Raw genomic sequence first — 143,689 nt, forward strand, 5'->3', positions numbered from 1 at the left:
ATATATATATATATATGTATATATGTATGTATGTGTATATATATTTGTTATATTTTATTACATAACAAGTTAACTTGTTTAAAACAAGATAGAAACTAAAAAGTAGGTACCTGGAAATCGAGTGTCATCGAAAGTCCTGATGGGTTTTGGAATATCACCACAGCCTTCAACAGTCATTCCCCTCCGTTGCCTATACTCCTCGACCGTATAAGAGGTATCGTCAGTATTTAAGTGCTGCGTTTCAGGCATGCTGCCTTGGGGCGTATAAGAAGTGACATCAGTATTGAGGTCCTGCGTTTCAGACGTGCTGCCTACATCAGTATGCTCCTCGACTTTGCCTACCGCGTAAGCGGTGCCATCAGTAGTAATTTCCCTCTTGAGGTCCTGCGTTTCAGACCGGAGATCCTGCTTTTCAGACGGGCCTTTAGCAGTTATTTTCCTCCGCTTCGTCCTGTACTTGTTGACGTCGCTGGCCGTATATGAGATGCCTCGAGCAGCATCAGCCCCATAATGCTGTGCTTGTTGGAGTTTGTGGCCAAGTGGACAAATGTCCAAAATAACTTTCGGCTAAAGAAAGAAAGTTGGAACACATTTCCTTGTTTTGGGGAAGAAAAAAGGGAAAAGTAAAAGGGAAAAGTTTGGTTGTCTTCAACACCCGTGAGAGCTCTTTTTCGGTTTATAGGGAGAGTTGTAGAGAGAGAGGGTTGTTTAAGAGAGCAAGGAAGAGTGAAAGAGAGCATCCAAGGGGGAGAGCATTCGGCTCTCCCATGGAAAAGGTTGAACATGGGTTGAGAGAAATCAAGAGAGCTAGAGTGAAAGATCTCTTGTGAAAGAACTTTTGGGGTAGAGTGAGGCTCTTGGGAAAATTCTGTGAGTGGGTGTACAAGGGATATGGGATTGGGTTATGTCGATTTAACTCATGTGTATACTTGTACTGTTTTTCTCATAGTGAAGAGCAATATCTCTCTGAGGACGTAGGCAAGTTTTTGCCGAACCTCGTAAATTTCTCTGTGTCTTTATTTCTTGTATTTTATTTTGTTCAACTGTGTGTGATTTTGGTGAGGTTGTAATCTGAATCTCGGTTCCGCACTAACGAACGGGCCAAGGCACAACAGTGCTAACCGTTCCGAGTGACGAAATCCGCCCATAGCACCACCACCAACAGCATCCAACCAACCGAAACAAACAACACAAAATTATTCAAGTTTTCCAATCACCTCCCGGCTCCAACCAACTGAAACAAACAACACAAAATTATTCAAGTTTTCCAATCACCTCTCGGCCGGGTAACTACTAACTGCTAACAAATTTTAGCAAGTTTAGGGGGGTATTCAATTGAGAGACTTATAAATCCATGAATTTTTATAGAGTTTAATTGATTTGTAGATATTTCATATAAAATTTTGATTTAATTCTTTCGATTTGTGGATACTTAAAATAAACTACTAAATCTTTCTAATTCTCTTTAATTCCTCAACTTTATCAAATTCTTTAAAATCAACTTCTAATTGAATACAACTGAAATGTGATAAATTTCTTTAAAATCCTAATTGAATACACCCAAATTTCTAAGAATTTTAATAAACTAACTTAAAACTCTAATTGAATATCTCTTGAACTTCAGAGAATCAGTTAAAATCCTGATTGAATATCCTAAATTCATTAAAAAAATTAAAAAATACACCCTAATTCGTACCCAGAGAGAGAGAGAAAGTGAGTTACCTTCTTGTCCGACGACGGCGAGAACTGGGGTCCTCGAAGCGCTTTGCCATATTCGAAATCCCAAAGCCTGAAAATCCCAAAGCTTTGGAGGAAAGTCGCGTAGAGAATTCCTAGGCCCGGCTATCTTATTTATTATACTAATACAAATCCTTCTTACAAAAGGTCTAAATAAATCCCTTAACATAAACTAGGAAACAATCTCCTACTCTAATATGGAGAATCTGCTAGTTTACTAATCTTCTAGTCATATTGATCACTTTTTGCTCAAAATAGATTCCTAAGTCCTACATAAAAGTGAAGTTAAAAGTATCAAAATTCTTACAAAATACATGTGGTCCAATATCCTAGTGGATAGGGCGTTAGTTTTCACTCATGCGTCCCGCGTTCGAGACTCTCCCTTCCATAAATTATTGTAATGGTTTTGAATTCTCATCCTTCCCTTAACTCTTTACTTGTTCTCAAGAAAGAAAAAAAAACAAAAACTAACAAACTAAAGACTTAACTAGAATTTGACCAAGACAAATTCTCACTTTAGGTCGCAAGCCATAGAAAAAGTTTAAATATTAGAACATTTATACCTTGCCATGTAAACCTACATGGCAAGCAACTTACAACAAGGCATTTGAGTCATTGGGCGGCTTGACCAGCGTTGGTTTGTGTTTGATTGAGCGGTAATGCACATTACCCTACACTCTCGATACGCCAACGTACCAATCTAATCGAATAACGCGACACCATATGCTTTAGTTTTGCAACATGACATTACATAATTCATCCGAAATATGCTACGGTAGTATACCGGAGTTGTAGCTCTCTATGAATCATAGACTATGATTGTACGATGGATAGGGGATCAAGAAAATAACATAACGCATATAATTGTGATGAATAATTAATTAAGAAAACTCTCAAGTTTAAACTGTAGGAAACTGATATAATTATAAAACATGATATATAACAAGTATCCCAGATTACATTTATTGCAGTTTATATATGATACCTGGAGCAGTCATCCTTCTTTGTTGAAATGCAATTCTTCTACTTGTTTAAGACCTTATGTTCCAAAGGTGATAGAACCCTTAATCTCAGAACTACACTTCACAAGTAGGGAATTGGATTATATATATACACAGATTTCATCTGATTTCCATCTATCGTGGAAATCAGTTACTGCAGTTGATAGTGTTAACCCAAGTCAATCTGCTGCTTCATCCACTCCATGTCATGATGATCCACATGCAGTGCATTGTGCTTTTCAGAGTGGAATATGGTTCCCACGTTAAACATGTATGATTATGCTTAGTGGACAGCAAGGCCACTGCATGTGTTTACTGACAGATGACTCATAAACAGCAAGGATGCAACTTTCAGTTGTTTTGTTTATTTGCATGCGTGTGTAAAGTATCTGTGAACAAAACTCTGCTGCAATTGCAGCAGATGATGATGAAAGGAAGATAGATTGGATCCAAGTCTAATATCCAAGTTTACTGAAGGCAGTTTTCACCAAGTAATGGATAAGCACTTGCTGCATGTTATCCATGCATCCTTACTTTTAGGAAGTAGTTTTACACGCTTACAACTCTTTAGTCAGTTTGTAACATATTGGCAACATAGATTTGTATACCTATAATGTTAGTCAAGTCCAATTAGGTATCCAACATTCTCCCACATGGACACAGACTAAACATTATAATCAAAGTCATGCCCTTCACAACACTGATACCTCATGTGATCACATCAAGTTTCACGCATACTAACTTCCTTTCAACTACCATAATTAATTTAAATATTTGAACTCCAGAAAATCATGTGTTTATATACAACACAAGCACCCTGAAACCACAAATATTTAAAACTAATATGTAGAAAGAAACTTTAGACTTTTCAATGAATTTGTATTCCTTCATTCATCCAAAACAGTCATTTCATGGATCAACTTTGGAAGATCCTGATGCATTCATCGAATTGCATCCCTCGAATTATTCATGTCCAATCATCAAGACACTAGAATAGACATATGCATGCATACAGTCAGCAACTCAGACAACCAATAGGCTCAACAAGTGCATATGATTCAGTAGGTCTTGATAGTGAACAACATAAATAACATTCGAAGACATATTTGAAATATACATGTGACTTACATCAAGTTTTTCTTACTCCCACACTTCAGCAGATTCTAGAGATTCAAGCACTCCCATCTTAGAGACATGATCCTTGAATACTCCTACTGCCAATGGCTTAGTCAAAGGGTCAGCTATCATTGAATTTGATTCAATATGCTCAATCATGATTTCACCCTTCCTCACATGTTCTTTCACTGATAGATATTTGATGTCCATCAACCTTGTTGCCTCAGACTTCTTGTTATTCTTAGAGAAAAATACTGCAGCTTTGTTATCGCAGTATATGGTTAGTGGTCTCGAAATTGAATCAACAATAGCCATGCAGCTGATTAAATTTCTTAACCACAAACCTCTCTTGGTAGCTTCAAAACATGCTATGAACTCGGCCTCCATAGTTGATGTGGCTAACGCCTTTTGTTTAGCACTTTTCCATGATACAGCTGCTCCTGCCAAGAAAAACAAGTAGCCACTCGTGGATCTCCTGTCATCCACACAACCTGCAAAGTCAGCATCTGTGTAGCCAACTAGTTCCAAGTTCTCTACTTTCTTGTAAACCAACATAAAGGATTTTGTCCTTTGCAAGTATCTTAACACTTTCTTGGCTGCAACCCAATGTTGTTCACCGGGGTACGACTGATATCTTCCCAACACACTGATGGCAAATGCCAAATCAGGTCTAGTGCAGACCTGTGCATACATCAAGCTACCTACTAGAGACGCATAAGGCTTATTGACCATGCTTTGTCTCTCAATTTCATTCCTCGGACATTGAGACTTATTCAACCTGTCTCCCTTTCCCATTGGTACTTCCCCATTAGCACAAGTTTGCATATTGAATCTGTGCAACACTTTTTCAATGTACGACTTTTGTGAAAGTCCCAACAAACCTCGAGCCCTATCTCTTTTGATCTCTATACCAAGCACATATGATGCATTTCCCATATCCTTCATCTCAAAGGTCTTAGACAATAATCTCTTAGTTTCAAGCACAAGATTAAGATCATTGCTTGCCAAGAGAATATCATCTACATAAAGCACAAGCAAAATGAATCTTGATCCAATGACCTTGAGATAAATACAATCATCAATCTTATTCTCACAAAACCCAAAAGAAGTTACCTTTTCATCAAATTTCAAGAACCATTGTCTCGAGGCTTGTTTTAGACCGTACAACGATTTGTTCAACTTACAAACCATGTTCTCCTCGCCTTCTTTAATGAAACCAACAGGTTGTTCCATATAAATATCTTCCTCCAAATCACCATTCAAGAAGGCTGCCTTTACATCCATCTGGTGCAGTTCAAGGTTGTAATGAGCCACAAGAGCCAACACAATCCGAAGTGAATCTTTAGTCGATACCGGAGAAAACGTTTCTGAGTAGTCTACTCCCTCAGTTTGTGTATAGCCCTTAGCCACCAGCCTGGCTTTGTGCCTTTCAATTCTTCCATTCGAATCCTTTTTAGTTTTAAACACCCATTTACACCTCACTACCTTGATATCATCTGGTGCATGAACTAAAGTCCAAACGTTGTTTGTTTGCATGGATTTCAGTTCATCACTCATTGCTTCCTGCCACAATTCAAATTGCAAACTACTCATAGCTTCTTGATAAGTAACAGGTTCATCTGATATGCCTTCATTTAGTTCCACTTCTTCAAGGTACACAAAGTAATCATTAGGTATTGCTGACCTCCTAACTCTTTGCGGCATTACCCTTCTTTGATTCACAGATACTTGCATTGGTTGACTAGTTGATGCATGCGATGGAGTTGCGGTTGCATTAACATTTGCAATGGATGAGTCAACATTTGCAATGGGTATACCAGCTTGCAAATTAAAATCTTCAACTTGAAACTCCACCTCAGATGGCTGTGAAACAATAGACTCCCCGTAGCTTTTGCCCTCAAATATATCACCTTGCTCTTCAAATTCCAAAACTGTTGCTGCCTGAAAATTACTCGATGCTTCCGTTTCTTCAATAAACTTGGCAGCATTAGTTTCAAAAATTCTGTTTGGGAGATTTGACGCATAAAATCTATAACCCTTTGATTTATCAGGAAACCCCACGAAGTGACATGAAACTGTCCTTGAATCCAATTTCTTCTCAGTAGGGTTATACATCCTAGCTTCCGCATTACAACCCCAAACATGCATGTGATTCAAACTTGGCTTTCTCCCTGCCCACAATTCAAAAGGAGTTTTGCAAACTGATTTGCTTGGAACTCGGTTCAGTATGTAGCTCGACATTTTCACGGCTTCACCCCATAAAAACTGTGGAAGTGTTGAACAACTCATCATGCTTCTTACCATTTCAATCAGAGTTCTATTTCTCCGTTCAGCCACGCCATTTTGTTGTGGCGTGCCTGGGGTAGTGTACTCTGCTTGAATACCACACTCCTCCAAGTATAGAGCCAAAGGCCCCTTAGATTGACCTGCCTCAGTGTACCTGCCATAGTATTCACCTCCCCTATCGGACCTTAGAATTTTAATGGACAACTCCAACTGTTTTTCTACTTCAGTTTTAAATAATTTGAAACAATTCAACACTGAAGATTTTTCTGAGATCAAATACAAGTATGAAAACCTTGAATAGTCATCAATAAAAGTCACGAAATAAATGTTTCCACAAATTGTTTTAGTTGGGAAAGGTCCACAAACATCAGAGTGGATAATCTCTAATAGTTTTTGACTTCGAATTGAAGTCTTTTTTGTAGTTTTAGTCATCTTCCCCTTAAAACACTCAATGCAGTTTTCGAAATTTGAGAAATCCAAAGCAGGCAAAATTTTGTCCTTAATCATGCGATCCATTCGTGCTTTGGATATGTGCCCTAATCTCCTATGCCAAAGCATGGAAGATTTTTCATTCAAAACAAGCCTTTTAGTTGATGTAAATGATTCAGTATTAAAACAAATACTTTCATTGCAAACCGAACAAAGCACTTGCCATAATTCATTAACTAGAAAACAGACTCCAAGTACAACTCTTGGATTATTCTTCATGTAAATCCTGACACTTTCATTGTCTCCATCGAAAGCAAAGCCAGTTTTTACAAGTTTCGAAACTGAAAGTAAATTCCTTCTAAGTGAAGGTACATATAAAACATCAACTAAATCTAAAACAAAACCACTAGACAGCTTGAGCTTGAGGTCGCCTATTGCTTCCACAGCCACTTTATTCCCATTGCCAACATAGACTTGAAATTCTTCATTTCTTGTTGTTGAATATCTTCTTGTGAAACCCTGCAACGAATTGGTGATATGAACCGAACAACCAGTGTCAAACCACCAAGAATTTGGAGGGATTTCAACAAGATTAGATTCAAAACACACAAAAATTTTGACTAAAATACCTTTCTTAGTTTTCAGATCTTTGAGTTTCTCACAATCCCTTTTCATGTGACCAGTTCGTTTGCAAAAATAGCACCTTATGTTGTCCATTATATCCTTATAATTCTCAGGTCCTTTGGAGGAGGATGCATTCATGACAGCACTATTATTGGAGGTCAGTTTAGGAGCCTTACCAGAACGAAAAAATGGTTTCTTCCCTTTGTCAGCATGCACAAAGTTTACTGCAGCATGATTGACATTGCGCCTAAGCCTGCATTCTTCTTGAGCAGCAATTGAAATCAGTTCATCCATGGACCATTTCTCTTTCTGAGTACTGTAAGTAACCTTCAACTGATCATAACTCGAAGGCAGAGAAGTCAGTGCCATGTGGACCACAAAAGCCTCATCAACTGGAACGTCCAAGTCCTTCAGTTTGGCTGCAGTATTCACCAACTTCAGAATATGCTCTCTAACACCCTTTCCTTCATCAAACTTCAGAGATGTAAGTGTTGTCATCAATTCTCCCATTTCAGCCTTCTCTGATTCCTTGAATTTTGCTCCAATGGCATCAAGAAAATCTCTCGCCTTATCACATCCAGTAACACCACCTCTAACAGTATCGCTCATGGTTCTTTTCATAACCATTAGTGACATCCTGTTAGCCTTCTCCCATTTCTCATGCTTGTGCCTTTGTTCAGCAGTTGAGGCACCTGTCAGCGCAGCAGGTTCATCCTCACGAAGTGCAAGATCGAGATCCATTAGTCCCAGCAAGATCTCTATATCTTGCTTCCATTTCTTGAAATTGCCACCACTTAATGGTTCGACAGATGAGAGACTGAGAGCAGACGAATTCGCTGGAGCAGTCATAGAAATGTTAGTTACAAATAAGAGTATGCAGTTACTGCTGCAAGTTTACATCGCACTTTTTTTTTTTTTTTTTTTTTTGAGTGAAAATCATAAACTGCCTTCCATATTGCATATATTGGCCATAATGTTCCACAATCGCAATGATACATCAAGTCTTTGGACTAGACAATTGCAAACTTTTATAGGGAATGATTCATACAATTTATTAACCTTTATGCAATTTATATATATTTCCCTTTTGAGAAATATATGAACATGCTATGAATCTTTTAAGACCCCTTCATAGCCACAAAACACAATAACAATATTCACTTTGATGAATATCAGAAGTGCATCAGGTACTGCACTACTCGAGAGATATATAAAATACATTTCAAATATATCATCATACATTTATCAACATGATAATAAAGCAGTAAAACGAATCTGGGACTTGTTATTAGGCTCTGATACCAAATGTAGGAAACTGATATAATTATAAAACATGATATATAACAAGTATCCCAGATTACATTTATTGCAGTTTATATATGATACCTGGAGCAGTCATCCTTCTTTGTTGAAATGCAATTCTTCTACTTGTTTAAGACCTTATGTTCCAAAGGTGATAGAACCCTTAATCTCAGAACTACACTTCACAAGTAGGGAATTGGATTATATATATACACAGATTTCATCTGATTTCCATCTATCGTGGAAATCAGTTACTGCAGTTGATAGTGTTAACCCAAGTCAATCTGCTGCTTCATCCACTCCATGTCATGATGATCCACATGCAGTGCATTGTGCTTTTCAGAGTGGAATATGGTTCCCACGTTAAGCATGTATGATTATGCTTAGTGGACAGCAAGGCCACTGCATGTGTTTACTGACAGATGACTCATAAACAGCAAGGATGCAACTTTCAGTTGTTTTGTTTATTTGCATGCGTGTGTAAAGTATCTGTGAACAAAACTCTGCTGCAATTGCAGCAGATGATGATGAAAGGAAGATAGATTGGATCCAAGTCTAATATCCAAGTTTACTGAAGGCAGTTTTCACCAAGTAATGGATAAGCACTTGCTGCATGTTATCCATGCATCCTTACTTTTAGGAAGTAGTTTTACACGCTTACAACTCTTTAGTCAGTTTGTAACATATTGGCAACATAGATTTGTATACCTATAATGTTAGTCAAGTCCAATTAGGTATCCAACATAAACCTCACAGTATATCCATACAAAACTTCCAAAACCATCCAAACAGAAGCTACGACTCAACTTCCCAGCCTCGCGTACATGATACATGGCATTTGGATAATACACAAGACCACGCTATAGAAAAGTTTAATTGGGATTGGTCTGCTGTGCTATTGAAAGCCCAGAAAAAGAGGACACAACTTTACCAGGTGACATACTACATTCGGAACTCTCTAAGACTGATATGAGACGCTCCAACATGGTCTTCGACAGTTTCAGCTTCTCAGTCTGCTCCGAGTTTGGTTTTTCCGGAAGAGAATCGTGCTGTCAAAGAGAAAGAATAACGGATAACAAGTAGCAAGATAATTTTACTGGCATTGTTGGTGGATTAACAATACCATTTATTCAGTTTAAGGGATATATCCTAAACCATATCTATAAGCTTGAAGGGAATGTTACTTAAGTAATAGTTGAGCAACAAGTTTTATGAGGGATTAACATGAAGTAATTACATACCTGCTGAATTTGGGTAGCAATTTTCTGATACATTTCACGTAGGTCGGATAAGTACATTGCTGTCATGACTTCGATCTGCAAATGAAAATCCGCAATACGAAGATGATTAGAAAGAACATTGTTGCAGCTGCATGGTCGCTCGTGCATCCAATTACAGTTTTTCATTTTAATGCTTCAAATTTCAAGAAAAAAAATGCCGACAGAAAAGAGATCATGCATACAACCACGCATGAATTCAGAATGGGTGAAAATCATGTGTACATAATGAAGCAAGATTTTACATTAACTTCCCAACCGATGGTTAGTAGCTTAAAATCACGATTGAATGGAGATCAAACAAGGACATCTTACTTTTTTATAGACCTCCTCTGGCACATCACCCTCAGTTGCATCTCCGGTCTTCGCTGTGGAATCTAGAGATGCCACAAATTAGAAACATTTGATAAATAAAAATGGAAAACTATATTTCCCTAAACAGTTAAACATGTAGCTAAAAACAATTATGAAGAATACCCGATTGCTTTAAATCTGAATTTTTCTGCAGGCTAGTCATATTGTTTTGTTGCATCGTCGGCAGAGGACCTTGAAACTGCATTGACTGCAGCCCAGCTAAAGAAGACACTGAAAACTTCTGCAAGTTAGTCATATCGCTTTGCTGCATCATGGCCATAGGACCTTGAAACTGCATTGACTGCAACTGCACTGGGTTCAACTGATTTGCAGAATGCAATCGAGCAATTCGAGATGCTACAAAATAAAATATACAGACATACACATCAAATTTCAATATTTGCATACAAGATTGCACGAAACTTGATATTGAGCATTATAGATGAGAAAAAAGCGTATGATGCAGATTAGATAAAGAAACATGGAAAACTATCATATGACCAAACGGTAGATAAAAGATATAAACATCTATCCAAATAACATGAGAAATTTGAGAACAAACTAGAAGCTACACAAGCAAAAGTGGGACGAGAACGCTTGAAGTGAACGACAACAAAACGCTTGAAGTAGCTTAATAATAGGGCTCCGCTGAGAATGCCTTATCTACAAACCAACTGAAGAAAACTAAAAGAATTCAGAGCCATCTTTTATACAATCCAAAGAAACGAAAGACAGCTCAGATAAGATTTTGCTCCCAAATTGGCATGATACCAACCTAATCATTCTGCTAACTAATTTGAATGCAGATCCGTGTAGTTTAATACCAAAAGTCCCATTTGGAGAAGATAACATTCCAAAATTGGACTACTTTCCAAAGGGTCTACAACCATACGTACGTCAGACAGGCGCATGTAAGAAATGAACAAAAAGGCCAGCGTTGGAAATGGCATAACTGAAAAGAAAAGGTTAGGGAAAAGTGGAAACATACTTGATAGTGCCTCATTTAGGGATCTTTGAGATTGAGATAACAGCATTGCCTGATCCATTGCAAATTGTGACGGACGCATGGATTTTGATACCTGAAATGGTGCTTGAAGTGTTTCCTGCCTATCTCGTTTTAAGCCCGCAGACACCAGGTTGCTCTGCAACATTGTTGTCAGAGGGTGCTGGTTCATTTGATTTTTAAGATGCATGTGAGTAATATGAGAGTGTGACTGCTGCTGTTGCTGCTGTAGTACCTGCTGCTGGTTCTGTATCAATTGGTGCTGCATTTGCTGTTGATACTGTTGCTTCAGTTGATTCTGAAGCTTTTGCCGTTTCTGCTGTTCTATTTGCTGGTGTTGAAGCATACCAGAATTTGACTGAGGGGAGTTAATATTTGACTGCAGCTTACAAAACCCACTCGGTGATGACATGGCATTCATGTTCACTTGTTGGGAAACATTGACAGGAGTTTGCTGGATAGATCCCAACAGAACTTGCTGCAAAGAGTTCAGTGCATTTCCCTGTCCTGGATCCAACTTTGTACTCGGCTGCAATGGATTCATCATCTTCTGCTGTGCTGTTGAACTTGAAACCCCAGAAATAGAAGACAATGAATTTTCCTGCAAGTTTGTCATATTATTGTTCTGCTGCATTGTTGGCACAGGACCTTGTAAATTCCTTGTTTGCGACTGCGGGTTCATTTGATTTTCATGAGACTGCACTTGAGTAATTTGAGATTGAGGCTGCAGCATGGAGTAGTGCATATGTGGTGAGGGGAGCTGCTCTTGTTGCAGAGGAGGAACTTCCGTCCTCGGTCTATTTATATTAATAAATGTTACCATCTGCTTCTCATATAAACCCAATTTGCCTTTCAAACTAGGTAAAATCCTATTCTTGGAAATCTGTAAGACTGATATGAGGCGCTCCAACATGGTTTTGAACATTTTTAGCTTCTCAAGCTGCTCCGGCTTTGGTGGTTGTGGAAGAGAATCGGGCTGGCAAATAGAAAGAACAGACATCAGTAAGATAAAGAACGACAATATAAGGAGTAACAAGACTTCGTTGCGAAATGTTATCAGCACTAGTGGTGAAGTAACACTCCCATGTAGACAGTCTACATGGGTACAATAATTAAAAGGAAACTCCAGGTGGAATCTATCAAAGAACACCACCGTAATAACCTAGCATGGAAAGCCCGCTTGTTGGTAAAAGTTCAAGCAACAAATTATGAGAGAAGAAAATATTGAATTGATTACTTACCTGCTGAAGTTGAGTAGCATATTTCTGATAAATTTCACTTAGTTCGGTTAAGTACATTTCCTTCATGACTTTGATCTGCAAATGAAAGTCATAAATACGAAGATGATTAGAAAGAACATTGTTGCAGCTATATGCTTGTCGACACCATCACATCATCAATGCCAACGGAAAAGAGCCCCGTGCATGCAACCATGAATTCAGACAGCATGACAAAGCAGCCCCACAAGGAATCGTAGCTAGTATGTTTTTCTTCAAAATTCCCTTGAATGGGAATTTTGGCATGAGTATAATTAAATTGGTTGAAATGGTTTGGATAGGTGAACTAAAGACTTACAGTTGCTCCAGATGTGACTATGTGACGGATGCTCAGGGCAAAAGGAGTAGAGGAAAACCTAGGAAAACTTGGAAAGAGACTTTAAGAAAGGAAATGAAGTACTTGAACCTAACGGAAGATTTGACGCAAAACAGAGCGCATTGGTATTCTAAGATTATAGAACCGATGCAACGTGAGATAAAACTGGTTGTTGTTGTAGCTCTATCCCCACCCCCACCCCCACGCCTAATAATTTGTATTTTTATATTAAATTGTTGTATGTGAAGGACTGAGATTATCTCCGGAGCTTTGACTCGAGAGCCGATGGATCGATTAATCCTGGCCATTAAATTCAATCCGGCGGCCATGAAACCAAAGGGGCAAGGTGCAGGGGATGGAAGATGAAGGAGGGGATGGTGTGGGATGACCAGAGGGGAAAGGTGCAGGCGGTGGGAGAAGGAGGAGAAGGGGATGGGTGTTGGCAGTGGGAGAGGAAGGAGGAAGGAGGAGGGGATGGGGGTGGGATGACGGCAGTCTGAGAAAGAGCCCAATTTGACCGTCGAACTCCTTGTCGGTGGTGCTGGAAACCTTCGCAGGCGAGAAGGGGAGAGATTTCTGGGATGTGAAAAGAGTTGTGCATTTCTGACCGTAATTGAAAGCCATCGAATGGACAAGAAGTTAGTACATCTTACTTTTTGATAGACCTCCTCTTTCGAAGCACTCCCGTTTGCATGTCCGGTCTGGGCTCGGCAATCTAGGGAAGCCACAAATTATACAGAGAGATGTGTCAATGTTTGCACCTAAAAAGAAATTTGAACAAGAGACGAAAAAACTAAGCATTGCATACAGAACATTGAGAAAAAAATGGAAAACTATCCTTCCCAAAACAGTTGAAAATGTATTTCTTGTAACACAAAATAATATTACACACACACACACATATATATGTCCAGACATCATAAGAAATCTAAGAACAGAAGCTTCATGAGCCAAAGTGGAAAAGGACCAGAACCTTGTAAATTCATTGTTTGCAACTGCGGGTTCATTTGATTTTCACGAGACTGCACTTGATTAATTTGAGATTGCGGCTGCTGCATGGAGTGCATATGAGGTCGCGAGAGCTGCCCTTGTTGCAGAGGAGGACCTTGCTTCCTCGGTCTATTTGTATCAATAAAATTTATTATCCGATTCTCGTATGAACCCAACTTGTCTTTCAAACCAGGTGAAATGCTACTCTTGGTAATATGTAAGACTGATATGAGGCGCTCCAATATGTTTTTGAACATTTTTAGCTTCTCAAGCCGCTCTGACTTTGGTTGTTGTGGAAGAGAATCGTGCTGGAAAATAGAAAGAAGAAGAGGCATGAGTAAGCAAAAGAACAACAATATAAGAAGAAATTAAAACGGCGATCCGTCATGACAAGGGATCTAGCATGAACCATCCCCACGACAACCTTGAACGGAAAGAATGCTTAATTTGTAAAAGTAAAGCAACAAATTATGAGGGGAAAAAAATTTAAGTGGTTACACACCGGTTGAAGTTTAGTAGCAATCTTCCAATACATGTCACTTAGCTCAGGTAAGTACATCTCCTTCATGGCTTTGATCTTCAAATCAAATTCAGAATGCCAACGATGATTAGAAACAAATACAAGTTTCCAAACACCGTAGTATAGTTTGTTTCATACTATCTCATGTCTTCTATTAATTTGTTTCTAACCCTAGCCATTTAGTCCGCATGGCAAAGTGGCTTACCTTTTGATAGACCTCTTCTTGCCAATCACCCTCATTTGCAAGTCTTGCTTGGGCTGGGGAATCTAGGATTGGTACAAGTTATGCAAAAATATTTTAGGGTAAAGTACAAAAAATTACCTCAACTATGGGTCTAACGACACTTTCATACCTCATCTTTTAAAATTGACAATGTCATATCTCATCTTACGAATTTGTGACAATGTCATACCTTCCGTCAGTTTGTCTGTCATCTAAGTAGTGACGTGGCTTAAAAAAATTAATTAAATATTAAAAACTAAAATTATAAAATCATTTAACAATTTTTTTTTACATGGGGACCCACCCCTTATCCCCCTCACCTTTCTTCCTTCCTCCCATTTTCCTTCACCCCAAACCCAGATCCCATCCCCACTTCGCTCTCCCTCGCCGTGCCCAGAACCACCATTACTCCCCTCTCTCTCTCCCCTTTCTCCCTTTCATGTTACAACAGCAGCCTCTTCGGCGCTGCCATTGTCCGCAAGCTCCAAGCCCTAAACTTCACAAACCTCGTCCTCTGCACCCACGCCGAGAGCCTTTCGTCTCCGGGAACCTGACCGATTCGGTCATCAACATGCGCCTTGGCGAGCTCGCCCTCCGCACCCACAGCTCTGCCAGTAAGTCTGCGTTTTCCGACGAGGATTACCTCTAGCTATCCCAAGCCTTCAGTGATTTCTCCACCTGTAGCAACGACATATCGGGAGAATTAAAATGGCTCGCAAGCTTGCCGTCGCCGGAAAACGCGTTGACCTTTGAATTATCTGAGGCTGCGCCAGAACTAGAACCATGCCAGGGGTTTTTGCAGAAGGAGAACTTCTCAACCGAGATCATCGAGAGCATTCGGATCTTCAGCCGACGATCAAGATCTGCGTTGACGGCCTCCAATCGCCGTCGCTTGTCGTGAAGCAATCTGCAGCGTCCAAGCTCAGGCTTTTAGCGAAGAATCGGGTTGATAATCACGCCTTGATCGGCGAGTCCGGCTCCTTTCATGCTCTAATTCATCTACTGCGATGCAGCAATCTATGGACGCATGAATACGCCGTCACGGCGTACACCCAGTTTGCAAAATTCCAATTGGGATTTGAACAGGGGAGAAAGAAAAGGATGGATGCACGAGGCAGAGGTGTCAAAGGGGTAGTAACAGAGCACACCCAATTTGCGAAATTCCAATTGGGATTTGATTTGTTTGAGTAAATTAAAAATTGGGGACTGAAATGGGGAAGAAGGGTGAGGGTGATGAGTTCGGGGAGACAGGTGGGGAAGAAGGTTGAAGGTAATGAGTTTAGGGGGTGGGTTAAGGGAAGACGGGAGCCGGTGGGGATGGGATCTGGGTTTAGGGTGGGGGAAAACGGGAGGAGGGAAGAAAGGTGAGGGGGATAAGGGGTGGGTCCCCATGTAAAAAAAAATTGTTAAATGATTTTATAATTTTAGTTTTTAATATTTAATTAATTTTTCTAAGCCACGTCACTACTTAACGGAATAGATGACAGACAAACTGACGGAAGGTATGACATTGTCACAAATTCGTAAGATGAGGTATGACATTGTCAATTTTAAAAGATGAGGTATGAAAGTGTCGTTCAACCCATAGTTGAGGTAGTTTTTGTACTTTACCCAATATTTTATACAATCATACAAATTTGTCTGATAAGGGTAGTAATGGAGAAAAGCTTTACCTTCGGAACATTGCTCAAGCAGAATAAAAACCTCTGCAAAAACATGAAATATTTTCTTTTATTTCCCTCATTCGATAATTGAACACTAGTTCAGCCTCTTGCACAAACCATATAAACTAAAATTGATCCTAGAACGTCACACCTATTTAATCATAAAAAAAATATTAACTGCCGGTGTAGATATTAAAAATCAATCTTTCAGGCAGTTGATCATTAAGAAGAACGGCATTTTTAAAATTCAAATTCATTTTCTCTCCATGTCAAAAAGCATGTTGCAGAAGTTTCTATTACCCGCAGGATTAGGTTGTAATGAATTATCCACTGTGTTCTGAATCATGGTATCCACTTTAAGCATCCTCAGAGAAACTTTTTGTAGATAATCCCACTATGAAGAGAAATCCATGTTAAACTTCGAATGCATTGCTATTCATAAGGCAAACAGAGTTGAAACACAAACTAGTAAGTTATGTATGTAATAACATTTGTCATAGATAAATACCTGGCTTGTGGAAGAAGTATAAATCTTTTCCTCAAATGTCACGGCCATTTTCAAGAGTTCTTGTAATTCCTCGTGACCAGATATAGAAGGATGACTCTTCAATGTATCAAATCTTTACATGTAACACATTTAACAAAAATTATTGACTATCATTAAAGCATGGAATTAAGAAGTACATAAGCGAATTCATAATGAACAAATCCAATCATTTCTGTATAAACCCTGACATGCCCCAATCCTGATGTCCAAAAAGGATGTGTGGGATTCTTAGCTCACGTAGTCACACGGGGTGAACCTTCTTTGTGTGCTGAACATGTCATGCATTATTTCACATGTTCTCGGCATTTGCATTCATTACATGGCTTGCGTCACCCTCAGATGTCGGCTAGCATGTGACCATTGTCAAACCCGCCTAAAGGTTTGCACACAGATTTTTGTGTAAGTAAACGAATATCATCTTCTAGCGATCATACATCTGAAACTGTAGTTTTAATTGATGCCTACATAATTGAACTCAGTGCTGTAAAGGGGAATCAAACCTAGGACTCGGGTGCTGTGGTAAAGGCTCTTAACCATTTAAGCTACAAACCCTTTGCGTTCTTGCATGCTTAACGTTATGATTGCCCTTTTATAACAAACATGATAACGAGTACAAAATCATCTATAAATTAAAAGCTACTGCAAGAGAAAAGCATGAATCTATGATTCCTTGGGTTTTATTTTTCTTTCTTTCTTAAACATACTCACATCTTGTAGGTAATCTCTTGTCGTGAATTTGGAAGAGATTGACTCCTCCAGTCGCCACTGTCCATCGAGAGTTTTTCAAGTTGAGAAATCAAGTCGTCGTCTATTGTGGGTTCTCCATCGTCTGTGTCGGTTGAGGGTTCGCCTCCGCCTTGAGGAGGCCGAGGCGTCACGTTATCGGAATACATCAATTCTGACCAGATATGCATGGCCCAATCTAAAGAGAATGGAGACCAAAAATTAACGATCAATCAAACCTAGAAATTTGATCCAAAAAAATGCGGAAAGAGTTTTCTTTTTTGTTCAAAAAAATGTGGAAAGAGTTGCGCTCATGAGAGAGGGAGAGAAAGAGAGAGATAAGTGTCAATTTATAAGGAGACCATCAAACATGCAAGAATGAACGTCAGCTCATAGGAAATACCTTATTTATGGGTGGTGTTACAGGTAATACTCCTCATCAAACAATCCGGGCCCTTGAAATTTGATCCAACGGCTAAAGTTATTATAACTTTTAAAGTGGGCCCGTGTTTTTAGCCGTTTGATCAAATTTCAAAGGTCCGAATTATTTGATGAGGAGGATTAGGTTGAAGGGATCCGGGGAGGATCCCTTTCCGGTGTTACATACACCAAATTCATGCTTTAGATTTGTGCACGAACTGGTGTGGCATATTCTACCCCATATAAAATTTTATTATAATTTTTAATTAAATTTCAACCTGAATTAAAGTACAAAAATTTAGTACAAATTTGATTGGTGACACATCATTTAGTACACAAATTCTGGTGCAAAATTTTGAAGTGTCTATCAGCAAGTTTTAGAATTTTGCGATCTCAACCCAAGGCCTTTTGAAATTCTCTTTTGCCACAAGACATAGTTTAAAAAAATATTTGCTACATGTTTAAAAAATAAATCACACACCCACTAAGTCATTGTCACGCGGTAATTTAGTATTCTTGTTATTTCTCTAACAAGCTTTATCAAAGTCATATACTCCCAGAGTTTGGGATCATCATCTGTTTCCCAACATTTATAGGACATTTATTCTTCGAGACTACCAAAATTTATAATGATTAATCTTATTTACAATGTATAATAACTTAATGATGTGATTGTGTAGTGTAAATTGAGCATGTGGATGGACTATTCAGTGCAGAGATTTAGAAGTTCAGTGATTTTTAGCATAGGCGGATATAGGTCAAGTCGAATCTAGTAAGCCAACACACTGTCATATCATGTTCTTTTTCTCGCATGGCGCAAGAGTTTTGCAGACCAAAATTTGGTTGCCTTTAGATTAATCCATCTTGAAGATGCTTGAGAATAATGCTTACAGATACTATTAAATTAATAATATTATTTAAAGAATTATATTTAAAGAATCCTCGGTTGGATGCGATTATACTTCCTCGTTTAAAGGAACTTATATTGAATAAGGAAAATTTAAAGATAATAATTAGTTACTAATTTCACTTTTAGTTCTCTTGCCTTGTCTCCTTTCCATGAGCAGAGGCAGTTGGAGAAATCTGGGCAGCAGCTATTGGTGGTTGAATTATTCGTGGAATGTAGACGTTGCCAATTTCATGAGAGCATTCTCGTCATTTGTATGTAAAGTTTATCTATCAGTTCCAGAATTTTCTGAATTATTTCTGTCATCCAAGTTTTAAAATATCAAAAACAATACCAGTTACAAATTTATAATTTATCTTATAATCCGTGGCATATTAGTAACATCCAAACAAAATAAAGGACGGTTATGTGATTACAAAAAGAGGTAGCACAGTTGTTTACGAATTTGAGTCACGGACCTAATAAAAAAACAGTTTAAGTCAACCTCTTGTTCCATCGGGTCTTCGTATACCTCTCTCCTTAGGATCTGCACTGGAACCCTTTCCTCAAGTAATCTCTATCACGCATCTCCTGATCAAGGTAACTTCACCAAACTTTGTTTAAGTTTATATATTTATTGGATTATTTTCTCGTACCCAATTCAATAAAACGGTCATCCATTTCTCAGGTTGACTTGTTATTTTCATAGCTAGCAACTCATAATTTCAGATTCTGGATCTTCTTAGATTTTGTTTTTTCAATTCAAATTTGTTTTGTTTCATGATGGTTGGTCAGTTTTGATGGATACCAATGATGAGAGAGCTCCTCTAGGTGGAGAACCTTCAACGGGCGCTGGTGATTGGAGGACCCAATTGCAGCTAGATTCACGACGCAGAATTGTCTACAAGATGCAAGTATAGTTTGAAGTAGAATGAAAATCTAGAAATCATGGACCTCAGTGAATGAAGAAAAATTTACCAATGTAATATTCTCTTTTACATTTTTGAAAAATATGAGAAATAGGATGGAGGAGACTTTAAGAAAAGATATGGAGTACTTGGAACTAACAGTAGACATGGACCAAAACCGAGCGCATTAGTATTCTAGGATTTTTATAGCCAACCCAACTTAATGAAATAAGTTTTGGTTGTATGTGTACGAGAAACAAAATCAGTTACAAAAATTTTAATTAAAAAAAAATAGAAGAGAAACATTGAAAATACAATAAAATGGGTTCTTAATCGTGTTATATATTGTTTATTGTCTATTTAGTGCTTGCAATTCTGTTATTTGTTAGAAATGCACTAACAAGTTTTATTTCTGCATATTTCCCGATATTTTTACTATTTAATTGAATGTTGTGTTTATTTTGTTAAGAAACTTTACCTCAATGCTTTAATCATGGTAAAAAACTTATTGATTATGTTTCATATAAAGAACTGAAATGTTAAAGAGGCACCTTCCATACTTGAGGTTGAGGATATTGCTGCAAGGTTTGAGTAGAAAATATATGCTGCAGCCTCAAGCCAGGTACTTCCATTACTCTGGGGTTCTAATTTTTCATGTGTAATTTCTTACACATCTGTTTATTTTTTCAACTTTTTATGTGTATGGTGGATGCTGGGATGAATTGTAACCTAAGTTGTTTGGATCTCTTTTTCCAGTCAGATTCAACAACAACAACAACAACAAAGTTTTTTCCCACTAAGTGGGGTCGGTTATATGAATCCTAGAACGCTATTGCGCTCGGTTCTGTGTCACGTCTTCCGTTAGGTCCAAGTACTCTAAGTCTTTTCTTAGAGTCTCTTCCAAAGTCTTCCTAGGTCTTCCTCTACCCCTTCGGCCTTGAACCTCTATCCCGTAATCGCATCTTCTAACCAGAGCGTCAGTAGGCTTTCGTTTCATATGTCCAAACCACCGTAACCGATTTTCTCTTATCTTTCCTTCAATTTCGGCTACTCCTACTTTACCTCGGATATCCTCATTCCTAATCTTATCATTTCTCATGTGCCCACACATCCATCAAAGCATTCTCATCTCTGCTACACTCATTTTATGTACGCGTTGATGCTTCACCGCCCAACATTCCATGCCATACAGCATTGCTGACCTTATTGTCGTCCTATAAAATTTTTCCTTAAGCTTCAATGGCATACGACGGTCACACAACACGCCGGATGCACTCTTCCACTTCATCCATCCAGTTTCTATTTTAGGGTTGAGGTCTCCATCCAACTCTCCGTTCGTTTGCAAGATAGATCATAAATAGCGAAAGCTGTCACTTTTTAGTACTTCCTGATCTCCAGTCGGATTATCTTCGGAAAATTTCTCTAAAGATGCTCATCCTTGAGATCAAGTCTCATGCCACAATACCCCTCTCCAACTTGAAACGGTATCGTGTCCTTGCTTGATTTTGAAGTTTGATTGTACCTAAGTTTTAAATATTTAGACTGAGATAATGACTCAGATAGAGCAAAATGCGGCAAAGCAAATGCTTGCTTGATTTTCTTACAAGCTTTATCATGAAAGTCATATTTTCCAAAGTTTGGGATCATCATCTGTTTCCGTACATTTATTCTCCAAGAGTACCAAAATTTCTAATGATTAATCTTAATCACAATGCATAATAACTGTGAGAATATATTTATTTACTCTAAAATTTTTCCGTAATTATTGCATGTTTTAAGTCAATACAACGCAACTGATGGAACCTATTTACTTTGAACATAGTTAATGCCATTGCCCTGTTAATTGAAAAGTGCTTTTAAAATAATTGAAAACGGTTTTTGTGAAATTATTTTCATCACACCAAGACCCGTATATGAATTTGGATTAAAATTTCATTGGCTACAACTTATCTTTGTGGAAGTTAGAGATATGTCCCACAAACTTTGTCAACAAAAATATACACAAACAAAACTATTTGCAAACTTTCAATGAAAAACTAGATACAAAAAATAAGTAGTCGTACATATATTATCTCTTTAGTGTTGATCTAGGTCCATTTTAGTTATATAAAAAAAACTAGAGGGGTTTCGGAGGAGGTGCAGAGAGAAGAAGATGGCGAGGTGGATTGACACTCAAAGGTCGAGCTCTTTGTCTCCAACAGTGGCGAGGTCTAGGGTTTTTTGCAGAGAGGTAAAGGGGAAAAGTGGGGGTTCCACTGCGTAGTTGAGAGAGAGAGAGTTCGAGAACAAAGCATGAATGAATGCGGAAGTGAGTGGAGTTGGTAAACGGAGCAAGCACTCAAAAGGGTATCTTCGTCAGTGGCATAAATGAAATAAAAAAAAACTAAGCGAGGACAAATTTGAAAAAACATCGTGAACAATATTTCAGTGTAAAATGAATTTTATGAGTATATACTAGCAGAGAGCACACACTTTATGTGTGTGAACAATTTATCTTAACAAGTGCATATTTTTTTTAATATTACATAATTACTGTTTTATCCTCCTTATGTAAATATTGTGTATCAAAGTGAGGGTAAAATTGGAAAAATAAGTATAAAAAGAGGGTAAAATAGGAAACATAGGGATATGGTTGTCATTTTGTCAAAAGGTACAAAATTACTATTTTGCCCTCCTTTTTGTCAATAGTATGTATCAAAAGTGAGGGCAAATTAGAAAAAAAAAATGACAAAAAGTTGATAAGTGTTGAAAAGTCTAGTGGGTAATGAATGCCCACATAGAAACTGAAGACATTGGGTAGATTTTCAATGCCCATAAAATTAATCTTGACTTGGGAGATGAAAAAAATTATATTGTCAAAGATGTGTGCTTGGAGTTGCTCTATAAATAGAGCACTCCGTATGCTTTCAAAATTGAGCAGAAAAAGAAAGAGAGGAAGAGGAGAGGAGAGAATACATAGAGTTATCTTTGTACTCCTATTATTCCAAATTATAATAAAAGCATCATTGCTGCCCAAGGACGTACTCCAGTCACACTGACTGTAGAGGAACCTCGTAAATTTTGTGTCTTGTTTTATTTATTCCACTGTACACACTTCGTCGATTTTACAACACGTTATCAGCACGAGAAGCTCTCATGTCAGTGGAAAACACAACGCCATAAATCCGGTGAAGCACTATCCACCTCTCACCTCAGTCATCTAAAATCTCACAGAATAAAGGGTATGTCCATTTTTCGTCTCTCCCACTGCGCCAGAAGCGCCCCACCGAATTCCGGTGAAAATTGAAATTTACGACCTGAAGTCGTCACAAGATGAGAAAACTCGTACTTGACAACTGGTTTCCAGAGATCCAGAAGAATCTCATCAGACTTGGAAACCCAGATCACGTTGTTTTCGACGGATCTCGAGAACTCCCGTGAATACTTGGTTGTTTGAGATTGTGATGGCAAGAATGAATCCACACAGGCATCCCTCTCTTGTGCCTTCGTCAACCCCCTTGTCATCTATGTCTCTGTAGGGAAGTTCTTGCTTAACGATGACATGTTCCCTGGGTCATGCAAGAACAACGCCAGTCTCTAGTAGCCTTTTGGATTGAATTGAATTTGAGCAACCTCCATAACTACCCAGCTGGCCTTGTGTTTCGAGACTGGCAGAGACAGAGAAGGAAGAAAAATAATAGAAAAAGGGGATTGATGGAATAGCAAGGCACATATGAAGAAGAAAGAAAGGGATGTTGACTGCAACATAAGAAATATGTATATATATATATATATATATATATATATATATATATAAAAGGATTTGAATGGTGCATGACACCATTTGGTCAAAATAATATAAATGGTTTCTGTTGGTGCATGGCACCATGCTGCAGGAATAAGAAAAGTAACAATAATAAGGTTTGAATAAGTGCTGACAAAAGAAAGAAAAATAATAAATAAAAGGAGGTATGATACTTCTTGTTATTTATGTGAATTGGTGTTGGTTTAAAACCCTTTCACAAGTTCTATTTCCTTTAAAGCAATTTATTTATTATGGACGGTTTTACCGCCTACTGCTTTAAGTTTTGATTTATGTGAATGGTGTTGAATTAAAGCCCTTGTCACAAGCTTTATTTACTTAAATGCAATTTATTCATTATGGCTGGAATTACCGCCTATTGCTTTAATTTATTTATTGTACTTCTTTTTGTTACGATGAGTACTTACTGGACCCGAAGTTCCTTGATCAGATCAGAACCTGCAGTTTCTTGATCCTCATCAAATAAAAATGATTGGACCTGAAGTTCCATCAAACAAAAAAATCGAGCATGAAGTCCCTTGATCCTCAAGATCAGGACATGAAGTTCCTTGATAAGTACCTTAAGTTTGAAGTGCCGCAGTGCCTCAACTTAATTGCAATAAAAGCCATAAGAGTCTCAGTCTACAGACTATTAAATAAGGACCAGAAGTCCTTATGTCCATACTAAAAAATGGTTTAGCAGAAGCATTTATTAAGCGGATGAAATTGATTACCCGCGTTCTGCTGATGAAAATGAAATTGCCAAATTTTCTACATGGGACATGTCATTTTACATGATGCATTATTGATTTGGTTGAGACCTGTTGACAACCATCAATACTTCTCAGTACAACTCGTGTTTGGGAACCAGCCAAACATTATACATTTACGAGTTTTTGGTTGTGTTATCTATGTGCCTATTGCCCTGCCACAACATACTGAAATGAAGCATCATTGCGGATTAGGCATTGATGTTGAACATCATCTATCATTCAATATTTAAAACCCTTGACTGGGGATATATTTACCGCGTGGTTTGCAGACTGTCATTTTGATAAGACAATTTTCCCGCCGTTAGGGGGAGAAAATAACTTCGTTTCAGAAGAACGATGAGCAAATATCATTCCAGAAGAATGATGAGAAAAAAACCGTTCCAGAAGAACGAAGAGAATTTGTCTTATTTTGATTCATGAAGAAATCAATATACAAACGAAGTGAGAATAATTGAATGATGCAATGATATGCAAATCAAATGCTAGATGCATTTAATGATGCAACGAAAATGATGAAATCACATATGCTTGCTGCAAATGTGCCTACAAGAATTAATGTCCCTGTTGGACAAAATAATATGGCAGCAAATGATTTATCTGTTGCACGCCTGAAGCGTGGCAGACCCTCAAATTCAAAAGGTTTAGTCCTTCAAAAGAAGAAGAATATGGCACTACTAAAACTATTGCATTCCCGAAGCATAACTGTCGCATGCCAGACGCATGATAGTTGCCGCAAGGATACTTGTCCCAGAAAGGTCAATCCACGGACATGGGAATATTGATGTCTCATGCATGAAGCATGATAGACGTATAAGTTCCAATGACTCAACTCTCGAAGTGGAGATTAAAATCCAAGCTCTATAACGCTCAAGAGGAGGTTATGATCCGCATTCTCTAAATTACGACTATCCTGGAAGAGATAGTGTAATGCCCTTGAAGAGGCAATGGATATCCCAAAAGAAATGAAAAGCTTTTATGCATGCGCATGCACATGAGAATATGGGATCACAGATTGATGATAACCAATGGTAATTTTGGTTTTTACAAGTAGCTACTAAATTCATCAATGAGCTGTGGTGATATTGAGTCCCGTTCTTTTTCCATCAACAAAATTATGGGCCAAAATGGAGAAAGGCAATTCCATTACAATTTTGTAAGAACGTGGAAAAATAGACCTATATACTTGGATACAATACAAATAGCCAAAAGATGTTGAACTTAGAAGGTTACATATGGGCATTTGTAATACTGTGAAATACACTCACATGATATGACACAAGGTTGTAAAGGAGTTCATATGAATGGAGAATTATATACGAAGGGTTATGAGTCGCCCACTTCATATCTCTATAAGTAAATCCCTCAAATATACATGGAAGCGAATTGCTCTGTATAAATTCCAAAGGAAAATGTGTCATGAAATGTAGAAAATCCCTGAAGGATTCAAATTGCTTGAAGAAAGCCCCAGAAGGGTAAAGCATAAAATATGTACTCAATACCAATGGATGATATAAATTGCCTTAGTGAGTACTTTCATTATGGTATTGTTGCAACATACTAAAATCTCTTGCAAGAGTTGATGATATTAAATTGGGACTCCTGAAGAGTCAAGAAAGATTATAAAGTGTTGAGAGAAATATTGTCTCGAACTGCAGAATCGAACAATATGCCAACACGAATCTTATCCATAATGTTTATGGCATTAAAGAATCATATGGATTGAAGATTATGAGTTGAATACTCAAATAATTTAGACACTAAGAATGATCATTTATCTTCGCGAGGGTAAAGATAAATTGATATTTGGTCTAGAAGTACCACATCTTAGTGAAATATATGCTTTATTGTATTTAACACAATACACTGAATGAAATAAAGCTTATATATTAATATCTCCGAGAAATTACATACACATGAGTTAAAACAAACAAACAAAAGGGAACCTTCACAAAGGTTGCTCATGTGAAGCCTCAGTACTCGGAAGTACCCCAGAAGGGGGAGACACCAGAAGTTGATTATTTGGAGTCTTAATACTTGGTGGAACTCCAGACAGCTGAGACAATGGATGTCTTTGGAATAAAGACTCGAACCCCCGATTGTCATTTTGAGTCCGACCTTCGGATTCTAGTAGCTGGTCGAGCTTTCTTTTCATGCTCGTAGAGTAATTATTTGCAAGCATGTGTAACACTTTATTCTCATACTTGAGCCCTCTAATCTCTTATTTAAGACTTGCAACCTTAGCTATTAATGATTCAACTTGGTGAGTTCGAGCAAGTAGGCGCTGGCCCATATTGGATACAGAGCCCGCACATTGAACACTGAGAGCCAATGAGTCTTGAACGGCCGCCTCATCAGACCGGTTTGAAAGGATTCTGTTGTCTTTTGGAGTGAGAAGATTTCTGGCTACCATTGTAGCGGTTATGTTATTCTTCATCACAGAGTCCCCAACCGTAAGAGGACCATTAGAAGATGAGAATGACGGGCGCCATATGTTATCCTGACGCTGCTCGTCTGTATCAATCTTGAGACTCAAATCTAAGCAAATATTAGATGGGTAGGCCATTTTCAGAAATGATGAAGGAAGTCAGATAAAATCTCAAAAGTGCAAGAAAGGGAAATTTCTGCAGGCAACAATTTCTGAGTGTTTCTGAACAAAATTGATATCTCTATAAAAGGAGGGGCAACATGATCACTTATTCAAAAATCGAAGAGACACCGATTTTCGAATTTCAAAAGCTGGATTTCCCTGCATGACGTCTGTCAACATTTCTCAGACGCAATCTCAACTCTTGGACATCACGTGCAACTTTGTCAAAGATCTCTGATAAAGTTGAAAACGCGTGAATCTTACTGTTCTAATTACACCACAGTTACTGACAAGAGTAAAGGCACAACACTATTACCTGCTATTAGGAAATCCATATATATGTCAACCTCTGTCCTCCATGGCAAGGCAGAACTGAAAAATATCTAACTCTTCTTCATCTCCGAGAATGCATTTTTCACAAAGTATCTCGAAATACTCAGTTTTCTTCCTATCCGAGAATACCTCTACAAACAAGTCACACCAGAGCAAGAGTATCTCATATCATGCAATCTCCCTGTCCTTTCATTTGTCCTTGTTCTTACCTGCCAAGACAAGGACAGAGAAAGCAATATGTCGGAACCTCCACTCAAACTTTCGCTGTCACCAAGAAGTGATGGTCCATTCAAATGCAAGGTTTGCATTTAACTCCTGCATCAGTGAGCAACTACTACAAGAGAAGATGCCACACATGCATGGGGAAAAACTAGGGAACATACCACTTCTGCAAAAAGAGCAAGTAAGGCAAGTGAAAATGATACATTGAAGCATGTGGAGACAAGCACAACAAACACATGTCAGTTCATCCCCGACAAAGTCTAAGATCACTTGTCACATGAAGCTCCTCATGGTCCAATTTCATTCAAGATCAAGCCTAGACGGCATTTGAAGAAATCACAAGTCCGATTCAAGATCAAGTGTCCACCACCCTTGAATCAAATTCAGCTCCAGATAAAATAGGTAAATTCAGACCTTTGGAGGAAGTCTAGCAGAAGGCCTTCCAACCCAGTTCAAGAACAAGCCTGTGGAAAGTTAACAACAAGTAAAACACCTCATTCGGCAACTATCACCGCTAAAAGACTAAAGTAGCAGGATCAATGATCAGCCTAAATATTTTGAAATCAGGGAGAGGTACTCATCAAGGGGGAGCATCCAAAAATAGATCAAGATCTTAACGAGGCAACTCATTTTGATATGTGGGCATCCAAGGGGGAGTGTTGAAAAGTCTAGTGGGTAATGAATGCCCACATAGAAACTGAAGACATTGGGTAGATTTTCAATGCCCATAAAATTAATCTTGACTTGGGAGATGAAGAAAAATTATATTGTCAAAGATGTGTGCTTGGAGTTGCTCTATAAATAGAGCACTCCGTATGCTTTCAAAATAGAGCAGAAAAAGAAAGAGAGGAAGAGGGGAGGAGAGAATACATAGAGTTATCTTTGTACTCCTATTATTCCAAATTATAATGAAAGCATCATTGCTGCCCGAGGACGTACTCCAGTCACACTGACTGTAGAGGAACCTCGTAAATTTTGTGTCTTGTTTTATTTATTCCACTGTACACACATCGTCGATTTTACAACAATAAGGAGGGTTCTTTTAATAATAGTATAAATTAAATTTATAATCGATTCTATCTGCACACTTTTGCTAACCTAAATAGAAATATATATGAAGGTGAATCATGTATATATGAACTCCATGTGTTCATTTCTCTATCACATTCCTTTCAATGCCAACAGATGGGTAATTTTGCAACGTAGCTGATCTTAAAATAATAACAAAACCATATAGTTTGACGTAAAAAATAAGCTTAATCATTTATTTAATCACGTAATCTCTCATTTCTCAAAGTGTAATAGACATGCACCTACGTAAGAAAGTGGAACAAAATCGCCACCCGTGGCGTCCATAAAGATAAAGTTATAACCCTTGAAACTTGAAGAAAGGGACTGGGGGAGTTATGTGTGCAACTAAATCCAAAAAGTTGAAAGTTCAAGTATGCTTACATCTTAAAGCCAAATATGTTTAGCACGTTGCCACACATTACTTGATAAGGCAGTCAAATTTTAGTCAATTACGAAATACCAAGCTCGATTCTAAAATATGACACACGGTGCAGTAGTATTTGACAGTTTTTAGTAGTTATCGTTTTATTAACTTAAAGACAAACATACATAGCGACCGCGGGGTGGTCCGAATGTTAATGACGGATTTTAGACTTGTATTTTACATGACATGTTTTGGATTTGATTTATGATGTTTGTGAATCACACGATGGTGGTCAGGGGGAGATTAAAATGCCTCTGTGAATCTTCATGGCCCCCTGAAAGGGTGGACTGTCATGACGAAGCTACTAGCTGGTCCCTTTTAGGTGAATCACACCATAGTGCCCAGAAGAAGGTTGAAATGCCTCTGTGAGCCTTTCCGGTTCTCGAAGGTGGATTGCTGTGGTGAAGCCACCAGCTGGTTCCTTTTAGTAGTTTTGAGTAAATTAGGTAACTCGTAAGGTAACACTAGTTATTAATTTCTCACTTTACAATGCACTTTGTATGGACATTAAGCATGTTTCATTCATTTTTCTATGTGAATATTTTTGCTCACCACCCTCTAAGATAGTGATGGTGATGCTCACCATCTTTTTCTTGTGGTTAAGTTAATAATTATTTAGCAATCAAATTAATCCAAGGGCTTTTATTAAGGTGTTTTCGCAATCCCTCGTTGATCCTTTGGTGAGCGGGACTTCTTATGCAAACTTACACGTACCATTTATGATAAGCATGTTAAATGGTCGGAATTTCACTATCTTGACACCACATATACATCAAGAGCTGCATACTAGCTTAATGAGACAATGAGACCAAGGCTATGAATTTTTGGGGCTATTTCACATGTAAGTTTCGCCCACAAAAACTTTAATTCAACAATTGAATGTGTGATTTGATTCTAAATAAAGCCTATTAAATTTGGGGGCTCCCTTAAATGATTTGCTTTTTGCTAGTTTATATACTAACCTCAAATGGTTAGTCTAGTGGTGAACGAGCAAATGTTTGTAGTTCTCAATTCAAGTTTAAACTCACATAGATTTAGAGTCACAACTCCATTTTAATGTATCATTTAATCACTTAAAAATACGTTGCCGCTCCACGTAGATACTTCCTATATTAAGAAAAATCCAGTCTTATCCAAATTTAAAACGTTGACAAGTCTCATCAGCCTTTGAAGATCCTACAAGATATCTTTATGGAAAGGATCTAGTTTAAAATAAAATGGTGATGAAGGGCTAATGCTACGTGGCTCGCTGCTAAAAGATATGAGGAAGTTGGAAATCAATTTGAAACTCTATGACGTTGTATGTCTCAAAAATAATTCAAAGTCATACTGTACAAGAAAGACACAACTTTGCTATATCATATGAATCTTTGTAGAGTAATTCCTAATTGAGATCTTTTGATATAGGCGCCTTAGTTTTGAATTTTCTAGATCAAACATCTATGTCTTTTAGTAATTTAATTAAACTTTTTTTTTTGTCATAAGTTTGGTGCTATATGCACATTATATTGTAACAAATTTCCTATAATCTAGCATTTTGATTACATTCTCCTATGTTAGAGATAATTGTAAAAAAAAAAAAAAAAATTGGTTAGATTCAATTTATTTTCACAATAATGCTACAATTTAGCAATAATTATCTACGATTTAAGATATTTTCTTTCCAAAATAGTTTAAAATATTTTTAAATCCCCCAAAATCAAACGTACCAAAATAAGTTTTTCTTTTAGTACGTTACGAGAAAATATGATTGTGAATAATATAAACGTACCAATACACAATGTGTACAAAATAAAACGTACCAAAATAAAAATAATGTACCAATATTAATAGTAAGTATCAAATCAAATGTACCAAAATAGCAAATAAACGTACCAATTAATGATTTTTGTAAATTCAAACGTACCCGCAAATAATATATATGTAATGTATTGTACCTAATAATAATTCGTCAACAACTATACTTAAAACAAAACAGCAAAAAAAATATAATTCACAAAAAAATTGAAAAAAATTACACAGAGCTTTTATGTTGATCACCAACTATTTGAAAAAGAAAAAATCATTTAGAAAAAGAAATAATATTAAATGTTTGCATAACAAAAAAAAAAAAAACTGTGATAGAAAAAATATATTTGGAAGAAGAGAAAATATAGTTTAATTACTAATATCTCCACAAAATAAGGAAAAGTGCATCATGCAGATAAAAAAATAAATTCAAAAAATATTTTAATTTTAAAAATGCACAAATGTTTAATCTAAATGATATAGAAAAATTGTAGGGAATTCTAATTTTCCCTTCCTAATTTAGTCTAGGTTTGGCTTATGTTCAAAGCTAGGTATGTTTAAACTTCTTTTATATCAGCTATTTTTCTATAAAGACCAACTTTTGAAATATGAAAGTATTTCCGACCTCTAAAAAGCTACTGATGTGGCTGAGCCACACTCTAGTTATTTTTTTAATATTTTTTTAAATGTAAGCACAATTAATAAACACAAAACCCTAGTTCTTTAAAAAAGTATGACTATGTTTCTTCCTAGTTATAACATGTAATTTCTTCGTAATACAAATACATAAATAAAGTACGAATATTAATAAATAACTCATCAAATGGTTTATCAAACTAAGTATAGATCCTTTCTGGATCTAAAAAAACGGAGCCTAGGGATCAAATGATCCTGGCTGTTGAAATTTGATCCAACGACTACAATTATTATAACTTTTAGAGGGCCTCTCTATTTGTAGCTGTTAGATCAAATTTCAACGCCCCTGATCATTTGATCCCTAGGCTCCGTTTTTTTAGATCCGAAAAGGATATGTATTCTATTAAACTAATCATACAGTGTAGAAGGGCACATCAATCGCTAAATGTGTCATTCAATGAATCATTGACCAAACAAATGTGTTTTTGATGTTGAGTATGTGTTCGTCAAGAAATGTTAAAGAGACTCTGTAAAAAATGGGACTCTCCATCAACTGTTACCTTATGATTTTGACACAATATTTAAAATGATCGCAATAGAATTGATATTAAATTTTACGATGTCAGAGAATTTATGAAAAGTTCTACTTTTAAAATAATCCTTTTAACATTTCTCGTGTTGGGATTATAACCTTGCCGACATATTGAAGGTATAAATCTTGGAGACATAAAAAAAGACTGCCCATGTAGCATGATATATATAGTCGTAAAAGATATGACATTGGACAAAGCCAAAATAACGGTGTGACCTACATGAAAAACACAACTCAAAGAGGAGGGGCCATAGAGCTCCAAAATAAAATGCAGCTGCTGACAAGATTTTAGGTGGCCAACTGCTTAACATGAAAGTATATTGGGCACAAGGGCACAGTGCCCGCCAAAAAAAATCAAATTAACAAATGCGTAAGTGTCAGATTATCACTTTATCCCCTATCTAATTAACTTTAATATTCTAAAAAATCTTTTGCTTTACTCCTAATTTTCAATTAGAGATGAGATAAAGATAGAGAGGTTTGCATAAAATAAAATAAAAGCAGGAAGGAAGTTAGGCCAACGGTTAGCTTTCTTCCCTCCAAACCCCTGTGATTCCCTTGGAATCAAAGCTAAACTCCTTAGCAGTTGGATTTCTGGTCACCATCTGAAACCCAACTTCACCTTCCTGACATGCTCTCCACACCCTTCTCCTCCTTCTCATATTACTCAATCTCCCCCCTTTATAAATTTCAGTTTTTTTTCATGTTTTTTTCATATTTGAGGTCTACCCAGTACTGGTTTTGACCTCTTCTGCAACTTTTGTGCTCTTGGGGTGACAGGTTTAGGCCTTGGAAATTTTGGGTTTTGGGAGTTTTGGAAATTTGGTGTAAAGGTGGTTAATTTGTGCCTTTGGGTGAGAGATTTAGGCCTTGGAAGTTTTTGGGTTTTTGGAAATTCTGGTGTGAAGTTGATTAAGTTTATGGTATGATCCAATAGAGTTATTCAATTTCAGGTGCTTTTGTGTGAAGCTGTAAGCTTTCTTGGATTTTCAAATATTTAAGAGTTGGGTTTTGGAGGGGAGAGATTTTCAGAGGTATGCAGTTCATTTGAAAACTGAAGGCTGAAGCTTTCTCAGATCCTAAAGTTCCTTTTGGCTGCTCAACCCAAATGGTACTTTGCACCTGTGTTGCTTCATTTAACTCTCATGACTATTTACTTGAAGAAAACATGAAAGTTGCATGAATGTTATATAACACAAGGCTTTTCCATCAAACCCAACTGCAATTGTAGCCCACCACATATTTGTGAAAATTCCCAGCACAACTTTTGTTATACAACTCTCATAGATTTCATGTCAGCCTCCCAATTCACACCATATTACACTTGTATAAAGCCATATTTATAGTTGCCGATAGAATCATATAATCATCCTTCTATGAATAGCCGTTACCTTTTTTCACCAGAACCCATGTGTCAATCTGCTTCCTCTGCGGTTTCATTTTCGTCAAATTCTCTGGGAGATGATCATGGGGCGGTTAGCCTGGTCAGGACAAGGTCTTCTAGAGCTCCCCCTTCTTCATTCTTAATGAGAATGGCTATGAGAATATCTAGATCAAGGTGGTTCACCTTCTTGAGAAGAGTCTTCCACTACCAAAATGGTTCGAGGTCCAATCTTGGATCAAATCCTTTCAATAACGGCTCTTGGATGATGCTGGAATTCATGGCTTTGGTTGTTCAAATAGGCGTGACCACGATTACTTTGGCTGTTTCGAAGAAGGAGAGGCCAGTTTGGCCTATGAGAATTTGGATTATTGGGTATGATATTGGATGTATTCTCAATTTGTTCGTGCTCTTTGGGCGTTACAGGCTACTTCATCTGACTCAAAGTGATGGTTTCAACATCTCCGATTTGGAACAGCAAAGAAGCACTGAAGAGTCGAGGTACTTTTCCTTGGATTCGGTTACTTCCATTTAGTTACAAAAGAGTTGTTCACGTATTTGTAGAGTAAATTATGGAATTTTGCATGTTTCAGAGATTGATATATGGTGTATAATGTATATGTGTACAGGACCACACATTTGATGAACAGGTGTAGAACCTCACTTGAGCTCTTCTTTGCGATATGGTTTGTGATGGGTAATGTTTGGGTCTTCGATTCTCGCTTTAGTTCGCTTCCCGGAGCCCCGAAACTCCACGTACTCTGCATCTCTCTGCTTGCTTGGAATGCCATCAGCTACTCATTTCCCTTCCTGCTGTTTGTACTCCTATGTTGCTGTGTACCCCTAATTAGCAGCCTCCTTGGATACAACATGAACATGGGGTCAATTGATAAAGGAGCATCTGATGACCAAATTTCTCAGCTTCCCAGCTGGAGATACAAAGAAGTTAACGCCAAAGTAGAGCTCGGAAATGATTGCAATTCAGGATCCCTAAATGAAGATCCAGTAAGTCAATCATACATAAAAAGCTAATTTGGCCTTGTATAAGTATAATCTTTGTTCTGCTTGGGGTTTCTTCACACGTGAGAATCTCCGTTTTTCTTCAATTCTGATTGCTTGGGTTTACAATCCAAGCAGTTTAATCCCTTAACTTTCTGAAGTTAAGAGCATTTGGAATCGAAACCCCCAATTCTCCTCCCTATTTATTGTCAAGAAACGCCTTGTAATCTCATCTGGCCACTCATTTATCTTGTCTCTTAATCTTTTTCGTGCACCCGCAGGATTGCTGCATTTGCCTGGCCAAATACAGAGACAAGGAGGAAGTAAGGCAGTTGCCATGTTCCCATACGTTTCACCTCAAGTGCGTCGATCAGTGGCTCAGAATCATATCTTGCTGTCCTCTTTGTAAGCAAGAACTGCAGAGATAGAAAATACTGAAATACAAGATTTTTTTTCTCCTTTTTCTTTGATTTTCTTAATTTTTCGGCGTGATTTTTACATGGTTACTCGAGTGAGTTTTTTTGCTCGTACAGTGGAGCTCACCAGCAACCAGACTATACCGAAGTTTACAGTCTTTGAACATACAAATAGGTAGCAGAGAATGATGTATACAGAAACACACTTTTTTTTTCAAAGTTTTATTAATGCTATGGAATGCATGTAAATGTACCAAAGAATGCATCAATCCTTTGTAATATTATGCTTCTGCTTTAATACATTGCTTTTCTGATTTCTGTTCGGAAAATGTAACTTTAAGGCTCCGGTTTGGATGGAGTTACTTGAAAGAAAAGGATGGCGCTATAAGCCTATAACCCTAAACCCTAAACCCTAGGGCTGTCATTTTCTGAACCGGATACCAAAAGTTATCGAATCAAAATTGAAATTTACTGAAATTGAAATTACCGGAACTGAAAATATTGAAATTTTTTGGTTTGGTTTTGGTAAGAAAACCTGGTAAAACTGAACTGAAATTTATTATTAATATATAATATATTAGTTTATTTAGTTGTGATTAATTTCAGTAAAGACAAACATATTCAGTCATCCTCTCTTTCTTCTGTACTCATTTCTATCTTTACCCTTCTCCACTAATGTTCTCTCATCCCACTCAAATTCACATAAAAATTACACCAAAACTTGGCACTTGAAGTCACTTTTTTTTTTTTTTTTTTTTTTTTTAGTATATCGATATTTTTACACTAGGGAAAGGGAGAGTTTGGCTAAACCACACAATGAGCAACCTAATTTGGTATCGAATTTGCCATCCACGAGATTCGAACGTAAGACCTTTCACTTCCAAATGAAGAGGAATACCACCAGATCGTAATACTGAATGGTGGCACTTTAAGTCACTTAAATATGGGCTAAAATTACACCAATCAAAATTTCTGGTTCCGTTTTTTGTTTGGCATTTTCGGTTTGGTTACAAAAGTGAAACCAACCCTACTCTATAGATAGGTTTTTCTCTTCAACTCACACGTTCTGGAATCAAACTATCCATCTCCCTTTAGTGTAGCTTATAGTAGTAATATTGCTTGTAATTTAAAACAAAATTAAAATATCGCTTGTATAGAAAATCAAGTGCCCCCAATTATCAACTACAAGAATCTAAGACCCGAGAAAGTTTTGAATATGATCAAGACACTGACGCATATTATAACATGTTGAATGACATGGTTGATACTTTCCCAACTTCAAATATATAATTTGTATGCAACTTACCACATATGTTAAATATAAATGAAATAATAACACAACATAGCGATACGTCAGACACAATGAAAAACCTCTCTCGAATATTGTAAGATTATTGGGCTCCAGTCATCTTCCTAACCCATTTCCCAATATTTCGAAGCCATTCCACAATGGAAACGGGCTCTTTTATGAGAAGTAGGCCCAACTCCGAGCCCATGCACATTATAGCGTATAGATCCGGCCAACGTCTTTTGAGAGAGATTTTTCATTGTAATCGGAACACATAACGGAATATTATATATTATTCTACAATTAAAGAAAGTTTTGGAAGATGTTTTACTTTATTTTTCGAACATGTTGAAAAATATCTCTTTGGACATTGAATTTGGTTGTTGTCTGGCTGGCTCACATGCTTTGACTGAGTGCGAAGGAAGGTGATTGGTAAGATGAGATCTCAATAAAGTTGAGATGTTTACCGTGGTAGATATTGGCGGGCGACACATAAACAATTCGAGTAAAACTATGTTGTTTTCTAATTTGTCATTTCTTTCTTTTCAAGGTTCAACTATTAAAATGTCCACGTTTTATATTCCACTCGTTCAGTACTCTTCACCTGGTTCACTAAAGTTACTATCAACAACGATGAGTCATATCAGAATAGATAGATATTCGTACTATTAGACTGATACCCCATGTTCGTAATTCATTTGATTTTAGTTCACTTAGAAATTTAATTTCGTTTAAGGATGTGAGATTTTGATATCTGTTTTGTACATTTATTAGGAGAGAGATACCGGTGACGAATTCTCATGCGAAAAAAAACGAAAAAATTCAAAATATTTTCACAACATTACAACTTTGATTTGTATAGCTTTTGCTTGTTTTTATTTGTTTATGAAATTTGTATCTTTTTTAAGGTATGAGCTTTTGTACAATACATGTTAAGAGCAATCCGATTCATAAGAAAAGCGTTAAAAGTGTATAGGGATGAACAAGGTGGCTCATCATTCGACAAGAATGAGCTTGGCTTTAGATAATTCATTAATTTGGTTTGAGGAATCTCTTATGTAATTTTTAATCTGTCTTTGAGGATAGTACTGCTTAGTATTTTGTTGGTGAGGGATGCTTTTTTCCCTTCATCCTGGTGAAATCATCAACAAAATTTTTATCGAGATCCATTGTATGCATCATATCGTTAACTATATACATATTTCTTTCTTTATCAATAAATATTGTACTTATCTAAAAAAGTGTATTTATAATATTTAATTTAAATAAATGTGTTGACTTTCAAAAAAAAAAAAAAAATTGTGGTTTGAAATTTGGTGTTATTTATTTATATGGAAAATAGAAAGTAAAAGCATATTCCCAAATAAAATAAAAAAAGTAAAACAAACATGGTAATTTCTGTGTACTTATTAAGCCATCATAGTAGCCCACCAGAAGTGACTTGTTCTCCCTCCCTCAAAGCTTGCGGCTGGCATCTATTTATAGAGCCTCCTCCTTCTCCTTCCTCCATTCTTGTTCAAAGCTCTCCAAGCTCAAATCTTTTCCTTTCTCACTCCACATACACACACACTCTCTCTCTAGAAAAATGGGTGGTGATTTGAGGTCTAAGTTCTTGGAGGTTTACTCTGTTTTGAAATCTGAGCTTCTCAATGATCCGGCTTTCGAATTCACCGACGTTTCTCGTCAATGGGTCGAACGGGTATTGCCATCTAACGCTTTAATCTGTACGTAATTCATAGGTCAATGTGCATGCCGTTGAAAGATTGAGTCTTTTAAATTATGATGTTTAAATATTCTGATTGCTGGTGTTACTGTTACATTCAGTTAAGTTTTGTAAGATTTTCTGTTTTGGGTTTTGGATAGATTTTTGACCCTTAACTTTGTCGAAAGAAAATGTCGAATCGAGGAAGATTTGATTTTGGCTGGAGATTTTTTTTATGGGATAGCTTGTTGAGACTTGGATTGGTGAGATTCTGTTGAAATTTTGTAGTAGTATTGGTTTCGATTTGATTTGGTGGTTTAAATTGGCTCGAAAGCTTTAATTTTCATCGAAGTAAGACGAACTTCTTCCATTGTTTGTTGGGCTTGTTTGTTTGGCTTGTTATTCTACACTGATATGCAAGAATAAAGGGTGGAGTGTAGAACGATGGTTTTGGAGTGCCAATGATAGTTCCCGACTAGTTAACGCGACAGTAAAAAATACACTGATATGCAAGAGTATCTGATTTTTAATTATGATTTTTTCATCTTTAAGGTGAAATTATAACAGCATATTGTAAATTTAAAATACGCTGATGTATTTATGTGTACGTATGTATGGATACGAGTCTGTGTCTGGGTTAGCAGTTGTTCTTCTGCACCTAGATATGGGGTTGAAGGCCAATGTATGTATATGTTTCTGTGCACAGTACAACGGTACAAGTTTCTTCTCAATTGTGCTGTTGCTCTCGAAATCTTTGATTCCGATTTCATACTGATATTTTACGTCCTAATTGGATCGTTGGTTCATTTTTGTTGCAGATGCTGGACTACAATGTGCCTGGAGGTATATAAATGTTACAATTTCTGATTTTTATATCACATCTTTGCGATTGAACTTCTGCTCATAATGCTTTTACCGTTTGCAGGAAAGCTGAATCGAGGTTTATCCGTTGTTGACAGCTTAAAATTACTCAAGGATGGAGAGGACCTAACGGATGATGAAATTTTTCATTCATCAGCACTTGGTTGGTGTATTGAATGGGTACAGCTCCTGCTGTTTATCATACATCCACACCTCTCCTCTGCATTGGTTACAACGGCATTTTGACCTACCTTTTTATTGAATTTTGCAGCTTCAAGCATATTTTCTCGTCCTCGATGATATCATGGATGGCTCTCATACACGTAGGGGTCAGCCCTGCTGGTTCAGGCTGCCAAAGGTGTGAGCCTCGAACATGAGCGATTCTTTTCCTTGTGCGTTTCTCTTTTTAATTGCTTTGAAGATTCTAACTTCCATAACTGTTAAATTCTAGATCGGCATGATTGCTGTGAATGATGGCATACTACTTCGCAACCATATCCCGAGAATTCTCAAAAAGCACTTTAGGGGAAAGCCGTACTATGTGGATCTGCTGGATTTATTCAATGAGGTTGAGTTTCAAACAGCTCATGGACAATTGATCGATTTAATTACCACTCATGAAGGGGAGAAAGATCTATCAAAGTACTCATTGTCGCTGTAAGTAAATAGTGATGGTTTCGACTCTACACGATTGATTCCCAATTCAATCTATTTACTTTTCCTGTTACTTATGCTCAAGTGATTGTCTTTTCATGCAGTCACCGCCGCATTGTTCAGTACAAGACTGCTTATTACTCATTTTACCTTCCAGTGAGTACAAATTTCTTTTACGCTTTCATAGCTCATGGTTCTCAGATTCATTTCATCTTTATGGTCAATTGTCAATTTCGCTTTAGAGAAGTTTTCAACTGATGGTGCCTTACGTAGGTAGAAAGTCTGCTTTCTTATTGGCATGTAATGTAAACGCTGTTACGCCTAGTCCTCTTCTGTGTGAATGAAACTGAAATTTTGAAGATTTTTTGTTTCTGATCATATATTTGAATGGCTGAAAACCTCTATAGAACAGAGTTTTTGTTTGCATGATTTCCTCTGTAAAAGAAGTGAACACCCGAAACCATGTGAAGCAATTAACTAACCTTTTTACATGATTGTCTGTCATTTTTACTTTATTCTAAGGCATGCTTGTTCATCCCAGGATTTGATGAAATTTCTTTGACACGAACATGCTTATAACCAATCTATGCACTCAGGTAGCATGCGCGTTGCTAATGGCAGGCGAAGATCTTGAACACCATGCTGATGTGAGGAATATTCTTATTGAAATGGGAACTTATTTTCAAGTACAGGTAATAATTAATTTCACATATGAATCCTCTATTATTTTCTCGCTGATAAACTGTAGCATGATTAGGGAAAAAGAAATGGAGGATTGCCAAACCTACAGCTCCACGATCAATTTATGACTACCGTTTTTCTTTTTCTTCCTTCTATATAAGCACCCTTTTCACAGTAACCGAATGATATGCTGATGTATTTTGTAGGATGATTATTTGGATTGCTTTGGTGATCCCGAAGTGATTGGAAAGGTACTTTTTAAGCTATTTTCATTTGGATTCTGGTCATGCCCCTACCTTCAAAGCGTTATGAACGATCTAACTGTTTGTCGTTTGAAATTTTAGGTTGGGACTGATATTCAAGACTTCAAGTGCTCTTGGTTGGTTGTGAAAGCTTTAGAAATTGCTAGTGAGGAACAAAAGAAACTATTACATGTAAGCAAGTAAATCTATGTTCTAATGTATCGTATACTATTCCCGTTGTTATAGTTCTTGGTCATATTTATCCGCGTTTGTGTTATGCTGCCAGGAGAATTACGGGAAAGATGACCAAACATGTATTGCAAAAGTAAAGGAACTATACAAAGTCCTTGATCTTGAGGTTATTCTCCCTGTCTTCTTGTTCTGCTTTACTTTTTTATTTTTTTTGGAGCCTCGTCTTTAACTGGGAAACATTTTGCATAACGTCAAGGGTTTATTTCTCGTGCATTTTTTTTCTGGATTTGGAACCAATGGTTTTAACGTTACTTTATTTAACTTGCGGTTTGTAGGGTGTGTTTCTGGAGTACGAGAGCAGCAGTTACGAGAAACTTACAAAATCCATTGAATCTCATTCAAGTAAAGCAGTACAGGCAGTGCTGAAATCATTCTTGGCAAAGATATACAAGAGGCAGAAGTAAGTAAAGAAGGAAGCAGATACCGAATGCTTAGCAACGGCAATGTCACTGCCTCGTTTCTAATAAATGACGACGAAAAAGAACAATAAAAAAAGCAAAATGTGTTTGTATCTCTTCTCCTCTGGTTTTCCTGCTTCTGACTCCTGTGAAAAAAAAAAAACTCACCTGCTGAATCCGTTAGCCAAACTATGTTAATTTTGGTTACTATTCGATCGTTGTATGTTAAATTATGTTGTAAAATTGATTTCGGCTTGCTCAGAAATTATCTCTGACTCACAAATTAAATTAATTTATTTCCCATTACTGAAAAAAAGAATCGAAGCTGCTGTGTTCTATTGCATTCGGAGGTCAATTTTGTTCTTGTGACTCCATGCCTCCCTGAAGCAAATGCCACTTATTTTGCAGCTCCAGTGCAGATTCTGGCCCGGCTTAGGCCTGATTTGGTACTGAGGTGATTCTGAAAAAAGCTGGTATCAAAAAAAGCTGGAAGCTGTTTTTGTGTTTGGTAAACATTCAGATTCAGCTTTTTTTCACAGTTTTAGGTGAAAAAAAGCCAAAAACAAGAAGCTGCAAAACCCAGCTTTGAAAAACTGGTTTTTTTTCACATCTGTTTTACATAAAAGTTTACCAAACACTATAATACTGCTTTTTTTCCTTCAAAAGCACTTTTACAAAAAAGTTTAACAAACACTCTGCTGCTTTATTTCACAGCTGCTTATTCTCACAGCACATCAGCAGTAGCTTTTTTTCAAAGCACAGCAATACCAAACCAGCCCTTAGTATGCTCGTCTCTTACTGAAATATTGCGAGACTCGCACCCGTACTTTACGAGGGTTGGTTCAGTCTGCAGTACCAGTAATTTCCTGCACTTGCATGACTGATGCGTAGTGTGTGCACATAAGAAAGCATCCAAGTTAACATAGAGATACACATGCAGACACAATATTACTCACAACCAAACCAAAGTATAATCAATAATTTGACATTGAGAAGTTAATTTTCAGTTTTATCCAGTAGCTTCGAGGCTCGTTTAGTTTCGTACGCGTCTCTCTCTTTTTACCTTTTTTATTTGTTTATCAAAATTCTAAACTACGAACCGTTTTGGTAAACTTTAGAATGGAACCAAGAATAGAAAACTTTAAATTATTACATTTTCCATATTTTTCTATAACGAGATGAAGGAAGTTGCGTTTTACTGTAAAACTAATTGGTAATGTAAAAAATGGCTAATTTCTTATAAGGTCTTGGAATATTTGGTTCACCACTAACATGGGACTCTGTTCTTCACTTTCTCACACGGTATATTTTTATATAAACAACAACAAAGCCTTATCCCACTAACTGAGTTGGCTGTATGAATCCTAGAATGCCACTGTGCTCGGTTTGCCGCCAGTCTTCCGTAAGCTCCATGTATTCCACGTTTTTTCTTTAAGTTTCTTTCTAAGTTTTTCTAGTTCTTCCTTTACCCCTTTTGTCCAAAACCTCTGTATCATAATCGCATTTTCTAACCAAAGCATGATTGTCTATTTTTATGAATAACAAATATTGAGTTCTACTAAGATATTAGCTAGCCAATATTACTTTTGGCTTTGGAAAGCTGTTATTCTGTTTTTTCGTGGCATCAGAATTATTTGGAACTAAAAAAATTATTTAGAGATGGCAAAAAGTGGAAATTTGTGGCTACAAACATGTGATCAAGGAGTTACCACAAACTTGCAACTGCAAAAAAAGAGGTGGTTGAAACTTGAAGCCCAAAAATTCAGCTATTTGTGACTGCTGTCAAATTTGTTCATATTTCTCATCAAGATTTTCTTCCATTTTGTTAAGGGGTTGGGTAGAAAGATAATTGTTGTAGCACCTCCTTTCACCATCGCACCCTTCTCTCCTTGCAAGAAGCCAGACAACATTTTTGCTGTGGCGATTGGGGACGAACTTCGGCAATTTCCAAGAAGTCTCCAGGTTTACATATATATACACAATTTTCTTGTCAAGATTTTGTGATCTCAAACTTGTTCTTTCATTGATTCTTTATGTTTGTTTTCTCTAGTCAATTTTGAATATTTTGAATATTTGTGATCTCAAGTTATGAATCGGAATAATTTTGATGCTCGTGTAGTAAACATGCAGAAAGTGAAGAATTATCGCAAATCATTTCAGTATGCATTCTAAGTAAATAAACATGCAAGAAAACAATAAGTATCATTGGAAATCTGATATCCTTAAGAACCTTTTCTCTTTGAGCAATCGTCGTCCGGACTCAAAATCTCTGAGTGCAAGGGTGAATACATGATACTAGGGATAGATTAGCCACCGTGACACGTATGTAATAACGGTTGTTATTTCTTTTTGGTTGAAGTTTGACAGAAAAATATGGCTGAAAATATGGAGCAAAATCCCCGAATCACAAGGATCAAGTACAAGGGTCAAGGCCTAACCATACCAGAATTTAGCCTAGAGGATTTAAAGAAGCATACTCACATGCTTGTTTCACCAACATCACAAGATACTCTAAAATCATCAGGGTGGAAAAATTGCCTCTGCTCCCCAACCACTCATCCTGGCTCATTCCGCTGCAGACAGCACCGAACTTCAAGTATCGGCTCGGGCCTCAACCGTGTAGGGGGCTCCGTTGGCTCCAACCTCTCGGAGCTTGCGAACCGAAAACTACAATCTAGTCGCCTTAATGACTGAGTCTCTGCTCAGTAGCTTATGGAAAAATGCTGAGTTGAGTGAATAGTTGGCATGCATGCATTTAGCTTCTTCAGCATAAGAATAATACTATCAACAGCAAAACTAAGATCCTGATGAATTTTGGGTTTCTGAAATTTTGATAGAACTTTTGAGGTTGTAGTATTATTTGTTGATTAGTAACATATTAAGAAGCTTCATTCAAATTGTTTTTGTTAAATTACGATACAGCACATGTATTGTTTCCTTTTTCTTTTTTTCTTTTTTTTGGTAATACCAATGTTGACAGATGAGGATTGGGACTCTGAAACATCGAATTCGGGGGTAAATGCTCTTACTTAACTACGTACTGAAGTTGTAAGCCATGTTATTTTCACTATCTTGACTCTTGATCTTCTAATTAACCATTAAATAACCAGCATCAACAAAAAAAAAATTATCTATGATAGATCTAACATTCAGCCACAACAATTTTTGGGAAGGAGAAAAGAACTTAAACATATTTGTGATTGAAAATTCATTCTCCGGTTAAGATGAAACTATTTTAGTCATCTATATATAAATCATGGTTTGGTACTATTTATTGTCAATTGAATGTTACTTTACGATTTATCTTTGATTAAAATTTTGTAATGGATTCTATTAGTGCATATATTTCTTCAATTTTTTTAATAGCTCTATTCAATAACCTTTATACGCCAAAATAAAGAAAACCATCCAATTAAAAGAAGAAAGAAAGAACCAGTGGAATATACAAAAAGATTAATCAAGTTCAAACATAGTTATTTAATCAGTTGATGATACATGACCAAGAACCCCATAATACAAAGGAGAATACTGAAAATCATCGGTCTTCGAAGGCTTAGCACAAAAGAAAAATACGAGAACGAGCACAAAAGTGGAAGCAGCAGCCACACCTAGCACAAGAAACCAATTGTCTGTCGCCTCCTTGAGCCAAGAAACTCCACCACAACTAACAACATCTTTCGCAATCACGTCGTACTGTGGATACCTTAGGGTTTGGAAAGCCGGATCAAAGAAGTCCTCAACCCCGTGAACAATCAGCCGTCCATTGTTATAGAGATCCCACTCAGTAACTTTGACTAGGTTAAGAGAAGCATATCCATGTGTGCCGGCCAGTAGGGAAGTAACAACGAGAGGATGACCCGGCAGAAGAGTATCAACCTTGGAACCGTGACGAAAAGAGGCATCCATGGAATCTTTGTCCATCTTGAATGGCACAGCATGGTACTTGAGGAGCGTCAGTGGAGGCTGCGGGTACTTGGATTTAAAGAAAGCTTTGTCTTGTGGGCAAAAGAGGGTAAGAGTGGCGTTAGGGTTTATAGCATCAAGAACCATGTCTAGGGTAAGTGACATGGCATGATACCCTTTGTCGGAGAGCACGGCTGACACTAAACCGACGTTTATCATCCCTGATGGTTCGTGTTTCTTTGTTTCTTCGTACGGTTGGACAGCCTCAGCTTGCATGTTGCCGGTAACAAAGAGAGGTGAGGTGAGAAGAAGAACAAGTACAAAACCGAGTGCAAACTTGGGATCCATGGGAGAAGAGAGAGCTAGGTTGCTTTCAACAAGAGAGAGTTTGGTGAAACAAATATGAGGTAGGAGCACGTATATATAGTGCTGAGCCAGTTTCTTAATCCTACCTAATTCTAATTGATTTCCAAATCGTAAAGGGATTCATTTTTCTTTCTGGAGACATATAACAAAACAACAATTGGTTTCCTAAGTTTTTTTGGTTTTTGGGGCAAACTTATAATGTCAACACACCCGAACAAACCGTTTCAAATGATAAAATCCATCAAGTTCAACTCAGCAATTCCGGTATTACTTGGAATCCAAACACAATAACAAGTAGGCCATACTTCTCCAAGTAGCAAGTGGACTAGAACAATAGCTGGTTTGAAAGTGTTTTAAAATGATTAAAAATGCATTTGGTGAAATTGTTTTTGGTTTTCAAAAGAACTTGATTTCTTCTTGCAAGAAGCACATAATTTTTAAAATAATCGGTGTTTCTTGCAAAAAGGAATTAAAATGTTTTTTTTTCAAGATTCACTTTGCACTTTTACTAAGGATTAATTCCTAAAAACACTTTATCAAAAGTACTTTCAGTCACTTTAAAAACACTTCTAAATGAGCCATTACATGTAAGAGGTACACCACAAACAACCAATTGAATAACAGATTCCTATGTAAAGAGAGACTCACATAAGTATTAGATACTTTAAGGTATAGTATCAAAATTCCAAAAAGTCGTAACATCAACACGTTATTACACTTGAATGAGTAAGCTAGACAGATATTTTTTTTCATACCATATTAGTGTAACACATTATATGGAAAATGACGCTTACAATCCATATTCAATAAAATATATTCATTAAACATGTACAAAAATGTAATTTCACTAAAATTACCACACTTTAAATAGTAATAGACCGCATAGTGGCCCTAGTCAAAATTTTAAACTACTCACAAATGCCTATGACATCAAAGAAACTTTGGAAGGTTCCCCAACTTGGTGGATTTAGATTGAATTTTTCAGGATAATTGAAAAAAAAAGAAGAAATTAGGTTCTCATCCCTCATTTTGCTACTTCATTGATTAAAACCTAATTCATTTTCAATTTTTTATCAAGATCCTTGGGTATTAATAACATCATTAATTATTTTAATAATAAAATATTTTTACCTAAAAATATTCATTTAGTGTTAAAAATGTTACAATTAGTATATTTATATTTATGGCTAAATTTTTTATCATATATTTTTATTTTTAGTTTGTACCCATTTTTAGTTTGCAAACCTTTTTTAATTTGTACCAATTTTCTTTTCAGTTTTAATTTGTACCCATATATTAATTTCTTTTTGTGCCCATATTTTTTATAGTTTTATTTATATTTGTGCCCATATGTTTACCGTCACGTGACCTTGTATAATTAATCAATGATAGAAAAATTACATATGGTATATTTATGTTTTATGGCTAAACTTTGTATCATATATTTATATTTTTAGTTTGTACCCACTTTTAATTTGCAACCTTTTTTTAAAGCTGTAGTATTTTATTTTTAGTTTTAATTTGTACCCATGTATTAATTTCTTTTTGCACCCATATTTTTTAAAATTTTATTTGTACTCATAATTTTTTAATATTTTATTTGTACCCTAATGTGACATCCCACATCGCCCAGGGGAGTGATCCTTAAATGTATATTCCCATCCTTACCTAGCACTTGGCCTTTTGGGAGCTCACTGGCTTCGGGTTCCGTAGGAACTCCGAAGTTAAGCGAGAAGGGGGCTAGAGCAATCCCATGATAGGTGACCCACTGGGAAGTTGCTCGTGAGTTCCCAAAAACAAAACCGTGAGGGCGTGGTCGGGGCCCAAAGCGGACAATATTGTGCTACGGTGATGGAGCGGGCCCGGGAAATGATGCACCCGGGGCCGGGATGTGACACTAATTTATTTATAATTTACCCATTCTTCTTTATTAATGTACCACTTTGTTATATGCGAAATGTACCAATTTTTTTAACACTATGGATACATTCTTTTGCCATTTATTATTTCTTATTGTTACATAGTTTTTATCCATTTATTCAATTAAAATGTTTGAATTTTTTTATTGTAGCCGTTTCTAATAGTATTATAATGAGGGATTTTAAATTTATAGGATTATAAATCTCATAAAATATCAAACAATTAATGTCAAAATTATAAAACTATAAATATTAATAGTAATATAATGAGGTGTACAAAGTCAAGGGATTTTGATCAAACTTTGAATACCATTAAGGTTTTAGTAAAAAAGTGTTAGAGATTAGGGACCGCATTTAAAGTATCTATTGAAAAAACAAATTTGGAAGTCAGTTAAAGTGGGCCTATAGGCCCTTTTGCTTTACAGGCCGAATTGAGGATATGGGAAAACATTGGGCCTAGCCCAGCTGTCCAAAGAAGAATATAAACAAGACGACACCGTTCAGTATTTCGGTTATTTCACCGCCTACGGTTGGCGTCCATATAAAAATCAACACACAAACGTCCACCTCCGCAAAACATCAAAACCTCCTTCAATTTCGGAGTTGCAGGCAATTTAGGGTTAGGGTTTTTGAGGGGTTTTATGCTTCTGGATTTTCGGCTGTTTCTGAGGTCCAAAGGAGGAGTCTTTATCGAGCAAGAGATATTGTGTTTTGATACACTTCACCTGAAAAGTAATTAAGTTCCGAAAATTTGGATTTACAGTTCATATTTTGAGCTGAATTCATGGAAACAAACATAACCCATTATTTATTAGCCAGTAATGATCCGATTAATTTAGATTTTAATCTTAATCAATAGCCTGTAGCTTTAACAGAAGTAGGTAATGCTATACATACACTTACTTTTACTTCTCATACATCCTGAATGACATGATTTTTCAATCACTTTATATATCTCATCTACTACATTGTTCGATGAATAACACTACGGAAAAATCATGAATTAGAATAATTTTGACGTTCATGTGTCGGTAAACACACGGAAAATAAAAAATCATCGCTACTTCTAAAATCTTTAATAACCTAAATCGTTGACCGAATTTTAAATCTCGAGTGTAGAATGAATACATGATATTCGGGATAGATTAGCCAGCATGACACGCTTATAATAACGGTTGTTATTTTTCTTTTTGGTTGAAGTTTGACAGAAAAATATGGCGGAAAAGATGGAGCAAACTCCCCGAATCACAAGGATCAAGTGCGAGGGTCAAAGCCAAACCATACCAGAACTTAACCTAGAGGATTTAAAGAAGCATACTCACATGCTTGCTTAACTACGTACTGAAGTTGTAACACGAAATAACCATCAGCCACGACAATTTTTGTGAAGGAGAAAAGAACTTAATTAAACACATTTGTGATTGAAAATTCGTTCTTCGGCTAAGCTGAAATTATATTAGTCGTGTATGTAACTATATATAAATCATGGTTTAGTACTATTTATTGTCAATCTTCGATGATTTTACTAGTGCATATTTCTTTATTTTTTTTTATAGCTCTATTCAATAACCTTTATAGGCCAAAATAAAGAAAACCATCCAATTACTGTCTGCCCTTCCATCACCTTTCACAAAATATACAAAAGATTAATCAAGTTCAAACATAGTTCAACATGATATGTGACCAAAAAATTCACTAATACAAAGGAAAATAGGAGAAATTTTGTATTATGACAGGAATACGGATAGTACACCTTATGATTTTACATAGTAAATGGTGGGAAATTTTATTTTTTAACTATTAACTTTTTAACACATGTATCCCACAATTTGTATAGTGATGACATGTCCAATGACACCGAAAAATCTCCCACTGGAGAATTTCCTGGATGATAGTGAACATCATCGATCTTCGCATGGCCACAACAAACGCCAAAAAGCATAAGCACAAGACACAAAATGAGAGCAGTCTCCAGACCTACCGCAAGAAACTTACCCAACGTTTCCTCCTTGAGCCAAGAAACTCCACCAGAACTAACATCTTTCGCAACCACGTCGTACTGTGGATACCTTAGGGTTTGGAAAGCCGGATCAAATAAGTCCTCAACTCCGTGAACAATCAGCCGTCCATTGTTATAGAGATCCCACTCAGTTACTTTGACTAGGTTAAGAGAAGCATATCCATGCGTGCCGGCCGGTAGGGAAGTAACAACGAGTGGATGACCCAGTAGAAGAGTATCAACCTTGGAACCACGATGAAAAGAGGCCTCCATGGAATCTTTGTCCATCTTGAATGGTACAGCATGGTACTTGAGGAGCGTCAATGGAGGCTGCGGGTACTTGGAGTCAAAGAAAGCTTTGTCTTGTGGGCAAAAGAGGGTAAGAGTGGCGTTAGGGTTTATAGCATCAAGAACCATGTCTAGGGTAAGTGACATGGCATGATACCCTTTGTCGGCGAGTACCGCTGACACCAAACCGATGTTGATCATCCCCAATGGCTCGTGTTTCTTTGTTTCTTCGTAGGGTTGGACAGCTTCAGCTTGCATGGTGGAGGTAATAAAGAGAGGGGAGGTGAGAAGAAGAACAAGAACAAAACGGAGTGCAAACTTGGGATCCATGGGAGATTAGAGAGCTTTCAACAAGAGAGAGTTTGGTGAATCAAAATATGAGGCAGGAGCATGTATATATAGTACTGAGGCAGTCTCTTAATCCTACCCTATTTCTATTTGATTTCCGAATCGTAAAGGAATTCACTTTTCTTTCTGGATATATATAACAAACTTCATGTTCTTGGCGGTGTCCATATTTTTTCGGTTTCTTGGGCCAAATTATAATGTCTGCACCCTAACAAACCGTTTCAAATGATAAAATCCATCAAGTTCAACTCAGCCATTCCGCAATCACTTGGAATCCAAATACAATAACAACTAAGTAGTTCATATTTCCCCGAGTACCAACACGGATTAAAACAACTTATATGTAATTGGTGCACCCTTACTATGGTGTTCCAAGTGAATAACATAATATTATGTGAAGAGAGACTTTATACATCATTACGCATTATTGGATACTTTAAGGTATAGTTTCCAATTAATTTCCTAAAATTCGTAACATCAACACGTTCTTACGCTTGAATGAGTAATGCCAGAGATATTATTTTTTTATACCATATTAGTGTAATGTGGTAGATAATGCACACAACCGACATTTAATAAAATAAGAGTAATGTTATTCATATCATGTTTTTATACCACATTTCTATGATGTGGACAACCACATCATTTGAAAAATTTGCAAAACCCAATAAAAGGAAAGAGAAAGACTCCTCGTATACTACAATCATTATTTAATTAGCTAATTTTTCTTAATTATTAGTATATTAAATAATGAACTACATTTAAAATTTTGATTAATTCAAATGATGTCGTTGTCCACATCAAATGCCACTAAGATGGTATGAAAATGTGGTACAAAAATATGGTATGAATAACATTACTCATAAAATAAATTCTTATCTGATACGTCCACCTCCGCAAAATATCAAAAACTCCTCCTTCAATTTCGGAGTTGCAGGCAATTTAGGTTATGGTTTTTGAAAGGGGTTTTCTGCTTCAGGATTTTCGGCTGTTCCTGGGGTCCAAAGGAGGAGTCTTTATCGAGCAAGAGATATTTGATTAACTTCACCTGAAAAGTAATTAAGTTTCAAAAATTTGGATTTACAGTTCATATTTTGTGCTGAATTCATGAACCATCATATAATCCATTATTATCAGCTAGTAATGATCCAATTAATTTAGTTTTAAATCTTAATCAATTGCATGTAGCTTTAGAAGAAGTGGGGTTTGGCAAAGGGTAGTGCTCAATTTTTACTTCTCATACCGTACCCCTCTCAATTTTTAGTCATCGGATGAAAATCAATGAACAAAATTAACAAGGTATGTGGGAGGTAAATAGGGATATGCGAATTGCACTATCCAATCGCTTTATATATCTCATTCGTCACATTGTTCGATGAATGACACTATGAAAAAGTTATGAATCAGACTAATTTTGATGCTCGTGTGTTAGTAAACACATAGACAGTCATGAATCATGTCTAATCATTTCAGTATGTATTCCACGTAAATAAACAAGCTAGAAATTTACAAGCATCATTGGAAATCTAATATCCTTAAGAAAACTACAAATATCAATTGAAATCTAATATCCTTGAGAACCATTTCTCTTTAAACAATTGTCATCGGACTCAAAATCTCAAGTGCAGGGGTGAATGCATGATATTAGAGATAGATTAGCCACCATGACACTATATAATAACGGTTGTTATTTTTCTTTTTGGTTGAAGTTTGACCGAAGAATATGGCTGAAAAGGTGGAGCAAAATCCCGAAACACAGGGATCAAGTGCAAAGGTCAAAGCCTAACCATACCACAACTTAACCTAGAGGATTTCAAGAAGCATATCACATGCTTGCTTCACCAACATCACAAGATACTCCAAAATCATCAAGGTGGAAAAACTGCCTCTGCTCCCCAACCACTCATGCTGGCTCATTCCGCTGCAGACGCCACCGAACTTCAAGTATCGGCTCAGGCCTCAACCGTGTAGGGGGGATCCGTCAGCTCCAACGTCTCGGAGCTCACGAAAAGTACAGTCTAGTCGCCTTCAACACTCAGTCTCTGCTCAGTAACTTATGGAAAAATGTTGAGTTGAGTGAATGTATGTGGCATGCATGCATGTATGTAGCTTCTTCAGCATAAGAATAATACTATCAACACCAAAACTAATAAGATCCTGATGAATTTTGGGTTTCTGAAATTTTGATAGAACTTTTGAGGCTGTAGTATTATTTATTGATTAGTAACATATTAAGAAGCTTCATTTAAATTGTTTTTGTTTAGTTACGATGCAGCACATGCATGTATTGTTTCCTTTTTTTTCGTAATAACAATGTTGAGAGACGAGGATTGGGACTCTGAAACTTTGATTCGAGGGTAAATGCTCTTACTTAACTACGTACCGAAGTTGTAAGCCATGTTATTTTCACTGTCTTGACTCTTGATCTTCTAATTAAGCACTAAATGACCAGCATCAACAAAATCTTTAATCTATGATAGGCCTAACGTTCAGCCACAACAATTTTTGGGAAGGAGAAAAGAACTTAACTAAGCATATTTGTGATTGAAAATTCATTCTCCGTTAAGGTGAAACGATTTTAGTTGTGTATATATAAATCACGGTTGACTATTTATTGTCGATTGAATGTCAGTCTACGATTTATCTTCGATTAAAATTTTGTAACCTTTCACAAAAAAAGAAAAAAAAAGCAAGAACAAGGGGAATATACAAAAGATTAATCAAGTTCAAACATAGTTCAACAAAATTTAATCACTTAATGATACATGACCAAGAACCCCATAATACAAAGGAGAATACTGAAAATCATTGGTCTTCGAAGGCTTAGAACAAAAGTAAAATACGAGAACGAGCACAATAGTGGAAGCAGCAGCCAGACCTAGCACAAGAAACCAATTCTCCGTTGCCGCCTTGAGCCAAGAAACTCCACCAGAACTAACAACATCTTTCGCAACCAGGTCGTACTGTGGATACCTTATGGTTTGGAAAGCCGGATCGAAGAAGTCCTCGACCCCATGAACAATCAGTCGTCCATTGTTATAGAGATCCCACTCAGTAACTTTGACAAGATTAAGAGAAGCATATCCATGCGTGCCGGCCGGTAGGGAAGTAACGACGAGAGGGTGACCTGGCAGAAGAGTATCAACCTTGGAACCGTGACGAAAAGAGGCCTCCATAGAATCTTTGTCCATCTTGAATGGCACAGCATGGTACTTGAGGAGCGTCAACGGAGGCTGCGGGTACTTCGAGTTAAAGAAAGCTTTGTCTTGTGGGCAAAATAGGGTAAGAGTGGCGTTAGGGTTTGTAGCAGCAAGAACCATGTCTAGGGTAAGTGACATGGCATGATACCCTTTGTCGGCGAGTACGGCTGACACCAAACCGACGTTGATCATCCTCGATGGTTCGTGTTTCTTTGTTTCTTCGTAGGGTTGGACAGCTTCAGCTTGCATGGTGTTGGTGTTAAACAGAGGGGAGGTGAGAAGAAGAACAAGAAGAAAACGGAGTGCAATCTTGGGATCCATGGGAGAAGAGAGCTAGGTGTATTTAGCTATGTAATTGCTTTAAACAAGAGAGAGTTCAATGAAACAAAACATGAGGCAGGAGCACGTATATATAGTACTGAGCCAGTTTCATAATCCTACCCTAATTCTAATTGATTTCCAAATCGTGAACGGATTCATTTTTCTTGCTGGAGATATATAACAAAATTATAATTTGGCTCTTGGCGGTTTCCAATCTTTTCTTTGGTTTTTTGGGCCAAATTATAATGTCAACACCCGAACAAACCGTTTCAATTTGATAAAATCCTTCAAGTTCATCCGTAATCACATGGAATCCAAATATGATAACAACCAAGTAGGTCATATTTTTCCAAGCAGCAATACGGATTAGAAAACTTACATGTAACGGATACACTGTCACTGTGATATTCTGAGTAAATAACACAAGACTATGTAAAGAGAGACTTACACACAATTATGCATTATTGGATACTTTAAGGTACAGTATCCAATTTCCTAAAATTTGTTACATCAACTTATTATTACACTTAAATGAGTAATGCAACGGAGATCGTTTTTTATACCACATATGACATGATAAATGATGCTCGCAACTGACATTCAATAAAATAAATTCATTAACTAATACGACATGTACAAAAATATAACTTTGCTAACATTATCTACTTCAACTAGTAATACACCGCAGAGTTGCCATAGTCAAAATTTTAGACTACTCACAAGTGCCTAAGACATCAAAGAAACGTGGAAAATTCTTCAACTTGATGGATTTAAGATTGGATTTTCAAGATGATGCTGAAAGAACAAACGTGGAAGTCGGTAAAAGTGGGCCTTAGGCCCTTTTGTTTTGCAGGCCGAATTTAAGATTTGGGCAAAGAAGCCCAGTTCAGCTGTCCCAAGGGAAAGTATAACTAAACGACACCGTTGGTATTTCGGTCGTTACTTCACCGCCTTCGATTGGCGTCCACGGCGAAATCAACACACAGCCCCAACCTCCACCTCCACCTCCACCTCCACCGCCATCTCCACCTCCACAAAACATCAAAATATCCTCCTTCAGTTTCGGAGTTGCGGGCAATTTAGGGTTAGGGTTCTTTGAAAGGGGTTTTCTGCTTCAGGATTTTCTGCTGTTTCTGAGGGCCAAAGAAGGAGTCTTCATCCGGTAAGGAGATATTGGGTTCTGATAAACTTCACTTGAAAAGTAATTAAATATCGAAAATTTGGAATTATAGTTCATATTTTGACCCTGAATTCATGAAAACAAACATAACCCGTTATTCATTAGCGATTAATGATCTGATTAATTTAGTTTTCAATCTTAATAAATAGCATGTAGCTTTAGGAGAAGTGGGGTTTGGCAAATTGGCCAGCACCCAAGTTCTAATGTCCCTTATCCGTAAATTAGAGTAGCTTGGAATATCGTCTTGTCAAACCAAAGTAGTATAATACTTATATGTATGCATGTCTCTAGTAACATGTGCTGCTATGTATGTATGTATGTATGTATGTATGTTTGTATGTACGTATGTATTTGTGTAGTGTTTATATTCGTAATGTGAAAAGAGTTGGTTTTTGTTTTCTCAGGTAATCTTCATCACTAATTAAGATGCCCATGTTGACTGGTGCAAGTGCAATCGTGAACTCGCCTCCATTGCCAGCAGGTACTTATGAGTATCCATTCCTAAGTTTCTGTGGTTTTGAAGGTTCACAGATTCCGTTATCTGATTTTCCCATCGATTTTGATTACCCGTTTATGACTTCCGATTTTGCAAGAAAAGATTCTCGTCGAAGAACTTCCATAACTGTGTTTGTCGCAATTTTGTTTTACTGGAATTTTCAGTTTGATGATATGGATCGGGTTTCTGAGAATGGCGTGTGATTCTTATGATGTTTGGTTGTATATGGTGAAAACTGTAGGTCAGTGCCGCAGACAATTTAAGCTTTCTACATGTGGACCGAAAAAAGTACACGTTGACGGAAAAATGGTGCATTGTAAGATAGGAGCGGTGGGGCTTGGTGCACAGTTTCCACTCGAGAGAAGAAATCCAGTCATGGTTTCAAATCGAAGGCAGTCTGCTTCTGTAATATGTGCTAGCGCCTTGGTTAGTTTGTTATTTCATATGTAGTTTCATTTTTTTACCTTGACTTTACATGGCGATAAAATTTTGAATTGTTGCATGCATGCCGGGTCACTATTTTATACTCTTCCCGAGCAATTCGAGATAATTGAAACATTTGTATCGTGTGAATTCATTGATTTGAACCCTGAGAATGGTGACCTTGTAGCATTAACTGATGCATTTCGTACCTTTTCGTAAAAGTTGGTGAGGCAAGATACCGGCATGGGTTTTTAAAATTCTTTCACTTGAGTTATTGAGTTCAAATATCTGGAATTAATCAATTGGGAACCTGGTTCGGTTATTTGTCCAGTTTTGCGGCTTATAAATTTTGCATTTTGGTGTGCATGACCCTTAGATAAGCACCTTGAAATTGTTTTTACATAGATGTTTGAAACGTTATTCAAATGATGGAGTCTAAGTTTTGTTCTAGCTTCCTTTTATAGTTGTTCGTTTCTTCCTTCGGAATTGATCCCTGTCTTCCTCTTTCAAGGAACAAAAAGGGTAAGAAATCTTGATTTTGCTATTTTATTTTGCAGAATGCCAGATGTGGTGCAGAGCAAACGCAGACTGTTACACGTGAGGCTCCAACAATTACACATCTTCCTGGTAAGAGACATTATTTTGTATTAATCTCTTATTAGTGCCGAGGAAAAAAATCGTTTTGAAACATTAGAGATGAGTGTTTGCAGGACACAAATGTAATCTCTCGCAGCTTTTGATTCGATAGTTATTTAGAATTCACGTAGAAATGTGACTTTTCTCTGCCTGAAATTCTAGAATAATGTCAGAAATCATCTAACAGTTGAGTGAAACTGTAGGCAAGGAGAAGTCCCCACTGCTTGATGACGGTGGGAGTGGCTTCCCTCCTCGCGATGATGGTGATGGCGGTGGTGGTGGAGGCGGCGGTGGAGGCAACTTTTCCGGAGGCTTTGCCTTTTTCGGTTTTCTTCTTTTCCTAAGCTTCTTAAAGGATAAAGAAAGTGAGGGTTCCTATCGAGAGAATAGGAGAAGGTGATGGAATTTGAGAGGATGTATTATGGAGATTTTGCATTGTATTTTTCTGTGCCAATGAATAATAATTGACTTTTATACTTGATAAGCCAAATGGTTTTCAAATGAATGCTAATTCGAGTATTTTTGCAATTTTTCTCTAGAACTATTTTGTTACAAACGATAGCGTTAGTGAGATAGATGGTTAAATGTTAGTGGAGAAGGGAATTGATGAGAATTGAACATGCACGAAAGTGGATGGGCATTGTTTTCCGCTACTACAGTAAAATGCTATTTGTCTACTTCACCTTACATTAAGTGATGAAAATAAGATATTACAACTGCATGTGACTCCTTTAGGTAGCAATTTAGATATACTATGGATCAAATATAATTGGAGGAAAATTAGCTATTTATTCTGGGGGAAAAAGACCAGAACAAAAATTTAAGGTGCAAATTAACAATGAAGTACAAGTTCAATCAGAAAAGAAGCAACTCAAAGCCAACAAGGCTCCTCACTTTACTAGAGTAGTAAGAAAAAGAGCGATTCATGAAAACAACCTACTTGCAAAACAAGAGTAAAATTATGTATGATAGACGCTGTCCCAACACTCACAAAGCGGGAAATCTTGTTGGCTTGGAAAATTGACGAAATCTTGAAAATTAATGAATTTTTAGCCCGATCGCCGACCCAAATTTGGAGAATAAATTGGCAAGACATTAGTTCAAAATTGTTATTGTACGGCAGACCGTGAGTGTTAAAAGTTCCTAATCCAACCCTCCTCCTAGAGTACAAAATGCAAAAACAAGTCGCTACAATTAATCCTATCTACTTAAAAATCTCTCAAAAATTTGAAGACTCATTTTTTTGGTTTCGTCCATGTAGTTTCCGATGTCCCGGTATTTCCATAGTAAACCTTCTTTGAGGATTCGTCCCAGTAGGCCTGAACAAGTCGAAAAGAAAAAATATATCAGATTTTGAACAAGTAACTCCTCTCCGTCTAAGCCAGAGAAAATTAATTGCTTCGCATTTAACGGATTAAACAATAAGCACGTAATCTAGAAAGCGAGTAAAGACTCGATGTTTAGGTTCCTTTTAATGGGTTTCAATGCGACCGGGATCAACTTAAACAGAAATGTCAGTGAGACATACCTGCCATCCGGGTGGGAGACCGTTTGATTGTTCAGTCATATCAGGCTGCTGGTTCCCATCGGTAGGAGCCCCAGATGTAGATGCTGCTGCGGTTTTTGCAGCTTCACGGTCTAATTGAGCTTTTCTTCGCTTCACTTTCTCACGCCTGCAGGAAACAGAACCATCAAATCAGAAAAAAGTTGATATAACATGGAAGTTGTGTCTAGAGACATGGTGAAAGTGACCAAGTCACCCTGAAAAAATAATGAATATATAAGAAAACTTTGGAATTACAGTAATGCGTAAACATAAGATATTGGGTTACCCTACCAATCGCCACCCAGAGGCTGAAAATTGGCATTATCTTTGGCCTCTCCACTAGTAATTTGTTGTGCGTACCATTCCTGCAACAATGGAACGTAAGAAACCAGAAGAAGCCAAAGCACAGTAAAACTGTACAAATAAAGTTCAGCAAACCTCTATTCCCCTTTGTCGCTTCCTCTCTAACAACTCATATGCATTTTCAGGTTCCTCCTCGTCTTCAAGCAACTCCTCTTTTGCTGCTTTCCACTGGTTAAATTGACAACAAAATTAGGGGATCCATAATCATACGATGCAAGGATATGAAAAAATTAGACAAAAACATACCTTGTCTACTAAACTGGAGACTTTCTTATTAGACCTCAAGGAGGAAGCAACTGCAATTTTTTGCTTTTTCGTTCGTGGAACTGATAAGAGAAAAGGAAAGTAATGAGTATGCTTATAATCATATGCGAGTATCTAAGACCTGTCATAGATTAATTCCACCACACACGTTAAGTAGGTTGCCATAGAAGAATGTCATTCAAAAAAATTACCCAATTTAATTAGGTTACAAAAGGTTTACCTTTAGATTGAACCTTGGTAGCCACTGATGTGGCAGAAATAGATGCGGCAGTAGGAACAGAATTAGTTGATGGCAAAGAAACAGTTGCAGGTGCTTGAACCGTGGCTGTGGTAGAAGGAACCTCGATAGATCCCCCATCATTCCCACTATCAACAGAAAAATGCTCAGTATTCACATTTGAAGCGCTGCTGCCTGCTCCTGAATAGGAGTTGACGGATCCAGTCTGATCAGATGCCAGGTTTTCATAGCTTAGAGGAGCAGACTCGCTGTGAAACTGCAAGGGCTCTACACTACTGACTACAGGAGCAGCAGGTCCTGTGCCATCTTGAAGCCCATAATATGTGACAGACTCGACAGGGTTAACTGCAACCTGAGCAGTTTCCATGTAGGTGCTAGGAACTGCACCATAGTAAAGTGGTGCCTGGGGTATAACTAGTTGGGATCCTTCAGGATGTCCATAAAAATTAGTGTTAGGAGCTTCAGTGGCGGTATGCCCATAATACCCAAAACTGGAAGCTGGATATGAATAATTGTATTGCTCTGCATAAGGAGGTTGCACTGTCTCAGGGTAAGATGGATGAGAAGAATATGGGGGCTCAGGTGGGGGCTCATCAGGTGGGGGAGGAGGAATTTCTTCATTATCAGGTGGTGGTGGGGGAATCCATTCCTCATCTGAGGGAGGTGGAATGGTGAACGTATCCTCTGACACTAAAGATGTGTATATTGAAGGTGGACTTGGATGAATTGGCTGCTCCGGTCGAGCAAACTCCTTGGAATTCAATGCATATTCAATAGTTGTATCTCCTGCATAGTTTGACTCTTCAACTTCCATGTCCACATCCATGTCAACCTCTTCCCCACCACAAAACTCATTTTTGGTAGTCGACTCATAGGGAACTACCAGCTCATTGACTTGTTCACTTGCGCCACTATCCATATGTCTAGTAGGAGAGCCAGACGCAGACACGTGCTCAGCATTTGCACCAGAATTTTTAACATCTTGATTTTTAGAAACTATTGCTGATGTATCAATAATAGGAGTAACATGACGATCATCCAGAGTACCAACTTGATCTACTTCAGTTGTATACCCCCCTTTTTCCTGAAAATTGTTGTTAGCCTCGGAGAAAGATGGATTAGTTGCCTCAGTATCATTCGACTGTAGAGATTTAACAATCTTGGACGTTTCATCGTCAAGAGCACTCTCTAGTTGTTTAAGTTGTCTTTCAGAGTGCATCCAAAATGGAAGCAGAGATGAACCGTGAGATAAAAGAGACTTAATATCAAATAGCCTTATCTCAACTTCCATAGTGTACTTTGTGATCCAGTTGAGACCTGGCAGCAGGTCCTTCGACCTGAAATGTATAGACTAATTTATTAAACATCTCAAAGAAAAGAACAAAAACAAAGGGAAACATACAAATAAATCTAAATGGATGAGCAAACAAATAAATTGAAGAAAACAGGATGCTTGTGTTGTAGGAGGCTTGGGGAAAGAATGGCAAAACATGTCATACCCTTGCAGTGACTTCAATCTTCCTAATAATGTCTCACAATGTTTGATAAGACCAGAGGAGAGAGCAATCGCTGATTCATAATCTTCATTAGCCATTGTATCGTGAGTGGCTCCTTTATTGAATTCTAGATTCCACTTGTCAATTTGTGACACATGTCCGTGCGATTCTATTCCATGTGGGATCATATTGGCATCCCCTTCAATTGTGACAGAATTAGAGAAACCATCTACCTTCACATCAGAAGCTAAGTTAGAGTCTTCTGCACCACCAGTAGCATTATCTGTTGTTCCAACAGTAGTAGGCATTTCCTGGTCACTTAACTTCGTTTCCTGGGCCAAAACATCAGGGACTTCCCATGAAGTTTCCCCAGTTTCAGTATTCCAGTAATAATAGTTATTACTCTCTTCATGCATCACAATCTTCCAACCTGAACTAACATCTCCAATGACTTGTACACTTGAGGTTTCAGGAACAGAGATCTGTTGCTTCAAATCCGATTCTGTACGTAAATCACTAGAGACGATATCATCGTTCTCTCTTTTATCACTGTGGTCCATGTTCTGCTCACAATCTTGCTGGGCAGAATTTGCATTACCTCCCTGTTTCTCAACCTTCTGAGAAGCAATGTCTTCACAAGCAATGGCATCCAAATGCTGACGAGATTCACCAAGCGAACTCTTAACCTGAAAGAGACAAAAAAAGAAAGGCTTCCGAGGTAAACAGAATTTACTTTTAATACCTAGCTTGAGCATTACTGCTTAAAGAGAAACCCAACTTAGCACATCTTGACATCTAAACCCTGGAATGGCATAAAGAAATTTATTTAATTACCTCATCGCTTTTGTCAGGCGAGGAATTTTCTGCAGAAACATCGCTATGATTTGAATCATCATCCAAATCGTCATCACTATATTGCCCAAGTAACAGCAGTGGATTTTGTAAATTCTGACCTGCAGACATAATAATACTAGCATGTCAAACACTATCCAATCCATGATATTATCTACTTACTAATCTTTTAATGGGATATGTTATCTACATAGTAATCACGAACATATCAGGACCTAAACAAACAAATGGGCAGGAGTATTAATGTAGAACGGAAGTAAGAGCAACTAAAATTGAGGAGACAACAGTTGTCTAAGTATATAGATTTGAATTGAGAAGATTAGTATCTCTTCATTGCAGCCACCTGTTCACAAGGAAGAAAAATGTCAGCGAGTACAATGCAAAATAAAGCCAGGACATACGAACCGATAGAAAAAAATCCCAGCCGAACTCTCCAAAACGCTTTGCGGCTGCCATAAAGGGCATAACGAATGGGAGTGACTCATAATTGCACTGTGGCAGGGCCCGACATGATCTGACAACGAATGTTCTGAACGTGACAACAGCCACCCTACAGTCTGAAAACAAAATCTCGAGGGGGGAGGAAAATAACATAACATGTCTTGCACATATAGTATCCAAATTCCACCGAACAACATAATGTTGAGCACACATGTCCTCTCTACAAAGTCCTTTTTGAAGAAAACTGACGGAACCCACCTGAAGAAGATGGTGAATTGGGTACCCCAGCATGGCCTTTGGATTTAGTATCTTCTCCATGCTCATTGTGTTCTGCAGAGCCACCCAAATCTCCTATAAAAGCAAAAAAAAGGTCCTCAACATAACACCCCAAAATCCATATAAACTACGCACAAACCATCTATATTACCCAGTCCCGTAATACAAGATGCCATCTTTACTAAAAAATAATGTCATAACGATACTAAGAAAGAACCTGTTTGGGACCGCTAGGTGCTTTTCCAGTAAGCACTTGACTTTTGAATAAAAACTTCGACATGCTTATAAGAAAAGCACTTCTACTCACTACACAAGCAGAATATCTAGATTGTACAATAAGAGACCTTAATCCAGCATTAGTCTAAAAGAAACCTCTTTCCTGTCAGAATTGCATAAAATTTCACTTGAGCTGTTCTGACAACCTAATCAATATATAACGAGATGAACAGAGAGCCATTAAAAACGAAATACATACAATTAACCAGGAAAAACAAATACAATATAAAAAAATCCTAAACAGGGTAATGGGTAGTCTCAATAATTCAAATTATCTCATACACAAATGCATGCATGTAAGCACACAAGCACAAATATATAAATATACATACATACATATATATATATATAGAGAGAGAGAGAGAGAGAGAGAGAGAGAGAGAGAGTACCGGAGGGTTCCGCGAAGAGATCGAGCTTGACTCTGCGACCAGCGTTGGTCTTAGCTGCAAGACGACGCTCTTTTCTCTTCCCCATCGATTACAACAGATTAACAGCTCGAGCTTCCTTCAGATTTGCCCAAATTCCCAAAAGTTTTGAATTTTAGCTTTTGATTTTTCGGAGGATTTGATTGCGTTTCGAGGGAGACCGACCGTCGAGTGTGAAGGCTTTTTTATTGCGTTTCTGTCTAAGATACTCATATCCAACAATTTCATCGTATATTATACGATAAAAAATTATTTTAATTTTTTTTTTTAAATAAAATTCTTAAGATCATCTTTAATGGTTGGACTAAAAGTCAAATTTTTTAGCCCCAAAAATTTAGCTTTTAGCCCAAAAACAGTTTTTCTACTCCAACCATTTTACCCTAAAATTTTAGCCCGGAATTATTAAAGAATGAACTAAGGCTTTTTTTTTTGTTAAATTAATTATTTTTTTTTTAAAATAAATATGTAGACTATTGTAAATTAATTTTATGAACATTTTAATCTAAAAAAATTTTAAATTCCGATAAATATTGGGTAGAGTCCCTCCCGATTTCTGTACTAAATTTCGGAGGGAATTTGGCATTGGTTTAGCATTTAGCATTTAGCTCAAAATTTCCCCTTGGGTTGGAGTGGGTTGGGGGGGGAATTTTGGAGGGTAATTTGACTTTTAGCCCACCATTAAAATTGATCTAACAAAAATTAACTGTATAATAAAAGTACGGATAAAATGTGAGGATACAGTGACATGATTCGAAGAACATATCCTCATCCGTTTAAGTCGATCCACAAAGCCCTCATTGTAAGGCCCAATTGACTAAAAATTAAAGTGCTCATCTGCTAAGGCCCAATTGACTAAAAATGTAATTTAAATAAGTTGAAATCAAATCCTAAAAAGTAACCCTGTTCAGTCTAAAAAACATGAAAGATAGGTGTGGAATCTAATTTCCTCTTATATTATATTACTAGACTTTGCATGCTTTTTTAGTTTAGAAAACTACTGAAGAAAGAAAGGAGTAGAATTTTCTTCCCTTTTAATCTCTTTTTTTTTTTTTCTCCTCTTATTTAAACGATTACGATTACACCATGTTTACATCTTATTTTGAATTTTTTATATAAAGAGTAAGACAAATAAAAAAGTATGAGATAAGAAGATGAAAGAAAATGGTAATAGAAGAGAAGAGAATCTTACCCAGAAAGAAAAGTAGAATTCATGACCTCAAAAGTTGGAGTGAATCATTTGAGTTGCAACTTTTTGACCTTTTTTTTTATAGAATTTTTTTTTTTCATATTATTTAGTCATGTAAAACAAGGGAAGATTTTATTTTAATTAAGTATGAGTTTTTGAGTATTTAGGGTTTTTAAAGGAGTGCAGAACCATAAAATACTATTTGCTCGCCCAACCATATTTCATCAGGTCAAGTAAGTTTACTTGACGAAAATATACGTTTATTGGGCAAAGTTGGGCATTATTTAAGGTTTTGTCAAAGGCTTTGCATGACAAAAAATTTTTGCAAGACAAGATAACATTCGTCGGGCAAAGTTTTGGCGTTGAGGAAAAAATGGCGCATATTGTGTAAAGGTTTGCTCGAAGAAAATTAAGCTCATCAACTTAAGTACCTTTGTCCGATGATATATTTCGTTGGGTCCCGTTAGTGCTGAAACGTACTCTGATTGTCACGTGAACGGAGTTAAATTCTTAACAGCTGAATGAGATAGTAAATTGTGCACTCAAAACAGTGGAGTTTTTCTCCTCAGGGGTAAATGTGAATAGGTTTTTTTTTTTGTTTTTTGGCAACTTTTAAGTGTGATTCATTGTTATACACAAACCGCAAGGAAGTTATGATGTTCAAGTGTCATTGGTATGATAAGAACTTAGACAATCGAGATATGTACTTGTTATTTGTCATGACAAACACCCGGTGGTTTGAGGATGATCCCTACATCCTTGTCAATACGGCGAAACAAGTATTCTACATTGATGATCCAAAGGTGATGAGTGGTTGGAAAGTAGTCCAATTCATAAAACATAAAAATATTTGGGACTTGCCAAACCCACAACAAAATGAGGATGAGTATACCGGTGATGACCAAAATGTTCACCAAGAGGATTCATCTAAACACACGTAAAAATTCCAAAACAAAAGAAAAAGGAGTTCTTTTGGAATGACTAGTAAATAATAATTTTGTTGTTGCCAATTGTCATGGCTATGCAGAAGGAATCCTTTCTTTTAACCTAATTAAACCCTAATTCTACCCCTTTCTTGTAACTATAATCGAGTCTACTTCAATTGCTCCCTTCAAATTGACCGTCGGCATATCCTCATGATAAAAGCCTGCCCTTTCATATATGCCTCCTCAAACCTACAGCCTTTCAAACTTGCCCCACGAAAATTAGCAACGTGAAGATCAGCACCCACAAAAGAAGCTCCAGCAAGATCTGCATCACACATACTTGATCCTCTCAACTCCGCATTGTCGAAGATGGCACCCTCAGCATACGCCCCCGTAAACTTTGCATCCGATAAATTTGCATCGGAGAATTTTGTGCTTCTCACATATGCATAGGTGAAGTCCATACCTGAAAGGTCCAGGTAAGAAAGATCGAGGCCAGAAAGATCAAGACCTTGAAGGTTTTTCAAGTACTTGTCGATAACACCGGCACGAGTTAAATATGGACATGGCTTGTCCTCTTCACCTTTGTTCTTATTTAGAACATCTTGTACTCCATCCATTAACCCAACTAGCTGATAGTATTCTGCTTCTCTCAGAAGTTCTTCATATACAGAATCTTCTAATAAGGTAGGGACTTTGCCGTCTGTTAACCAGTTAAGAATGTGCCCAAATTGTTTTCCATCCCTGTCGATAAAAACAGCTCCATTCTCGTCTTGCTGCAAGTTGTGACGACCGCTAAACATTGCAGCTAGCCTCGAATGAGGCTCGCGATTAGTGAAAGTACTAACGGTGGTCCGGAATATTTTTCCTCCGACGTCCAAGCGAACTACAGAGGTGGGATTAGGGTTTTCTTCGGTCGACATTGCTTCAAAAAATTGGGAAACAAATTGAGGAACAAGTTTGTAATATTGTAGTGCAACACTCAAGCCTACTTAATAAGGAGAATAACGAATACTAGGGTTTGTATATATAGCCAACAAAACCCTAACTGTATAGGAAAAGGAAATAGAATTCCTAATTTAGGTATAAATGGTGGATCCTTTGGGGAGTAGGAATTTCTAGGCCCAAATCTCTTTCCGTTTTCTCCCTCCTTCACTTTCTTTTTTGTCTTTTTCTCTCTACGAAGAAGTCAATATAAGATATTGACGTGGTTTAATCGTAACCATTCAAATAAGAAGAAAGAGAACGGAAGGGAGATTTGGAGGAAAAAAGAATCCTACTTCATCTTTTGAAGCCTTACGTCAATCCACAAAGCACTCAACTCCTAGGCCTAATTAATGACCCAAATAATTTCGTTTAGATTTCTTCATAATTCTTTATAAGTTGGTAAGGGGATGCGGTTAAGTAGTGATGAACATTCATGTATTCCAGGTTCTGTATTTGATTCTTCCTCTCGCTTGTAGAAAAGAAAAGAAATAAAATATTGTTTAGTACGACATTTGGTTCAATTAAGCCATAATATACCCAAGACTTAATCCTAATATTTGTTTCATAATTTAGCTAAAATTTTGTTGTGGTCTTATTTATTTTTCATGCTATTAACATAAGAATTAATGGAATTTATGACCTCAAACGAGAAGGTAAGGGTATGTTTGGTACTCTATTTGAATCTAACTTTTAAACTTAAAAACAATTTTTATGTTTTAGGTCTTAAAAGCTTGTTTGGTAGGAATATTTTCAAAAACTGAATTCAACACTAACTGAAAAATATATCATATTCTCTAAAACACAAAAAATGAGCTATTAGAGTTTTTAAATTTAAAGCTCATTCCTTTCTTTTCAGTTACTCCTCCCCTTTCACTCCAAATATATATATAAGGGTGTGCTATCCACACACCCCATTTGACTTTTTACACACTCCTTGATAATTTCTGTTCGTTGATTTTCTTTAATTCATCCAATCTGACGACCGAAAATTAAAAAGGTGTGTGAGAAGTAAAATGGGGTGTGTGAATATCACACCCCTATATATATATATATATATATATATATATATATATATATATATATATCTCTCTCTCTCTCTCTCTCTCTCTCCTTCTTTCTCCCTCCTCCTCCTATTTTTTTATGTTATTTTTAATTTTTCCTTTGACTCTCCTCCAATCCGCTCCCTTCATTCTCTCTATTTTTTCTCTATCTTGAGAAACTTTTCCTTGTGTCAGTAAGACAAGTGGTACACCACATGTTATTATATAAATTGTGGAAAAATTTTATTTTTTATGTTACTAGTATTTTAACACAAGAATCTTATCACTTGTACAGAGACATGTGGTGTACCATTTCGCATTCCGGGTACATTAAAAAATCTCTACTATCTCATGTTCCTCTCTATCTCTTTCAATCCTCTCTTTCTCTTTCCTCCAATCATTTATTACTTTCTTTCCTCGTTTATCCTCTTCCTCTCTCTCTTGCAACTTCCTCTCATTGAATCTCTTTGTCAGTTTAAGTTTTAAGATTTAAAATTTTTAAATCTCTTATCAAACAAATTTTTTAGTCTTAAAAAAATTATTTTCAAGAAATGTTCTTAAGAAATGATTTGAGGAATGATGAAATTTTTTTAATAGAATACCAAATAGGCCCTAAAAGTCTCCCCTATAACAGATGTGAGGTCCACCACCCAATAAGACTAAGCTACATGTGCCAATGTATTTGATGCTAAATCCCACTATGTGTTAACATCAACAATTAGAAAATATTAAGTTTAGAGAAGAAATTAAGAATTTGAATTTTTTTTTTGGGTTACAATGATTAAGTTGCAGAGATGAAAAAAAAAAAAAATGATTAGCCTAGTACCCAAAACAAACTCACATAATGGGGTTAACAGAATTAAGACAACGTGGAGTGAACTTTGAGTTTTATGGGGTAGAGGGGAATCAAAATCAAATTCGAAGTAGCAAAGTTGAACAAATTTTTAGTTTCAAGAGTAAAATGACAATTTTGTTGTTTACATGATAAAGTAAGATTAAAATCAGTTCGGGAAAGCGTGGCTAAAAATAAAACTAGAAAAAGTTTGAGTTTTATGGGGTAAAGGGGAATCATAATCGAAATTGGGGTAGCAAAGTTGAGTGAATTTTGAGTTCAGGAGTAAAATGACGATTTTTTATTTACATAGGATAAAGTAAGATTAAAATCAATTTTGGAAAGCATGGCAAAAATAAAACTAGAAATTTGTTTGAAAAAAAAAAAAAAGAGATAAAAAAACGCCCACCGTGGGGCTCGAACCCACGACCACAAGGTTAAGAGCCTTGCGCTCTACCAACTGAGCTAGACGGGCAGTTGTTTATGACATTAGCGTTTTCCAATACAAAATGTTGTTCAAATCTGCGATGCGAAATTTAACGAAAGGAAAATAAAACCACTTCAAATACCCAAATCAAAACTGACTTTTCTATTGCCGGCGACCTCTGCTTGCTTGCTCGCTTTCTCTGTTTCTTAGTCGGCCAGTTCTCTCTCTTTCTCTCTAAAATCAGTCACACAAAACAGGTCCAACTGCACACAAAAAACGAGGATATAACTCTAAATCTAAAGGTATTTAAATTTACATAAAATAAGGTAGGAAGAAAAAAAAAATAGCGGAAAATAAAAAATAAAATAAAATAAAAAAGGATACGATCGATACTTTGATACTGAAGGTTTAGAGGTGGGGTCACTAACAAGCTAGCGACTCCTAATGATGACAATCGCTAGCTTTATATAGATCCCCCTTTTTCAAATTTTTGTTTGTTTTTGGTTTTTTTTTTAATTTCTTGCTAATGTTTCTTTTATTTCTCTTACCATAACAACAAATTATCATATACATATTCTTTAAAATATTTTTTCTGTGCAAAATCTATTATAAATCATATTTAAATACTTGTAATCAATGTTTTAAAACCTAAATTTAAATATATTTGAATTTAATAGTGGTTACTCAAATAAAGTAACGTAGGAAAACAAAAATCTCAAAGGAAAAAACATAAAAGTAGAAAATATATAAATAAATTGGGATAGAGAAAGATTAGTACCACGCTACCAATCATCGCCCAGTCATCGTAAATCATCGTTCAATCTATTTATTTTCTTCTTAGCCACACAATGAAGTTTTGAAAATTTTGGTAAGATTTTCTTTGGATATTCTTCAGGGTGGAACCCCATTTTAACAATGTTTTGGGCCTCACTAATATTATTTTCACTTATTTTTTTAGTTTCTGACTTAAATATTCTACTAAATATACATCAATTGCTCAATAAATCATACAACCGCTTCTAAATGCCTTATAAAATTTTCCCTTATGCTCATGGAAAATATTTTGCGAAAATAAAAAATTATCATTTTTCCCCAAAAAAAAGGTGGGTTTTCACGATTTTCAGTTGATTTTGCAAATTTGTACATAAATCTATTTATTTTCACCTTCGCCTTACTGTGAAGTTTTGAAAATTAAGGTGAGACTTTCCGTTGTGATTCTTGAGTGTAGAACCCCATTTGAAAATGTTATCGGCCTCAATACTATATTTTTCACTTATTTTTTTAGTTTTGGGCTTAAATATTCTACTTAGTATACATTTGTTGCTCAATCAACCGTAAAACTACTTCCAAATTCCTTAAAATGTTTAACTTAATGCTCAGGAAAAATATTTTGAGAAAATAAAAAATCTGCATTTTTATTAATAAAAACATGAGTGTTAAGCGGGCTCGACGTACACAAAATGACACAAACTCAGCTCACGCAGAACGATGAACCATGACATGCAAAACAAGGCTGGTTCCACTCACAGAAAACAGGAAGGAGTTCTAGATGGAAAATGAGGTGAGCTCCGCGCATGAAAACGAGACGAAATATGTCGCAAAATTGAGGCTAGCCCTACGCACGAAAAACGAGGCCGGCTTTGTGCACACCAAAACGATGCGGGCTTCTGGCATGCAATAATACGGACACCTCACATGTAGAACGAGGCGAACCCAGGCACACAAGACGAGGTGGGCTTTGCGCACGCAGAATGAGGCGAACTCTCGAGTGCTTAAAAAACAAGTTTGGCTCTAATAAATCATCATTCAATCTATTTGTTTTCACCGTCGCCTCACTGTGAAATTTTGAAAATTAAAGTTAGACTTTTGTTGATATTCTAGAGGACGCAACCCCATTTTAGCAATGTTTTGAGCCTCACAACTGTGTTTTTTGACTTATTTTCTTAGTTTTCATGTTAAATATTTTATTAAATATACATTTATTGCTCAAAAAGCTGTAAAAACGCTTCCAAATGCCTTATAAAGTTTTCCTTAGAACTCATGATTTTTAGTCAATTTTACAAATTTATACATAAATCGTCGTTCAAACTATTTGCTTTCACCTTCACTTCATCATGAAATTTTGAAAATTAAGGTATGACTTTCCATTGAGATTCTTGAGGGTGGAACCCCATTTGACAATGTTTTGGTCCACATTATTGATTTTTTCACATTTTTTTTTTCAATTTTCGGCTTAAATATTCTACTAAGTATACATTTGTTGCACAATAAATCATAAAACTACCTCCAAACAAGTTATAAAGTTTTCCTTAATGCTTGCAGAAAATATTTCTCAAAAATAAAAATTTGCATTTTTGACCAAAAAAAAAAACGTGGGTGTTTAACACCCACGATTTTTAGTCGTTTTACAAATTCATACATAAATCATCGTTCAATCTCTTTGTTTTCATATTCGCCTACCGTGAAATTTTGAAAATTAAGGTAAGACTTTCCGTTGAGATTCTTGAGGGTGGAACTCCATTTGGCAATGTTTTGGTCCTCACTATTGTATTTTTCACTTATTTTTTCAGTTTTTGGCTTCAATATTCTACTAAGTATACATTTGTTACTCAATAAATCATAAAACCGCTTCCAAACACCTTATAAAGTTTTCCTTAATGCTCGCGAAAAATATTGCCCAAACAAAATAAAATTTTGCATTTTTGACAAAAAAAACATGGGTTAACACTCACGATTTTTAGTCGGTTTTACGAATTCATACATAAATCATCATTCAATCTATTTGTTTTCACCTTCGCCTCATTGTGAAATTTTGAAAATTAAGATAAGACTTATCGTTGAGATTTTTGAGGGTGGAACCCCATTTGACAATGTTTTGGTCCTCACTATTGTAGTTTTCACTTATTTTTTCAATTTTCGGCATAAATGTTCTACTAAGTATACATTTGTTGCTCAATAAATTGTAAAACCACTTCCAAACACATTGTAAAGTTTTCCATTATGCTTGCAGAAAATATTTTGCAAAAATAAAAAATTTCATTTTTGACCAAAAAACCATGGGTTATAACATTCACTGCTTTTAGTCGGTTTTGCAAATTCGTACATAAATCACCATTCACTCTATTTATTTTTAGCTTCACCTCAATGTGGAGTTTTGAAAATTAAGGTGAGACTTTCCATTGAGATTCTTGAGGGTGGAACCCCATTTGACAATGTTTTGGTCCACATTATTTTATTTTTTTACATTTTTTTTTTTTTAAGTTTTCGGCTTAAATGTTCTACTAAGTATACGTTTGTTGCTCAATAAATCATACAACCACTTCCAAACACCTTATAAAGTTTTCCTTAAGGCTTGCAAAAAATATTTTGCAAAAATGAAATTTTGCATTTTTGACCAAAAAAACATGGGTTAACACTCACGATTTTTAGTCGGTTTTACAAATTCGTACATAAATCATTCGTTCAATCTATTTATTTTCACCTTCACCTCATCGTGAAATTTTTTGGTCCTGACAATTCTATTGTTCACTTATTTTTTTAGTTTTCGGCTTAAATATTCTACTAAGTATACATTTGTTGCTCAATAAATCATAAAACCGCTTCCAAACACCTTATATAGTTTTCCTTAATACTCAAGGAAAATATTTCGCAAAAATAAAAAATTTCATTTTTGACCAAAAAAACGAGGGTTAACTCACGGCTTTTAGGCGATTTTGCAAATTCATACATAAATCACCATGCAATCAATTTATTTTCACCTTCGCCTGAATGTGAAGTTTTGAAAATTAAGGTGAGACTTTTCATTGAGATTCTTGACGGTGGAACCCCATTTGACAATGTTTTGGTCCTCACTATAGTATTTTTCACTTATTTCTTTCAGTTTGTGGCTTAAATATTCTACTAAGTATATATTTGTTGCTCAATAAATTATAAACCCACTTCCAAACACCTTATATAGTTTTCCTTAAAACTTGTGGAAAATATTTCATAAAAATAAAAAATTTCATTTTTGACCAAAAAAGCTTGGGTTAACACTCACAGTTTTTAGTCAGTTTTTACAAATTTGTACATAAATCGTCATTCAAACTATTTCTTTTCAACTTCGCCTCACTGTGATGTTTGAAAGTTATAGAAATACTTTCCGTTATATTCTTGAGGGTGCAACTCAATTTTAACAATATTTTGGGCTTTCGACTTAAATAGTCTACTAAATATACATTTGTTGCTCAAAAAATCTTAAGTCCACTTCTTGCTACCTTATAAATTTTCCTTAATGCTCATGGAAAATGTTTCACAAAAATATAATATTTGCATAAAAAAAGGGTTAACACTCACGGTTTTCTATCGGTTTTTACAAATTCGTACATAAATCGCTATTCAAACTATTCACCTTCGCCTCACCGTGAAGTTTGAAAATTATAGTAATACTTTTTGTTATATTCTTGAGGATGGAACCCCATTTCAACAATGTTTTGGGCCTCCCTACTACACTTTTCACTCATTTTTTTAGTTTTCGACTTAAATAGTCTACTAAATATGCACAATAAATTGTAAATCCGCTTCTACATGCCTATTATCATGGAAAATATTTCGTGAAAATAAAAAATTTGCATTTTTGACAAAAAAAGTGGGTTAACACACACGGTTTTTTTTTCAGTTTTTACAAATTCGTACATAAATCATCGTTCAAACTCTTTATTTTCACCTTCGCCTCACTGTGAAGCTTGAAAATTAAAGTAATACTTTCCGTTAATATTGTTGAGGGCGGAACCCCATTTTAACAATATTTTGGGCTCACTACTATATTTTTCACTTATTTTTTTAGTTTTCGACGTAAATAGTCTAATAAATATACATTTGTTGCTCAATAAATCATAAATCCGCTTCCAAATGCCTTATAAAATTTTCCTTAATGTTCACGGAAAATATTTCGCGAAAATAAAAAAATTTCACTTTTGACAAAAAAACGTTGGCTAATAATCATGGTTTTTTGTTAGTTTCTACAAATTCGTACATAAATTATCCTTAAAACTATTTATTTTCACATTCGCCTTACCATGAAATTTGAAAATTTTAGTAATACTTTTTGTTATATCCTTGATGGTGGAACCCCACTTTAACAATGTTTTGGGCCTTACTACTATATTTTTCACTCATTTTTTTTGTTTTCGATTTAAATAGTCTACTAAATATACAGTTGTTGTTCAATAAGCTGAAAACCAGTTCCAAATGCCTTATAAATTTTTCTTAATGCTCATAGAAAATATTTAGTGGAAATAAAAAATTTGCATTTTTAACAAAAAACGTGGGTAAACACTAATTGGTTTTAGTCAGTTTTTACAAATTCGTACATAAATCGTCGTACAAACTATTTATTTTTACCTTCACCTCACCGTGAAGTTTGAAAATTATAGTAATACTTTACATTATATTCTTGTGGGTGGAACGCAATTTTAACAATGTTTTGGGCCTCACTACTATATTTTTCCTTTATTTTTTGTTTGTTTTCAATTTAAATAGTCTACTAAATATACATTTGTTGCTCAATAAATCGTAAATCTGCTTCCAATTGCCTTATAAATTTTGCTTAATGCTCGCAAAAAATATTTCGTGAAAATAAAAATTTTGCATTTTTGACAAAAAACACGGGTTAACACTGTTGGTTTTTAGTCGTTTTTTACAAATTCGTATATAAATCGCCGTTCAAACTAGTTATTTTCACCTTCACCTCACCATGAAATTAATATTTTCCGTTAATATTCTTGAGGGTGGAACCGTCTTTTAACAATGTTTTCGGCCTCACTATTATAATTTTCACTTATTTTTTTAGTTTTCAACATAAATACTCTACTAAATATACATTTGTTGCTCACTAAATCGTAAATTCGCTTCCAAAAGCCTTATAAAATTTTCCTCAATGGTCATTGAAAAAAATTTCACAAAAATAAAAATATTGCAATTTTGACAAAAAATAGTTTTTAGCCAGTTTCTACAACTTCGTACATAAATCGTTGTTAATTTTTTACCTTCACCTCATCGTGAAGTCTAAAGATTATAGTAATACTTTTTGTTATATTCTTGAGGGTGAAACGCCATTTTAACAATGTTTTGGGCCTCCCTACTATATTTTTCACTTATTTTTTTTTTAGTTTTGTACTTAAATAGTGTACTAAATATACATTTGTTGCTCAATAAATCGTAAACTTGCTTCCAAACAAATAAATGAAACAGAAAAGGATACAATCAGTACTTAGCTACTAATTCTCCAACATGACTGTCGCTAGCATGTTAGCAACAGTTCCATAACAAATTGCTAGCTACTGAACCCCTCTTTTCAGTTTTTTCTTTTTAGCTTTTTAGTTTTTGCTTATGTTTGGTTTAGTTCTCTTACCATAACAACAAACTATTGAACTCATATTATTCAAAATATATTTTTTCATGCAAAATCTATTATCGTACATATTTAAACACTTGTAATCAATGATTCCAAATAAATAAATGAAACAGAAAAGGATACGATCAGTACTTAGTTACCGATTGTCCACCAGAACTATCGCTAGCAGTACTTAGTTACCGATTGTCCACCAGAACTATCGCTAGCATATTAGCAACGGTTCCAAATATAATCGCTAGGTTCGTACCGAATCCCTCTTTTCAGTTTTTTCTTTTTAGCTTTTTAGTTTTTGTTTTTTGCTTACGTTTGTTTTAGTTCTCTTACCATAACAACAAACTATCGAACTTATATTTTTCATGCAAAATCTATTATCGTACATATTTAAACACTTGTAATCGATGATTCCAAATAAATAAATGAAACGGTAAAGGATACGATCAGTACTTAGCTACCGATTGTCCCAAAACTGTCACTAGCTTGTTAGCAACAGTTCTGAGAAAGAATCGCTAGCTTCGTACCGAACCCCTCTTTTTAGTTTTTTCTTTTTAGCTTTTTAGTTTTTGTATTTTGCTTATGTTTGTTTTAGTTCTCTTACCATAACAACAAACTATCAAACTCATATTCGTCAAAATATATTTTTTCATGCAAAATCTATTATCATACATATTTAAACACTTGTAATCAACGATTTCAAATAAATAAATGAAACAGAAAAGGATACGATCAGTACATAGCTACCGATTGTCCACCAAAATGGTCGCTAGTCTGTTAGCAACATATCCAATAAAGAATCGCTAGCTTCTTACCGGACCCTTCTTTTCAGTTTTTTCTTTTTAGCTTTTTAGTTTTTTTTTTTTTTTTGCCTATGTTTGTTTTAGTTCTCTTACCATAACAACAAACTATCAAACTCATATTCTTCAAAATATATTTTTTCATGCAAAATCTATTATTGTACATATTTAAACACTTATAATTAATGATTTAAAATCTAAATTTAAAGATATTTGAATTTAATAGTGGTTACTCAGATACATATTCTACTATATCTTTTACTTATGTTTTTAGTTTGAGCTTAAATATTCTACTAGATAAACATTGTTGCTCAATAAATCGTAAATGCACTTCCACATGCCTTACAAAGTTTTCCATTGTCTTCATGGAAAATGTTTTGCGAAAATAAAAAATTTGCATTTTTGGCAGAAAACGTTGGTTAACACTGATGGCTTTTAGTCAGTTTTTACAAATTCGTATATAAATCGCCGTTCAAACTATTTATTTTCACATTCACCTCACCTTGAAATTAATACTTTCCGTTAATAATCTTGAGGGTGGATGTGACATCCCACATCGCCCAGGGGAAGTGATCCTTATATGTATATTGTCATCCCTACCTAGAACGAGGCCTTTTGGGAGCTCATTGGCTTCGGGTTCCGTAGGAACTCCGAAGTTAAGCGAGAAGGGGGCTAGAGCAATCCCATGATGGGTGACCCACTGGGAAGTTGCTCGTGAGTTCCCAAAAACAAAACCGTGAGGGAATGATAAGCCCAAAGCGGACAATATCGTGCTATGGTGGTAGAGTGAGCCCAGGAAGTGAACCGCCCCTGGCCGGGATGTGACAATTTGGTATCAGAGCCTAACCCTGGTTGCGTGTGTGTCGACGAGGATGTGGGCCCCTAAGGGGGGTGGATTGTGACATCTCACATCGCCCAGGGGAAGTGATCCTTATACGTATATTCTCATCCCTACCTAGCACGAGGCCTTTTGGGAGCTCACTGGCTTCGGGTTTTGTAGGAACTCCGAAGTTAAGCTAGAAGGGGGCTAGAGCAATCCCATGATGGGTGACCCACTGGGAAGTTGCTCGTGAGTTCGAAAAACAAAACCGTGAGGTAATGGTAAGCCCAAAGCGGACAATATCGTGCTATGGTGGTGGAGCGAGCCCAGGAAGTGAACCGCCCCGGGCCGGGATGTGACAGTGGAACCGTATTTTAACAATGTTTTCGGCCTCACTACTATAATTTTCATTTATTTTTTTAGTTTTCGACATAAATACTCTACTAAATATACATTTGTTGCTCAATTAATCGTAAATCTGCTTTCAAATGCCTTATAAAATTTTCCTTAATGGTCATTGAAAATATTTTGCGAAAATAAAAATATTGCAATTATGACAAAAAAATAGTTTTTAGCCAGTTTCTACAACTTCGTACATAAATCGTTGTTAATTTTTCACCTTCACCTCACCATGAAGTCTGAAGATTATAGTAATACTTTTTGTTATATTCTTGAGGGTGGAACACCATTTTAACAATGTTTTGGGCCTACCTACTATATTTTTCACTTATTTTTTTAGCTTTCGACTTAAATAGTCTACTAAATATACATTAGGTAAATTACACTTTCATACCTCAGGTTTAGACTCTATTTCAATTCCTTACAACATCTTCAAAACATTTCACTTTCATACCTTAAGTACTATTTTTTTTTTTAAACCTACAATTTTTTTTTCCATCTTCTTCTTCTTCTTCTTCTGGGTTGTAGGGGGTTCGGGTTCCTTTCTTTTTTTTGTTTTGTTTTTTTTTTTTGTTCCTTTTTCTTCTTCTTCTTCTTCTTTCTGAGTTGCAGGGGGTTCCCCTTTTTATTTATTTATTTCTTCTTCTTCTTCTTCTTCTTCTTCTTTTTGCAGGTTTTTGGGTTCTTCAGGGATGTGGGTCGCTTGGGGGAAGAAGAAGAAAAGAAGAAGAAGGAGGAGGAAAAGGAGGAAGAAGAAGGAAAAAAAATATAAAAAAGGAACCCGAATCCCCTGCAACCCAGAAGAAGAAGAAACAAAAAAAAAAAAAAAAAAAAAAAAAAGGAACCCAAACCCCCTGCAACCCAGAAAAAGGAGGAAGAAGAAGAAAAAAAAAGGAAAAAAAAAAAAAAGGAACCCCTTGCAAACCAGAGGAAGAACAAGAAGGAAAAAAACTTCAGGGTTTTAAAAAAAAATTAAAATACTATTTTACTTGCCACGTGGCAGACATTTGGCAGCCACGTCAGCATTTAATGGATTCATGGATGGAAAATGTAACAGATGTATTATTTTGAAATAAAATAGTACTTAAGGTATGAAAATGAAATGTTTTGAAGATGTTGTAAGGAATTGAAATAGGCCCCAAACCTGAGGTATGAAAATGTAATTTACCCAAATACATTAGTTGCTCAATAAATCGTAAACTTGCTTCCAAATAAATAAATGAAACAGAAAAGAATACGATCAGTACTTAGTTACCAATTGTGCACAGAACTATCGCTAGAATGTTAGCAACAGTTACGAGAACGAATCACTCGCTTCGTACCGAACCCCTCTTTTTCGCTTTTTAGTTTTTGTTTTTTGCTTATGTTTGTTTTAGTTCTCTTACCATAACAACAAACTATCGAACTCATATTCTTCAAAATATATTTTTTCATGCAAAATCTATTATCGTACATATTTAAATACTTGTAATCAACAATTCCAAATGAATAAATGAACAGAAAAGAATACGATCAGTACTTTGCCGCCGATTGTCCACCATAACTGTCGCTAGCGTGTTAGCAACAGTTTCAGAAAGAATCACTAGTTTCGTACCTAACCCCTCTTTTCAGTTTTTTCTTTTTAGCTTTTTAGTTTTTGTTTTTTGTTTATGTTTCTTTTAGTTCTTTTACCATAACAATAAACTATCGAACTCATATTCTTCAAAATATATTTTTTCATGCAAAATCTATTATCGTACATATTAAAACACTTGTAATCAACGATTCCAAATAAATAAATGAAACTGAAAAGGGTACGATCAGTACTTAGCTACCGATTGTCCACCAGAACTGTCGCTAGAATGTTAGCAACAGTTACGAGAACAAATCACTCCCTTCGAACCTAACCCTTCTTTTTCGCTTTTTAGTTTTTTTTTTTTGCTTATGTTTGTTTTAGTTCTCTTACCATAACAACAAACTATCGACCTCATATTCTTCAAAATATATTTTTTCATGCAAAATCTATTATCGTACATATTTAAACACTTGTAATCAACAATTCCAAATGAATAAATGAACAGAAAAGGATACGATCAGTACTTTGCTGCCAATTGTCCACCAAAACTTTCGCTAGCGTGTTAGCAACAGTTGTAAGAAAGAATCGCTAGTTTCGTACCGAACCCCTCTTTTCAGTTTTTTCTTTTTAGCTTTTTAGTTTTTGATTTTTGCTTATGTTTGTTTTAGTTCTTTTACCATAACAATAAACTATCGAACTCATATTCTTCAAAATATATTTTTTCAGGCAAAATCTATTATCGTACATATTTAAACACTTGTAATCAACGATTCCAAATAAATAAATGAAACAGAAAAGGGTACGATCAGTACTTAGCTACCGATTGTCAACCAGAACTGTCGCTAGAATGTTAGCAACAGTTACGGGAACGAATCACTCGCTTCGTACCGAACCCCTCTTTTTCGCTTTTTAGTTTTTGTTTTTTGCTTATGTTTGTTTTAGTTCTCTTACCATAACAACAGACTATGGAACTCATATTCTTCAAAATATATTTTTTCATACAAAATCTATCATCGTACATATTTAAACACTTGTAATCAACGATTCCAAATAAATAAATGAAACAGAAAAGAATACGATCAGTACTTAACTACCGATTGTCGACAAGAACTATCGCTACCATCATAGCAACAGTTTTTAGCAAGAATCGCTAGTTTCGAACCGAACCCATCTTTTCAATTTTTTCTGTTTAGCTTTTTAGTTTTTGTTTTTTGCTTATGTTTGTTTTAGTTCTTTTACCATAACAATAAACTATCGAACTCATATTCTTCAAAATATATTTTTTCATACAAAATCTATCATCGTACATATTTAAACACTTGTAATCAACGATTCCAAATAAATAAATGAAACAGAAAAGGATACGATCAATACTTAACTACCGATTGTCCACCAGACCTGTCGCTAGCGTGTTAGCAACAGTTTCATTAAAAAATCGCTAGCTTCCTACCGAACCCCTCTTTTCAGTTTTTTCTTTTTATCTTTTTAGTTTTTGTTTTTTGCTTATGTTTGTTTTAGTTCTTTTACCATAACAATAAACTATCGAACTCATATTCTTCAAAATATATTTTTTCATACAAAATCTATCATCGTACATATTTAAACACTTGTAATCAACGATTCCAAATAAATAAATGAAACAGAAAAGAATACGATCAGTACTTAACTACTGATTGTTAACGAGAACTGTCACTAGTTTCATAGCAACATTTAATGCAGGAATCGCTAGTTTCGTACCGAACCCATCTTTTCAATTTTTTCTTTTTAGCTTTTTAGTTTTTGTTTTTTGCTTACGTTTGTTTTAGTTCTTTTACCATAACAATAAACTATCGAACTCATATTCTTCAAAATATATTTTTTCATACAAAATCTATCATCGTACATATTTAAACACTTGTAATCAACGATTCCAAATAAATAAATGAAACAGAAAAGGATACGATCAGTACTTAACTACCGATTGTCCACCATACCTGTTGATAGGAGCATATTTAGGCAACTTAGTTGGCTTGTTCTTGTGCATTTACGTTGTTATTTCTTAGTTCTTTAAGTCTTTTAAGTTATTTTCGTATGTTTTCAGGTTCTAAGGGCTAAAGGAGCAAAGAAGTGCATTTTGGGTCTTTTGGAGCACTATTGGGCTAAGGATGGATAGCTTATGCTTGGAGCCAAAGTGTTGGATGAAATTGAAGGCCTTGTATGCACTTGAGGACACAAAACAATGGCCCTAACCCAATTACACAACTTTGCCATGGGCTTAAACCATATTTCCCTTCCCTTGCCATGCAAACCACCCTATTTTAGGCCCATTCTATGTACTTAAACCCTAGCCCTTTAACCTTGCAGCCCTATTCTAATTTATTCACTTCCATATTCTTCTTTAATCCACATGCATTCATCATCATTCATCCTACCTTGCAATTCCACAAAACACATCCCATTGTCGTGGCTTTCCATCTAATTTCAGCCATCCCACTTCATCATTGCAGCCACCATTCACCCTAGTTGTCAATCACATGCTTTCCCATTCTATAATTCATCCACATGCATCTTTAATCATTCACTCACAAGCTTTCCCAACAAACAATTCAGCCACATGCATCACAAACACACCTTGCCGTGCATCCCTTGCATTTCCAGCATTCCCATTTGCATTTTCAGCTTTCCACCAACCAACCTAGTTGTCATTCCACATGCATTCCCTTCTTTAATCATTCCTAGCTGCCATTCACATGCTCTCCCATCCATTCTCTCCCTATAAAACCATGCAATGCATTCATACAAACCATTCCATTCACCACAAAACAATCACACAACACAACAACACAAAATCCCCCATTCTTGCCGTGCATATCCCTTCCATTTTCTGCATATTTTCTCTTCATTGCAGCCACTCCAACCACTCCTCATCCCCCCAAAACCTATCCTTAGACCTTGTGCCGCAACGAAGAGGAAGAGAAGAGGGCCTAAACGTTCATACAATTCAAGTTTGAGTTGTTGGAATGTTTAGGTGTTTCTTTGATTTCAATGTTTAATTTCAATTCTCTTTGTTTTGTACCATGAGGAACTAAACCCCCCTTGGCTAGGGGGGGATTCAAAATATATGTTTATGCTTGCGATATGAATTGATTACCTTTGGTTGGAATTTCATAAGTTGTGGATTCAATTTGTTTAACCGTTTGATTGATAACTTATTTATGTATGTTTATTGAGAGTGCACGCTTAATTTTCATGCATGAATATGATGCTAGAATATAAGTGAGTTTCACCTAATAGTTATGAACTTATATTCACAAGTAGTGGAGGTTGCTTATAAACAATCGCGTTAAATGAATTCTTGGCATAAGTTTCATGCAATCGTAGTAACGAATGCCTCGTCAACACTTATAGTTTTCATGATGCTTAATGATTCTTGCTTGTATCTCTATTATGCAATTCATGTAGGGAACTTGTGGGGAATGCTTTGGGTTGTCGCATGCAATCATCCAATTCATTAACTTAAGGAAAACTTGACGGTTAATTTAAGCGGACCTAATTAACCCGGGGTGATGAGTTTCATAACTCATCGAAAGACCAACCGAAAATCATCTTGTATGCAAGTGTAACATGTGTGGAGAAGAACCTCTTAGCTAGCTTCCCATCCATTAAATTCCATCACATTCATATTTACATTCTGCTTTAATTTACAATCTGTGCATTTAGTTTAATTTCGTCCAAAACTCAATCCCCCTTTACTTTATTGTTCAATTTAGTTAGAAATCAATTTAGTTTGTGTTTTTAAAGCATTTTGAGTCTTTGGTTTGTCTTAGTGTTTTAAAGTTTAGTTTTGCAATCTTTGAGTCTAGTTTAGTGTTTTAAACTTTATTTTACGTTTTTAAGTCAAATCCAAGTGATTAACAATCCCTCCTAATCCCCGGTCCAGAACGATCCCTACTTGCATCCTTACTACAATTGTCAAAAAGAGGGTTTAATTTGTGTGCGCATAAATTCTCGCATCACCTGTCGCTAGCGTGTTAGCAACAGTTTCATTAAAGAATCGCTAGGTTCCTACCGAACCCCTCTTTTCAGTTTTTTCTTTTTAGCTTTTTAGTTTTTGTTTTTTGCTTATCTTTGTTTTAGTTCTTTTACCATAACAATAAACTATCGAACTCATATTCTTCAAAATATATTTTTTCATACAAAATCTATCATCGTACATATTTAAACACTTGTAATCAACGATTCCAAATAAATAAATGAAACAGAAAAGGATACGATCAGTACTTAGCTACCGATTGTCCACCAGAACTGTCGCTAGAATGTTAGCAATAGTTACGGGAATGAATCACTTGCTTCGTACCGAACCCCTCTTTTTAGCTTTTTAGTTTTTGTTTTTTGCTTATGTTTGTTTTAGTTCTTTTACCATAACAATAAACTATCGAACTCATATTCTTTAAAATATATTTTTTCATCCAAAATCTATCATCGTACATATTTAAACACTTGTAATCAACGATTCCAAATAAATAAATGAAACAGAAAAGGGTACGATCAGTACTTAGCTACCGATTGTCCACCAGAACTGTCGCTAGAATGTTACCAACAGTTACGGGAACGAATCACTTGCTTCGTACCGAACCCCTCTTTTTCGCTTTTTAGTTTTTGTTTTTTTGCTTATGTTTGTTTTAGTTCTCTTACCATAACAACAGACTATGTAACTCATATTCTTCAAAATATATTTTTTCATACAAAATCTATCATCGTACATATTTAAACATTTGTAATCAACGATTCCAAATAAATAAATGAAACAGAAAAGAATACGATCAGTACTTAACTAGCGATTGTCAACAAGAACTGTCGCTAGTTTCATAGCAACATTTAATAGCACGAATCGCTAGTTTCGTACAGAACCCATCTTTTCAATTTTTTCTTTTTAGCTTTTTAGTTTTTGTTTTTTGCTTATGTTTGTTTTAGTTCTTTTACCATAACAATAAACTATCGAACTCATATTCTTCAAAATATATTTTTTCATCCAAAATCTATCATCGTACATATTTAAACACTTGTAATCAACGATTCCAAATAAATAAATGAAACAGAAAAGGGTACGATCAGTACTTAGCTACCGATTGTCCACCAGAACTGTCGCTAGAATGTTAGCAACAGTTACGGGAATGAATCACTCGCTTCGTACCGAACCCCTCTTTTTCGCTTTTTAGTTTTTGTTTTTTGCTTATGTTTGTTTTAGTTCTCTTACCATAACAACAGACTATGAAACTCATATTCTTCAAAATATGTTTTTTCATACAAAATCTATCATCGTACATATTTAAACACTTGTAATCAACGATTCCAAATAAATAAATGAAACAGAAAAGAATATGATCAGTACTTAATTACCGATTGTCAACAAGAACTGTCGCTACCTTCATAGCAACAGTTTGTAGGAAGAATCGCTAGTTTCGTACCGAACCCATCTTTTCAATTTTTTCTTTTTAGCTTTTTAGTTTTTGTTTTTTGCTTATGTTTGTTTTAGTTCTTTTACCATAACAATAAACTATCGAACTCATATTCTTCAAAATATATTTTTTCATACAAAATCTATCATCGTACATATTTAAACACTTGTAATCAACGATTCCAAATAAAAAAATGAAACAGAAAAGGATACGATCAGTACTTAACTACCGATTGTCCTCCATACCTGTCGCTAGCACGTTAGCAACAGTTTCATTAAAGAATCGCTAGCTTCTTACCGAACCCCTCTTTTCAGTTTTTTCTTTTTAGTTTTTGTTTTTTGCTTATGTTTGTTTTAGTTCTTTTACCATAACAATAAACTATCGAACTCATATTCTTCAAAATATATTTTTTCATGCAAAATCTATTATCGTACATATTCTTGTTAAAAATGTATAGAGGCGAAATGTTCGAATCTTTATTCTTTTGGAAAGAAGAAAGAATCACAAAGTTGTTGAGGTTAATTCACTTAGATGTTAGTGGCACTTGTCCACAACATAATGCTACTCATGTTGTATGACATTCACCGAAGATCACTCTCGGTTGGACTATAGTTTATTTTGAATAAACACAAGTCTGAATACTTTGCAAAAGGTTTCAAAGAATTCAAGAAATGTAAGTAGATGAGTAAGACGTCTAAAGTATTTACCTCATTAGATTTGATCCAAGGAAAGAGTAACACTTTAGATTAATTTCCTTGAAAAATATCAAGGAAAGTAGCATCGTAAGATAATGAATTTCTCCATTAGGAGAAGAATGAACATGAATAAGATTTAGTTCGTTGGACATTATCAATTACCCATATATATATGATATATACTTCTAAGACAGGTTAGTTGTAGAGATCCATCCATCATGGATCTTAGCAAGCTAGTGGGAGCTATAAGCATCTTATGAGAAAAGATCAATTGTTTGATTTCTCATAAAGATGTAAATAAATCTTTTGTTTACTAGGTTTACAAAAGATTAGTGGGAGTTAATCGTATTCCTAAATTTAAATATATATATATGATATATTAATTTTTGGAAATGAAAAGAGTACTTCTTCGTTAAAGTTATTCTATAACGATAGAATGTATATGGGAGATATAGTCTATATAATGGAATGGAAATCTAAAATGATATATTTTAAGATATAATTGGATTATATCAATCCCTAAAATAGACAAGAGATGCTAGGAAGTTTCTCATTTGATGATAAACTTCAATTAGAATGACAATTCTAGTGAGACTAGGAAGTTGTTCTTCTCAAAGGGAATGTACCCTTTGACTCCCAAAGAAATAATGCGTAAATAGAATCCTTTATGCATAAGCAGAAAGGTGATTTATGTATTTCATATTGTATGAAAAACATTGATATAAGATGTACCTAGAAAGGTACAAGACAATATCAGTGCAAGCCCAGGATCAGAACCATGGCAACTGTCAAGTGAGTCCTTAAGTATTTGAGAAATACTAAAGGATATATTACTCAATAATTGAGAAAGAATTAGAGTAACGTAATGGAAGCGTAAATGTATTAGATTATGAATCTAATCCATCATTGGATATTTCTTCATTATGAATGAAGAGATAAACAGATATCTCTTTATTATGACTAAAAAGATATTTGGATGGAAACATTAAAGTAATGACTTGAGTGTGTTCCATTATGAATGCAAAGTATATTGCCATATAGAAGTTTACAACAATGTTGTTTGGATGGGAAAGTTCATTTATGAATTCTTTATTCGGTTCCAACCAGAAAGTGTATGACACTAATGGGGCGATAGCTTAAGCCAGGGAATCAAGGTCTCATCAAGGTCCGAACTCAAATGAGAGACTGAACCACATGATTGAGAATCATGTATAATGGTGACGTCGTTATTCTCAAGGTTGCTTCTATGGATAACATATAAATATCCATTGTCTAGGCCTACTACTCAGCCATTTATGAAATGAATTACAGAAGAGGTATCATCACTGATGACTAAGCTGATTGGCTCTAGTGCAAGTGGGAGATTGTTGGAAATGTGCCCTAAAACCAATCATATGATGATACTTTATGGACATTTCACATGTTAAACTAATCTAGTTTAATATTAAGGGCAAACATTATTGTTTGAGCCGTCTCATATAAATGTTATATGCTTAAACGATAAGTCCAAGGAATATGTGATTGGGAGAATGCGATCTAAAGAAGTTAGATTCATGAGACCATTCTTTCGTAGACACATCCTAAACGTTCCTGATCATAGGATTGCCAATTGGGCATTGACAGTCCGTTAAGATCAGTACGTGCTATGTCTTCTCTCAGGGAGAGTGACTAATCTCGAGTCATTGGTGTGTGTGACATCAAGACAAGTACGTAGTTGCTCAATAGAGAATGAGTTCACTGAACACGATCAACGAAGAGTTCTCATATTCATGTCACATGAGAACTCATGGTTGGGATAATGCAAATTAGTCTTTTGACCTGAGGCATCACAGTTGTCTTGTGGTTAGGTCCTTAATCTTTGATTATGTCAAAGTCACTCCATCAGGAGGGTGTCCACGGCATCGTTGGGGTTAAGCCACTTAGCCATGGAGGCAAGTGAATGCGCAACAAGGGATCTCTAACCTTCAAACTGTTTGAGGGAGAATACTCTATGATATGATTCAGAATCTTTGGCCAAAGTATGAATGAGATTTAGGAATGTGTTCCAAATCACATTCAAGGTAATCATATAAGCACAAGACTCACATTGGATAGTAAACATGAATAAATTATCAAACCAAACAATGTGGTCAAGAGTATTGTATTAGAGAAAGACCGTATTGCATTTGTAATCCTAAAACTGAATAGGTTCTCCACCTCTTCTGATTAGCTTGGGTAATCATGACATGCTGCTAGGCGTCAACCATGGTTTGTGGAAGCCCTAAAAGTGTATTATCACTAACGGGAGAATTGAAAGTAAGTTTCAATTCACAATCGATTTGAAAGAGTTTGAATCGCCCACTGCCTCGCTAAAAGGAACCTAATGGATCGTACACCGTGTAAGGTAGAGATTGAAGATTCAACGGAGATGAGTAAGAATAATTAAATGGTTTAATTATTTATGGCAAGGATTAATTAATATGATTATTAATCAAACGAATAAGTTCGTTAAAAGACCTCGGGCTAGTTTTGGACCTTAAGGCCCAATGGGCTTCGAACGTCAAGTCCATTGACTTAAGTTGTGTGTGACAACTTAATGAATAATGATTCACAAAGGCCCAAATAGCCCAATGAATACCCTAAGGCCGGCCATTTAGAGAAAGAGTGGGTTTTGGACTTATTTACAAGTTTGCCACTCAAATGAATTAAGGTATAAGTGTGACTTTATAGCCAAAATTCATTAAGGGTTGTTTTTGGGGAAATTGAAGAAACACAAACTCTCCTTTCACTCTAGAAATGGTCGGCCACCCTTGAGGAAAACATCTAGCAATCTTACTTCCTCAAGGTCACTCATTTCTTCTCCAATCTTACCTTGGTGTGGAGACTTAGAGGTTCTCAATTTTGGGAACTTGGAGAAACCTTTTCATCCATCCAAATCCATGGATCTAAGATGCAAGGAATGAAGGCCCTCACTTTGGGTGATTAGCCTTTGCTTATGCAAAGAGGAATCTACAAAGGTATTGATTTCTCAACTCACTTTGTTTTTTAGTTGAGTCTTGGTTCACCTATCTACTAGGATTTGAAGTTCATGGGTTAAGTTTTGTTTTTGAGTGCATATAAACATGATTCCGCCTTTTAATTGTTAATTGCATGTTGTTGATGTTGCTGAAATGAACTTGTTTTTCACAAATCTTCCTTCACGCTAGTTTCATAGCAACATTTAATAGCAGGAATCGCTAGTTTCATACCGAACCCATCTTTTCAATTTTTTTCTTTTTAGCTTTTTTGTTTTTGTTTTTTGCTTATGTTTGTTTTAGTTCTTTTACCATAACCATAAACTATCGAACTCATATTCTTCAAAATATATTTTTTCATCCAAAATCTATCATCGTACATATTTAAACACTTGTAATCAACGATTCCAAATAAATAAATGAAACAGAAAAGGGTACGATCAGTACTTAGCTACCGATTGTCAACCAGAACTGTCGCTAGAATGTTAGAAACAGTTACGGGAACGAATCACTCGCTTCGTACCGAACCCCTCTTTTTCGCTTTTTAGTTTTTGTTTTTTGCTTATGTTTGTTTTAGTTCTCTTACCATAACAACAGACTATGGAACTCATATTCTTCAAAATATATTTTTTCATACAAAATCTATCATCGTACATATTGAAACACTTGTAATCAACGATTCCAAATAAATAAATGAAACAGAAAAGAATACGATCAGTACTTAACTACCGATTGTCAACAAGAACTGTCGCTAGTTTCATAGCAACATTTAATAGCAGGAATCGCAAGTTTCGTACCGAACCCATCTTTTCAATTTTTTCTTTTTAGCTTTTTAGTTTTTGTTTTTTACTTATGTTTGTTTTAGTTCTTTTACCATAACAATAAACTATCGAACTCATATTCTTCAAAATATATTTTTTCATCCAAAATCTATCATCGTACATATTTAAACACTTGTAATCAACGATTCCAAATAAATAAATGAAACAGAAAAGGGTACGATCAGTACTTAGCTACCGATTGTCCACCAGAACTGTCGCTAGAATGTTAGCAACAGTTACGGGAACGAATCACTCGCTTCGTACCGAACCCCTCTTTTTCGCTTTTTAGTTTTTGTTTTTTGCTTATGTTTGTTTTAGTTCTCTTACCATAACAACAGACTATGGAACTCATATTCTTCAAAATATATTTTTTCATACAAAATCTATCATCGTACATATTGAAACACTTGTAATCAACGATTCCAAATAAATAAATGAAACAGAAAAGAATACGATCAGTACTTAACTACCGATTGCCAACATGAACTTTCGCTAGTTTCATAGCAACATTTCATAGGACGAATCGCTAGTTACGTACCGAACCCATCTTTTCAATTTTTTCTTTTTAGCTTTTTAGTTTTTGTTTTTTGTTTATGTTTGTCTTAGTTCTTTTACCATAACAATAAACTATCGAACTCATATTCTTCAAAATATATTTTTTCATCCAAAATCTATCATCGTACATATTCAAACACTTGTAATCAACGATTCCAAATAAATAAATGAAACAGAAAAGGGTAAGATCAGTACTTAGCTACCGATTGTACACCAGAACTGTCGCTAGAATGTTAGCAACAGTTACGGGAACGAATCACTCGCTTCGTACCGAACCCCTCTTTTTCGCTTTTTAGTTTTTGTTTTTTGCTTATGTTTGTTTTAGTTCTCTTACCATAACAACAGACTATGGAACTCATATTCTTCAAAATATATTTTTTCATACAAAATCTATCATCGTACATATTGAAACACTTGTAATCAACGATTCCAAAATAAATAAATGAAACAGAAAAGAATACGATCAGTACTTAACTACCGATTGCCAACAAGAACTGTCGCTAGTTTCATAGCAACATATAATAGAACGAATCGCTAGTTTCGTACCGAACCCATCTTTTCAATTTTTTCTTTTAAGCATTTTAGTTCTTGTTTTTTGCTTATGTTTGTTTTAGTTCTTTTACCATAACAATAAACTATCGAACTCATATTCTTCAAAATATATTTTTTCATCCAAAATCTATCATCGTACATATTTAAACACTTGTAATCAACGATTCGAAATAAAAAAATGAAACAGAAAAGGGTACGATCAGTACTTAGCTACCGATTGTCCACCAGAACTGTCGCTAGAATGTTAGCAACAGTTACGGGAACGAATCACTCGCTTCGTACCGAACCCCTCTTTTTCGCTTTTTAGTTTTTGTTTTTTGCTTATGTTTGTTTTAGTTCTCTTACCATAACAACAGACTATGGAACTCATATTCTTCAAAATATATTTTTTCATACAAAATCTATCATCGTACATATTGAAACACTTGTAATCAACGATTCCAAATAAATAAATGAAACAGAAAAGAATACGATCAGTACTTAACTACCGATTGCCAACATGAACTTTCGCTAGTTTCATAGCAACATTTAATAGAACGAATCGCTAGTTTCGTACCAAACCCATCTTTTCAATTTTTTCTTTTTAGCTTTTTAGTTTTTGGTTTTTGTTTATGTTTGTTTTAGTTCTTTTACCATAACAATAAACTATCGAACTCATATTCTTCAAAATATATTTTTTCATCCAAAATCTATCATCGTACATATTCAAACACTTGTAATCAACGATTCCAAATAAATAAATGAAACAGAAAAGGGTAAGATCAGTACTTAGCTACCGATTGTCCACCAGAACTGTCGCTAGAATGTTAGCAACAGTTACGGGAACGAATCACTCGCTTCGTACCGAACCCCTCTTTTTCGCTTTTTAGTTTTTGTTTTTTGCTTATGTTTGTTTTAGTTCTCTTACCATAACAACAGACTATGGAACTCATATTCTTCAAAATATATTTTTTCATACAAAATCTATCATCGTACATATTGAAACACTTGTAATCAACGATTCCAAATAAATAAATGAAACCGAAAAGAATACGATCAATACTTAACTACCGATTGTCAACATAAACTGTCGCTAGTTTCATAGCAATATTTAATAGAAGGAATCGCTAGTTTCGTACCGAACCCATCTTTTCAATTTTTTCTTTTTAGCATTTTAGTTCTTGTTTTTTGCTTATGTTTGTTTTAGTTCTTTTACCATAACAATAAACTATCGAACTCATATTCTTCAAAATATATTTTTTCATCCAAAATCTATCATCGTACATATTCAAACACTTGTAATCAACGATTCCAAATAAATAAATGAAACAGAAAAGGGTAAGATCAGTACTTAGCTACCGATTGTCCACCAGAACTGTCGCTAGAATGTTAGCAACAGTCACGGCAACGAATCACTCGCTTCGTACCGAACCCCTCTTTTTCGCTTTTTAGTTTTTGTTTTTTGCTTATGTTTGTTTTAGTTCTCTTACCATAACAACAGACTATGGAACTCATATTCTTCAAAATATATTTTTTCATACAAAATCTATCATCGTACATATTGAAACACTTGTAATCAACGATTCCAAATAAATAAATGAAACAGAAAAGAATAGGATCAATACTTAATTACCGATTGTCAACAAGAACTGTCGCTAGTTTCATAGCAACATTTAATAGAAGGAATCGCTAGTTTCGTACCGAACCCATCTTTTCAATTTTTTCTTTTTAGCATTTCAGTTCTTGTTTTTTGCTTATGTTTGTTTTAGTTATTTTACCATAACAATAAACTATCGAACTCATATTCTTCAAAATATATTTTTTCATCCAAAATCTATCATCGTACATATTTAAACGCTTGTAATCAACGATTCGAAATAAAAAAATGAAACAGAAAAGGGTACGATCAGTACTTAGCTACCGATTGTCCACCAGAACTGTCGCTAGAATGTTAGCAACAGTTACGGGAACGAATCACTCGCTTCGTACCGAACCCCTCTTTTTCGCTTTTTAGTTTTTGTTTTTTGCTTATGTTTGTTTTAGTTCTCTTACCATAACAACAGACTATGGAACTCATATTCTTCAAAATATATTTTTTCTTACAAAATTTATCATCGTACATATTTAAACACTTGTAATCAACCATTCCAAATAAATAAATGAAACAGAAAAGAATACGATCAGTACTTAACTACAGATTGTCCACCAGAACTGTTGCTAGTTTCATAGCAACATTTAACAGCAGGAATCGCTAGTATCGTACCGAACCCATCTTTTCAATTTTTTCTTTTTAGCTTTTTAGTTTTTGTTTTTTGCTTATGTTTGTTTTAGTTCTTTTACCATAACAATAAACTATCGAACTCATATTCTTAAAAATATATTTTTTCATCCAAAATCTATCATCGTACATATTCAAACACTTGTAATCAACGATTCCAAATAAATAAATGAAACAGAAAAGGGTACGATCAGTACTTAGCTACCGATTGTCCACCAGAACTGTCGCTAGAATGTTAGCAACAGTTACGGGAACGAATCACTCGCTTCGTACCGAACCCCACTTTTTCGCTTTTTAGTTTTTGTTTTTTGCTTATGTTTGTTTTAGTTCTCTTACCATAACAACAGACTATGGAACTCATATTCTTCAAAATATATTTTTTCATACAAAATCTATCATCGTACATATTGAAACACTTGTAATCAACGATTCCAAATAAATAAATGAAACAGAAAAGAATACGATCAATACTTAACTACCCATTGTCAACAAGAACTGTCGCTAGTTTCATAGCAACATTTAATAGAAGGAATCGCTAGTTTCACACCGAACCCATCTTTTCAATTTTTTCTTTTTAGCATTTTAGTTCTTGTTTTTTGCTTATGTTTGTTTTAGTTCTTTTACCATAACAATAAACTATCGAACTCATATTCTTCAAAATATATTTTTTCATCCAAAATCTATCATCGTACATATTTAAACGCTTGTAATCAACGATTCGAAATAAAAAAATGATACAGAAAAGGGTACGATCAGTACTTAGCTACCGATTGTCCACCAGAACTGTCGCTAGAATGTTAGCAACAGTTACGGGAACGAATCACTCGCTTCGTACCGAACCCCTCTTTTTCGCTTTTTAGTTTTTGTTTTTTGCTTATGTTTGTTTTAGTTCTCTTACCATAACAACAGACTATGGAACTCATATTCTTCAAAATATATTTTTTCTTACAAAATCTATCATCGTACATATTTAAACACTTGTAATCAACGATTCCAAATAAATAAATGAAACAGAAAAGAATACGATCAGTACTTAACTACAGATTGTCCACCAGAACTGTTGCTAGTTTCATAGCAACATTTAATAGCAGGAATCGCTAGTATCGTACCGAACCCATCTTTTCAATTTTTTCTTTATAGCTTTTTAGTTTTTGTTTTTTGCTTAAGTTTGTTTTAGTTCTTTTACCATAACAATAAACTATCGAACTCATATTCTTCAAAATATATTTTTTCATCCAAAATCAATCATCGTACATATTCAAACATTTGAAATCAACGATTCCAAATAAATAAATGAAACAGAAAAGGGTACGATCAGTACTTAGCTACCGATTGTCCACCAGAACTGTCGCTAGAATGTTAGCAACAGTTACGGGAACGAATCACTCGCTTCGTACCGAACCCCACTTTTTCGCTTTTTAGTTTTTGTTTTTTGCTTATGTTTGTTTTAGTTCTCTTACCATAACAACAGACTATGGAACTCATATCTTCAAAATATATTTTTTCATACAAAATCTATCATCGTACATATTGAAACACTTGTAATCAACGATTCCAAATAAATAAATGAAACAGAAAAGAATACGATCAATACTTAACTACCGATTGTCAACAAGAACTGTCGCTAGTTTCATAGCAACATTTAATAGAAGGAATCGCTAGTTTCGTACCGAACCCATCTTTTCAATTTTTTCTTTTTAGCAGTTTAGTTCTTGTTTTTTGCTTATGTTTGTTTTAGTTCTTTTACCATAACAATAAACTATCGAACTCATATTCTTCAAAATATATTTTTTCATCCAAAATCTATCATCGTACATATTTAAACGCTTGTAATCAACGATTCCAAATAAATAAATGAAACAGAATAGGGTACGATCAGTACTTAGCTACCGATTGCCCACCAGAACTGTCGCTAGAATGTTAGCAACAGTTACGGGAACGAATCACTCGCTTTGTACCGAACCCCTGTTTTTCGCTTTTGAGTTTTTGTTTTTTGCTTATGTTTGGTTTAGTTCTCTTACCATAACAACAGACTATGGAACTCATATTCTTCAAAATATATTTTTTCATACAAAATCTATCATCGTACATTTTTAAACACTTGTAATCAACGATTCCAAATAAATAAATGAAACAGAAAAGAATACGATCAGTACTTAACTACCGATTGTCAACAAGAACTGTCGCTAGTTTCATAGCAACATTTATATCCGCAATCGCTAGTTTCGTACCGAACCCATCTTTTCATTTTTTTCTTTTTAGCTTTTTAGTTTTTCTTTTTTGCTTATGTTGGTTTTAGTTCTTTTACCATAACAATAAACTATCGAACTCATATTCTTCAAAATATATTTTTTCATTCAAAATCTATCATCGTACATATTCAAACACTTGTAATCAACGATTCCAAATAAATAAATGAAACAGAAAAGAATTCGATCAGTACTTAACTACCGATTGTCAACATGAACTGTCGCTATTTTCATAGCAACATTTAATAGAAGGAATCGCTAGTGTCGTACCGAACCCATCTTTTCAATTTTTTCTTTTTAGCATTTTAGTTCTTGTTTTTTGCTTCTGTTTGTTTTAGTTCTTTTACCATAACAATAAACTATCGAACTCATATTCTTCAAAATATATTTTTTCATACAAAATCTATCATCGTACATATTGAAACACTTGTAATCAACGATTCCAAATAAATAAATGAAACAGAAAGGAATACGATCAGTACTTAATTACCGATTGTCAACATGAACTGTCGCTAGTTTCATAGCAACATTTAATTAGGAATCACTAGTTTCGTACCGAACCCATCTTTTCAATTTTTTCTTTTTAGCTTTTGAGTTTTTGTTTTTTGCTTATGTTTGTTTTAGTTCTTTTACCATAACCATAAACTATCAAACTCATATTCTTCAAAATATAGTTTTTCATCCAAAATCTATCATCGTACATATTCAAACACTTGTAATCAACGATTCCAAATAAATAAATGAAACAGAATAAGGTACGATCAGTACTTAGCTACCGATTGCCCACCAGAACTGTCGCTAGAATGTTAGCAACAGTTACGGGAACGAATCACTCGCTTCGTACCGAACCCCTGTTTTTCGCTTTTGAGTTTTTGTTTTTTGCTTATGTTTGGTTTAGTTCTCTTACCATAACAACAGACTATGGAACTCATATTCTTCAAAATATATTTTTTCATCCAAAATCTATCATCGTACATATTTAAACGCTTGTAATCAACGATTCCAAATAAATAAATGAAACAGAATAGGGTACGATCAGAACTTAGCTACCGATTGCCCACCAGAACTGTCGCTAGAATGTTAGCAACAGTTACGGGAACGAATCACTAGCTTCGTACCAAACCCCTGTTTTTCGCTTTTGAGTTTTTGTTTTTTGCTTATGTTTGGTTTAGTTCTCTTACCATAACAACAGACTATGGAACTCATATTCTTCAAAATATATTTTTTCATCCAAAATCTATCATCGTACATTTTCAAACACTTGTAATCAACGATTCCATATAAATAAATGAAACAGAAAAGAATACGATCAGTACTTAACTACCGATTGTCAAGATGAACTGTCGCTAGTTTCATAGCAACATTTAATAGAAGGAATCGCTAGTGTCGTACCGAACCCATCTTTTCAATTTTTTCTTTTTAGCATTTTAGTTCTTGTTTTTTGCTTCTGTTTGTTTTAGTTCTTTTACCATAACAATAAACTATCGAACTCATATTCTTCAAAATATATTTTTTCATACAAAATCTATCATCGTACATATTGAAACACTTGTAATCAACGATTCCAAATAAATAAATGAAACAGAAAGGAATACGATCAGTACTTAATTACCGATTGTCAACATGAACTGTCGCTAGTTTCATAGCAACATTTAATTAGGAATCACTAGTTTCGTACCGAACCCATCTTTTCAATTTTTTCTTTTTAGCTTTTGAGTTTTTGTTTTTTGCTTATGTTTGTTTTAGTTCTTTTACCATAACCATAAACTATCAAACTCATATTCTTCAAAATATAGTTTTTCATCCAAAATCTATCATCGTACATATTCAAACACTTGTAATCAACGATTCCAAATAAATAAATGAAACAGAATAGGGTACGATCAGTACTTAGCTACCGATTGCCCACCAGAACTGTCGCTAGAATGTTAGCAACAGTTACGGGAACGAATCACTCGCTTCGTACCGAACCCCTGTTTTTCGCTTTTGAGTTTTTGTTTTTTGCTTATGTTTGGTTTAGTTCTCTTACCATAACAACAGACTATGGAACTCATATTCTTCGAAATATATTTTTTCATCCAAAATCTATCATCGTACATATTCAAACACTTGTAATCAACGATTCCAAATAAATAAATGAAACAGAAAATGGTACGATCAGTACTTAGCTACCGATTGTCCACCAGAACTGTCGCTAGAATGTTAGCAACAGTTACGGGAACGAATCACTCGCTTCGTACCGAACCCCACTTTTTCGCTTTTTAGTTTTTGTTTTTTGCTTATGTTTGTTTTAGTTCTCTTACCATAACAACAGACTATGGAACTCATATCTTCAAAATATATTTTTTCATACAAAATCTATCATCGTACATATTGAAACACTTGTAATCAACGATTCCAAATAAATAAATGAAACATAAAAGAATACGATCAATACTTAACTACCGATTGTCAACAAGAACTGTCGCTAGTTTCATAGCAACATTTAATAGAAGGAATCGCTAGTTTCGTACCGAACCCATCTTTTCAATTTTTTCTTTTTAGCAGTTTAGTTCTTGTTTTTTGCTTATGTTTGTTTTAGTTCTTTTACCTTAACAATAAACTATCGAACTCATATTCTTCAAAATATATTTTTTCATCCAAAATCTATCATCGTACATATTTAAACGCTTGAAATCAACGATTCCAAATAAATAAATGAAACAGAATAGGGTACAATCAGAACTTAGCTACCGATTGCCCCCCAGAACTGTCGCTAGAATGTTAGCAACAGTTACGGGAACGAATCACTCGCTTCGTACCGAACCCCTGTTTTTCGCTTTTGAGTTTTTGTTTTTTGCTTATGTTTGGTTTAGTTCTCTTACCATAACAACAGACTATGGAACTCATATTCTTCAAAATATATTTTTTCATACAAAATCTATCATCGTACATATTTAAACACTTGTAATCAACGATTCCAAATAAATAAATGAAACAGAAAAGAATACGATCAGTACTTAACTACCGATTGTCGACAAGAACTGTCGCTAGTTTCATAGCAACATTTATAGCCGGAATCGCTAGTTTCGTACCGAACCCATCTTTTCAATTTTTTCTTTTTAGCTTTTTAGTTTTTCTATTTTGCTTATGTTGGTTTTAGTTCTTTTACCATAACAATAAACTATCGAACTCATATTCTTCAAAATATATTTTTTCATACAAAATCTATCATCGTACATATTTAAACACTTGTAATCAACGATTCCAAATAAATAAATGACACAGAAAAGAATACGATCAGTACTTAACTAGCGATTGTCAACAAGAACTGTCGCTAGTTTCATAGCAACATTTAATTAGGAATCACTAGTTTCGTACCGAACCCATCTTTTCAATTTTTTCTTTTTAGCTTTTTAGTTTTTGTTTTTTGCTTATGTTGGTTTTAGTTCTTTTACCATAACAATAAACTATCGAACTCATATTCTTCAAAATATATTTTTTCATACAAAATCTATCATCGTACATATTTAAACACTTGTAATCAACGATTCCAAATAAATAAATGACACAGAAAAGAATACGATCAGTACTTAACTAGCGATTGTCAACAAGAACTGTCGCTAGTTTCATAGCAACATTTAATTAGGAATCACTAGTTTCGTACCGAACCCATCTTTTCAATTTTTTCTTTTTAGCTTTTTAGTTTTTGTTTTTTGCTTATGTTTGTTTTAGTTCTTTTACCATAACCATAAACTATCGAACTCATATTCTTCAAAATATATTTTTTCATCCAAAATCTATCATCGTACATATTCAAACACTTGTAATCAACGATTCCAAATAAATAAATGAAAGAGAATAGGGTATGATCAGTACTTAGCTACCGATTGTCCACCAGAACTGTCGCTAGAATGTTAGCAATAGTTACGGGAACGAATCACTCGCTTCGTACCGAACCCCTCTTTTTCGCTTTTTAGTTTTTGTTTTTTGCTTACGTTTGTTTTAGTTCTCTAATCATAACAACAGACAATGGAACTCATATTCTTCAAAATATATTTTTTCATACAAAATCTATCATCGTACATTTTTAAACACTTGTAATCAACGATTCTAAATAAATAAATGAAACAGAAAAGAATACGATCAGTACTTAACTACCGATTGTCAACAAGAACTGTCGCTAGTTTCATAGCAACATTCATAGCCGCAATCGCTAGTTTCGTACCGAACCCATCTTTTCAATTTTTTCTTTTTAGCTTTTTAGTTTTTCTTTTTTGCTTATGTTGGTTTTAGTTCTTTTACCATAACAATAAACTATCGAACTCATATTCTTCAAAATATATTTTTTCATACAAAATCTATCATCGTACATATTTAAACACTTGTAATCAACGATTCCAAATAAATAAATGAGACAGAAAAGAATACGATCAGTACTTAACTAGCGATTGTCAACAAGAACTGTCGCTAGTTTCATAGCAACATTTAATCAGGAATCGCTAGTTTCGTACCGAACCCATCTTTTCAATTTTTTCTTTTTAGCTTTTTAGTTTTTGTTTTTTGCTTATGTTTGTTTTAGTTCTTTTACCATAACCATAAACTATCGAACTCATATTCTTCAAAATATATTTTTTCATCCAAAATCTATCATCGTACATATTCAAACACTTATGATCAACGATTCCAAATAAATAAATGAAAGAGAATAGGGTATGATCAGTACTTAGCTACCGATTATCCACCAGAATTGTCGCTAGAATGTTAGCAATAGTTACAGGAACGAATCACTCGCTTCGTACCGAACCCCTCTTTTTCGCTTTTTAGTTTTTGTTTTTTGCTTACGTTTGTTTTAGTTCTCTAATCATAACAACAGACTATGGAACTCATATTCTTCAAAATATATTTTTTTCATACAAAATCTATCATCGTACATATTTAAACACTTGTAATCAACGATTCCAAATAAATAAATGAATCAGAAAAGAATACGATCAGTACTTAACAACCAATTGTCAACAAGAACTGTAGCGAGTTTCATAGCAACATTTAATAGCAGGAATCACTAGTTTCCTACCGAACCCATCTTTTCAATTTTTTCTTTTTAGCTTTTTAGTTTTTGTTTTTTGCTTATGTTTGTTTTAGTTCTTTTACAATAACAATAAACTATCGAACTCATATTCTTCAAAATATATTTTTTTCATCCAAAATCTATCATCGTACATATTTAAACGCTTGTAATCAACGATTCGAAATAAAAAAATGAAACAGAAAAGGGTACGATCAGTACTTAGCTACCGATTGTCCACCAGAATTGTCGCTACAATGTTAGCAACAGTTACGGGAACGAATCACTCGCTTCGTGCCGAACCCCTCTTTTTCGCTTTTTAGTTTTTGTTTTTTGCTTATGTTTGTTTTAGTTCTCTTACCATAACAACAGACTATGGAACTTATATTCTTTAAAATATATTTTTTCTTACAAAATCTATTATCGTACATATTTAAACACTTATAATCAACGATTCCAAATAAATAAATGAAACAGAAAAGAATACGATCAGTACATAACTACCGATTGTCAACACGAACTGTCGCTAGTTTCATAGGAACATTTAATAGCAGGAATCGCTAGTTTCGTACGGAACCCATCTTTTCAATTTTTTCTTTTTAGCTTTTTAGTTTTTGTTTTTTGCTTATGTTTGCTTTAGTTCTTTTACCATAACAACAAACTATCGAACTCATATTCTTCAAAATATATTTTTTCATCCAAAATCTATCATCGTACATATTTAAACGCTTGTAATCAACGATTCGAAATAAAAAAATGAAACAAAAAAGGGTACGATCAGTACTTAGCTACCGATTGTCCACCAGAACTATCGCTAGAATGTTAGCAACAGTTACGGGAACGAATCACTCGCTTCGTACCGAACCCCTCTTTTTCGCTTTTTAGTTTTTGTTTTTTGCTTATGTTTGTTTTAGTTCTCTTACCATAACAACAGACTATGGAACTCATATTCTTCAAAATTTATTTTTTCATACAAAATCTATCATTGTACATATTGAAACACTTGTAATCAACAATTCCAAATAAATAAATGAAACAGAAAAGAATACGATCAGTACTTAACTACCGATTGTCAACAGGAACTGTCGCTAGTTTCATAGCAACATGTGATAGCAGAAATCTCTAGTTTCATACCGAACCCAACTTTTCAATTTTTTCTTTTTAGCTTTTTAGTTTTTGTTTTTTGCTTATGTTTGTTTTAGTTCTTTTACCATAACAATAAACTATCGAACTCATATTCTTCAAAATATATTTTTTCATACAAAATCTATCATCGTACATATTTAAACACTTGTAATCAACGATTCCAAATAAATAAATGAAACAGAAAAGAATACGATCAGTACTTAACTACCGATTGTCAACAAATACTGTCGCTTGTTTCATAGCAACATTTAATAGCAGGAATCGCTAGTTTCGTACCGGACCATCTTTTCAATTTTTCTTTTTAGCTTTTTAGTTTTTGTTTTTTTGCTTATGTTTGTTTTAGTTCTTTTACCAGAACCATAAACTATCGAACTCATATTCTTCAAAATATATTTTTTCATCCAAAATCTATCATCGTACATATTTAAACGCTTGTAATCAACGATTCGAAATAAAAAAATGAAACAGAAAAGGGTACGGTCAGTACTTAGCTACCGATTGTCCACCAGAACTGTCGCTACAATGTTAGCAACAGTTACGGGAACGAATCACTCGCTTCGTACCGAACCCCTCTTTTTCGCTTTTTAGTTTTTGTTTTTTGCTTATGTTTGTTTTAGTTCTCTTACCATAACAACAGACTATGGAACTCATATTCTTCAAAATATATTTTTTCTTACAAAATCTATTATCGTACATATTTAAACAGTTGTAATCAACGATTCCAAATAAATAAATGAAACAGAAAAGAATACGATCAGTACATAACTACCGATTGTCAACACGAACTGTCGCTAGTTTCATAGGAACATTTAATAGCAGGAATCGCTAGTTTCGTACGGAACCCATCTTTTCAATTTTTTCTTTTTAGCTTTTTAGTTTTTGTTTTTTGCTTATGTTTGTTTTAGTTCTTTTACCATAACAATAAACTATCGAACTCATATTCTTCAAAATATATTTTTTTCATCCAAAATCTATCATCGTACATATTTAAACACTTGTAATCAACGATTCCAAATAAATAAATGAAACTGAAAAGGGTACGATCAGTACTTAGCTACCGATTGTCCACCAGAACTGTCGTTAGAATGTTAGCAACAGTTACGGGAACGAATCACTCGCTTCGTACCGAACCCCTCTTTTTCGCTTTTTAGTTTTTGTTTTTTGCTTATGTTTGTTTTAGTTCTCTTACCATAATAACAGACTATGGAACTCATATTCTTCAAAATATATTTTTTCTTACAAAATATATCATCGTACATATTTAAACACTTGTAATCAACGATTCCAAATAAATAAATGAAACAGAAAAGAATACGATCAGTACCTCACTACCGATTGTCAACACGAACTGTCGCTAGTTTCATAGCAACATTTAATAGCAAGAATCACTAGTATCGTACGGAACCCATCTTTTCAATTTTTTTTTTTTAGCTTTTTAGTTTTTGTTTTTTGCTTATGTTGGTTTTAGTTCTTTTACCATAACAATAAACTATCGAACTCATATTCTTCAAAATATATTTTTTCATACAAAATCTATCATCGTACATATTGAAACACTTGTAATCAACAATTCCAAATAAATAAATGAAACAGAAAAGAATACGATCAATACTTAACTACCGATTGTCAACATGAACTGTCGCTAGTTTCATAGCAACATTTAATCAGGAATTGCTAGTTTCGTACCGAACCCATCTTTTCAATTTTTTCTTTTTAGCTTTTGAGTTTTTGTTTTTTTCTTATGTTTGTTTTAGTTCTTTTACCATAACCATAAACTATCAAACTCATATTCTTCAAAATATATTTTTTCATCCAAAATCTATCATCGTACATATTCAAACACTTGTAATCAACGATTCCAAATAAATAAATGAAACAGAATAGGGTACGATCAGTACTTAGCTACCGATTGCCCACCAGAACTGTCGCTAGAATGTTAGCAACAGTTACGAGAACGAATCACTCGCTTCGTACCGAACCCCTCTTTTTCGCTTTTGAGTTTTTGTTTTTTGCTTATGTTTGGTTTAGTTCTCTTACCATAACAACAGACTATGGTACTCATATTCTTCAAAATATATTTTTTTCATACAAAATCTATCATCGTACATATTTAAACACTTGTAATCAACGATTCCAAATAAATAAATGAAACAGAAAAGAATACGATCAGTACTTAACAACCGATTGTCAACAAGAACTGTAGCTAGTTTCATAGCAACATTTAATAGCAGGAATCGCTAGTTTCGTACGGAACCCATCTTTTCAATTTTTTCTTTTTAGCTTTTTAGTTTTTGTTTTTTGCTTATGTTTGTTTAGTTCTTTTACCATAACAATAAACTATCGAACTCATATTCTTCAAAATATATTTTTTCATACAAAATCTATCATCGTACATATTTAAACACTTGTAATCAACGATTCCAAATAAATAAATGAAACAGAAAAGAATACGATCAGTACTTAACTACCGATTTTCAACAGGAACTGTCGCTAGTTTCATAGCAACATTTAGTAGCAGGAATCGTTAGTTTCGTACCGAACCCATCTTTTCAATTTTTTCTTTTTAGCTTTTTAGTTTTTGTTTTTTGCTTATGTTTGTTTTAGTTCTTTTACCATAACAATAAACTATCGAACTCATATTCTTCAAAATATATTTTTTCATCCAAAATCTATCATCGTACATATTTAAACACTTGTAATCAACGATTCCAAATAAATAAATGAAACAGAAAAGGGTACGATCAGTACTTAGCTACCGATTGTCCACCAGAACTATCGCTAGAATGTTAGCAACAGTTACGGGAACAAATCACTGGCTTCGTACCGAACCCCTCTTTTTCGCTTTTTAGTTTTTGTTTTTTGCTTATGTTTGTTTTAGTTCTCTTACCATAACAACAGACTATGGAACTCATATTCTTCAAAATATATTTTTTCATACAAAATCTATCATCGTACATATTGAAACACTTGGAATCAACGATTCCAAATAAATAAATGTAACAGAAAAGAATACGATCAGTACTTAACTACCGATTGTCAACAAGAACTGTCACTAGTTTCATAGCAACATTTAATCGCAGGAATGGCTAGTTTCGTACCGAACCATCTTTTCAATTTTTTCTTTTTAGCTTTTTAGTTTTTGTTTTTTTGCTTATTTTTGTTTTAGTTCTTTTACCAGAACCATAAACTATCGAACTCATATTCTTCAAAATATATTTTTTCATCCAAAATCTATCATCGTACATATTTAAACACTTGTAATCAACGATTCCAAATAAATAAATGAAACAGAAAAGGGGACGATCAGTACTTAGCTACCAATTGTCCACCAGAACTGTCGCTAGAATGTTAGCAACAGTTACGGGAACGAATCACTCGCTTCGTACCGAACCCCTCTTTTTCGCTTTTTACTTTTTGTTTTTTGCTTATGTTTGTTTTTGTCACAACCCGTCCCGGAATTTTTAATTGCGAGGACCTGAAGTTACGAAATTGCCCTTAAACGGGACTAAGGGGCGTAAAGTTGGCATTGGTTTTTACCTGATGTTCCTAAACTAATGTTAATTGGAATATTCATTAGTTTTAGGAACTTAAATTTAAGACTTAGAACTAGGTTTATATGTTATAACTTGATGATTTGGGGGTTAGGTAGGACCCCACATTCCTCAAATCTCTCCCCCATTCCCGTACCTTGTCCCTCTCTCTCTCCTCCCTCACAAATCTCTCATTCTCTTTCAGTTCTCTCTTTCTCCTTCGAACTCACACGGACCACCCACAAAACCACCCTAAAACTATACCAACGAAGGATCTAAGACCACCATCGTACTCCTGAAGACCACACGAACACGATGGTACCAATTTTAGGTGAGTTTCACTTCGGAAAACATGGATTTCAATTTCACCGTGTGTGTGCACTGTTCATGCACACGTAAAACTTGATATTTTTGGGATTTTGAAGCTTGTAGGAAGCTTGGTGAGGTCATAAGGAAGCTCGGAGTGCTTCGTTTAAAGGAATTGGACGTCGGGATCACGAACTGTAAGTTTGGCCGAATTTTCATATTTTTTTTGGAAAGTTTGATCCCGTTGTTTTTAGGCCCTAAAACTAGTCCAACGTGGTAGATTATGATTAGGGCTTCATTTTGGTATAAATTAAGTGAAAAATGGATGAAAAACGAAGGAGAATAGTGAGTTTAAAGTTTTTCCCAGTTTTCCGGTGACCGGAGTCCGGCGAGGGTAGGCCGGAGAAGAAACAGGAATATTCCGTTAATTTTAACGGAATATTCCTAACGGCAGTAACGGTATCCGGTTAAGTTTAACGGAATATTCCGGAGTTTTAACGGAATATTCCTGATGGCGTCAATTGACACCGTCAGTGTGCACGGCACGTGGCCGCGCGTGGGGGCGTGTAGGTCCGTGCCTATTTTGGCGCGTGGGGGCGCGTGAGAGGTCCAAAAAATATTTTAAAAATATGGGGATGATCCTGAGGTTGTGTAGGTCACAGTGGTATATTCATATACCCAATTTGAGCAATATATGAGGAGTTATTAGCTAAGATTTGGACTATGCGTTAAATAACGTCAATTTGGTTACTTCTCGTATAGGCGAGGCTTGTACGGACGTCGGGCATGGCTAAGGGAGGCTCAGGGACCTACGAGACGTCGATGTGATCTGTGAGTGGGCTTTTGTTTTCCGTATATACCTATATACATTTAAATTCCCAGAAATAGATTAAAAAGGGTTAATTGATTTATGCCATGCACTTTATTATTATCGCTTATGCATCATCACATGCATTAGTAGCGGCATACATTTATATATGTGTATTTGGTGCTGTGGACGCACAGGTAAGTGCCAGGTAAGTGGTATTCATGTTTGTATTCAGTAGTAGCTTGAGATGCTTAGAGAGCTCATAATCTGCACCCCCGGTGTTAGTGCTCCCGCCCGTGGCCAGGGCACAGTCCTTCACGTGATGTTCACCCGCACCACACGCTCAGCTTGGATCCAAGTTAGGTGCACAGTCTTGTCGTACAAACCACATTAGGTGGTTCCGACTCGTAGGTGACCCGCGATTATTCGCACAGTTTTCACGTGATCGTAGCACTAGAGCGTATATATATTACACCCAGTCTTGTCGTACAGACCACGTTAGGTGGTTCCGACTCGTGTGCAGATTCAGTTATTGAGTTTGAGATTTGAGCTCTATATGCAGCCGTACAGGTCACGTTAAGTGACTCCCGGCTGCCAGATTATATGTTATTGATATGAGTTATGCTTGAGCATTTACATTTTATTATGAGATTCCGATGTGGCATATTCTCGAGTATGAATGGCATATTTTGGAGCATGATTGACATATCTATACATACGTATATATGTTCATTTTCTGGGAAGTATACAGGTTTTACGGCGAGGGGTTAGAATGTATTTTGCTAAATGGATTTCAAAGAGCTTTGTTTTTGCCCACTCACGCTTTTCTTTTGCGCCCCTCCAGGTTCAAGAATTGCAAAGGTGTGGTGACTACGAGGAAATTCAACGGTGTTCTGACAGAATGGACCAAATGAGGACTCACCTTCGGGTGCTTCATTTTAGAAATTGGATTTTTTTAAAGCTTTCGAACTGTGCAAATGGTTACGTCACTCTCACGTGACGGCCAGCATGCCCTCCTTCGGGACGGGGTGTATCAGTTTTAGTTCTCTTACCATAACAACAGACTATGGAACTCATATTCTTCATAATATATTTTTTCATACAAAATCTATCATCGTACATATTTAAACACTTGTAATCAACGATTCCAAATAAATAAATGAAACATAAAAGAATACGATCAGTACTTAACTACCGATTGTCAACATGAACAGTCGCTAGTTTCATAGCAACATTTAATAGCAGAAATCGCTAGTTTCATACCAAACCCATCTTTTCAATTTTTTCTTTTTAGCTTTTTAGTTTTTGCTTTTTGCTTATGTTTGTTTTAGTTCTTTTACCATAACAATAAACTATCGAACTCATATTCTTCAAAATATATTTTTTCATCCAAAATCTATCATCGTACATATTTAAACACTTGTAATCAACGATTCCAAATAAATAAATGAAACAGAAAAGGGTACGATCAGTACTTAGCTACCCATTGTCCACCAGAACTGTCGCTAGAATGTTAGCAACAGTTACGGTAACGAATCACTCGCTTCGTACCGAACCCCTCTTTTTCGCTTTTTAGTTTTTGTTTTTTGCTTATGTTTGTTTTAGTTCTCTTACCATAACAACAGACTATGGAACTCATATTCTTCAAAATATATTTTTTCATACAAAATCTATCATCGTACATATTTAAACACTTGTAATCAACGATTCCAAATAAATAAATGAAACAGAAAAGAATACGATCATTACTTAACTACCGATTGTCAACCAGAACTGTCGCTAGTTTCATACCAACATTTAATAGCAAGAATCGCTAGACTCGTACCGAACCCATCTTTTCAATTTTTTCTTTTTAGCTTTTTAGTTTTTGTTTTTTGCTTATGTTTGTTTTAGTTCTTTTACCATAACAATAAACTATCGAACTCATATTCTTCAAAATATATTTTTTCATCCAAAATCTATCATCGTACATATTTAAACACTTGTAATCAACGATTCCAAATAAATAAATGAAACAGAAAAGGGTACGATCAGTACTTAGCTACCAATTGTCCACCAGAACTGTCGCTAGAATGTTAGCAACAGTTACGGTAACGAATCACTCGCTTCGTACCGAACCCCTCTTTTTCGCTTTTTAGTTTTTGTTTTTTGCTTATGTTTGTTTTAGTTCTCTTACCATAACAACAGACTATGGAACTCATATTCTTCAAAATATATTTTTTCATACAAAATCTATCATTGTACATATTGAAACACTTGTAATCAACGATTCCAAATAAATGAATGAAACAGAAAAGCATACGATCAGTACTTAACTACCGATTGTCAACAAGAACTATCGCTAGTTTCATAGCAACATTTAATAGCAGGAATCGCTAGTTTCGTACCAAACCAATCTTTTCAATTTTTTCTTTTTAGCTTTTTAGTTTTTGTTTTTTGCTTATGTTTGTTTTAGTTCTTTTACCATAACAATAAACTATCGAACTCATATTCTTCAAAATATATTTTTTCATACAAAATCTATCATCGTACATATTTAAACACTTGTAATCAACGATTCCAAATAAATAAATGAAACAAAAAAGAATACGATCAGTACTTAACTACCGATTGTCAACAAATACTGTCGCTTGTTTCATAGCAACATTTAATAGCAGAAATCGCTAGTTTCATACCAAACCCATCTTTTCAATTTTTTCTTTTTAGCTTTTTAGTTTTTGCTTTTTGCTTATGTTTGTTTTAGTTCTTTTACCATAACAATAAACTATCGAACTCATATTCTTCAAAATATATTTTTTCATCCAAAATCTATCATCGTACATATTTAAACACTTGTAATCAACGATTCCAAATAAATAAATGAAACAGAAAAGGGTACGATCAGTACTTAGCTACCAATTGTCCACCAGAACTGTCGCTAGAATGTTAGCAACAGTTACGGTAACGAATCACTCGCTTCGTACCGAACCCCTCTTTTTCGCTTTTTAGTTTTTGTTTTTTGCTTATGTTTGTTTTAGTTCTCTTACCATAACAACAGACTATGGAACTCATATTCTTCAAAATATATTTTTTCATACAAAATCTATCATCGTACATATTTAAACACTTGTAATCAACGATTCCAAATAAATAAATGAAACAGAAAAGAATACGATCATTACTTAACTACCGATTGTCAACAAGAACTGTCGCTAGTTTCATAGCAACATTTAATAGCAAGAATCGCTAGATTCGTACCGAACCCATCTTTTCAATTTTTTCTTTTTAGCTTTTTAGTTTTTGTTTTTTGCTTATGTTTGTTTTAGTTCTTTTACCATAACAATAAACTATCGAACTCATATTCTTCAAAATATATTTTTTCATCCAAAATCTATCATCGTACATATTTAAACACTTGTAATCAACGATTCCAAATAAATAAATGAAACAGAAAAGGGTACGATCAGCACTTAGCTACCAATTGTCCACCAGAACTGTCGCTAGAATGTTAGCAACAGTTACGGTAACGAATCACTCGCTTCGTACCGAACCCCTCTTTTTCGCTTTTTAGTTTTTGTTTTTTGCTTATGTTTGTTTTAGTTCTCTTACCATAACAACAGACTATGGAACTCATATTCTTCAAAATATATTTTTTCATACAAAATCTATCATTGTACATATTGAAACACTTGTAATCAACGATTCCAAATAAATAAATGAAACAGAAAAGAATACGATCAGTACTTAACTACCGATTGTCAACAAGAACTATCGCTAGTTTCATAGCAACATTTAATAGCAGGAATCGCTAGTTTCGTACCAAACCAATCTTTTCAATTTTTTCTTTTTAGCTTTTTAGTTTTTGTTTTTTGCTTATGTTTGTTTTAGTTCTTTTACCATAACAATAAACTATCGAACTCATATTCTTCAAAATATATTTTTTCATACAAAATCTATCATCGTACATATTTAAACACTTGTAATCAACGATTCCAAATAAATAAATGAAACAAAAAAGAATACGATCAGTACTTAACTACCGATTGTCAACAAATACTGTCGCTTGTTTCATAGCAACATTTAATAGCAGAAATCGCTAGTTTCATACCAAACCCATCTTTTCAATTTTTTCTTTTTAGCTTTTTAGTTTTTGCTTTTTGCTTATGTTTGTTTTAGTTCTTTTACCATAACAATAAACTATCGAACTCATATTCTTCAAAATATATTTTTTCATCCAAAATCTATCATCGTACATATTTAAACACTTGTAATCAACGATTCCAAATAAATAAATGAAACAGAAAAGGGTACGATCAGTACTTAGCTACCGATTGTCCACCAGAACTGTCGCTAGAATGTTAGCAACAGTTACGGGAACGAATCACTCGCTTCGTACCGAACCCCTCTTTTTCGCTTTTTAGTTTTTGTTTTTTGCTTACGTTTGTTTTAGTTCTCTTACCATAACAACAGACTATGGAACTCATATTCTTCAAAATATATTTTTTCATACAAAATCTATCATTGTACATATTGAAACACTTGTAATCAACGATTCCAAATAAATAAATGAAACAGAAAAGAATACGATCAGTACTTAACTACCGATTGTCAACAAGAACTGTCGCTAGTTTCATAGCAACATTTAATAGCAGGAATCGCTAGTTTCGTACCAAACCAATCTTTTCAAATTTTTCTTTTTAGCTTTTTAGTTTTTGTTTTTTGCTTATGTTTGTTTTAGTTCTTTTACCATAACAATAAACTATCGAACTCATATTCTTCAAAATATATTTTTTCATACAAAATCTATCATCGTACATATTTAAACACTTGTAATCAACGATTCCAAATAAATAAATGAAACAGAAAAGAATACGATCAGTACTTAACTACCGATTGTCAACAAATACTGTCGCTTGTTTCATAGCAACATTTAATAGCAGAAATCGCTAGTTTCATACCAAACCCATCTTTTCAATTTTTTCTTTTTAGCTTTTTAGTTTTTGCTTTTTGCTTATGTTTGTTTTAGTTCTTTTACCATAACAATAAACTATCGAACTCATATTCTTCAAAATATATTTTTTCATCCAAAATCTATCATCGTACATATTTAAACACTTGTAATCAACGATTCCAAATAAATAAATGAAACAGAAAAGGGTACGATCAGTACTTAGCTACCGATTGTCCACCAGAACTGTCGCTAGAATGTTAGCAACAGTTACGGGAACGAATCACTCGCTTCGTACCGAACCCCTCTTTTTCGCTTTTTAGTTTTTGTTTTTTGCTTATGTTTGTTTTAATTCTCTTACCATAACAACAGACTATGGAACTCATATTCTTCAAAATATATTTTTTCATACAAAATCTATCATCGTACATATTGAAACACTTGTAATCAACGATTCCAAATAAATAAATGAAACAGAAAAGAATACGATCAGTACTTAACTACCGATTGTCCACTGAACTGTCGCTAGTTTCATACCAACATTTGATAGAAGGAATCGCTAGTATCGTACCGAACCCATCTTTTCAATTTTTTCTTTTTAGCTTTTTAGTTTTTCTTTTTTGCTTATGTTTGTTTTAGTTCTTTTACCATAACCATAAACTATCGAACTCATATTCTTCAAAATATATTTTTTCATCCAAAATCTATCATCGTACATATTTAAACACTTGTAATCAACGATTCCAAATAAATAAATGAAACAGAAAAGGGTACGATCAGTACTTAGCTACCGATTGTCCACCAGAACTGTCGCTAGAATGTTAGCAACAGTTACGGGAACGAATCACTCGCTTCGTACCGAACCCCTCTTTTTCGCTTTTTAGTTTTTGTTTTTTGCTTATGTTTGTTTTAGTTCTCTTACCATAACAACAGACTATGGAACTCATATTCTTCAAAATATATTTTTTCATACAAAATCTATCATCGTACATATTTAAACACTTGTAATCAACGATTCCAAATAAATAAATGAAACAGAAAAGAATACGATCATTACTTAACTACCGATTGTCAACAAGAACTGTCGCTAGTTTCATAGCAACATTTAATAGCATGAATCGCTAGTTTCGTACCGAACCCATCTTTTCAATTTTTTCTTTTTAGCTTTTTAGTTTTTGTTTTTTGCTTATGTTTGTTTTAGTTCTTTTACCATAACAATAAACTATCGAACTCATATTCTTCAAAATATATTTTTTCATGCAAAATCTATTATCGTACATATTTAATGTAACAGCCCGTTCCGAATTTTTCGTACTGTAGTTGTGAAATGACGATTTTGCCCTTGGTGGTTATTTGTCATTTTGGGTGATTGTTTTGGTATTTTGTTGGTTGCACCTGGACCACACAAACATCCACACCAACATCCACGTCATTTTCTCCCATGTGTCTCTCTTTGTCTCGAACTCTCTCTCTCTCTCTCTCTCTCTTTCTCACTTGTACGGACTGGGTTCAAAACCCTTGCAAAGTTGACAGATCGAAGTGGAAAATGGTACATTTGTGTTCATGAGGATCATACGAGTTGAACCATACCAATTTCAGGTAAGGAATCCTTCGATTTCACGTCGAACCAGGAACCTCCAATTTTGTCACTGTTCATGCACACGGGAAATATTGTTCTTCAGGGAATTTGAAGCTTATAGGAAGTTTAGTGAGGTTATTAGGAAGCTCGGGGTGGTTCATTGGGTGAAATTGGACGTCGGGAAAGCTAGTTTTGAAGTTGGCTAGTTTTCTCAAATTTCTCCGGCAAGATCCTGTGATCTTTGATGTTTCAAACAGGTATAATGTTGTTCTTCTCATCTCCAGGTTTCCATTGGTGCAAATTTCATAGAAATTGGTGAAGAAACGAGTGAGAAACGAAGGTTATAAGGATTTTCCAGTTTCCGGAGACCGGCAATTCGCCGGAGAATAAGACGAAATATTCTGTCAGTTTGGACGGAATATTCTGACGTCATCAGTCAATTTTAATGGAATATGTTAGGGTTTAACAAAATATTCTTGACGGCGTTAACTGACATCATCAGTGTGACTGTCAAGTGGCCGCGTAGGTCCGTGCATTCGCCGGCGTGTGGGGTCTCGAAAAATTATTTTAAAAATATAGGGATGTTCGTGAGGTTGAGTAGATCACGTTGGTGTATTCAAACACCCCATTTGAGCATTGTATGAGAAGTTATTACCTAGTTTTGGTTATATGCTTTAATTGACGTTTTTATAGTTGTTTCGCATATAGGTGAGGCATATCCTGAGGACAAGCGTAGTCACTCAAGGCTCAAGGGTTACGACCCTTCCACATATCAGTGAGTGGGCTTTTGGTTTTTCGTATATACCTATATACGTGTGGTTTTTCCCAGAAAATGAAATTGAATGTTAATATGTTTTAAAATGCCATGCATAGTGGTTGCATATTTATTTATGCATGAGTAGTAACATATATGTATGTTTGGTGCTGCGGACGCACAAGTAAGTGTCAGGTAAGTTATAGTTTATGGTTATGATGTAGTAGTTATGTGAGATGCTTAGAGAGCTCATAACCTGCACCCCCGGTGTTAGTGCTCCTGCCCAGAGTTAAGGCACAGTCCTTCACGTGATGTTCACCTCCCGCACCATACGTTCACCTTGGATTCAAGTTAGGTGCACAGTCTTGTCGTACAGACCACTATAAGTGGTTTCGACTCATAGGTGACCCGCGATTATTCGCCCAGTCTTCACGTGATCGTAACAGTTGAGCGTATTTATTTACACCCAGTCCTGTCATACAGACCACTTTAGGTGGTTCCGACTTGTGTGCAGGTATAGTTAGTGAGTTGTGGATTTGAGCTCTAGATTTAGCCGTACAGTTCACGTTAGGTGACTCCAGCTGACATGTTATTTACATTGATTGACATTACCTGGGTTATGTTATTTACATTGATTGACATTACCTGGGTTACTTACACTTTATGTTGAAGCATTCGTCATGGCATATTTCTGAACATGTTTTCGATGTATGTGTATATCTTATTTTCTGGGAAATTATACAGGTTTTACGACGAGGGGTTAGAACTTTTGATAATGAAATGATTTTGAAAAGCTTTGTTTTTGGCCACTTGCACTTTCTGTTTTGCACCCCTCCAGGTTTTAGTTTGGATTACTCTTTTGGTGGCTTACGAGGAATCCACGGCATCTCTAATAGATTATCACCAGTGTGGGACCACCATTGGGTGTGTTTAGTTAGTATTTGTTCCTCTCGACTGCATGAAGCTTTCTGTGCTCTTAATATTGTTTATCACACTTAAGCTTGCACTTGTACGTTAACTACATTGTTTAGTAGTTGGGTTTTATTTATTCATACTTTTATTATTATTTTGCTTCCGCATTGTGCACATGGCTACGTCACCCTCACGTGATAGCCAACACGCCTTGATTTTGATCGGGATGTGTCATTTAAACACTTGTAATCAACGATTTAAAACCTAAATTTAAAGATATTTGAATTTAAAAGTGGTTACTCAGATAAAGTAATGTACGAAAAAAAACTCAAAGGAATAAACAAAAAAGCAAAAGAAAAAAAAATGGAATTGGGAAAGATCGGTAACACGCTACCGAACCATTTACATAAATATATAACGTACCAACGTAACCATTTACGTAAATATATAACGTATTAAAGTAAATTCGCATATTCATACAAAGTACGGCTAATAAAGTAACTATTTTAAAAAGATCGAATTTCGAAAAACGGATGATGGATTTAGGTTCGGCACGTCGAGAAACCTAAGAAGGGACCTCAGGTTCTTCCATGAGCTAACCACCCACACGCGTCCACGGGCGCCCATACGCCTGCGAGTACGACTGTACTGGCCTTCCTCGCAAGTTCATGCAATTTTGCAGGTTTTCATCCAACTTTCAATGCTCCGTTTAAGCTCATTTCTCAGCCAAAATCAGTGATTTAAGAACCAAATAAAAGCTAGGAATGTAGGGAACAAAACTATACCCATTGGAAGCCCAGTCGTGGCTGGCATTAACCCAAAAAAGGCTTGAAAGTGCCTGCATCATTCGCCGGAATATGCTTTCTACATTATATCACCCCCAAATCTCATTTTAAGGTTGAAAAACAATATAAGGCTTCGAAATAAAAGGGATGTGAAAGTCTTGAGGCTTACCATGGTCGGGGAAGGAAATGAATAGTGATACGACCATTGTACAGTGCAGGTTCAATGGTTGGGTTACATTCATGGCTCGAAGTCCTAGTTTCTAGGTTGAGAAGCTCACAGATCTCATCGGGGTAATAAGAATAACGATGTTGATGGTGGTGATCTCGGCCTCACGGTTGTACTATGCTTGCCAAGATGAAGGTATGAAAAGGGCTGAGGGAGTTAGGTGCAGGACGAGTGACAAAGAGAATTAAGTGGTGGCAAGTGATAAAGAGAGATGAGGTGGTGGTCTAAAATTCGCCGGAATGGCGAAGGTGTGGTGGTAGCTCAGTGAAGTTTTATCAAGAGGAGAGAGATATAGTTTGAGTGAAAGAGAAATAGTGTTTAAAAATAGAGAAGAGGAAAGGGTTTGAGAGTTTTAAAGAGAGAGAGATGTCCGGGAGAATGGGAAGGAGATGACACAGGGACAAATGAGAGAGGAGACCCACATGGGTGGTCTCACAGACACATATATCCTATAAGAACATAATAAAATAATAAGGATGAATATCTAGAATAGTAAATTTACTAAAATGCCCTTCTGCTTTGTAGTTTCGTAAAATCTACAACATAGCTCCAAATTTGATTATGCTTGCGCCTATGCGTTTGTACTGTCGAGTACTACAGGAATACCCTAAAATAATAGCTTATACACGTCATGAAATAATGGTCAACGAAAGTCAACAAACACCTCTCTAGAGGTATTTTGGTCAAATCACACATTTAAAATTAATAAAATCATAAAATTAAGGACGGGTTGTTACATTAGGCCTCATGACTACATTTTTCACTTATTTTTTTAGCTTTCGCCGTTAAAGGTTCTACTAAATAGACATTTAGTGCTAAAAAAAATAATAAAACCGCTTCAAAATACGTTTTCATTAATGCTCATGGAAAATATTTCACAAAAATAAAAAAATTTCATTTTTGACAAAAAAACTTGGGTTAACACTCACAGTTTTTAGTTGGTTTTTACAAACTTGTATACAAATCATATGTTACACTATTTATTTTCACCTTCAGCTAGGGGTGGGCACTTGGAACCGAAAACCGAAACCAAAACACGAATTGAATCGAACCGCACCGAACGGTTTGGTTTTAGTTTTGGGTTCTCAAAACCGTACTGAAACCGAAACTGAAACTGCACCATATATTGAATGTTATGTTTTAATTAGTTCAACTAGACTAGCCATCCAATTTTAACAAACTTTTGGGCTTCAATACTATATGTTTCACTTATTTTTTTAGTTTTCGACTTAAATAGTCTACTAAATATACATTTGTTGCTCAATAAATCTTAAATCCGCTTCCAAATGCCTTATAAATTTTCCTTAATGCTCAAGGAAAATATTTCACGAAAACAGAAAATTTGCATTTTTGACAAAAAAAACATGGGTTAAAACTCATGGTTTTTAGTCAGTTTTTATAAATTTATACATAAATCGTCATTCAAACTATTTATTTTCACCCTCGCCTCACCATAAAGTTTGAAAATTAAAGTAATACTTTCCGTTAATATTCTTGAGTGTGGAACCCCATTTTAACAATGTATTAAGCCTCACTACTATATTTTTCATTATTTTTTTAGTTCGACTTAAATACTCTACTAAATAGACATTTGGTGCTCAATAAATCGTAAATCCACTTCAAAATGCCTTATAAAATTTTCCTTAATGCTCACGGAAAATATTTCACTAAAATAAAAAATTTGCATTTTTGAAAAAAAAAAAAAACGTGTGTTTAACACACTCACGGTTTTTAGTCAGTTTTTACAAATTCGTACATAAATCGTCGTTCAAATAATTTACCTTCATATTCGCTTCAACATGAAGTTAGAAAATTAAAGTAATACTTTCCGTTAATATTCTTGAGAGTGGAACCCTATTTTAACAATGTTTTAGGCCTCGCTACTATTTTTTTCACTTATTTTTTTAGTTTTCGAATTAAATAACCTACTAAATATATATTTGTTGCTCATTAAATTGCAAATCCAATACTAAATGCCTTATAAATTTTCCTTAATGCTTACTAAAAATATTTCAAGAAATTGTTTTTTGCAGTTTTGCAAATTCATACATAAATCACCGTTCCATGAATTTATTTTCACCTTCGCCTAAATGTGAAGTTTTGAAAATTAAGGTGAGACTTTCCATTGAGATTCTAGAGGGTGGAACCCCATTTGTCAAAGTTTTGGTCCTCACTATAGTATTTTTCACTTACTGCTTTCAGTTTTTGGCTTAAATATTCCACTAAGTATACATTTGTTGCTCAATAAATCATCAAACCACTTCCAAACACCTTATAAAGTTTTTTTTAAAACTCGGGGAAAATATTTCACAAAAATAAAAAATTTCATTTTGACCAAAAAAAGGTGTGTCACGGCTTTTAGTCAGCTTTGCAAATTCGTACATAAATCACCGTTCAATCTATTTATTTTCACCTTCGCCTCAATGTGAAGTTTTGAAAATTAAAGTGAGACTTTCCATTGAGATTCTTAAGGGTGGACTTTCCATTGCATTATCTTCATGAACGATAGTTGGAGCGCTTGTGTTTTAAGATAAACCACATGAATCTCGAAGACGATGGATCATTGATCTTAACCAAAAACATTCACGGTTGGCTTCATGGAGAGCAAGTATTTCCAAGTGATTAGAGGACATAGCATATGGTGTTTGTTTCATTGAGGGCCATGATAAGTGAACACATGTTCAGTTTGTGAGCATGCTTTATACGGATCGCAAAGAAAACCAACATCTGCACATCCAACAAGATTCTGGTCATGTGCGGGTTTCTCAGAGTAGAGTAGGCTCAAGTATGTTGTCCCACAAGATATCGTAAAACATCTTCAACTCCCTTCCAATGTCGAATTGTTGGAGCTGAGCTATATCTTACTAAAAAGTCGATTGAAAAAGCTATATTTGATCTACTACATTGTGCTAAATATAATAAAGCACATATTGCACGCAAATATAGTACTTTTGAACCAGGACCATTTCATCATGTTTTTTTTGGCGTAATGGATCTTTCTTAATGTCAAGAGACTGATGTATTGAACAATCAAAGCATTCTTCAATTATCAAAATATTACCAGACAACTGAAAAACAAATTCCGAAGTTCTCAATTGCTCATCGTCAAAAAATGATCCCTTGTACAACCTACACATATCAACCTGTCTTGACGCTTTAAAACCCGAGTCAAGGGAAATTAAAAAAAAAAAGTAAAATGCACGATTTCTTTTAACACTAAAGGGTGGAACTAAAAGTTAAACCTTCCGGAGCAATGGCCGTGGTTTATACTTGGGTCTTGAAAACCAGCATAGTTATCTTTCTCCGAGCAAGAGTTACTTACCAATTGAAGTCATCGATGTCTCGTCTCATGTTCTGCATTTCCAAGGTCTTCAAGAGAAAGAAAACATTTTCATTTTCGATGTCAACATTCTCTTCGCCGAAGCCAATCCCACAATTCTCTCGAGCTGAAATGCAATAAGCGAAAAACAAAAATACACTTGCATATCAAGTTTTTCAGTATTCATTGGTCCGATAATAAAGCAAACAAACATAATACAGAATCTAATTCATATTCGCTACATCAGGCAGTGTAAAACGACAACAGGAGATTAACAAAGTTCATCATATCGATCAGATTCACACAATTCTGATGTTAGGCGGTTTCTTTATTCAATTGATGAGAACCGTGCCAGTTTCTACTATAAAGGATCACTAAGTTGTTAAACATTCAAAACTTCTAGCAAAGTTAACAGCTACCCTATCTCATCCTCATAATCAAAGAACGATCTAGCAATCTTTTAAGAGAACAAAACATTACCCGAAGGAGATCAAATTGAGAAAAGAGCACCGTGCATGCCATGTCATTGGACCCATCAAGCATGTTAACAACCTGCAATTAAATCAAAACCGCTTTTGGTTTACGAAAAGAAGAATACGACTGTATCTCAAAATGAATTATATAAAGTATCAAAGACACTTCATTATTATTATTTTTTAATTTGGTAGCTCTCCAATTGAGCTTCTTAAAGAGAATGACTATTTGTATCGCGCTTACCTCAGGGTAAAATTCCTTTCTCTCAGGCAGAGAATATATGATTAAATTCTGAATGCCACGAATCTATTCACCACAAAATAATCGTATGTCAGCAACGAGGCTCAAAATACTGATTTTAAACTTCCGCAAAATACTCTCCAAATTAAGCAACAATATCCAAAATGGAAGGACACAAAATACAACAGCATTTGGACAAGAAAAGTATGCTCAAAGCAGTATAAGGAACCTTATATCTGTGGTAAAAATGTGATCTCTCAGTGTAAAGCATTATCTTCCGCTTTCCTTCAAAGAACCGAACCCGTGCACGAGAAATATCACTTTGCTCTGCATATCTAACGAGCCACAAAATATTTACTGCGTCAGTACATTTACGACCACACAATCATCACAACATAAATAGGACAGGTTCTTACTCATGAAGTAAACAGAAGGATGCACTCTGTGACTTCAAAAAATTCCGAACTCGAACATATTCAAAGTAAGAACTGATAAATATCATAATCCCGCCCTGAACGAAAGTTTCCAAGTAAAGATATCATGAAAAATTCCAAGGATCATTCAAGGACAATTTAAACAAAAATTTATTAACAACTGCAATTTTAAAAATATTAGGCCTCAAATAATTACCTCAACAGAATCTTTTATCTTTGGGAAGAGCTGAAAACAGAAAAAACACCAAACATCTCAAAATGTGAGTAAAAAGATGCTAAAAAAAATCAAGCTAAACTAAAACAGTCAAGCGCAGAGTATTTATTTCAATTTCTTAAGACGCAGCAAGTTCAATGACATGAGTAGGATTTGGGTTAAGATATGGAATATTTTTTCTTTCGAAAAAGACTGAATTTATATCATAAACTTCTCATATTCTCTTCCAACTTCAAGTACAAGTTGTTATAGCTAGTTGCCCCAATCTTCCTAAAAGGCTTGGCACAAAATTATTTAATTCCATAGATTTGACAACACAAACTGCAGGAACTATAACTTGAAAATTAAAACTTATCTTTCAAAGAAATTAAGGGGTTGTTTGCTATCCTTCTTGAACTTTTTGTTGTTGAAACTAATGGTATTAAGTAATTTAGCTACATTCATCATTTTTGAAAACAAAAAATTGGATCCAAGAAGGATACCAAACAGGCACTAAAGAATTCTTCTTCAAGATGGTTCTATCAAATTAATAACAAAGTATTTAACCACAAGTCATAGAGACCTTCTTTAATAAGTCGAACTATAGCAATTTAGAAATCAAATTATAATTGTTTAATAACAACAAACTATAAAGTCTCTTGCGATTAAGGACGCTGCTGGAAAACAGATCAAACCTTTGTAGTAAAATATTCAAAACGAGCATCATCAAAATGTTCTATTGAATCTGCATCAAACCGCTGATAAATCTGGAAGGTTGAAAAGTAACAAAGTGAATTAGCTGAGGAAGTTATTCCATCTGAAACATAATTAAGGAATCAACCTAATTCCTTACACTTTAAGAAGAAACTGAGTACAGTGATACATATATTATATTTCTTTTTTCTAGGTAGCCACTTCTCCTAACATAATAAATATTCAAATGACACCAGGAAACGAAAAAGAACAATTCAGAGTCTCAATGTTGTGTGACCCATATTCCCGACAGGTTCTCAATGAATGAAGTCAAAACAATAATCAATAAAGTGTTGAGAATGAGTCTCACATTGATGGGAGGAGGGACACTTAACATTTCTTTTAATGTTTTAATGCAACATAAATTAATAGAAGCATCAACACATCTCAGTGGGTGAAAAATATCACAAAACCATCCACAAATCAACACAAAATAAAGTTTATGCCTATACCTGGCGGACTTGAAGGACCACTTTAGGAAGAACTCCTTTATGTTCATGCACCAGCTTCACCTAAAGTTATCACAAACTCAGTATTTAAGAATTTTTGCATTTTGTGAACCATAAAATAAGCATTGCCAATCTGAATATTTGAAGGAAAATAGAAATTGGAGTTTTCCTTTTGCATTGTGTTGGCAAACAGCCATTTTATATTAATTTATATAGTTTTTTTAATTAATTTAATATTTTCTATTGATATCATTTAATCCATTGTACGATCAGTGGACAGTAGAGCCCAAAAGCATAAGAGAAGACATAAAGCTATAAAAGATATTTTATAGTCCAAAAATATGTGCAAACTGAACAAATAATCAAGCTCTAAATGTTAATTTTTATACATACCTTCCCATGGTAATTACTGCAGTGCTTGTTGAACAAATTGTTTATATCTGCAGTAAAAAGCATCGGGTTAAAGACTGATCAAGAACTGGAATGCATATATTATTGATTTTCTTATAATTTCGAATTTTATCACGAGTGAATATCAATATAAAAGAAAGAAAAAAATTTCACATTTGCCATCAAAGAAAAGGAGAAATCTTACCTGGATTTGAATAATAACTCAAAAGTATTGTTTGCCTATAGAAAGGTGCATATCCATCTAGGTACCTGACCATGAAAAACATTGTTGAGTTGGTTTTCATGACATGTGATATAGATCAGTAGCTTCACAATCAAATTTCCAATCGGAATACAACATTTTCATAATGAGTTCTACTTCTTGAGATGTTCATAACAATTTAGGTTGTATAGCAAGCACTTTGTTACTAATAGTGTGAGGGAGGAAACTATAAGGATAAATTGCCATGCCTGGCACAAAACATTGTTAATACTTGAAAAGATAGACAGCAAAACATACCACGGTCTTATCCGCATGACATCAGTTCCATGCTGCTTAGATGGTATGTGGTTCAATTGTTCAACAACAGACTTCAAAAAGTCCCAGTTCTGGATATTTTATCAGAAAAGAGAAGATATAAATTTTGCAAGCACCATATATTTCAAGTAGATAATTGATCACACTATTACCTGCATCGTTATAACATCTGCATGATCAATAACTAGAACCTGCCACATCAGAACATGTCTCCATCAATGGAAGGGAACCATCAAAGCATAGGAAAAAAAAAACCCCATAATAAGCATACAAGCGTACTTCCAAACACTGACAGGTTGGTCAGATATATTACCTCTATGGAAGAAAGATAGTCGACATCTTTTTCTTTATTTAATTTAGCATCATCAATTTTCTGTAAAAATACAGGTCCAGACTCATTATAATAGATTTAAAGGAAGTGTAAGCCAATCACAAATGTAAACAAATGACCAACCTCCAACCTTAGAACACATAGATAAAGTCCACACTCCTATATTTAGAAAAAAGTATTTCATTTTAAGATGATTCTTGCAAAGGAGTTGGTGGCTTCAATAGGAAAGTTGGTTACAGAAACTAGAGACAATTATATAATTATCCATTCTTTTTAGTTTCTTTCCCAGGAACCTTCAGTTTTCTTCTTGTTATTTAGAGGCAAGAGGCCAAATGTGTCATTTTAACACATCTTAACTACTTTGATATAAAAGAAAGTAATTTTTGAGAAGACAAGCATGCCTGCATATATCCAAATAATTATGGGAAATTAGATAACCAACTGCAATACAAAAGTCCAAGTAATACGTCTGTTCCAAGCATGCTAAGACTAAAAGAAGTCATAGCTGGTTCTTGTGTCCCTTAAATACAGAATTCAAAACCTTGTGTACTTATTTTGCCTCTTAAAAATTATTATCACTGTACTGCATCTATTTAAATCACCAAGTGCAATAATTTCCTTATCTAAATCTGCATCCATCTTCAAACATTAAGTTGACCAAGGGTGGTCATGTAAACCTTTACATTAACCATTGATAGGCACTTCTTACTTATCAATTAACTACACTGAAAGTAACGAAGAAAAAAAGGGCAATGCCTCAAAGAAATACATTGGAAGAATAACAAAAATGGACTTCTAGGATTAGATTAATAATGGAATTTTTTTTCGGATTCTGGTGTTTAGTAGTAGTTTCATAACAGGTCACCAGTGGAAAAAATCAGATTAGGAACTTTGAAAGTGAAAATAAAGTTGATCGCTTACTTTCAACAAACCAACTGAAGAAGCAACTATAATATCTGAGGTATAGAAATCACTGTACAGCTTTATGCTCCTCCTACAAGGCAAAGATTAAAAACTGAGTTGAAATCTCAATCTATGTCGTCTCTATTTAAATGTCCGCCAGTAAATTTTTTGAACAAGAAAAAAAAAAGCATGAAATTGTTAAACAAAAGTGAATATAACTTTTAGCACTCTTTGATCACTCTACATTCAACATAATAAGTTAGAATTTCGACCAAAAAAAACATAAAAAGTTAGAACATCATAAGCGGATGACTTCACAAAATTCCGATATAATCCTTCATTACTTTAACTAATGATTCACAATTAAAAAATGATTTAAAAGACTTTGTAGCCATTAAAGGATCACATGTAGCTGATGTTGCACTGGGGCCAAAAGATCTAAAACCTCAAAATTCCAATTACAGTTTTGCAAGATACAATGAAGCCATCCACACCATTAACAGACAAATTGGTGCTAAACAATATCATAATAGTTCGGCACACACAGAAGAATGCTTCTAAAATGATTCAGTCAAATATTTAAGTGACGGGAAGAGACATGTGCCTTGCTGGCCACTAATGTCGCACTAACTTAAGAAGTACCCATACTAGATTACACAGATATGACTCTTGAATGGTTCACGTTGCATAATCAATGTTCAGTATTAAGTCTCCAAATATAAAATAGTTAGATTTTTGACATTTAATAAGGTCATTCCTTTCTTTCATTGAAGCCTAGTGTTAAATTGAACTTTGATTGGTACGAGAGGAATTGTAGGTACTATAATAAAAACATATCACCATGCATATATATGTTATGTACTATATACCCACAAACATAAATTACATACAGCTTTGCACTTATATATATTTTAAGAACAATGTACCTAATCAACAAACACTGTAACTCTTCTAAAACCCACCACCAGAACCAAACATCAACTGTTGATGCTTACATTGTCCACCCACGTTAAGGCTCAAAACTTACATGTTCTACCAAAGATACACTATCTACTTAAAAGGCCACAAGATACTTGTAAGTTAAATCTCACATATAATATGTTTTTTTTTTTACTTTTCGCGTTGCATAGAAGATTACAGAATACCCTTAGTAAAGCAACAATAAGAGCAACTATTCACCAGATGGTCCTTACTAGTCTCAAATAGGTAATCGTTGTTATAAGTTAAAGTAACTTACTTTGTGAACTTGATGCCAACCATGAAGTCATCCTTGCTATTTCCTCCAAAAAGTACTTGAAAATCACTAGGCTTTGAAGACTTGTGAGGTTTTAGAATTTCCTGGCCAAGTGGTGTTATTTCTTTTTCATCCTCGTTGTCATCAGTTCCGAACTCTCTAGAAAATCTATCCATGTGCTCCACATTAACCTGAGAAAGAGAACATATGGTATTAAGAATAAGGTAAATCTGCCTACTATTCACGTCATTTCCTTCAATTAAGAATAAGGTAAGCCCCACTTAGTGGGATGAGGCTTTTGTTGTTGTTGTACACCCAGCAATTTCCCAAACTCATTCATGGACTTGAATTTGAAACTGGTTCTCTGCCCACAATCTTTGGGAGTTTCCTATAGCGAATAGTAGGCAGCTACCTCTAGGAATTGGACCCCAGACCACGTGGGAGCAAACCATAGACTTGATGGTTCGACTAAACCCTCATTAATTGATAGATAAATGTGATTATGAGAATGCAAGTAAAACTCAGAAATATAGATGTAGACATATTCAGAAATTTAGCATAAAGTTTGGAATCTTCTTCAGCAACTAATATATGGTGTACAAAGTTTACCAAGATGAATGCTTGATAATTGAGCTTTCAAGCAACAGAATGTAACAATGTAGCTTCAACTAAGAACAATCTCAACAACCCTAAACATATCAACATCTAAGGAATTAAAGAAGTATGCCCTTGGAAGTCGTATCATCAGATAATAACAGACTAATAATTGTATCCTGTGCATTCTTCTACACAATCAAGGATCTGTTTAAATGTGTTTGTGGGTAGAGGAACTGCATATGAGATATGTCGGACAATACACATCCATGTAGAATGAAACATTGGCTCCATGTATACTCAAGGGGACAACCACCCTCAAAACACGGTGAAAGGCACCCAAAATACTCCAACCTATACAAACGGGAATCATCCATTACTAAATTCTGAGGTTCTATGTCTATTGGGTAACTGATCCGCATAATTTTCTAGTGATTGCATGTTTGTGGTTATAACTCCTAAATCAAAACTATCAGAGATGCCAAAAGTTGAATAAATAAATGAATAAAATTGAAAGTTTCTATAAGAAAAATTAAACAAGGGTAGAAATAGAAGCAATGTGCAGGGAGCAAGGTAAAATTAGTCCATGAAACGGGGGCACAACCATCGTCCAAACATACTAAAGGATTAAATCTGACCTACCTCACATAGTACCATCAAGAGAAATCTTCACATATTACTTTTACATACAACATTTGTGGAGATCAACCAGTGCATAGCTTGTACAAGAAAAGAAGAAAAATGAAAAGAAATACCTTGTGAGCTGAAGGAGTAAGTTGTATTATCCTCTTAACAACACGGAGTGCAATGCTTGCCATTGGCAATAGGATCAAAACCTGGTAAAGAAATAAAGCAAATCCTCTTCACTATAAATGCAAATTACAATATCTCATTTGAAGATATATGTTCTTTTCTCCACAATAGAGATATGCGTTTTAATTCAAGAGATGACTTTATACGCAGCATAATGATGATACGATCTACAAGTATAGCCATACATTGTTTACAAAATCAAATTGCAACAATTACAATAAATAGATAGTAGTTCATGGTCCCCGAACCAAGTGTGCCCAAATTTGAAACACAGTGCCCATATAGGACCACAAACAAGATATACACTACTCCCTCTCCACCAAATAAAACAAGATACACACTACATGGCTTGTACAAAAAAAAGGATATACACTATTATATGAATGACGTTATAAAAACGATATACACTGTCATGAGGAATCCAAGTCCAGTATATTTATAACAAGAACATCACACTTGTATACCTTAGGACGAGTAAATCCATGGTCCAGGAAACTATCATCAGTAGGAATTTCATTATTAGCAGTTTCTCGAAGCTTGGACACTTTTGCATCATTCTTCATTACAAGATCTCTAGTTTTGAAGACATGATTCAGCTGCATATAATTAATTATTATAAGATGACAATTTCTAAAATAGAACATAAAGATATTGATATTTTTCAAGGAATAGGAACAAGCACATACACACTGCATAATGTATGCATCCATGACATTTGAGTCTTCTGTAGAGCCTCTGTGATAAAAGGGCTTTTTGTTGCAGTGCAATATATCCCGATAGCTGTTGACTGAGGAACATGTACACATCAAAGTTGTAAGAAGCTTACCACTCAAGAAAATTGAAATGAATATTTATGTATAGAATTATTTTCCATACAAAAAACAATCAAGTATTTAGAAATAAGATATAATTAACGCTAGTATATCATGCCCACTTCTTCCCGTATATTCCTTACTGTACATATGACATTTCATACGATCAAGATTAGTAAAGCCTCATGGAAGCTGAAGTTCCACTAATGAAGAATAGGAATGAATCATAACTTGCACTTTTAATATTTCGATTTAACCTTAGTACAGATTAATTTTCTTGTTCAAAAGCTCCATAAGAAAATGTCAGATAAAAGCATGTCAAGTTTATAAGGACATATTTAGCATTGAAATTCCACAGTTGCACAATTATCGAGGTGTGTTTTTGGAACAAAGTTGGGAGATTGAACCCCACCAGCTCCAATAAAAAAATTAAAATCATAGCAACTATTTAAGATAGTAGGAATTAAGTGGGGACATGTAGAACTTAATGATATAGATCAAGCCATTGCAATAACAAGTAGCCAGTGCAAGTCAAATTGGGGACTCACACAGGGAGAAGAACAATCTTTCTCTAGATGAATGAAAATCATTGCCTCCAGATTTGCAATAAACATCTAACCAATGCTTATACAACTTTTGCTTCAGACCATAACAAGAGTTGGGGTCGTCATCCTGAAAAAATAATACTCAAAAAAGAAAAAATTAAGGGACATTATGAATATAATTGTGCAAACTGCAGAACAAGAAAAAAAAATTAAGGGACTGTAATGCATACATACTATACTTAGCATGCGAAGGAACCACATGGATCATGTATTTAAAAAAATTACCAAAAACATCAAAATTTATTGACAAGGAAAAAGTAAAACCCTGAAGGTGAAACACAAGGGATCCATCTCTGCCCAAATAACACTTCAGAAAGTATGAGAGGACCATGAGAATGAATTCATAACCACCCCACACTTTAGATGAATTAAAGCAAAGAGGAACCCCTAAAACTCTGTCTTTTAAGAACAAAACACACCGCAATCTGCTCCTTTCCAACAGAAAGTTGATGAGATTTTTTTGAGAGAAATGAGCGGTGAGAAGATGGGGATCATAAAATATAGTACATTCTGCAAAACCTAAAATCAAAACGAAAAAGGGTCGGCCAAAGGAACTTGCTAATAAGAGGAATAGTGTATTCTTAGGCTTAAGCTTGTGGAGATTTCGATCAAATGTGGTTTGTCAATAAGAGTAAGTATGATTTGCTCTAAGAGGTGGTTCTTCCAAAGTGTGAAGAAAGCAACTCCTATCATTACTCCCACTATTAAATAGAAGGAATGATAGATAAGGAAGAATAAAGGTGGATTACGTTGCCTTTACACTGGAAGGAGCTTCAATGGACAAAACCAATGCAAAAGAGATCATTTCAAGAGCTTTTACAAACAGACATAAAATGAATATAGTGCAAGTCATAAATGGGTAACATACTTTTGTAAAACACTCTCCTGTTCCTGCCCAGTTGCCCTTTGTCATCCCAACAGCAGGCACCTCCCACTCGTATGTCCACTTCTTTTTTGACAGATTTTCAACCTCAGCTTTTGTTAATTTGTGCCCCCAGTGTATATCAAAGGAACTGCACAATACAAGATATAATAGGGGAATATAAAGTGTATATAAGCATACAATCTGATTTAAAAAAGATGCCAAAATGGGAAGACATACAAACATAAAAGCTAGTGGTGATTACATCAAGCTTAACACGGAATATAGTAATAATGTTATTGTATAATATAAATGCAAAATCCAAATGAACAAGATATTTCATGTAAATGCACCTCAAGCACATTGATGGTTCAACAGCAGATTGAGAACTGGTTCCCAGGTCCTGTTCTGCATCCGAATCATGAGTCTCTTCATCATCCAAAGCAGAGGTCTCCTGATCATCCTCATTTTCAGAATCTTCACTATGCTCCTCAATTCCCGCCATTTCAGGGTCATCATCATCAACTCCTATGCAAGTATAGAGCATGAATTAAATAATATGGAGTGCAGCACAATCTAACACAAAAGATCAATTTGACTCTGCTTATGAAGAAGTAAGACTACATCTTAATCCAATATCACATAGGAGATAAAAACAAAAGTAAGCACCCATGCTCACTACAGTAATGTATGCCTTCCATACAGCATTGATACATGACTTTATGAACCTCAACTATGGGCTTTTGGTTACTTATTTAAAATACAAAGAATGAAAAAGGTTGTGGGATCCAGGAGGCCAGTATCCTTACAACAGGAAATGCACAAGTATTGTGTGCAAAACAATTAGGAGGGCAGAAACAACAAAATTGTTTTCTACTATTTGAATATAAAACATAAACGTTCTACCTTCTTCATCGTTATCCGCATCCTCTGAGTCACTAGAAGATTCACTTCCATCATCTTCGGAATTTTCAGAATCACTTATACCTTCTTCTTGTCTTTTTCTATACAAAAAAGAAGTGGATGACAACATGTTAGTTGTAAATTCCTTGAATGAATCAACCAGTTTCAAATTAATAACATTGAGAGAAGAAATTTCCTTTTTTGAACTGCCTAATAATGAACGCACAAAGCTAGATTGCTATCAACTAAACGTGGATGTAGCAAAGGTGTGAATCCAACTTTTTTGAGCTTTATATTTTTCTTAGTCACAATGTGCTGACATAACTCATCAAACCAAAATCCGGCAATACAAACAAAATTGAGTCCATAATGAATTGGAAAGGACATCGCAATCCTTTGTTCTTTTGCTAAGTACAGAAGACTACAACGTATGGAGAAATTACAAATGTGAAACCCAGAGTGCACCCTAGAAAGGAGTACTTGACTCCTAGAGGCGCCTCAGAACCTTCTAAACCACATTTTATATGCAACCCTTAAACATCACAGAACAGAGCATAACAAAACTAATAATTGGAGGTCACATAAGAACCAAAACAAGCTCAAACAACCCAAAAATCACTGCCTTATGCACACTTAATGTTGGGGACAAAAAAATACCTTTTAGAGTTTAGCAAATACAAGTAGACGCTAAAAAAACTGAAAATAAACCCAGGACTTTGAGAAAACCCTTACCTCAGCTTATACGCAGCAGAAACAGATTTACTAGATGATCCCAGCGTCATTAACAGTTTGTCATACATGGATGGCTCTTTATAAACCGTTTCTTCTTCAGAAACCACACCGTTAGATTCTTCGTTTGGTAGTTCCCCTGTATTAGAATGATCTTGAATGTGAATATGAAAACAGTGGCAATTAAATCAATATCTCCAATTCGTTAACCAGATATAGATCCCCTAACAATTGGGTGGAAACTCTCACAACAGATACAAATGGGGAAAAAAGCCAATTCTCTTCAAAGACTAAAGGTAAAAATTAACACGAATTCGGACTTCAGAAACACTATAAAAAGGTAAAAATACCTGAGGAAGTGGACGTGGGACTGTGTGCAACATTTTCTTCTTCAAGACGACGACTTTTCTTGCCCGTGTTGAACCTGTTGGGCATTTTGCGTTTTCCAAATCCTGCTAAGGAAACACAACAATGTCTGACCAATAAGTATTGCAACGGAAACGAAGAGGAAGCTACAGATTGAACAAAAATTCAATTTCAATGATGCAATGGAGACAAAGAATCATGCTAATTCAGTTCATGGGCAAGGAACCAAACCAAAACTTACCTACGTTCTTGCCTGATTGTTTTCCCATGTTGAGAGGAAAAAGAAAACCGGAAATTTCGCACCAGAAAATCCCTCAATTCGAGTACAGACTTGGTTTCGGTTAAAGCGACCGGAGGAGGATGAGAGTTTGTTGGAGATGAAGCCTGAGGTCATTAATTTATAGTCAAACAGAATGCCAAAGCATGAACAGAACATATCAAACAAATTTTAATTCTACAAAAACGAAAAAGAAATTAAATTTTCTCCACCATTTTTTCCACAATAATTTTTCAGCTAGAACTTTGCATCATCAGTCTCTGATAAATTAAGTTTTGACAAATTATGTATAGAATTCCACTTCCATGGTTCGGAACACTCAAAATACCAAATTCAAATCAGAAACGGGAAAATTCGGAGTTTGGGAGCTTACGTTCTGCCTCGCGGTGGTGAAGGCGGGCTCTTGCAACTGCGTTGGGAGGGGTTCTGCCTCGCGGTGGTGAAGGCGGGCTCTTGCAACTGCGTTGGGAGGGGTCTACTGGTTTAACGTGTAAGTGAGGAGGAAATCGAGGTTTTTGGGGTTCAAGGATTTTTACTTTATTTTAGTTAGGGTTTAGGGTTTAGGGTTTAAGAACGAGGTAGAGGTGGGTTAGGTAAACGTCTACGCCAACAACATATTGTTCATATTTGACCACCTACTCAATCCGTCAGGTATGGAGTTTTATCACAAAATGTTTCGGTGTTAGTTAGAGTGGGATAATTGTGGGATAATTCTATTTAAAGAGTTTGTTCTCAAGCCTTCGGTCAATGTGGGATAGAGGAATTCTAACACTCGTCCGCACGTGAGATCCTATTTTTATGGGACACATGTGAAGTTTGACACATCGACAACCATGTATAGCCAAGCTGGGGCTCACTCGTTCACGCGGGATCAATGGAGACCCACACATTCACGCGGCATCTCTTGATTATCCGTGCAACTCATGGTGGCTGAGCAAGATGGAAACTTTGCTTTGAGAGAGAGGGGGGTGGTGGAAGGCGCCGCAGTGGCTGGGCAAGCTGTGCGGCGGAGAAGGCGGCGGCTTGCCATCTCCATGCAACTCGCGGTGGTTGTAGCGAAAGAGGAGTTACAAATGTTAATACGAATGTGAGAAACTTTTTGTTATAATTCTGAATTGAGTTCCGTTTGTGACCATATGTTCGTAAAAATGAGTACTATTCGAAAATAATAATAAAATAAGAGTGGAAAAATGAAAGAAAAAATTGAGGTCCACATGGAAGGCCTACGTGGCATCTTAGGGGTATTTTGATAATTTCACTACTATTGAGAATAAAATATGATTAATCTCGAGATGGGATGTCACATCGACTCAATGCATAGCAACCCAAAAAAAATCAAATTCTTAATTTCTTCTTTTAAACAATATTTTCTGATTGTTGAATGTTAATGCATAGCAAATATTTATAATCAAATTCATAGGCACATACGGTATAATCTTATTGGGTGGTGGATATCACATATGTTCTAGGGAGAAACTTTTACGTTCAAGGGAGAAGAGAGACTCCACAAGTCCTAATGAAACGAATTTTAAGTTTCAGAAAGTAAAATGATAACTTTTGAATTACAAAATAAAAGTAAGATTAAAATCGAATTTCAAGATGCGTTGCCAAAAATAAACCTTTTATTTTCCTTTAGACTTTAGCATTAGTTGTAGGAAAGAAACACTCTTTCTCTTTCTTCCAACCCAAATTGCGAGACCAATGCATGTCTAAACTCCACAACACGAACTTATAAGTCTGAGAAAGCTCAAGGCCATCATCAACAATTTGTATGTCTTTTGTCGAAATTATTTATGCATGTCCTTTATTATGGTTTCAAAACTTGCAGTAACGTGCGGACAATTTTTCAGGTTGATTCTAAAATCTAAAGTCAACTTATTCTCCACGACCCTTGCGATTAAACTTGAGGCATGCATGACAATGCAAATCACACCTGCATGACGGTGATCTCTTATCACTGCTACGAACACTTCACCAGAGAATTATGGAGCCATATATGTAAAAAGTAAAGCAGGAAAACAACACACACAAAGAAATGAAGGAAGAGAAGACGTAGGGAGAGCTATGTACAATCAAAGGTTGCATAAGGGGTACAAATAATATAGGAAGCGATAATTTCCAATAAAATGACTGCATTGTGTATCACCTTTAGACCTTTGAAGTTCAATCCAATGCCAGTTTAGTTTAATTTCTTCTTCCATGGCTACAGTCATATCCATTTCTCTGAATATGCACACTGAAAAAAGCGAAAATATGATGCGCAATAATTTTTTAATTTTAAGGAAAACTAACGAAAAATCTAAAAAAACTTTAGTTTTAATAAAAAATAACAAATAAAGGTATAATGAATAGTAGTCAGGAAAGGTAAAAATGTGGTGTTCCCTTAAGAGTAAACAATACCAAGAGTGTTTCGTTAAAACTCCCTTAATTTTATCGATCCTCTAAAGTGCACATCTTTGAAACTAAGAGCTCATGTTTGGCTTTTAACTTGAAATTAATTTGTTTTTAACTCAAAAACAGTTTTTGAGTTGCAAACCCTAAATTTTGTTCGTAGTACTATTTTAAAAAACTGAATTCAAAACTATAACCCATCCTTATCCTCTCTCGCCCCTCTCTTCCAATCGCTTCTATCTCTCTCTCTCTCTCTCTCTTCCTCTCTCCCTCTCTCCCTTACCTCTTTCTCTCTCTCTATCTCATTTCTTCCGCTCCCTCCCCTATCTCTTCCGGTCTCGATCTCGATCTCCCTCATTCGACCCCAAGAAGGAGTTGCTGGCAAAGAGCTATGTTTTTCTTTAAAAAAAAATTGCAACAACAAAAATAATTTTGTGTCATACCAAGCATGTTTTTGAGTTTTATAAAAAGCTGTTTTTAAGAGATAGTGTTAGAAAATATTTTTAAAAATATTGAAAACTTTTGAGTAGAGTACTAAACGGGTCCTAAATGTTCTTAACCACTTAAGTACCACATCTTGCACTTTGTTTTGATTTGTTTTAACATCTTTTTGGTACATTTTTTTTTTCAAATTATTTCATCAAAATATTTTTTACTTTTGAATATTTAAGTTTTAAAAAGGAGTAATAAGGAATGAACACTTGATTTTTTTGTCAAACTCAATATATTAACTAGCATGAGTCCACGACAACACAATTATCATAAAATTTATAAAAATTTCAAGATAAATATATAAATAAAATCATAAAAATCTAAAAGCATGTTATATAAAACAAATACAAATAAGAGCATCTTTAAAGAGGAGTTAAAAAAATCCACATCATCAATAACAGTAAAAAAAATACAACATTAGTATTCTCCAACCGAAATGGCAATTCCTATGGCATGATATGGATTGACAGCAACTTCAAATATATTTCTTGGTAGTTTTTGTTATAAACATGCATATTACAATTTAAAAAAGTAAAAAGATGTAATAAATAACAATTTAAATTTGACATAAAAAAATTTAAAAATTGATCAAAGTGTCACATAAGCTTTAAATTTAAATTTTTTGTTTAAAATTTGACATCTTCTTTAGAGATGCTCCAAGAGTCACGAATATCCTTGGAGAATGGGACTCCTTGCATATTGGTGTTTAGGATCGATGAACAAACTTTTGACAAATACTTTTACAATCCTTATTAGCTCTTGGATTCTTTTAAATTTAACGGTCTTAATTTAAAGTTATGATGATGGTGATTAAACTAGTAGGTGTTGTGGCAATTTGCTACAAATAATTGTTTTGATGACTTTTTAGAAAGTTAAATTGCATGATTGCCTCCAATCCAAAACAAACATTCCTTTTTCCACAAACAAATAAAAATGAAAAAAAAAAAAAGAAACCAAAAATAAACAACAAACAAAGTACCCCTGATGATTCACTATCCGCAAGTGGCAAGCTGCCCATCCACCTATCAAAACAAAATCAAATATTCAACTCTCAAATTATGTGCGGTCACTTTATGATTACAATTATTAATTGACACGTATTAAATTTATCATAATAAAATAAAAAAATAAAAAGTTTATAAGTAGGTATTAATAAATCATTGAGTCACATGGAGAAGACAACTATTTTGGACGGAGAAGATTTGATCGCCATCAAACGCCGTCGTTCGATAAATTTCCACATCATAAAAAACCTTCTAAACAACTCCAACTCGTGCTCTTCTTCTTCGTCCTCTTCTTCTCTCTATCATATTAACATTTGTTACTCCTCTTTCGCTACAACCACCGCGAGTTGCACGGAGATCGCAAGCCACCGCCTTCTCCGCCGCACAGCTTTCTCAGCCACCGCGACGCCTTCCCCCCTCTCTCTCAAAGTAAAGTTTCCATCTCTTTTAATATAATTCTCCAAATATCGAATCTTTACTTGTTCTTCAATTCTCCGAATCTGTTTTCAATTTTTTTTCTCTGATTTTCTCGGGCGCCAAACAGATCGCTGAGCTCCTGCTGTTTAAATTTTGTGTCTTTCAATTGGCTTTGGTTTGTTGCGTTTGATCTCGGATTCGGATTCGAGGATTGCGAGCTTAATTACATATGTTTCTGTTCATTGCTGTGAATATTTTGATTTATCGATGTGTGAGTGGTTATGGAAACGAATTGCGGATTCAGGAGCCACTTTCCGTGATTTCTAAGCTGAAATTTAGTGCGAAATTTCGTACATTTATTCGTCTTCGCTTTCGGATGTGTGTTCTTATCGGATTGTTTCTCAGTCATGTGTTTCGAAAACAATCAAAACGCCAATTTGGGTGTGAGTTCGGTGAGCTGGGAAAAAAAGATTCATAATTGTTGTTTCAATTTCATGGTCTAAAATGAAATTTTGTTTAACTATGTGGGTTGTAATCGGTAGAAAAAATCGGCATGTTTGTTTCTATTCAAATCCTGTTAGATGTTAAGACTCCAAAAACATTGTGGTATATGGAAATAGAAGATTGTTTTTAGCTGAGGCAGGTAGTGTAAGTTATACTGTAGGATGCGTATATCATGGAGGTTTTGCTCCTTTTACGATGGAAAATTGTATAAATTTTAAATTAGGATTGGATTTGTGTATAGGACTGTTCTTCTTGATGCTAGAAAGTTTTCGTTGGTCGAATCATATACATTCCCTTGTTTAGTAATTGTGTGTTTACCCTTGTTTTTGGGCTTTAGCAGCGGAAAACTTGTGAATGAGATGGTTTTAATCTATCTTCTACTTGTTTGAGTTCAGCTACTACCACTGGCTTCACATCAGATATAGCTTTGGCTGCGCCAAATTTAACAGATCTTGGGGTTCGGGCCGTGAGTTAGAAGAAGCAGGAAATGGTTAAAAGGTTTGTTCTGTTATTTACATGCTTTAGAATCCTATCTTCTATAGAAATACTTAAAGGTAGTCTCATGTTTTGGTTTTCCTTTTATCATGTGAACCAGGTATGGAGTGTTTTGATCTGCAGAAAATATCATGTTGCAGTGCATAGACGGGTTAAGGCATGTATGTGCTTCCCTGCTGAGGTGCTGTGATCTTGACTTGTACAAACAATCGAGAGGCTTAGAAGACCCTGAAATTCTAGCAAGGGAGACCGTGTGTATGCCATTTCACCCATGAAATTAGCAATTTCTAATTTAATGCGTCTATCTAAAGACCCACAATGTTAATTCTAGATCTAAACAATCGATTCTCATTCTACTGAAAATTATTGTTCCTTATTAAATGCAGTCAGTGTGAGTGAAATAGAGGCACTCTATGAGCTATTTAAGAAGATCAGCAGTGCAGTGATTGATGACGGGTTGATTAACAAGGTTCGCATAATCTTTCTGTTTATTAGGCAATGCTTTTCACATTCACACTGAGTTAGAATTGTATTTTGGTACTTCACATTAACATAAGTTTACTTTTCTCTATTCCATGCATTCTTGTATTCTTTTTTCTCAAGTTGTTCTTTTATGCCATGGTGTAGGAGGAATTTCAACTGGCATTGTTCAAGACAAACAAGAAAGAGAGCTTGTTTGCAGATCGTGTACGTTTTTCTGTGAGATATTACGTCTTCATCACATTTTGTTATATTCTTTTCTTTAATTTCATCATCTTGATTATCTGTTCCACCAGATGTGCATCATAAGGCATTTGCCAAGTCTTAAGTGGCTTGGATAAGCTGTTACTTATTATTGCTTTTTATTGCAGGTTTTTGACTTGTTTGACACAAAGCACAATGGAATACTAGGTTTTGAAGAGTTTGCTCGAGCTCTCTCTGTCTTTCATCCCAATGCCCCAATTGACGATAAGATTGGGTGTACGTTTTCTTTAGTTAATTTATTTCATGCTGCCATTTAATTTTTCAACGCTCAATTCTAATATGTTTCAACGCTGTCTTGTATCATTTTTTGTTTCCTTTAATACTAACTTTCAAAATTTCAAATTCCAGTTTCTTTTCAGTTATATGACCTTAAACAGCAAGGCTTCATCGAAAGGCAGGAGGTAATAATTTTATTTTCCGAGTAAACTCTTGTGTATCTCCCAATTTATTTATCGAGTTTCTATCTGTTTCTTTCAAACAGTTCACTTATTCTTATTTGTATATCTGTTTCTAGGTGAAACAAATGGTTGTGGCTACCCTCGCAGAATCAGGCATGAATCTTTCAGATGATGTGATAGAGAGCATAATTGATAAGGTGCTTTCTCAACCCAACTTTAGTGTTTGATGTTTTGGTATGATTTTCCTGGATATATTTGTTGCACGGAGGAGTGCCTGGTATGTTACTGAAGTAGATTTGGTTTTTGCTCTTCTTGTTCTTTAACTATGCGTTTCAGACCTTTGAGGAAGCTGATACAAAACATGATGGGAGGATCGACAAGGAAGAGTGGAGAAGCCTTGTTTTGCGGCATCCATCCCTTCTTAAAAATATGACGCTCCAATACCTCAAGTAAGTTTCAGATATGATTTTGATTACAGTTGACCCACGAGACATTGTTCTTACAAATTACCCTACTTTATATGCCACAAGATAAATTTTTCCTGCCATACACCGACAAGATAAGTCTTGTGGAAAAGATTTTGAAACATCACGGTTTTTTAAATCAGCATTGGTAGTTTCGTGTACTTTTATAGCCACGGGGCTCAAGATATATCTAGGATATCTGCTTTGGTTTTGAATCTGATTCACCCTTGACGAACATCCAGTAAGCGACCATTGCCAACGAAAAACATTAAAGTGAATATATTTCTAGATCTTTACAAGTACTAAATTCAAGATTTAATTGAACGCATTGTGACAGATTCGACTACATGTTGTTATACACTTACCGACCATCATGTGTTTTGTGTCTTGGGCAGGGACATCACCACAACATTCCCGAGCTTTGTATTTCACTCTCAAGTGGACGACACCTGAAGTGGAAAATTTCCGTTTTTAAGCTCCAAGAGACATCATTCTTTGATTCACTTGGTGTGGTTTGCGAGTTTCCGAAGAATGGGAGGGGCTCGCACTTGTGTAAAAGGGCCTAGTAGAAAATTTTACACCGTCATATTCGTTGTTTCTTTTGAAATATTTTTCGGCTGTGTGTGTTTTATGCTCGACGAGGACTTAAGATGCCTTTTAAGTATAATGTGGCTTAAGATTTCGGCTTCTTATGAGACTGAATTTGAATTGTAGGCAAAGACTGCTACATTAGTATGATTTTGGGACTTGAAAGATAGAAGAATGCAAGTTCTTTCCGATCTTGCAATTAGCTATTCATACTTTGCTTTTGATGTTGAAATTGAAAGAAGACAACAAAGTTGTCACTCTTTGAGAAATGTTCGAGTGTGACAGTCAAACCGTTACGTGCTAACAACCGTTATGTACAGTTGGTGCCCGATGACAGAATTGGTTCCCGATTTGATGCCAACACTGTAGACTGCCAGAGCTGCCTCGCACTAATCTAGGTTACGAAAAGTGAAATTTGAACTTAATTGCTACGCATTTTGACAGGATATTTTTGGTAAATCAATCAAAAAAAATTGTTATCTTATTTTAATGGGGACAATCAAAGATTCGATTGGACATAAGATTAACAAACTTAGCGTTGAATACACTGCCATATTTAATGTAAATTCATATTCACAACCGATAGTTAGAATGAAATCTATCATACTACACGTGAAATTTAAACTTAACTACTACAAGCTTTGACAAGACGTTTCAAGCAAATTAATCGTGAAAATTGTTATCTTGTGGGGACAATCAACAATTGAATTGGAGATAAAATCACAAACTTAGAGTTGAATACATCACCATACTTAATCTAAATTCACATTCGCAACTGATATTTAAAGTTAACTACCATATTATCACGCTCATATTTGTCAATCACAAAATTTGAACTCAACGACCTCCTATTAAAGAAGGAAAACTGTCCTATTAATTAATAAACATACCTAACTCAACCCAAATTATTGTTAGATCCAGCAGCAGCGAACCCAACAAGATATCAACTTCCCATTAAACAAGAAGGCAAAACGAAAACGGTGGTAGAACAAAATTCTAGTGCTACACATTTCTCCCCAATCTGCCCCCCATGAAACCGCAGATCCCAGAACTCCTCATTCATCTTTTACTCCAGGAAAACCCATGTGAAAAGGTTCATACAAGTCTTTCTCAATAATTTGTAAGAAAACAGAAGAACATAATTAAGGGTTTCCAAATTAAGAAAACCATCCAAAAATATGCCATACATAAATTCAGAATTAAAAAGTAAGAAAACCCAAGCAAAAGAATGAACAAGAGATCCCCAAGAGAGAATTGTTCCAAAACGCATTCATTATAAAGATCCGAATACCAAACAGTAGCTACCATCCAAAATATCCAAACTTACAACTAGAAAAGTTAAAAAGAAAATATCCACCTTAACAAGGTGGGGTAAAAATAAACTACTGCTGGTTGGGCGGGTGGGGTTAAAACTTCAAACTTGAAACACTCCGACACTTAATCGACTTCCTCCATCTTGCTGCCCTCTGCATCGGCATCAGCGTCCTCCAATGGTGGCATCTCAGCATCGCCCTCAACGGCATCATCATCAATGCTCAGTCCGAGCTTCAACATCCTGTGGATCCTGTTGCCGAAGGTGTTGGGGTCGTCGAGGCTGAACCCGGAGGTGAGAAGAGCAGTCTCAAACAGGAGGAGGACAAGGTCCTTCACCGACTTGTCGTTCTTGTCTGCATCAGACCTCTTCCTAAGCTCCTCCATGATTGGGTTCTCTGGGTTGATCTCCATGGTCTTCTTGGAAGACATGTATCCAGCCATGCTGTTCTCCCTCAAAGCCTGAGCCTTCATGATTCTTTCCATGTTAGCAGTCCAGCCATACTCGCCGGTCACCAAACAGCAGGGAGAATCGACCACACGGTCAGACACAACCACCTTCTCGACTCTGTCGCCCAAGACATCCTTGACGACCTTGCAGAGTCCCTCAAACTTCTCCTTGAGCTCTTCCTTCTTCTTGGCCTCGTCTTCACTCTCGTCAAGCTTCAAACCTTCTTTGGTGGCTGAGACAAGCTTCTTGCCCTCAAACTCCTTGAGCTGACCAATAGCATACTCATCAATGGCATCAACCATGAAGAGAACCTCAAATCCCTTCTTCTTCAGCTTCTCGAGGAATGGAGAGTTCTCGACAGCCTTCTTGCTCTCACCAGTAATATAGTAGATGTCTTGCTGGCCCTCCTTCATCCTTGTGACATAGTCCTTCAGGCTGGTCATCTCCTCTCCGCTCTTGGTGGAGTGGTATCTCAACAACTCAGCAAGCTTGGTCTTGTTCTGGGAGTCTTCATGGATTCCGAGCTTAAGGTTCTTGGAGAATGACTCGTAGAACTTGTTGTAGTCCTCCTTGTTCTCAGCAATTTCCTGGAACATCTCAATGCACTTCTTAACCAAGTTCTTGCGGATGACCTTCAAGATCTTGTTCTGCTGCAACATCTCTCTTGAGATGTTAAGAGGAAGATCCTCAGAGTCGACAATACCCTTAACAAAGCCAAGGTATTCGGGCATCAACTCCTCACAGTTGTCCATGATAAAGACACGGCGCACATAGAGCTTGATGTTGTTGGGCTTCTTCCTGGTGTCAAACAGATCGAATGGAGCCCTCTTGGGAACAAAGAGGATGGCCTTGAACTCAAGCTGACCCTCAACTGAAAAGTGCTTCACAGAAAGATGCTCCTCCCAGTCATTGGTGAGACTCTTGTAGAATGCGGAGTACTCTTCCTTGGTGATCTCCTCTGGCTTCCTCATCCAGATAGGCTTCTGCTTGTTAACCAACGACCATTCATGAGAAATCTCCTGGATCTTCTTCTTTTTCTTCTCTTCCTTTTCTTTCTCTTCGTCGACTTCCTCAACCTTTCCCTCCTCTTCTTTCTTCTCTTCCTCATCCTCGTCATCAGAAATCTCCTTCTCTGTGGTCTTCTCAATCCAGAGTGAGATTGGGTAGCTGATGAACTCAGAGTGCTTCTTGATCAAATCCTTGAGGCGGCGCTCCTCAAGGTACTCAAGCTGGTCTTCCTTAAGGTGAAGGGTAATTTTTGTACCCCTGCCGAGAACCTCACCAGTGGTGTCCCTGGTCACAGTGAATGAGCCTCCAGCCTGCGACTCCCACACATACTGCTCATCGTCATTGTGCTTGGCGGTAACAATGACCTTATCGGCAACAAGGTATGCAGAGTAGAACCCAACACCAAACTGACCGATCATGCTAACATCAGCACCAGCAGATAAGGCTTCCATGAATTCCTTGGTGCCAGACCTAGCAATGGTACCGAGGTTGTTCACCAAATCTAACAATACAAATTAAAATTAAAACCATAAGTAAAAATTCCCAACTGGATTAAAATCAAATAACAAATTGAATAGCCGAATCAACGTACCAGCTTTGGTCATCCCAATACCACTGTCAATAATGGTCAATGTGTTGTTGGCTTTGTCAGGGATGATATGAATGAAGAGCTCCGGCTGACCATCGAGCTTGCTCTTGTCAGTCAAGCTCTCGAATCTGATCTTATCAAGGGCCTGCATACATAACATAAGCAAGTAAGTACAACGAATACCAGTTCCATCCGTCTCAACAAAAGAAGACCGTGTACTACTTGCATAAATTTCAACATCGATTTCGAAAAGCATCTGCAACTTTACAATAAAAACAATTACTTGTGTAAAACCCAGTAACATATAAACACACCAAGATTAAATTTACATCCAATTGAAATTAATAATTGATCTTAAGGATGAACTAGATAATCCCATAATTAGTCAAAACCATATCGTTAATTAAAACCTGGACACCCTTAATCAGATAAGCTACAGTATTTCATCAATAACTGTCGATTGAGTAGAACAAAATCAACGATTACAGAGCAAAACGAGAAACTTTAACATCAAAATCAACATGTGCAGATCTCTAATCAAAGGCAAACAGAATTCATACAAGAAACCCTACAAAAACATCGAAATCGAAAGCAAAGAGGATAAGAAGACTCACATCAGAGGCATTGCTGATGAGCTCACGGAGAAAGATCTCCTTGTTGCTGTAGAAGGTGTTGATGATCAAACTCAGAAGCTGGTTGATCTCGGCCTGGAAGGCAAACGTCTCAGCCTCTGCCATTGATCTTGCGCGATAGGGTTTTCCGAAGATCTAGGTTGTAGAGACGACGTCGCAAAGGGAGCAGAGGAGGTAGTTACTTCTGAAAGAGTAAGGGAGGCGAGGGCTTATATAGGAGACTTCATTAGGGTTTCTAGATCCTTCGATTGCTATTTTTTGCTAATTAATTGGATCTATTTTTTAACAGGAATTTTCGGGGTTGGTTCGCGTACGCGTGGGGAACACCTGCGCTGTGGTGCCACGTGTCGGTTTGGACTGTTCGAAGGAGAGAGTTTTGGGCCTTTGTGTTGATATTTTGCAACAAAAAGAAAATAAAAATTAGGCCCAATAAGAGAATCAAGGAGGAAAACGGGAAGTTTGAATCCGAAACTTACCAAGAAGTTTAGTATTGAATTGTCGAGCTTTTCTATGTCAAAGTTGATTTTGTAAAATTTGAGATATTTTATTTTGATAACAATTTTATTGTTGACATCAATAATTTAGCTCACTTGGGTTGTTATCACTTGTCGTATAGTTTGGATTCAATCTTTTTTAAGTAAGCTCATTTGTCGTCGATTGTTAGTTATAGATATAACTAGAGTTTCAGGTCTCATGCTATTTTTATGTAATTTTTCTTTTTCTTTCGGACTTATGCCTCGTTGTCAATAAAATTACATCTTCGGATTTGAACGTTTAACATTAACAAAGAAAATACCACTAAATTAAAATACTTTCATTTGCAAATCAATCAACATGGATCATAAAGTATGACTAATTTTCTTTTTGCCTTTTTGAAAGTAATGGTTGATATTTTTTACAATATTTTTTTTTGAGTTGACTTGGAGTCAAAACTTCACACTATACCGACTTCTTCTATGGCTCCAAAAGAACGGTCCATCTTGTTTTCTATGGACATCAATACACAGTAGCAAAAAAAATCCTCCCTGTTCTCTCAAGCCTCCCACCTTTGAGGTCCCAGTTTATCCATCTATCCCCAAATTCTTCAACTGGCAAATGGAAGCTCTCTCATTCCAAACCCTACTTCAGCTCCCATCGGCTCCCAGAAAAACACTAAGGTAAATTCTTGTCATACTCGTATATTGGTTTCTGGCGAGAAACTTACCTACAATGTGATGTCAATGCGGTCATATCTCAAGTCATTCACGTATTGTCATGTGTTTTTAACTTTTTTCACGTGATAATGTATGATTGACTTGAAATACTGATATTGTAACACGTTGAAAATATGGTCATGATACTTGTAGATGCTAGTTAGAAAATTAAATTTTATGTCACACATATGATTGGAGTTTAATTAGAATCTAGAAGTTTGCCGTGTTCAAATTTTATGTCATCTGGCAATTGATATTTTGGTTTCAATTTTGTGTGCTTAAACCAGTTATGTTGAGAAAGATCAATCTAAGAACAATGTGGCTAAGAACTTGCATGAACAAGTTCACTCATCAACGGCGAAAAGATTACCAAGAAGGCTGTTTTTGCAGTACATTGGATTCTGCCCAGTTCTATTCTCAAATCCTGTTTTTGCTGCGCCAATGCCAGAGATGAAGGAGCCTGAAATCATTCGGTAAATTTTGTTTCTCGGTCTTTGGTTCTCGATTTGTACTTGAAATGTAGATCCAACTTGGGAGCCAAAGGTTATGTTGAGCTTCTTATTCGAAAATTATGTCTCATATGCGATTGTTGTTTGGAAATTGAAGCACTCAGGACCGTAAAGCTTCCCAGCGGCGTGAGGATTCAAGGTACATATTCTGCAGAATTCATGTAGTAAAACATCTGCTCAGGAATGGTTTTGGGTTATTTGGTATGTTGAGGCGTACAAGGCGAGCGGTTTCATTGATGTCTTCTTACCCATGAATAAGATGTTCAATGACCATTCAACCTTATCAATTTTCCGTATTTCGAAGCTCTGAATCCGCATTCTCTTAGGAAAAAATGTCATACATTGTCCAAGCAAATTGGAATGTTGAAACGCAATACATGGATTCGAGTCGTATTCTCTAAGATAAAATGTCATACTTGTCCAAGCAAATGGGAATGTTGCAGCTATGTAATTAGTTTTTTTCGTTCCTGAAGTCAACACTAATCCCGGGTTTCTTTTTTGTAGAGATTGTTGAAGGCCAAGGACCAGTAGCCCGTGAGGGAGATTTGGTTGAAATTAACTACGTATGCAGGCGCACAAACGGATATTTTGTTCATAGGTAAATACTAAATTCTGTCAAAAATGCAACATCTTCTGTTTTGTTTTCGTACATCATACTTCGGTCTTCAGTCTTCAACTTTTCTGAACGGAAATGTGTTTTTTGTGTAGCACTGTTGATCAATTCAGTGGAGAAAGCGCACCGGTTATACTTCCTTTGGATGAAAAACAGGTTAATTCTTGTTTCAATGTAACATGTCGAGACTTGAAGCCTTCTGTTCGACGACCATGCCATTAACGTAGTACGTAATTGCTTATTCAGATTATTGAAGGCTTGAAGGAGGTTCTGGTTGGCATGAAAACTGGAGGTACGTTCTAAGGCTATAATTTTAACAACTGCAATATCTACTTATATGCTGTTTTTTCACTCTTTCCGTTCAACATCGCGATTTTTAACCAGATATCCTCCCTTGATTCTCACTATCGCTTGCTTGAACTTGTAAAAAAGTACTCACATTCTGAAAGCTTGCATTTCAGGAAAGAGGAGAGCTCTGATACCTCCTTCCGTGGGATACACAAACGAGAACTTAAAACCAATCCCGGAAGAGGTAAAGCTTATCTGTCATGATTCATTTCCCCAACTTTGTTGTTGAGTGGATTCTTTTCGCTCTCGTTTTAGGCGCTTCATTCGTTTATAAACATGTCGTTGTTGCCTGTTGGTTGCAGTTTGGCCCTCGGCGTAGCCTCTTGTCGCATGTAAACGAGCCTCTGATATTCGAGGTGCAGCTCTTGAAAGTACTATGAGTTTTTTTCACCAGAAGGATTTAGTTATTGGGACGCACATTTGATCCCGAAAATGCACTGAACACACATCATTTTTCATGATCTTACCAGATTAATGCAGATAATGTACTTTCATTGTGCACATTCTTGTATTTGTGAACTGATTCTAGATGGATTACTGCAATATTTTCATATGCTGCTAGAGATTCTCCGTCCCCCTTCGCTCATGTTAGCTGTTGATGTATGTTGGATTCGCAGTGAGACTCACATGTATCAACGAACATTGAGTACGAAAGCAATGATGCTAAGCAACCTTAACAAAAGGGTTGTACATGAAAAACCAGATTTTGGGCTTTAAGTTGTTTGCAGAAAGCTTTAATTTATATCATTTATCCATTCAAGGCGTGAATATCACTTTCTCATGTTAAACACGAAGTTTTGAAATCATATCAGTTTGTGTCTTATGACTATTTGATGTCCTCCGTTAATTGAAGACGTGGCATGCTAGGGACTCATTTATAGGCTGATGTCGGACCCACAATCACACCGCAGGGACTAAAAACGGCCCTCTTCTCAATTGCTGCTCTGTATCCCAACTGGACTTCTAACTACACAGTTCGGTCCCAATAGTGCATGTGTGACTTCCACATTAGTCTCCAAATGTCCAAAATGAAACTCTACAACTATCACGTTGTCAATTTATGAAATAAAGGAAACGGAAGTTTATACAATTTCAAAGCTTTTAATACAAGCAAAGTGATATGATTTCAAAACTTCTGATGCAAGTAAATTGATACGATTTCAAAACTTCAAATACAAGTAAAAACACCTCCCTAGCCCAAGGAGAAGAAAAGCCCAAATAATAACCACCCGGCCCAAAAAATTAAAAAATTGAAATTAAAACCAATACCAGCTGCCAAACCTTTTGCTTAATTCGTAAGCCGCTACGGCGACAAATATTCCGGGTAACCACCACGCCGCCATTTTTCTGTCAACCATAAAAAAAAAAAAAAAAAAAAAAAACGTTTCGACAAAGAAACTCGCAAACCAAAAAGAAACGTGCTTTCCTTTCCATTCTCCAAT

General features: G+C 35.4%; 12 protein-coding genes and 1 non-coding gene across 18 annotated transcripts in view; 6 read left to right on the plus strand and 7 right to left on the minus strand.

The window, feature by feature from the left end:
* Positions 1-2,308, minus strand: part of LOC137715606 (ATP-dependent RNA helicase DBP2-like) — a 2,918-nt gene extending 610 nt beyond the window's left edge. Inside the window, exons 1-4 of the mRNA XM_068454947.1 lie at positions 2,301-2,308; positions 1,723-1,789; positions 419-513; positions 111-307 (exon numbers count right to left, since the gene is read on the minus strand). Of these exons, the coding sequence (XP_068311048.1) occupies positions 111-307; positions 419-513; positions 1,723-1,789; positions 2,301-2,308 (367 nt within the window). The remainder of the gene's footprint in view (positions 1-110; positions 308-418; positions 514-1,722; positions 1,790-2,300) is intronic.
* A 7,059-nt stretch (positions 2,309-9,367) lies between these two features.
* On the minus strand, positions 9,368-14,667 carry LOC137715610 (mediator of RNA polymerase II transcription subunit 15a-like). The gene is made up of 11 exons (XM_068454952.1): positions 14,646-14,667; positions 14,438-14,499; positions 14,215-14,289; positions 13,696-14,020; positions 13,376-13,437; positions 12,371-12,445; positions 11,115-12,105; positions 10,250-10,483; positions 10,088-10,149; positions 9,737-9,811; positions 9,368-9,544 (listed from the first exon to the last, which is right to left on the minus strand). Exons 1-11 carry the CDS (start codon positions 14,665-14,667, stop codon positions 9,368-9,370), a joined length of 2,160 nt encoding a protein of 719 aa, XP_068311053.1.
* A 17,423-nt stretch (positions 14,668-32,090) lies between these two features.
* Positions 32,091-34,908, plus strand: LOC137715763 (E3 ubiquitin-protein ligase At1g63170-like). The gene is made up of 3 exons (XM_068455107.1): positions 32,091-33,692; positions 33,821-34,196; positions 34,472-34,908. The coding sequence occupies exons 1-3, from the start codon at positions 33,187-33,189 to the stop codon at positions 34,616-34,618; spliced, it is 1,029 nt and encodes a 342-aa protein (XP_068311208.1). The 5' UTR covers positions 32,091-33,186; the 3' UTR covers positions 34,619-34,908.
* Positions 34,909-37,389: 2,481 nt separating this feature from the next.
* Positions 37,390-40,976, plus strand: LOC137715201 (farnesyl pyrophosphate synthase-like). Its single transcript, XM_068454443.1, has 11 exons — positions 37,390-37,593; positions 38,415-38,439; positions 38,522-38,637; positions 38,729-38,815; positions 38,909-39,114; positions 39,216-39,267; positions 39,708-39,803; positions 39,999-40,043; positions 40,137-40,226; positions 40,321-40,392; positions 40,562-40,976. The coding sequence occupies exons 1-11, from the start codon at positions 37,480-37,482 to the stop codon at positions 40,688-40,690; spliced, it is 1,032 nt and encodes a 343-aa protein (XP_068310544.1). The 5' UTR covers positions 37,390-37,479; the 3' UTR covers positions 40,691-40,976.
* Positions 40,977-53,981: 13,005 nt separating this feature from the next.
* LOC137715385 (protein FERTILITY RESTORER RF2, mitochondrial-like) lies at positions 53,982-56,287 on the plus strand. The gene is made up of 5 exons (XM_068454694.1): positions 53,982-54,190; positions 54,613-54,689; positions 54,946-55,130; positions 55,685-55,754; positions 55,967-56,287. The coding sequence occupies exons 2-5, from the start codon at positions 54,635-54,637 to the stop codon at positions 56,161-56,163; spliced, it is 507 nt and encodes a 168-aa protein (XP_068310795.1). The 5' UTR covers positions 53,982-54,190; positions 54,613-54,634; the 3' UTR covers positions 56,164-56,287.
* Positions 56,288-56,847: 560 nt separating this feature from the next.
* On the minus strand, positions 56,848-62,127 carry LOC137715384 (uncharacterized). 2 transcript variants are annotated; one of them, XM_068454692.1, is made up of 10 exons: positions 61,905-62,127; positions 61,222-61,314; positions 60,505-60,623; positions 59,674-60,356; positions 58,157-59,511; positions 57,919-57,998; positions 57,748-57,840; positions 57,601-57,674; positions 57,292-57,436; positions 56,848-57,082 (listed from the first exon to the last, which is right to left on the minus strand). In XM_068454692.1, the coding sequence occupies exons 1-10, from the start codon at positions 61,987-61,989 to the stop codon at positions 56,999-57,001; spliced, it is 2,811 nt and encodes a 936-aa protein (XP_068310793.1). In that variant the 5' UTR covers positions 61,990-62,127; the 3' UTR covers positions 56,848-56,998. The 2 variants fall into 2 exon arrangements, with proteins under 2 accessions (XP_068310793.1, XP_068310794.1); XM_068454693.1 differs by having other exon boundaries at positions 60,928-61,314; positions 61,905-61,960.
* A 2,110-nt stretch (positions 62,128-64,237) lies between these two features.
* LOC137714961 (FH protein interacting protein FIP2-like) lies at positions 64,238-64,975 on the minus strand. The gene is made up of 2 exons (XM_068454144.1): positions 64,519-64,975; positions 64,238-64,377 (listed from the first exon to the last, which is right to left on the minus strand). The coding sequence occupies exons 1-2, from the start codon at positions 64,973-64,975 to the stop codon at positions 64,238-64,240; spliced, it is 597 nt and encodes a 198-aa protein (XP_068310245.1).
* Positions 64,976-67,313: 2,338 nt separating this feature from the next.
* On the minus strand, positions 67,314-67,386 carry TRNAK-CUU (transfer RNA lysine (anticodon CUU)). The gene has a single exon. It is a non-coding gene; the product is annotated as a tRNA-Lys (tRNA).
* Positions 67,387-115,950: 48,564 nt separating this feature from the next.
* LOC137715332 (protein NUCLEOLAR FACTOR 1-like) lies at positions 115,951-128,653 on the minus strand. Of its 4 annotated transcripts, none has more exons than XM_068454620.1 (27): positions 128,470-128,653; positions 128,061-128,203; positions 127,804-127,908; positions 127,457-127,592; positions 126,728-126,825; positions 126,175-126,349; positions 125,828-125,972; positions 124,903-125,026; positions 124,229-124,329; positions 124,007-124,138; positions 123,485-123,565; positions 122,139-122,326; positions 120,920-120,992; positions 119,981-120,040; positions 119,820-119,858; positions 119,650-119,738; positions 119,335-119,399; positions 119,133-119,179; positions 118,743-118,802; positions 118,233-118,304; positions 117,541-117,570; positions 117,327-117,421; positions 117,140-117,245; positions 116,914-116,976; positions 116,677-116,748; positions 116,200-116,323; positions 115,951-116,006 (listed from the first exon to the last, which is right to left on the minus strand). In XM_068454620.1, the coding sequence occupies exons 2-26, from the start codon at positions 128,086-128,088 to the stop codon at positions 116,249-116,251; spliced, it is 2,259 nt and encodes a 752-aa protein (XP_068310721.1). In that variant the 5' UTR covers positions 128,089-128,203; positions 128,470-128,653; the 3' UTR covers positions 115,951-116,006; positions 116,200-116,248. The 4 variants fall into 4 exon arrangements, with proteins under 4 accessions (XP_068310721.1, XP_068310720.1, XP_068310723.1 ...); XM_068454619.1 differs by having other exon boundaries at positions 115,951-116,020; XM_068454622.1 differs by having other exon boundaries at positions 115,951-116,323; positions 127,804-127,905.
* A 3,517-nt stretch (positions 128,654-132,170) lies between these two features.
* On the plus strand, positions 132,171-135,803 carry LOC137715233 (calcineurin B-like protein 3). Of its 2 annotated transcripts, none has more exons than XM_068454484.1 (10): positions 132,171-132,412; positions 133,295-133,402; positions 133,500-133,654; positions 133,786-133,868; positions 134,027-134,098; positions 134,251-134,359; positions 134,492-134,544; positions 134,658-134,738; positions 134,878-134,990; positions 135,401-135,803. In XM_068454484.1, exons 3-10 carry the CDS (start codon positions 133,531-133,533, stop codon positions 135,456-135,458), a joined length of 693 nt encoding a protein of 230 aa, XP_068310585.1. In that variant the 5' UTR covers positions 132,171-132,412; positions 133,295-133,402; positions 133,500-133,530; the 3' UTR covers positions 135,459-135,803. The 2 variants fall into 2 exon arrangements, with proteins under 2 accessions (XP_068310585.1, XP_068310584.1); XM_068454483.1 differs by having other exon boundaries at positions 133,300-133,402.
* Positions 135,804-136,707: 904 nt separating this feature from the next.
* On the minus strand, positions 136,708-139,778 carry LOC137715209 (heat shock protein 90-2-like). Its single transcript, XM_068454454.1, has 3 exons — positions 139,567-139,778; positions 138,956-139,097; positions 136,708-138,865 (listed from the first exon to the last, which is right to left on the minus strand). The coding sequence occupies exons 1-3, from the start codon at positions 139,687-139,689 to the stop codon at positions 137,031-137,033; spliced, it is 2,100 nt and encodes a 699-aa protein (XP_068310555.1). The 5' UTR covers positions 139,690-139,778; the 3' UTR covers positions 136,708-137,030.
* An 802-nt stretch (positions 139,779-140,580) lies between these two features.
* On the plus strand, positions 140,581-142,802 carry LOC137716473 (peptidyl-prolyl cis-trans isomerase FKBP16-1, chloroplastic). The gene is made up of 8 exons (XM_068455933.1): positions 140,581-140,741; positions 141,065-141,250; positions 141,391-141,425; positions 141,791-141,884; positions 141,995-142,055; positions 142,146-142,191; positions 142,361-142,431; positions 142,550-142,802. The coding sequence occupies exons 1-8, from the start codon at positions 140,680-140,682 to the stop codon at positions 142,625-142,627; spliced, it is 633 nt and encodes a 210-aa protein (XP_068312034.1). The 5' UTR covers positions 140,581-140,679; the 3' UTR covers positions 142,628-142,802.
* An 827-nt stretch (positions 142,803-143,629) lies between these two features.
* Positions 143,630-143,689, plus strand: part of LOC137715402 (protein transport protein SFT2) — a 2,408-nt gene continuing 2,348 nt past the window's right edge. Inside the window, exon 1 of the mRNA XM_068454722.1 lies at positions 143,630-143,689. This exon is cut by the window's right edge and continues 269 nt beyond it. The gene's annotated coding sequence lies outside the window, so the exon portion shown is untranslated.

This window comes from Pyrus communis, chromosome 14 (assembly GCF_963583255.1).
Source record: "Pyrus communis chromosome 14, drPyrComm1.1, whole genome shotgun sequence".
In the NCBI taxonomy this organism is placed as follows: Eukaryota; Viridiplantae; Streptophyta; class Magnoliopsida; order Rosales; family Rosaceae; genus Pyrus; species Pyrus communis.

Bases quoted from the DNA above. Each gene is read 5' to 3' on its own strand.
- LOC137715201 (XM_068454443.1), top strand. From the start codon at position 37,480: ATGGGTGGTGATTTGAGGTCTAAGTTCTTGGAGGTTTACTCTGTTTTG. The intron at 39,115-39,215 runs GTAAGTAAATAG...CTTTTCATGCAG, and splicing joins TCAAAGTACTCATTGTCGCT to TCACCGCCGCATTGTTCAGT. The intron at 39,804-39,998 runs GTAATAATTAAT...TGTATTTTGTAG, and splicing joins GAACTTATTTTCAAGTACAG to GATGATTATTTGGATTGCTT.
- LOC137715384 (XM_068454692.1), bottom strand. From the start codon at position 61,989: ATGGGGAAGAGAAAAGAGCGTCGTCTTGCAGCTAAGACCAACGCTGGT. The intron at 60,357-60,504 runs GTAATTAAATAA...TGTCTCTTTCAG, and splicing joins CGCCTGACAAAAGCGATGAG to GTTAAGAGTTCGCTTGGTGA. The intron at 57,083-57,291 runs GTATGTCTCACT...CGACTTGTTCAG, and splicing joins GTCTCCCACCCGGATGGCAG to GCCTACTGGGACGAATCCTC.
- LOC137714961 (XM_068454144.1), bottom strand. From the start codon at position 64,975: ATGTCGACCGAAGAAAACCCTAATCCCACCTCTGTAGTTCGCTTGGAC. The intron at 64,378-64,518 runs GTATGGACTTCA...TGTGTGATGCAG, and splicing joins TTCTTACCTGGACCTTTCAG to ATCTTGCTGGAGCTTCTTTT.
- LOC137715763 (XM_068455107.1), top strand. From the start codon at position 33,187: ATGAATAGCCGTTACCTTTTTTCACCAGAACCCATGTGTCAATCTGCT. The intron at 33,693-33,820 runs GTACTTTTCCTT...ATATGTGTACAG, and splicing joins AGAAGCACTGAAGAGTCGAG to GACCACACATTTGATGAACA. The intron at 34,197-34,471 runs GTAAGTCAATCA...GTGCACCCGCAG, and splicing joins GATCCCTAAATGAAGATCCA to GATTGCTGCATTTGCCTGGC.
- LOC137715233 (XM_068454484.1), top strand. From the start codon at position 133,531: ATGTTGCAGTGCATAGACGGGTTAAGGCATGTATGTGCTTCCCTGCTG. The intron at 134,545-134,657 runs GTAATAATTTTA...ATCTGTTTCTAG, and splicing joins GCTTCATCGAAAGGCAGGAG to GTGAAACAAATGGTTGTGGC. The intron at 134,991-135,400 runs GTAAGTTTCAGA...TGTCTTGGGCAG, and splicing joins ATGACGCTCCAATACCTCAA to GGACATCACCACAACATTCC.
- LOC137715332 (XM_068454620.1), bottom strand. From the start codon at position 128,088: ATGGGAAAACAATCAGGCAAGAACGTAG. The intron at 118,305-118,742 runs GTATAGGCATAA...TCAACCTTCCAG, and splicing joins TGGTCCTTCAAGTCCGCCAG to ATTTATCAGCGGTTTGATGC. The intron at 117,246-117,326 runs GTAAGAACCTGT...GTGGCTCGTTAG, and splicing joins TCCTTCTGTTTACTTCATGA to ATATGCAGAGCAAAGTGATA.
- LOC137716473 (XM_068455933.1), top strand. From the start codon at position 140,680: ATGGAAGCTCTCTCATTCCAAACCCTACTTCAGCTCCCATCGGCTCCC. The intron at 140,742-141,064 runs GTAAATTCTTGT...TGCTTAAACCAG, and splicing joins GCTCCCAGAAAAACACTAAG to TTATGTTGAGAAAGATCAAT. The intron at 141,251-141,390 runs GTAAATTTTGTT...TGAAGCACTCAG, and splicing joins AAGGAGCCTGAAATCATTCG to GACCGTAAAGCTTCCCAGCG.
- LOC137715209 (XM_068454454.1), bottom strand. From the start codon at position 139,689: ATGGCAGAGGCTGAGACGTTTGCCTTCCAGGCCGAGATCAACCAGCTT. The intron at 139,098-139,566 runs GTGAGTCTTCTT...TTATGTATGCAG, and splicing joins TCATCAGCAATGCCTCTGAT to GCCCTTGATAAGATCAGATT. The intron at 138,866-138,955 runs GTACGTTGATTC...TTGTATTGTTAG, and splicing joins TATTGGGATGACCAAAGCTG to ATTTGGTGAACAACCTCGGT.
- LOC137715610 (XM_068454952.1), bottom strand. From the start codon at position 14,667: ATGACAGACAAACTGACGGAAG. The intron at 14,500-14,645 runs GTATGACATTGT...TACCAATCCTAG, and splicing joins GACAGACAAACTGACGGAAG to ATTCCCCAGCCCAAGCAAGA. The intron at 9,545-9,736 runs GTATGTAATTAC...TCTCTTTGACAG, and splicing joins TTGCTACCCAAATTCAGCAG to CACGATTCTCTTCCGGAAAA.
- LOC137715385 (XM_068454694.1), top strand. From the start codon at position 54,635: ATGCCCATGTTGACTGGTGCAAGTGCAATCGTGAACTCGCCTCCATTG. The intron at 54,690-54,945 runs GTACTTATGAGT...TGAAAACTGTAG, and splicing joins CTCGCCTCCATTGCCAGCAG to GTCAGTGCCGCAGACAATTT. The intron at 55,755-55,966 runs GTAAGAGACATT...GTGAAACTGTAG, and splicing joins AACAATTACACATCTTCCTG to GCAAGGAGAAGTCCCCACTG.